The sequence below is a fragment of the Meles meles genome, chromosome 13, assembly GCF_922984935.1.
Source record: "Meles meles chromosome 13, mMelMel3.1 paternal haplotype, whole genome shotgun sequence".
NCBI lineage: Eukaryota > Metazoa > Chordata > Mammalia > Carnivora > Mustelidae > Meles > Meles meles.
The window spans coordinates 1,810,913-1,933,612 of NC_060078.1; the positions used below are offsets into that span (position 1 = coordinate 1,810,913).

The window sequence follows — 122,700 nt, forward strand, 5'->3', positions numbered from 1 at the left end:
AGGTTGCCATATTGCCAGAAAGAGAACCCTGCAGGGCTTGTGTGTGTGAAACATAAAGAGAAGAAAATGACGCCTAATAAAATGCACAGGTTAGTAAATAAAACTCTGCTTTAATTTTGTACACAGGTGTTTCAGTCCTATTGTGTCACTGACACGCATTGTGACGTTTGCTTCTGTCCCGGGGGTACGAAGTGCTCCAAGTCGACCCCGTGACTTTCTCAGGAAGAGAGAAAAGACATGTGAGAAAGGACGCTGATGACAAAATCGAGTGGGAGGATTTCCTCCGCTTGTTTACGACTGTGCCTTTCCCATGGGAAGGGAAATAAATCTATGCCAGCGCAGACTAATTATAGGAGGAGAAACAAATCCTCTCGAATAAATCGCATTAATCTTTCGACTTTCTTAAAACAGACGTATAAAAATATGTTGAGTTTACCTGCTTAACTTCCCCCTCAATAGAGCCACAGAAAGTAAACTAGATGGGAATTCTCTCCTTCACCCACGTATAAAAATCATTTTTGTTTAGGTGGAAGTGGGAGGCACCAGTCCCAAGTTCTCCAATTTTAACTCATCAAAAACTGAGCAGAAACACCGCAGGGGCAGTCTGCTTTCTAAGGAACCACGTGCTGTCCTGCCCGTCATGGAGGCTCGCCTTCCATGCTGGTAGACACAGAGTCTTCTTCCTTTATGCGGGTGGATGGGGTCTGTAGCTGATACTAGGCTGGCCTGGGGGACTGTGGACCAGGAGTCGAGACCTTTCCATGGATTGTGTGTATAAGGCTCAGCTTGGTGCCTTATTAGCAAAACTGTGGGCTGAACTGGAATATGCCTAAGATCCCTCCAGCACATTAAAACAATTTGTGGGAAGCCTCTGTTCTCCCACACTCTCGCCTGGAGTCAGCTCTCCGGCTCTTTCTCCTGAAGGTCTTTCCATATCCCAGGGAAGGCTGCCCTGTCCTCCCTCTTCGAGACTTTGCACCCACCCTAACCTCCCCCAGAGCCCGGTCCTGCTTTGGCCCTGGACTCAGCATGCTTGCCTCAGATGGAGTTCAGCTTCTAGAATGGTCTTATGGAAGGACTTTTATGAGGGAGTGAGTGGCCACAGCAAGAGAAGTTTCTAATCCGGGTAAGGTCATAGCAAGGCACTGGAAATGGAGAAGTGAGGCTCACTTCGAAGCTGAGCCGGGCAGGGGGCTTGAGGGATGAGAAAATAAGGATTCTGCTAAGCTGAAACGGACGTCCTCATGCTGGAAATGGGCCACACTTTTATAGCTTCTCTGACTCAAGTTCACATTGCCTGCCGTGATCGGCTTAATCTTCCTAAAGACTGTTATTATCACCCAGCTCTCATGCCCCAGATCATTGCGGCTGCCTTCGGCTTACACAATAACGTCAAAATACCTTAGCCTGGCTGTCAGGGTCCTCTAGATCTATCACTGGCGTATAACACTCTGAAGTTCTAAAATTCCAGCGTCCCAGAAACGCCAGCGCCCACACACGTCCTTGAACGTGTAGAAATATTCCCCTTAATTCTTTCTGTGAAATCTGGTGGGACTTTGTTGTGGAGTTGGCTTCTACTTGGGTAGGAAGAAGATAGAATGTTTCAGGACCGAGGCAGACAATAGTCTCAGCTTTTTTTTTTTTTTTTAAGATTTTATTTATTTGACAGAGAGAGACAGATCACAAGTAGGCAGAGAGAGAGGGGGAAGCAGGCTCCCTGCTGAGCAGAGAGCCCGATATGGGGCTCGATCCCAGGACCCTGGGATCATGACCTGAGCTGAAGGCAGAGGCTCAACCCACTGAGCCACCCAGGCGCCCCTGGTCTCAGCTTTGAAGGCACTTAGATTTGGCTCAGTACCTCCCCGTCTTGCTTCTGCAAACCATCCTTGTTCGTGACCATATGACTCACCACCTGAGTCCCACGTGGTTACCTCTCTTTAATCTCTCCCCCTGTTCTGAGGCACTGCAGGGTCTAAGCTGGCTCAGGCAGGCGTATCTCTTTCTGAACGCCAGACTGGCGCTGAGTACACATACGGAATATGGCATTCGTCGATTCTGAGTATAGAATCACTCCTCTATGGCTGTGCAATGCATTACCCCCAAACTTAGCAGCCCAAACAATATATTTAAGTACTTAGGATCTCACACAGTTTCTGAGGGTCAGGCACCTGGAAGAAGTCAAGCTGGGTGTTTCTGCCTTGAGGTGTCTCACGAGATTGCCATCACACCGTCAGCCGGCTGCAGCTGTCTCAAGGACATGTGATGATGGACAGACCTCAGTTCTGTGCAGGGGGCAGGTGTGGAGGGCTTCAGTTCCTTGCCACCTGGGTATCTATAAGGAGACCTGCGTGTCCACAAGAGCTAATGATGAGTGAGAGAGAGAGAAAGGGAAGGAGTGAAAGGGAAGGAGAGGGGGAAGAGAGGAGAGAGAGAGAGAAAGAGAAAGAGAAGAAAAAAGAGAGAGAGAGAACAAAATGGAAGCCTCAGTGTCTTTCATAACCTAATTCTGTAATTGATTTACCCCCATTTCTGCTATATCCTGTTAGTCACACCAAATGTGGGAGGCTACAACGCACGTGCAGATACCGGGATGTGGAAATCTTTTTGTCCTCCCCGAGGCTGGCTAATACTTATGCTATTACCCCCACACAATCTAACATCTTTGAAATTGGGATACGTCTTACAATCAAAGGTGTAGCATGGTTTGAAAGGCAAAATTCCCATTTAACAGCATTTAAATCGCCGTAAGCCTTATTACCATGATGTGAGGATATGCTATCCTGGGACGTTCAGGCTTTCAGGAGGCTTCCTGGCCCCTGGCAGCTTGCCTTGACCCCAGTCTCTCACGGCCCCATCTTAACAGTCCACTTGCCACCTGCCAGATGCGCTCGGCTCCTGTCCTGTGCCCTTGCTCACCACACCACCCTTCTGACGAGCCCTCTTCATGGCTAAATGATCACACCAGGTACTGAAGCCTCCAGAAGCTTTCCTGGACCAGCTGGAAGCATCACCGTCTTCTCTCTCTATAGGACTCTCTATAGTCCTGGCTACTGCTGCCGTCCATTCATCGGTGCTTACGCTTCTGTGCCTTGTAGACTTGCTGTGTTTTCTGTGTAATAAATGTTGCTGTATGCACTTAGCCTGTTTTTTATAGCAGAATTTCTGGACTCTTCATAAAACATCTACACCAGACTTCTGCTCCTCAGGTGAAACTGTGAAACTAATCGGGCACACATCAGTAATGGACAGCTATCCAAGAATGCACAAGCTCACCATTATAAACCGAGGCTGCAAAGATCAGTTTCCAACGTTCAACAAACTGATGAACGTTCTGTTCCCTACAACATCTACATTCTAAGATTTGCTTAGACAAGGCTTCGAAGTTCACCATCGCATAGGATGGGGGAGGGGTGCCTGCTCTATTTTACTCGCAAAAAAATAGAGGTTTTGTCCAGTCACTGCATTAAGGATAAAATATCGGTACTTCATGACACTCTTGTAAGTGGCTTAATTTGTTGCCCTTTTTTTCAGGTTTAATTCCAAAAGGTGAATTGATGTTCTCTATGGAAAGCAGGTTGAAAAGGGGGAGTGGATAAAATGCATGAACTTCCATTGAAACCCAGTAGACAAGATTGTTAAATTTGAGGATTTTCTTTTAGTTATTTGCCTGCTCAGAAGGAAAGCTGTGCTGGGCCATTGCCAGGAAGCAGTGGGAAAGACCCAGGCTTGTTCTTCTTGGGGACAGGCTGGAAAGCATTTCTATCATTGCGTGTATGTATGGGAAAACAAACCATCACTCTTGCCTCATACTATACCCAAAAATTAACTGGAAATAGATCCTAGACTTAAAGGTAAAGGCTAAAACCATAAAACTTCCAAAAGAAAATGCAGGGGGAAATCATTTTCTTGGGGTAAGCGTGGGTGGATCGGGCCAGGTACACTGGGCACCATTTTTCAGTTCAGAGCACAGGAAGAGTCAAGACTATTTTGGTCTTGAATCTAAGCCTTGTTGACTCATCTAGCCCTCAATACCTATCACATGCAATTGAACTTGGTTTGTATCTGTTGTCAGTCTAGGTTAGAACCCAGAAGGATGATTCATTGGCACCTTCCCTCATCTCTTAAGAGCACGGGGTCTAATAATCTTCAGCTTTCCCAGACTTGGGAAGAGGTGCCTTGTGGAGACATTGCAAAAAGGTGGATGAGAGGATGTCTATGAAACACTCGGGTCTCTAGGAGGAAGACACCTCAGATTCACAAGGGACCACTAGCGTAACTCTTTCCCAGGAATATGTTCTGACTTGTTGCCAAGGAACTGTCTTTGATCTGTCTCGGGATGTCTGTGTTTAAATGCACACAGTTAATGATTGGGTTGGTGGTTGGCATGAGGGGGTGGTCACTGAACAAAGGGACCCCACCTATTCTCTAGCCTCTGTCTTCCTCCCTCTTCTCTAAGTCCCCTACACCATGTGACAAGCAGAATTAGCTCACATAAAGCTATCAAAGAACTCTCTCGTTAACTTAGCCCCCAGGTGTCAGAAGAAACAGCTTAAGTCCCTGAAACATGAAATGAAGATGTGTCCCTAGCTCAACGATGTGACACCCCTTCCCTCGCATGCGGCACACCGTGGGAAGCTCTAATCACATCCATTAGGGACCTAGTTGCTGAGCACATATCAAAGGAACAGGACAGAAGTGAGGAAAGATAATTATGTTTAACAAATGAATTAAAACAATTATACAACCACCCACTGAGTGCAGAGCTTTGAGCTCTGCCTCAAATAGGATATGAAAAGAACCAGCTGAGAAATCGTATTGCAATCAAAGCTGGTCAGCACTTTCAGAGAACTTTTTTCTGCAGGATCAGAATGCAGACATTATTGGTTAGAGAAATCTAAAAGGTGCTCTCTTATCAGATATCTTGCGAACCTACAGTAAATGATTATCGGTAACATCAAAAACCCAATCATAATTGGTTGTTTCAAGACATTAAAACCCCACTTCTGGTGGTCAGTGGTATTTAGTCGTGTTTGTTGTAATTTGCAACGGCCAGCATCCTTTGGACACTCTTCCTACCTCTGAGGAATTTTCCCATGTTGACTCTCTACCCCAAAAGAAAAGCCAGAAATTACTTTCTCATTCTACCTTGCAAATGATATAAGGATGTGACCTAAGGCCTACCCATCAGATGCACCCACATGAGTTTCTGATGGGAGAAGAAGAAGCAAGCACCAAGTAGGTAGGATCTGTTTCTAAGGATGGATGCAAAGGACTGGAGTTCTCTGAGCAGCCGTGCCCATGGTTCCATCCACGGCCCACTGCTGGGGTATCACTGTGGTATCTCCCCTGGGCAGTCCTGCTGTGGTACAGCCCCAGAACCTGGCATTGGCCCTCCGGGCGTTCTTCAAGGCCCCTGATAAGGTTCAATAAAGTCCTTTTCTGTTCAAACTAGTTACACCATTGACTGATACACATTTTGCTTTTCAGAAGTAAAGAATAGGGGAGGACCTCATAAGTGCTTTGAAAACTGTAGAAGACTGTACGGATCTATGGTAGCAACTATAGTACTTGGCTTTTAAAGGCAAGAAGCAGCAACCTAGGCTTGCAGATAAACAGACCACTCAGAAGCTTGCTGAATGTTTGGAATTCTACAAAGTACAACATGGGTCACGGGATTAATGTTGTAGATGTCCCTTCATTGCCAGATGGATGACGAGTTGGGTTTTCAGAAGCTTCCAAAGCTACCCTTAGTGTAGGAACTAACTGAGGCTATTTCTGTCCCCAGGCTCTGACACTGAACTTTTGTCCTTTGGGGGGCAGACAGCAGGAAACCCCAAGTTGGTGGGACATGCAGGTTTTCAGTCCAGGCCTGGCTGAGGTCCCAGTCAAGAGCCAGCATGGCCCACCAGGGACGTCACCCACGCTCCTTCCTTCGTTAAGCTGGATACTCTTCCATCGTATGGATTTACCACATTTCGTGGGTCTGTTCACGTGGCGATGGACACTGAGGCTGCTCTTTCTGACATGGACCTTTCCCTTCATTTCGCACAGCCCTTCCCTGGGACACAGCCCCCTGGGATGGCAGACAGAGCTCGCCTGCGTCAGCTGCCACGTGACCCAGAATCGAATCGGCTTCCTTGTTCCCATAGTGATTTGTCACTCGTAGCCTCATCGCCCTACTCTGGTTCAGGGGCTCGATGGTCAGTTACTCTGGCACATTTTTGTATTTGCCCCCACTTGGTGGAGAGACAGAGTGCACGCTACCATCAATGGGAAAAAGAAAATACGGCTTCTTTATTGTCTTAGCCATTCTTGCTCATGAAGCTCTGCCTTGTATGGAGAGTGAGCGGGGAACTTACAGTATCTCAGCATCTTCGTGGTTAAGTAGAGCGCATTCAAAATCCAGCTCCCAGGGCGCCTGGGTGGCTCAGTGGGTTAGGCCGCTGCCTTCGACTCGGGTCATGATCCCGGGGTCCTGGGATCGAGTCCCGTGTCGGGCTCTCTGCTCGGCGGGGAGCCTGCTTCTCTCTCTCTCTGCCTGCCTCTCTGCCTGCTTGTGATCTCTGTCAAATAAATAAAATTAAAAAAAAAAAAATCCAGCTCCCTCACCAGGCGGGGTCCGACACTCAATTGCACCACACAGTCTTTTTCAGGTATAGGCGCTCTCTCTCCATTCAGTCTTCTCTCTACCATGGACCTGGATGTAGGGTGGGATGGGACTGAAGGCTGTGGGACACAAAGCCCTTGGATTCGTGCTGCACCCTATGGCACTGGTGGTCTTTGCTGCAGAACGCTGGTTTGTGGGTGGTCCTGGTGAGGTCTCGTGGGCTCCCACTGCTGGAGGCTGGCTCCTATCAAGTCCCTGTATACCGTGGCTCACTCTTCCCAGCCCCATCCCTCTTGGTCTTCTCTCTGCTCCCCAGCAGGAGCTGGGGAGGTGAGGGGGGACTCTGGGTCTTCTCCATACCACACAGAGTGTGTGGAGCCAGGAACTCGCCTCAACCTCTTCTGTCCAGACAAATCCACACCCCCGTATCTTCCTCCACCCAAACACTAAGCTTCTTAACTCAATTTTAATGACAGGAAGAGAGTTCTCGACACATTACGAAAGAAGCACTACCATGGAGTCCCTCGGACCTGGCTCCTAGAAGTTTGAAAGGAAGAAGTTTTTCAAGCTGGGGATTAAAAAAAAAAAAAGAAAAGAAAAGAAAAGTCAACTTTGAGACTCGGTTGATGAATGACCTCTTTGATTTCAGTGGTACCTGTGGTCCTTCCTGAGACTGCTGGCTCTACGTTGGGGACAGAAGTCCATATGGGAATGTAATTTGGGGCCCAACTGAGATTATATGAGCTTCATCTTTGAAAAAGATCATCTCTATTATTTCAATCTTAGAACAAGCGGAGTTATTGTTCCCTTCCCTTTTGGAGACCCTGTTCTGCTTCTGCCAGCTTCCCCACACAATCCCGGCTATCCTCTGTGAGCACAGGGAAAGGTGGACGTGGGTCCATTTGTCGAAGAAGGTTGGGGGGGAGCTCTACTTAGATGAAAACTCTGGTTATAATCTCACCATCAAAAGATGGCTGGATACTTGCTTAACTTTTGGATTTCTTTTCAAGGGATTAAAATGTAAATTGATGTTTCTATCTCCAGGAACCCAAACTTGCCAGTATCTTCCAAATGGCTCATCCCAGTTATGTAACACCAACTCCCTCTTCCCCCAGCTCTGCCACACTGACGACGTCGGCCCCTCTGAGCTGGCATCCTGAATCGCTGATGAAGTCTGACACCCTCTCACGCATCCCTGTATCTGACCCAGTTCATTCCTAGTCTCAGCTTCTTGAAAGTCCGGGAGGCACAGTAATATACAGAATCAGAGTCCTTGAATGGACACAGAAATTCCTTCCAAACACCCACAAATATCTTCAATGTCTTCCCTTTGTACCTGTTTCTTCTCAAGTACCCAATCACCCAATAAATTTCTGTAAATACCGGTCATTCCATTTAATTTTATTTTGTGTCTATACTAGAGCTAATCCTTATTTTTTTATTATTTTGAGTCAAATGTACAGTGTTTAAAATAAATGACAGGTTAGAAATTTTTTAGGAGGGGTTTACATGTAAGTCAGTTATTTTAACCCACCAATTTACAAAATAACTTTCTTTAATATCATAGGAAAAATATATAATGTTAGAAGGGCAGGGAGAACTTCCTTGTTGTTACTGCTTATCTCTTGCGCTTTGTACAGTACCTGGAAATTTATTTATTTATTGCATTTCATTTATTGATATAATAATATAATATTATCATAATATTTCATATATTATGTGTAGTATATCATATCATTGGCTCTCTCCTGTCTCTTCCCATAATGGCACTAACCCCATTGTTAGGGCCCCACTCCCATGACCTAATAATCTCCTAAAGGCCTTATCTGTAAATGTCATTACACTGGGGACTAGGGTTCCAACATGTGACTTTTGAGAGGGGACACAAACATTCGGCCTATAGCAGAGCCATATTTTTTAAAAATTATTTTTTAAGAAACAGGAAAAATTAACTAAAATCCATTAATATAAAAAATGACAAAAGTACCTTTTATTACTACAGATTTATTTTGTAACTGCAAATGAATAATATTCACTTAATATAATCAACCACCTGGGATGATAAAAAATCTGGACTCAGCAGCCCTGGCTGACAATTTGAGTCAGCATCTAAACTCTATCTGTGTTTTATTGTGTGGGTACATGTATTTTGTGTCTTGAGAAAAATCTGAGTACAGAGATAAGCAACCATAGATAAAGGCTGACTCATGACAATTTGCCTTAAAATCTCAGGGCACCCCTTAATTTAACCCAAAGTCTTGAAGAAAAGATGAAAAAAGTCTTTGCTTCAAAGTTGAATCACTAAGAAGGTCAAATACGTGATCGGATTCCTAAACAGAAACATACACATTTTATTACAGCAGCAGAAATTTACACAGTGATGGGTTAGTCCCTCACTTGCTATTGTATGATGCTATCAGGTCCCGGAGAAAATCCCAGGGAGGAACGTGAATCGAGCTACGCCCATTGTGACAATATAGTGCACCTTCAGCATCTTTGCCCAACGTTTTAAGGGTAACCAGAAGAAGACACTTTGGGCTAAAAACCAACCTGTGCTTTGCTCCCCAAGCAGTCTGCACAGCACACAGCTGCAACCACGCAAAGGAAGGAGCTTCTTTTCCTAATCCACACCCCGGCATCATATAAAGATAATTAGGCACCATACAGCCAGCAGTGGGAGGGGTCCTTATGTAATCAGCCATATTGTTTTGATTTTCTATGCACAGATATTCACAGGCCTGAATTTCTTAAAAGAGCAGTCAGAGTTTAAATTTTCCTGATTAATTGTGTATTTGGAAGGTCGAAGATAGGCACAATAATGCAGAGAAAAAACCATATTCAATAATCTGTGTGAGGATAAATGAATAATGGCTCCATACGGAAATGTGCTGGTGGAAATTCAGGATATAGCACACCTCAAGTGTTGTTGTATCATTTTAATAAAAAATGTGAATTAGAATATTTTTAAGACACGTGAGTAAAGACTAAAAGTGCAGTCTTACAAGCTACCCGCATCAAATGAGGTCACATAGCCATTACATCGAAATTAAAATGGCTTCAATTCTCACCCCCTTCCCTCGAAGGAATCCGAAGGTCAAACATTGCTACACTGTCACTTGGGATGCCATTGTGGGCGCTGTCACCTTGCAAGGATAGAAATATGCACCAGTTATTATGGGATCAGAAGGAAGAGACACAGAAACCTGATTTAGGGGAAGAGGGTGAAAAAAAAATATCAGGGAAGAATCATTGAACTCTGCATTAGAAGCTATTGATACACTCTATGTTAACTAATTGGATTTAAATAAAAGAAGTTTAAAAAGAAAAAAAAATCAGGGAAGACGAGTAACCGTGTCCTTTATTTTCCGTATTTTGATGCTCTGACCATCATGAGTGTTTGCTGATGCTAGAAGGACTGCCCCTCCAGGGTTGGTCAGCTCCTAGAGAGAGTTACCACTCAGCTGGGAGTATGCAAAGCAATGAATCTAGAGTCTGAATTCCTGACCACCTCATCTGTGGAACTCATACTCAGGGTCCGAATCACCCCAGGACCAAGTACCTGAGAACCAGGGACAGCCGTTATACCCCAGCTCCTGCTGAAAGTGTCCAAATCAGTCAGTCCCAACCTACTGTTCCCACTTCCCCCATTCCTTCCTGCAGAAACCACAATAAAGGCTCTTACCCTCAGTCCCATCCTGACAGACCCTGGTGCTCCCCTTTGTCCTACCCCGCCCCTCCCTGGTGGCTGCACCAGCCCCCTCCTTCTGGGATCTGTGAGTAACCAATTGTCTTTTCAATGGCAGTGATCTCCTGGTCTGTTGGCCTTACTATCCCTAAATGACAATAAAACCCCCAGGTCCAAACAAAGGCTTCCTGGCGGAGGTGATGTATGAGATGTGCGATGTGTGAAGAAGGCCTGCAAGTGTTATCTTTGTATAACAAGCCAGCAAATAGGGTTTTAGGCACAGAGAGCAGCAGGTGTGGCCAGCTGCAGGTAAGAGAAAGCCAAAGCCATCCAAGAATTCACAGGGGCTCATTGTGGTTCAAGCACAGAGCCTGCAAAGGGGTGGGAAAAGTGGAATTGAAGAGATTGTGTAAATGGTGGAAACTGTTGGCTATGTGTTGTGCCTGACCACTGTGCTTTCTCATCTTCCTCTTTCTGGGTACAGAACGCGGTTCACTCTGGGTAATTTCCCCCATGCTTCTCCGGAAAACAGTACGGAGGTTCCTCAAAGAGTTGAAAATAGAGCTGCCCTATGACCCAGCAATCACACTACTGGGTATTTACCCCAAAGATACAAACGTAGTGATCCGAAGGGGCACGTGCACCTGAATGTTTATAGCAGCAATGTCCACAATAGCCAAACTATGGAAAGAACCTAGATGTCCATCAACAGATGAATGGATAAAGAAGATGTGGTATAATATATACATATATACCACATATATGCAGCCATCAAAAAATGGAATCTTGCCATTTGCAATGATTTTGGATGGAACTAGAGGGTATTATGCTAAGTGAAGTAAGTCAATCAGAGAAAGACAATTATCATATGGTCTCCCTGATATGAGGAATTTGAGAGGCAGTGTTGGGGGACATGGGGATAGAGAGAGAAAAAAAGTGAAACAAGATGGGATCAGGAGAGAGACAAACCATAAGAGACCTTAATCTCACAAAACAAACTGAGGATTGCCTTGCGGGGAAGAGGGTATGGAGAGGGTGGTTGGGTGATGGACACTGGGGAGCATGTGCTACGGTGAGTGCTGTGAAGTGTGTAAACCTGATGATTCACAGACCTGTACCCTTGGGGCAAATAATACATTATATGTTAATTAAAAAAAAAAAAAAAAAGAATTTAGCCTGTGCTTTATGTAGTCTGGGGGAGGAGGGGCACACCTATAAACCCACACAGTGATTGGCCCACCTGACACCAACAGGACCAATCAGAGTCTCCCTGGGATTGATATGTAAATGACAGGAAGGGGAGGTTCTCTCTAGGTTGCTGGCCTTGCTGGATGGGATTCAGGGGCTGGCAATGGCCATCTTCTCCGACCCTTGAAGAGACTCTGACCAGAGAAGAAAGCAGCCGTATGGAGACGAGTAAACATGAGACACGGACAAAGAGAAAAGTGTTTTGCTGGTCTCCAGTTCCTAGTTCTTGATTCTGAAATTTTAGTTCTGCAGCTCTTCTTTTGATTTTCATAAACTCTCGTGGTATCCACCCCTACCGGAACCTGGATGTTCCTTTGGGTTTTTTTGTTTGTTTGTTTGTTTTTGTTTTTGTTTGCTTTGTTTGTTTGCTTTTCCCCTTTGGTTCAGTCCAGTTTTCTTTGGATTCTTGCCATTTGCAAGCAAAGGGTCTTGTAAAATGCTACACCAAGGAAATTCACACGTGCTTAGGATCTGAGTAAGTTTCTGCAGGAGAAGGACATAATGAGATGCACATTTTAGAGTGATCATCTTGGAATAAGTTTAGAGGATGAATTGGTGTGGGGAGGGGAGGGAGAGGGGCATATGGCTGGAGATGAGATGACAGATTGGAAGGCCGTTATGGTAATTTGGCAAAGTATGGTGAGTGTCTGAAACAGAAGAGAAAAAGGGGCCATGGAAAGATTAAACTTACACACGGTGAGATTAATGAGACTTTAAGAAATCCGAATTTGTGAAATCCGAAATTGCTAGGCTTTTAGCACACTTACGTTGGGATCTAATCTTTTAAAAAAATTCAAATATCTCTGGTGGTGACGACACCATCATCTTTTCGGTGATTAAGAGCTTGAAATCGTAATCTGGCCTGGGCTGTGGGTTGTCAGCTGCGGCTTGAGCACAATGAAAAGCTGTTGAAGGGTTTTACACTGGTAGGTGGAGGGTGGTCATGGGATTCCTTTTGCATTTTTTAAAATGTCATTTTGGCTGCTGTGTAGAGAATAGATAGAGAGAAGGCAAAAATAGAAACAAATCATTCTCCAATATTAATGGAACACCTACTATGTGTCAGGTACTGCTCTAAACCCTAAAAACAGAATAGTTAACAGGAGACAAAATAAATGTGCTGCCCCCATGGAGTTTCCATTTTGGTTGTTGAGTGGAAAATGAAGCAATAAATATACATACATATCAGAAGTTGATGCGGGATAAGAAGGAAACTAAGCTGAGTGAGTGGACATGGAGTGTGGGGGTTTAGGGGAGCAGGTTGGTATTTTCTATGCAGCTGTGTCAGGGAAGTCTCCTTCATTTGAGGAAAGACCTGGAGGAAATGAAAGAATGAGCAGTTGTGCCGTTTGGAGGAGAGCATCCCAAACAAAGCAAACAGTAAGCCCAAGGTAGGAGCACATCTCGTGTGTCAGAAGAATGACGCGGCAATCGGTAATGCCGGACAAAAAGTGAGCAAGAGGGCAAGTGGTAGGAGGTAGGTAAGGAAGGTAGTGGGGTCAGATCACATAAAGTCTCGAAGGCCATTCTAAAGGTTTGCCTTTAACTTTGTGCCAGACAAGAAGACCTTGGATGGTTTTGAAGAGCTTGACTTGATTTAGATTAGAAAAGAATCAGGGCGCCTGGGTGGCTCAGTGGGTTAAGCCTCTGCCTTCAGCTCAGGTTATGGTCTCAGGGTCCTGGGATCGAGCCCCACATTGGGCACTCTGCTCAGCAGGGAGCCTGATTCCCCCTTTCCCACTGCCTGCCTCTCTGCCTACATGAGATTTCTGTGTCAAATAAATAAATAAAATCATAAAAGAAAAGAAAAGAATCACTCGGGCTACTGTGTGCAGAATGGACTTGTGGGGTTGTGGGGTGGATAGGCTACTTGAATTAATGTAGACTGAGATTTCTATACTGCTGGCATTTGGGGCCACATTAATTTTTGCTATGGGGAGCGGTCCTGTGCACTGACCACTAGATCCCAGGAGCGCCCCTTCCCACCCCCAAGTTGTGACAACAAAAAGTGTGTCCAGACCCTGTCAAAGTCCCCCCCGGGGGGGGGGGGCAGGTGCACAAAACTCTCCTGGCTGAGGACCACCGATCTGTGTGAGAGGCGGTATTGGCCTGGACCAGAGTGGTAGATGCAGGGGTGGGGAGAAGTGGTGAGATTCTGTGTGTATATTGAAGGCAAAACACACAGAATTCGTAAATATATTAAGTGTTGAGTGTGCGGAAAAGAAAAGAGTTGGGATGATTTTATAATTTTGGGGGCCCGAGGCCCTGGAGCAATGAAGTTGCCATTTGCTAAGATGGGAAAGACTACGGGAGAAGCAAGTTTGATGGGAAACAGGTATTTGGTTTTGGAGATGTTACACGTGAGATGGTGGTTGAATCCGCATGGAAATGCCAAACCAGCAGCTGAGTACATGAGTTTGACACTCAGGGGTGAGGCCCAGGCTGGAGACATAAATATGAGCACCGTTAGGACATAGGGTTCAAGCTCTGAGAAGAAGTGGGCTTACCTACGCAGTGAGTATGGACAGAGGTGTGTTCGGCAACATAAGGCAGCTTCATGATATCTGTCCCCTGGTGTTTGTCCTATGACTGTGGATGGGAGTGTGGATGGGACCTAGGACTTGCTTTCAACCAGTAGAATTTGGCAAGGGAAGGGGATGTCACTGTTATGATCTCATTATATTAAATCAGACTGTTTTACTGATTGGAGAAAGAGGCTCTCCTGGTCTTGAAGAAGCAAAGAGCCAAGTTAGGAATCGCCCGAGGAGAGAGTTATATGGCAGAAAACTGCAGGCAGCTTCTGGGGGCTGAGGATGGTCTCTAGTTAACAGCCCGGAGAATCTCCCCGTGCCCCCAGCGTGGGTTGCCCCCCAAACCACACAGGTACAAGGAAATGAGTTCTGCCAACAACCTGATTGAGTTTGGAAGCAGAGTCTTCCATAGCGGAACCTGCCGGTGAGAACACAGCTTGGTGGGCGCCTTCTCTCCTCCTTTGAGTGAGACCCAGAGCCAAGGACCCTGGTTAAGCTGTGCCTGGCCTCCTGACAGCTAGAGATGGTAAGATAGTAAACTGAGCTGTTTAAAGTTACTAAACTTGTTATTATTTGTTACAAAGTAACTACTAAAAAAAAAACAAAAAAACAAAACAAGAGGCCCAAAATGGAGTTGCTTATGCTAAGCCCCACGTCACCCAAACCAGACTTAATCATGATTTTAGCTGTCCCAGAAATGGAATCTGAACCCAGGCAATCAGACTCCACCTGATCCGCACTCCCTCCGACCCCTGCCATCCCCAGCAGCCAAGTCACCTGGCCACAACCAACCTGCCTTGTTTGCCTGTTTTGACTTCCTTGCTCCTCCTCCCTTCTGCCTATAAAAGTCTTTCATTTTGTACAGCTCCTCCAAGCTCCTTTCAATCTGCTAGCTTAGATGCTGCCCATTTTGTGAATCATTGAATAAAGCCAATAGGTTCTTTAAAATGTACTCGGTTGAATTTTAATTTTTTTTTTTTTAACACAACAGAAAACTCAGGCAGAAGGTCCGAGTCCCAGAGCACAGGACTGATGTTTAAAGGTCAGGAAGCTCAAGAAAACCCAACCAAGAAAGGAGCCATCACTGACCAGTGTGGAAGAGGAAGGGAGAGCCAAAATCACGATGAAAAAAATAGAATATTTCAAGAGAAGCAGAGGGACTTCTGTGTCATATAGGACTGACAGGTTGAGTCATTTGAGATCTGAGGGTTAATCATTGGATTTGGGAATTCGGCGGTGATTAACGATCTTGTAAAATATCTGTGTAGGTGTAGTCATGGGACCAACGACTGTTAACAGTGTCTGAAGTGCAAAAAAAAAATGTCAGGGTTTGGATTCAAATGGGAGCTGTGGATATAAAGAGCAGTGATCAAGTCTGACTTCTGTTTTGGAGGTCACATCAGTTGGTTTTGCTGATGGATTAGATACGAGATAAGGGAGAGGGGAAAGTCTTCTCAGGGGCTAAGGCTTTAGCCAGTAGGAGGTGGGGAGGCAGTTTACTAAGCTGGGGAGACCAGGACAGGAGCAGGTTGAGGAGGGAGCTGGTTAGAAATCCTGGTGAAAATAAGACTCCTGTTACATATTCATGGAGAAAGGCTGCAGGCAGCTGGCCACGTGATTCTCAGCTCCAAGGGCGGGTTAGGATTAAAGACTTTAACTTCAGAGCCTTCAGCTTCTACAAAGAGCTTAAATCAATGATGCTGAATGGAATCAGCTAAAGCAGTGGTTTTTAAACTGGGGCTGGGAGACAGGGGGTTTTGCTCCCAGGGCCGATTGAACAATATCCGGAGACATTTTTCGTGGTCACCACTGGGTGGGGGGTGCTCCGGGCATCCAGTGGCTAGAGACCAGAGATGCTGCTAGCTGTCCTTCAGTGCACAGGACAGCCCCACAGCAGAGAATCATCCACCAAGTATCAATAGTGCTAGGCTGCGAAACCCTGATGGAGAGAGCGAGAGCGAGAGCGTGCATAGCTACAGAAGACCCAGAATCAAGCTCTTCAAAGGGTGGAGATGAGAAAGAGAAACAGATTGAGAATACAGGTCCAGGATGGCAGGAAGAGAAACCACGTGACTAAGAGGGCACTAAGGAAGCAGGAACCTAGAGACACAAAGTACGTCCACGTTTGCTAGTGGTAGGCATGTATGGTGCATAGACCCCCCTATGAGAATTCATGCACCTTGCACATTTTTAAGTGGGCATCTGAAATTTTTAATCATAAACTTTCATACATAAAATATGCATATTTTATTAACTAGATGTTGAAAATATTGAACATTTTAAAAATGAGATGGAGGGCGCCTGGGTGACTCAGTCGCTGAGCGGCTGCCTTCGGCTCAGGTCATGATCCCAGGGTCCTGGGATCGAGGCCCACACTGGCCTCCCTGCTCAGCAGGAAGCCTGCTTCTCCCTCTCCTGCTCCCCCTACTTGTGTTCTCTGTGTGTGTGTGTCTCTCTGCCAAATAAATAAATAAATAAATCTTTAAAAAGAAAATGAGATAGGAAAGGATCGACTTCATTGGAATAACATTTGCGGGCTACAAATTGACTTTTTTTTTTTTTTTTTTAAAGCAGACCAGTCTCATTTTCTGTTATTTTATTTCCCAAACCACACTGGAATAGATTGAAACCATTAAAATCCTTACTTGTGCTTTTTCCTATTATGTCCCTAAAAATATGTAGTTTAATTTAAACATGAAGGAATGAGTGTCACTAACTAAAACTGATAGTTTTTCTGATTTCAGAGCACTTCCAACATCTGCCCATATCCCCTCTTTCCGATGTTAACCTTCACCCTTAATAAGGAGAGAAAGCCCTAAAGGTGGTGCCCCAGGACTGCCCACAGAAGGGCGTTATTTGAAACAAAACTGGTATTTCAGCTTTGGTATCAGCCCAAGTCCTACACTCAATTAAGATCTGAGAGGAGTGCCTTGCTCTTCCAGGAAGCGAGAGGAGTATCCTGATATCAGACCCAAGAATGGGCATATCACCTATCCCACAGAGCACACATGGAGTTTGGATCTGGAAATGGACTCCCTTAAAATGATCTGCACACAAGGATTCTTTATAGAGATTTTTCACCTACCCTTGGGGACACGGTACCCTACACCCACAGGTGTGGACAAATATTTTACAAGCTATGCTGGGAATGAGGTGGGGAGAGAAATATGGAGGTTGCTGTAGGAAGATAGAAGGTTAAAGGAAGTCTTTGTTTTGGGTTTTTTCCTTTTGTTTTTAAGAAAAAGGTCATTTGCCTTCTGACTGGAAGGATCCATTGGAAAGAGACCTTGATATTGACCCTGGGAGTAGAGTCCTGGAGAAGACTGGGGGGAACAAATCCCAGGCACAAGGAAGGGGACCCAGCTGGGGGTGTCTGCTCTTCTCAACAACCCTGCTCTGTCTTCAAAATTTTCTGTGTTTCTTGTACATTTCTCCAATTACCATGTAAATTCCATGATACCAGGGACTTTTCTATGTTGTTCGCCACAGATTTACAAACACTCAGGGCAGTGTGTAGCACACAGTAGGGTCTGACTGAACATTTGTTGAGTAAGTGTCTAAAAACAAATTAAAAATGGATACGCATGTAGGTGTAGATTTGACTGGGTGGTGGTAAGGGAAGGGAATTCCTGCACAAGGGGCTTTTCTTTTCTTGACGTGTGAGACTAGTGATGAAGGTTTGGAATGCAGGTGAGGCTCCGTGGGGTGAGGTCCGGAGCCGATGACCAAGAAGGGATTCTTGAGACGTCTTAGGTGCAAATGGTGGTTTTATTACAACACAGGGACAGGACCCATGGGCAGAAAGAGCCGCTCAGACAGAGGCGTGGTTGACTGGGAGCTGAGGAAGGTGAGGACAAAGGGGGTGTCCAGAAGGACTGTCATATGCTAAAGAAGAATTTCAGAATAAGGGAGACCTGGTTATTGTCAAGTCAAGGCTGTTTTTGCCTCTAATGAGGGAAAGCATGAAGACAGTTGGGAGTTTCCCAGAGGAATGTTACATTCTTCCTATCACGCATCCTTGTCAATGGGCTTCGGGTTTAGAAGAAATTCAGTTTTATTTACATTTCCCTCCCCCTCAGCCTCCCTCAATTTTATGGAGGGGTGGGTGATGTTAGGGCTTCCGGAAACTGAGGTATGGTTCTCCGGAAGTTAGGCTATTGATGAGAAAGCTTCTTCCTTCCTTGTAAGTCGCTAAGACATTTGTAAACGGAGGGAGACTCCTGTCCTGCAGGACTGGGATCTCTATCAGTTAAGCATTATTTTTCCTTTAGGGCAGCCAGGAGTGCCTGAGGAATGTCACACATATGGCATGGGGGGTGGGTGTAGGGCGCCAGCTTCTGCTTTGTCCTCAGTTTGCCTTCGGCTCCCTCATCCCTAGGACAGGAGCTGAGAGTGAGGGGACATAGTTCAGAAGAGGTGGGGGTCGGGGTTGTTGAGGCAAGTCTTGAAGGTGTGAAACGGTCATCCATTAGAGGGAAAGCAAACCCACTGGAGAGATAAGGGAGTTTGAAGCCAGGGTTGAGTATCCACTGGAGGATTGTGGTCAAGTGTTTTCAAGTACAGCAGGTTGGCTCAGCTGTATGAGTGATTCCTGGTTTCTGGTGCATGCCGCTGGCATTGGTGGAAGCATTTCTAAAGAAACAAAACAAAGGAGGATAAGCCGTTCTTTCAGAAACGACGATGAATCAAGTTTTGAATGTGCTGGGTTTTGAGGCACGGGTGGGGCATCACAGTGAAATAGCACGAATAGGTAGTCAGTTACACGGGCCTGGTGGGTAGGAAAGAAACAGATGGTGGTGTATCAGTGGGAGAGGTGCTGGCTAGGGAATGGGAGCTGAAACCAAGGACGCAGGTGATATCACTACAAGAGAGGGTAGCTTGGAAGAGAAAGGTTAACTGAACCCCCGGGAAACCCTGATGGGGAAGTCACATGCATTTGTCAGGCATGCCAATGTTGACACAGATTATTGTAACTCTGGGGGGCCAGATGCCACGTCTTCGAGCTTCATTCATTCTCTGCCTCTGGCACAGCGCGGGCCACACTGAAGGTAATTCTAAAATCCGTTCCGATTTGATTTCTCTGTACTTTCATTTACCAGAATCCTGTCATGGTTTGCTAGTGTATCATTTTCTCAAAAAGATGAAATAATGACCATTTTACAAATATGAGATGAACGCCTGAAGGGATTTTATTTAACTCATTCATTAGCATGGGAACCACTAAGACGTTACCACCACTTCAAGCAAGAATCTCAAGGCAGACACATACACAATCAGTAATACTTAAACGAATTTGCTTTGATAGATGCAAATCGATATGCAAATAGAATGCAAATGAATGCAAAACTGCCTTCTACCAAAGGAAAGGGGGTCAACTGTACTTCCAGTGGACGAAATTCATTTGCATATCGCTAGACAAGATCATCTGCATCCATATCAATTATGTACACTCTATAAAGTTGCAAAATAGCTCAAAGACAAGAAAGGCACAGAATATCCCATAGAATTGGTCAGCCCAGAAGCGTACACAAGACAACACCTGTTTTCCCTTGGAAGACACTATAATCTTTTAGGTTCATTTCAATGTCTTTCGTGATTTTGCCTATAATGCTTAAAAAAAATTACCTTTATCATTCTTATTAGTTTGAAAAAAACTAATAAAATATTAGCCTGTTATAGAATACACAAGGAAGAATGTTCTGGCACTATCATACCCTATTTGGGGTACTAACTGATTAGGAAGATGAGGCAGAATTTGGGAGCCCCTAGAGGAATCTGTTTTCCAGTTGAAATGGGAAAGATTTAAGAATCAAACTAAATGATCTCAAATCCACTCTGGAATGCAACAGGGTATAATGAAAATACAGAAGATGTTGAAACGGCCCTGTTGGCTCATTGTGAGCTTTCCTGGTCGAATGGCGACCTCTGCTATGATGCTTGTCCTCCATGTCCCACCCGCCCCACACCTGCTATCCTGGCACCAAAGGGCTACCAGACTTTAGGCTCTGTCTGCAGTTCCAAATGGAAACCCTCTGTTCCCACAGTAGTGAACAGGATGACTCTGGTTGCTGGTGGAAGCATCAGCTGCTTTAGTCCAACAGTTCAAGAGAGGATCAGAAGAGCATAAGGACGATATTGGAAAAAATGCTCGTATGAATTTCCAGAACACAATATTTCTCTTTGTAATTTTTGAGTGTTCTGTAGCCAACCTGCCAAAAATATGTGAAAACTATAGATAGAGAAGAGTGGGAAGAAGAAATGAGGACCTGTCACAGTGCCAGCGAAAATAGGGAACTGAGAATTTTCCAGAAATTCAGAGTCAAAGGGGGTTAATATTTACTTAGAAAAGAAGTTGTGGGCACAAGCTCTAGGATGAAATGAAGGCAAGAGAGGCAAGTTAGGGAATACAGAGAGAGACTTGAAGATAAAAAAAAAAGTCAACTTAAAGTCTCATTCCTCATTAAGGAAAGTACAGATCAGAAAAGAGGGGAGAGACTGGGATATAGTTGATCACCAATTATGTCTGGCTCTGATTAGAAGCTTTGTATCCACTTTTTAATTTCATCTTGCAGCCCGTTTCCTGGATTCCAGCTCCTATTTCCTAGAAAATAGATATCATCACCAAAGATGAGAGTCAAACATGTAACAGTAGGCAAATCTTTAACAGCGCCGACAACTAACTAACCAAAAGCTGGCCGGAGGACCCCTGCAGAGTCACGTGTTACGCTCCCAGGGCCTGGATCCTGACGCCATGGTAGGGATCCTGGGAAGGGCTCAGGGTAGCAGGGAGATACACAGCAGGCTCTGGCCAGAGGCACCAATCTTTGCATGGATGAAGTGGCCTGTACCAGCTCAATGTCAGCTCCAAGGTGAAATTGAGGGCAACGTCCTTTGGGAAGGTTTCCGCTGACTCTCTGCCTTTCCTTCATCCTCCCCAGGGTGTTCCATTAGCATCTGGGTTCTTGCCTGTTGCTCCTGGCTTTGGTGGGCCACGCCACTGCCACAGCCTGGTGCTCCAAGTGGCAGCGCACTGTGTGGGGTCTTGACTGTTCCCTCCTGACTCTTGGCTGTTCCCTCCTGACTCTCGGAAGGAGAACAGGCAGCAGGGACTTTCATTCCTTGTTGGCACCTACTCCCTTCAGCATCCCCAAGATCAGTACCCCAGGCTGCACAAGCTCAGGTTCATGTCTTTACCAAAGGCCGGCAATCATTTCAGAAAGGAATGACAATGAAGGTAAGAAACAGTTCAACTGCTCGCTCTTCTGGACTTCTAGGGCAGGCAGGGTTCCCAGACAACTCTGGTCTGTCCGGCACCCTCGCCCCCTCTCTCGGTGCTTGGTGATGAGTATGGGCCTTGCTGTTTGCGCTGCCTGAATTTGCCCTTTTCGCTTATTAACAGTGTGGCCCTGGGCTAAAAGTCATGCCTCTCAGAGCCAGTCAGAATAGCTTATTAGACCTATTGATTCTGGCATTGTGGGCCTCTACGGAAATATCTCTTCTTTATCCCTCTTCCTTCTCAGTCTCCGCTCCCCCTTGCTCCTCCTTCTTCTTTGATGTGTAAACCAAGGTATTTGGGGAGCAGGGAATGATGTGATATTTGGGATTTACTTTAAAATATATTCCAGACCTCCCCCCTCCAAAAAAAAAAAAAATACAGGCACTGCAGGAGCAGGAGGAGGAGGGGGGCCTATGAAACAGACAGTTGGGGAAGCAGAGCGGTAAGTACGCGGAAAGACGGGGATCCTTGTGCTCTCCACACTTTGGTGTATGTTTGAAAATTTTCATAGTAAGAGTAAACAAACAAAGACTAAATAACGAGGCTTTCATTCCCTATATCCAGACGACCACAACAGGGCACAGAATGCACTTTCATAGTTGCTCCCCTGGCAACTTATTCTGATTCTCCAGATGAGATTCCAGCTCTCATCCTACCTCTCCTAGTCTCTGGGTATTGACTGGGAACGTTTTCCTCTACAAGGCCTTGCCAGGCCCACTGCTAGGGAATGTATTGTTTCAGATTCTGTACTCACTTTTTTTTTTTTTTTAAAGTGCCCAGTTTCCCGTTTGGAGTGACTCGAATGCAAGACCCACTGTAAGCTGCTGTCTTGCTGTGTCCCATCCCTTTGTGAGGACTGCTAACGCTGTCTCTAGGAAAACGCAGCATTGGGAGGGGCAGCCCAGGCCTGGTGTATAACAGGAAGGCTGCAGGGTGAAGGGTGCGAGATGAGAGCTGTGGTTTGAGCTGTCAGAGTCTCAAGGAGAAAAAAAAGAGAAATGAATCATCATTTGGCCATGGCATTCCCACTAACGGGGAGGACAGTGGGAGAAAGAGCAAGGGAAGAGGAAAGAAAAATCTCAAAATACATGTGGGGTGGATGGCAGGAGGAGGCGGGAGTCTCGGAAATTGGGGGCAGGTGTGGCGATCGGACCAATGCTGGCCACAAACACACAATTTCGCCCATTCTAGCGTGGACTAGAAATAAACGTGCACGCACATCTACTTGTCGGCTGTGTTTTGTCGGCCGGTAGCGAGGCGATCCTTCAAGAGCTCTGAGGACCCCAACTTGTGGCCACCCTGGAGCTGAGCCGAAGTGGAGCGGGGAGCTGCCCGGACGACCGAGGCTGCCCGCGGACCACCCTCCTCCCTACAGAGCGCTGGAGCCAAGCTCCGCGGAGGAGAAGCCACGCTCGCCGGTGGGCGCCGGGGCTACGGGCGGGAGCCAGGCTCCCACAGAGGCCTCCGCGCCCAGGCGGCTGCAGCGGCGGCGCACGGGCACCGGAGGACCGACAGGGGGACGCGCCCCACTCTGGACGACCGGCCACAGAAGCAAAGGGCCAGCATCCCGCCACGGCTATGCTTCCCGCGGAACAATCTCGGGAGAAGATCCTGGAAGAGCCTCACAGGCCGATTTTCCGAGGGAAACGGTGGGGTGGGGAGGCAGCGCCCTTGATCCTCCCCGCCCTCCCCTCTCCGGCTCACCCCGCCTGGCCAGCAGCGGGGCTGCCCCGCAGAACTGCACGCGAGGCTGTAGTGCCGTCCTCCGACGCACGGGGGCAGCACGACCTGCTGGCTCGGCGGCGGCGGTCCTCGCGCCTCTCTTGGCGGCGGCAGACGGAGGCGGGCCCGCGGCGTCCTCGTTCATTGGCCGCGGCGCGGGCGCTGCCATGTTGGCGGAAGCGGTGCCTTCTGTGCGGTGGAACTGGCAGTGGCTGCGCCCGCAGCGTCCGGGAGCGCAGCCTCCTACCTTTCCTCCTCGCTCGAGTGTCGGCGCTGAGAGGCGGCGGCCGGCGGGATGGAGAGAAGTAGGATGAACCTGCCCAAGGGGCCGGACACGCTCTGCTTCGACAAGGATGAGTTCATGAAGGTGCGCGCCGGGGCTCGGCTCCCCGGAGCCGGTTCGTGGGTGGCCTGCCCTCCTTTGCCCTCGGGGGCCTCTCCTCAGGCTTCTCCTGCGGGCTTCCTGGGCCGTGCCCGCCCCGGACGGGTCCTCGGTGGGGACCTCGCTGCACTTCGCAGTGAGTCTCTTGGCCTCGGGTTTGGTAGGTGCAGCCGGGAGAAGGCACTTCTGTGAAATCGTGCACATGGAATGAAAAGGCCTGAAAGTTCAGAGCAAGTGGTTTTGAGCTAAACGTAAAAGCCCCTGTTAGGACCCGACTCTGTTACCGTGCGGCACAGTCAGACCGCCGCTCCCCTGGCCTGACAGCAGCCTCCCGGTGCCTTGCGCCTAGAAGCTCAGCGAGTGTGCGTTGAACACATCTCTGAACGCACGTACTTACCAGGAATCGGGTCAAAAAGGCGCTTAACCTAAAGTTTTTGCCTGACTTTCGTCTAAAGCTTCTGGAATGAGAAACCTGAAAGACTGTACTATCCTTACTGATTCTGTTGCAGTACTACAAAGCATACCAAGCTCCTTTTCTAAAGTTGCCCTACTTTTGGTGAGGTCAACTTGAAGCTGGCCTGCAGATAACTGTAGGACATAAACTTACAGAATATAAATTTAAACTGAAAAGACTTTACTGACAATAAAGGTTCATCAGGCATAGCCTTGAAAATGTCCCAGGGTTTGAATCAGAGCCAGGAGGTTTCTATTTTGTGTCTCCCTCTTGGTCTGTACTTAAACTGTCAAAAAGTATATGTTTAATTTCTAAGGATTGGGATTTAGTAACTGGTTTCAGTGTTAAAAAGTTTTGGCTCTGTAGGTACCTAAAATTTTGAAGGAGTTTAAATTTCTTATTTTTTGATGACTTCAAGTCATAATATATTTTTTATTGTTTGTGTTAACCAGCTAGTTCCTTTTTGATATTTGCATTCAGATCACATCTCCCAAACTCTGGCTTTAAAAGTGTTTATGTCTGGATCCTCTGCGGTGTGGCCATATCATTTTTAATATGCAGGGGTGTCTAGACGAAGTTATACTGTACTCTTGTTCTTGTACGGTGATCTTAAACCACTGTAATAAAAGGTGTAAATTGAATGCAGTGTCTGAAGGAGAGCATAGAATGAATTCTCTGATCCAGAAACCTTTTGTTAATGAAGGACATATGATGAGGAGAGAGGTCATAGGAAGAAGTAAAGGCACACACAGAGACTTAAAGAATCTCAAAGCATGGAAGTCTCTGTAGCTTGTCCGTCTTTGGACTTCTTCAGGCTTCCTTTGGGCCTAACACTAGCATTTTTGCAGACTTACTAGCCCCGCCATCTTTCTCACTCTGAGCTGACAGAATGCCTTTGGTCAAAGCAGCTTCAGAAAATAGAAATCTCAAAATAGCAGTTCTAAAGTAGGACTTAGAGGTAGGGAGAGAGCAAACTGGGAAAGTGGCTAGAATGCCAGCAATTCCGTGTTCTTTCAAGGCTCTGAAACTTCTGACTATAATGTACAGTTTGTAGTGTTAATGGACATGACCCCTTCATCCACAGAAGGAAAATGCATGGAACAGCTGTTCTGTGTCAGGTGGTATTGATCTTCTAGGTGGGACCTGGAGATAAAGGCTATTTGCGTTTCTGTCAGAGAGTTTGTGTTTCCCTCAGAGAGATGTTTTGTAAGTTACAGTTCCGTGGCAGAAATGAGCGGAGAGCTTGCTGTCGGGGTTATATTTCTACGTAGGTGTCTGGTTCGGCACAGTTTGGAATAAGACTGGGACGGTCAAAAGGGAGATGGGGTGGGGCTGCGGGTTACACCTCGGACACTGCGTCCGCTGAGGGGTCCGCTTTGATGCAGTCTGCACAGTAGAGCTGCAGTCAGGTGTACAGCAGGAAGTTGCATGGTCATTTCTGGTGGAGCCGACTGGTGGCAGGAGACTACTTAAAAAGTCGTGTTTAGGAGATCTAATGAGAGAGAGGAGGGGAAAGGTTTGCAAAAGAGGTAGGTGATCAAAATGCAGGAATGGCACCTGGGGCAGAGGCGGTGGCAACATTATACTTTGTCGCTTAGAAATACGAAAATCCTTAGGGTTGACAGCCAGCTAATAGATGAGCAGGACATAAGGTATTGGTAGTAGGGGGAAAAAGTGGCATAACAGATAAATTAGACCATTTACATAGGTGTGCTGTTGACATCACACGTAGCCTTCCTCTTCCATCTCAACACATGACTTCATCTCCAGTCGTACACAAAAATTAGCAGCCATCCCACGGGGCCTCCTCCATCCTGCTGATCACGATCCCATTCTTGTATTTGTCCCCTTCTCCTCACCCGTACGGGGAGGGGCTCTCCTTCCTCCTCGGGTTCAATCTCCACTCTGGCTCGGAGTCCTTGCCCTCCCGCCCTTCTAGGAGCCTGCAAGGATCCTCTCCCCTGCACTCGTTCCCGTCACGCGCTCCTGTTTGATCCTCTCCCACTTGACGGTCCCACCTCTAGGTATTGCCTTGTCACTGTCACGTATCGCAGCCAGTGCTCAGGGGTTGACTTGACTTTCTCACCTTCCACCCTTCAGGCCCCATGGTTCCACTAAAGAGTTCTTACCAAAGCTAACCATTTGTAAGTCAGAGCACCTGACCTTTCTCTGTCTCCTTACTTGACGTCTCAGTAGACCAAATGCTCTGCATTGCTTCCTGTTTTTCTTCTACCTCTCTGATGTGTCTCCTGTGCAAAGTCATGCTCCTGGTGGCCACTGAATGCTGGTTATGGGCTCAGCCCCATGTTCCCTCCTTTCCCTAGATGACCCTTTGTGCAGCTTCATGACCACCTGTGGGCAGGTAAGGCAGATTCCTGTCTCTGGCCCAGATGTGTCCTGAGCACCAGTCCTGTATATCAGACTTGCTGACCTTTCTTCTTGGATGTGTCTGTGGCCCCTCAGACTCATCAGGTTCAAGACGGAATTCGTGAGCACCTCCTCCGCTGAAAACCAGCTTTCTTGTCCTGTTGCCTCTCTCAGTAGACACTTCTCCATCCGTCTAGCTGGGAGTCGGGAAACCAGAAGTCAGCTCCTCTCTGTCACCTTTCAAAATCTAGTCTGTTGCACCAAGTCCTGTGGATTTCGCTTCCTAAATCTCTTGAGTCCATCTACTTCTCTCCATCCCTTCTCGTACCTTTGCAGTGCGCCCTCACCATCGCGCCGTAGAAGCTCTCACCCGATCTCCTTACACCTTCCTTGTCTTTTTCTGGCCCTGGTCTACACTGCAGGCAGGCCGCTCTTGTCAGAATGCGCATGTGATCTTGTATGTGCCAGGTGACTGGTCAGTCCACTGGCTCTTGAAAAAGCATTTTCCCACACATTTGAACATATTTCAAAGAGACTCAGTCCCCCGTGGGGTGGTTTTCCTTGGTAGACAGTTTGTTTCTGCGCTGAGCCAGTCTGCCTCCTTCGAACTCCTCTGCGTCAGTGCCTCTCCGCAACCTGCGGCTTCGTTGGCAGCCCGGGTGGGCACATGATGACCTTTTCCATGAGAAGTGAAGGCGGGAGCCCTCCGGACGGTGACTGTAAGCAGGTACCGCAGGTGAAAGAACCGTGGGGAGGAAGTCCTTGAAGCTCCTCCCTGTTCTAATTGGGTGAATTGGGAATTTTGGAACAGGAAGCGGGTCCTGCGTGTCCTCGTTCGCAGGGAGCATGCATTCTGATGGACAAAATGGAAAAGGGGAAGGATGAGCAGCTGCTCAGATCTCTGTACTGTGCTGACTGATTAGCTGTGACCTGCAGATGTGGGTCCCGTCTTCAGCTCTGCTCTCCGCTCACTTGTGTCTAACTTGGGGCAAATCACTCGCCTCTGGGCTTCTGTTTGCTTGTTCGTATAATGAGGTGGTGCTTATCTACCTGATCTCTGCGGGCTCATCTGAAAAGACTCTAGTCCATTTTCCCGGCTTGCAGATAAGGAAACTGAGGCCTGCGGTGTGATGACTTCCTCTAAAGCCACACAGCTAGTTGGGGCAAATCACAGGCCGGATGTCCTGACCCACACGCATCAGTCCTTGGAAATCCTACTGTAGCATGTTCCTTTCCCGAGGCCGCAGGTGGGAAGTGGGGGAAGGGGGACAATCAGAACATTAGAGTAGCGCAGAAGATGGCACAATGTCCGATGCCTTGGCACCTGCATTTCACCAGTAGGGCCACCTTTTACCTTAGAAGAAATTCCCACGGGGCTGGTGATCTGGACGCCTGCCCTGGAGCTTAGCTACGGTAAACGGGACCAGAGGGAAGAGATGGTTGTTTGAGGTGGACTTTGTTGATGGAGGCTGGAGATGGCAGCTGACAGAGGAGGGAAAGGGAACAGTGACAGATGGCAGATAGCCGCAGGCCAACAGGTCAGCCACGGTTGCCCAGGGTCCCCCAGCCCCAGGAGCTGTCTTCGTGTCACAGGAGCTGAGTGCTTACCCTGTGGGTTCTTCGTTCGATGCCGCGTCTTGATGACAAGATTCCGTTCTCTTCCGCACCAGTTTGAGACAGACATCGTAATAAAATTCTAATTAGCCAAATATGGAATGTAAGGCTACGTCTCATTTTATAGAGAAATTTTCTTATGTGAACTACTTTCCTTGATGATAGATGTAACATCAGACAAAGTTTATCTGATTGGCACTTGGTAAGAAGGGGTCTCCGCAAAAAAGAAGTGTTTTTTTGTTGTTGTCCTCCCTTTTGATCTTTTCTTTCTTTCTTTTTTTTTTTTTTTGTGAGCGGTCATCTGATTTATAAAAAGACGCAACAAAATGTAAAATGGTACAAGATAATCAGTTTCAAAACATCAAAAATTGAGTGTCTTTAGCCATAGCTCAGAACAGAGGAAATGGGTAAGGAGAATAATTCATGGGATAGCGTATTGCTTGTATGAACTGGCAACAGGAAAAGTTGGTAAAGGAGGGCTGAGGAACTCTATTAAGAAAGAGAAGCAAAGGGCTCTGTCATCATCTGGCATTCGCTCAGTGTTGTCCCTATGGTTAGAAATGTCCATGATGGGAACTCCAGGAATCTTCTGGGTCTGGGTCAGCTGATGCCACAGTGTAACACTCTGAATTGCTTCTGTACTGGGCAGTCATGTGCGTAGTTTGTCTCGTGTGTACGTGGTAATCATTTGAATCTTGACTCTTTGGCAATCCTTAGAGCCACTTGATACTTTCACCCCAGTTTCTCAGTTTCAGCCATTACACAGTCAGTTATACAACTAATACACTTGGCATATAGCCCGTCCATCATTGACTGTACCCAGTCTAGTTTGGCTTTAGTAGAAAAGTTGATAAAGTCGGTACCAACCAGGATGTGGTAAGGCGGCCTAGTTGTGTGTTTATACTGGAAAAAGCAGGAGGGATGTTGGGGGACTTCTCTTTCCTTGAGTGCACTGGGATCTTTCTTTTCTGGTTTTAATCTGTCCTTCTCTTTAAGCCTTTGATCTTGGAGCTAAGCATTCACTTCACAGTCACATACTTTCTTGCTTTCTCTGCTTCCCCATGTTCACACCATGCTCATTTCTCCTTGGCTTTTGATTTTCTAATTCAGTCTTTGTAGTATCATAAAACTTATCATTTGAAAAAAATGTTGGCCTACTGAGTTATTGATTATTAATAAGTTCTTTGTTCAAAATTTGAGAGCAAGAAGTATTATGTAAATATATCATTTTGTTATTTAACTAGTCTTATAACATTTATCATCAAATTTCTTTAAACGTTTAAACAAATTAATCACAAACTGGGGCTTGGGCTTTTTCTTTTTTTTTTTTTTTTAAAGTAATCTCTATCCCCAACATGGGACTTGAACTCACAACCCTGAGATCAATACCTGCTCGCTCCAGTGACTGAAACAGCCAGGTGCCCTTTGGGCTTTGTGTTTTAAAGTTCCTCAGGTGAGGGGGTGCCTTAGTGGCTCAGAGGGTTAAGCCTCTGCCTTCAGCTCAGGTCATGATCCCGGGGTCCTGTGATTGAGCCCCACATCGGGCTCTCTGCTCAGCTGGGAGCCTGCTTCCCCCTCTCTCTCTGCCTGCTTCTCTGCTTACTTGTGATCTCTCTCTCTGTGTCAAATAAATAAAATCTTAAAAAAAAAAGTTCCTTAGGTGATTCTAATGTGTGACCAGTGTTGAGAACTCTAGGACTAGATAATTCCTTTAAATAGCTCAAGAAATTAAGTTCAAAAAGCGAACTAAAAGCCAACATAGATTATGATTGGTGTTAAATTGAGGGGAAAAAAGAGATAAAGAGAAGAAATCAGCTGGAACAGAGTGTAATTAGGTACTCAAATATTTGTTAGATGGATGAATACATTTACATACAGAATGTAGGGTTTTTTGTCTCTTGATAAATATGTCAAACAGGCATATAAATTCAACAAAGGAGTTAGATATAAAATTGACTAAAATGTTAGAACAGAAGTTCCTTAGAATTTCAGTGTTACATGATGCTTTTAAGATGATCTCTCTGTAGATGGTGGGAAAATCTTGTTAGCATATGTTTTTAATTTCTCAAGCTTGAATAATTTAGTCACCAAATAAAGATTTAGACAGAGTTTTGGGAGACACAAGTCCTAGATTATGTCCCCACCTAGCTGGGTCAGAGATTTGAGAGCAGGGGCTGGAGGGAAGAGCTCCAAGGCCATTTTTGCACACATGCTGATCCCTTGGGCCGGAATACTCTTCCCGCCCTTCCCGTGGCTAGCTCCTTTGTGTCATTCGGATCTCAACTCATTGTTCTATAAGTGTCTTTCCCGGTTCATCCAAGTTAAAGTACATCCCATTTGTCACTCACACCTTTACAGTGTCCTGTTTTCTTTTTAGCTGTGATCACTATTCATTAGTCACTATTTGATCGCTATTCATTAATATCATGTTTGTTTACGTGTTTATTTTCTCATTGTGCATTAGAATATATGCTCCTTAAAAGCAGAGACCTTGTCTCTCCTTTTCATGACTGTGTCCCCAGGTCTTACAGCAGAGCTGGAGTTGCATGGTAAATATTAAAGGAATATTTACGGGATCTACAGGGGCATTTATTCATCTCTGTTGTCCATTGTTTTCAAGAATGGTTGGAAACACACACATACATGAGCTCACACTGACTTTCTGAGTCTTTAAACCCCTATGTAGTGTGCAGATTAGTGCTTAACTGTTTTGTTTTTTTGTCTCGGTGAAATGGGACATGTTTCAGGGCAGAGATCATAAATCTCATGTGCCCTCTTAGTACTTTTCATCATTACAGAATGATGGTTCCGGGGGATTCTGCTTCTCGTGGAGATAGTACATAGTGATCTTACAAGTCCATGTATCTGGAAAGGAGTGTTTTACTTCTTGACGGCTTAGAGCACTTCAAACTTTCCAAAATTCTGTGTAATTTTCATAGCATTAAAGTTACTAATATTTGGATTTTTGGTAAGTTTTAAATGATTAATTCCAGGGTTACTTTGAATTAGTCTTTGTTTGCCATCCCTGATTGCAGCTAGTTAGTAAAGTAGTTAAACTTACTCTACTTGGTTTTAATTCTGTGTGATGTCACTGCTTCTCTAATGGTTAATGGTTCTTAATTGCCTGCAACTTGTCTGGTTTGCTCATTTCTTTTCCTGTGTTCCAACACCTGGTGTGATCTCCCAACTTCTGGCCTTTTGGGGGATTTGTTCTTTACTTGGGTTCAGATAGGAAATACCCTTGAGTACAAAGAGAAGCTATTTTTCTTCTAATTTCAGTATCTCCTATTATTAATGTCTTGCATTGTTGTGGTACGTGTAGTTACAACTGATGAACCAGCATTGATACAGTATTAACTGAAGTCCATGGTTTACATTAGGGTTCTCCTCTTTCTATAGTTCTGTGGGTTTTGACAAATGTATAATGTTATTTACTTACTATCGGTATCTTACAGCCTAGTTTCATTGCCTTGAAAACCCCTGTACCTCACCTATTTGTTTCTTCTCCTCTGTCTGCACCCTCCTCCCTCACCCCTGCAGCTGTCTAGAGTTTTACCTTTTCAGAGGCACCTGACTGGCTCAGTCGCTAGGGCATCTGACTCTTGATCTCGGGGTTGTGAGTTCCATCCCCTGCATTGGGTGTAAAGATGACCTAGAAAATAAATAAAAAATTAAAATGCTGGTTAATTTTTACCTTTTCCAGAATGCCATATACTTGGAATCATATAGTATTTAGCCTTTCAGACTGGTCTTTCACTTAGCAGTATACATTTAAGGTTCTTCCAAGTCTTGTGGCTTAATAATTCATCTTTTTAAATTGCCGAATAATCCATTGTGTGGGTGTGGCACAGTGTGCCTGTTCACCTACTGAAGGAGATTTGGATTGCTTCCAAGTTTTGGCACTTCAGAGAATAAAACTGCTGTAAACATCTGTGTGCAGGTGTTTGTGTGGACACTAGTTTTAAGCTCTTTGGGGTAAATACGAAGGAGCACAATTACTGATCTTATGGTGAGAGTGTGTTCAGTTCTGTGAGAAACTGCCAAGCTGTCTTACAAAATGTCTCCCATTTTGCATTCTGACCAACAGTGAATGAGAGTTCTGTTGCCCCACATCCTTGCTAGCATTTGGTATTAATAGTGTTTTTGGATTTTTGATATTCTACGTAATATGTAATAGTACCCTGTTTAAATTTGCATTTTCCTAATGACATACAAAGTTGAGCATCTTTTTAGGTCTTTTTTTTTTTTTTTTAAAGATTCTGTTTATTTATTAACAGCACAAGCACAACAGGCAGTGGGAGAGGGAAAAGCAGGCTCCTCGCTGAGCAGGGAGCCCAGTGTGGGGTTCAATCCCAGGACCTGAGCCAAAGGCAGATGCTTAACCAACTGGGCCTCCCAGGCACCCCTCTTTTCTCATTTTTAAATTAGGTTTGATTTCTTATTGCTACTAAGACATCTTTATATTATAGTTTTGGTTTTAAGTTTGCAGATATTTTCTCTACTCTGTGACTGTTCTTTTCATCCTCCTAAGAGTGTCATTTACAGAGAAGTTTAATTTTAACAAAGTCCCTCTCATCAGTTTTTTCTTTCGTAGATCATGCTTTTGGTTTCGTATCTGAAAAGTCATTGCCAAATCCAAGGATCCCTACATTTTTTCTTATGTTATCTTTAAGAAGTTTTGCATTTTACGTTTAGGTTTTGGATCCATTCGAAGTTAATTTTTTGTGAAAGGTATGAAGAGTTTTTTATTCTTTTCGCTTGTTTGTTTTTTCATGTCAGTGTCCCATTGTTCAGTTCCATTTGTTGAAGACTGTCCTTTCCATTGAATTGCCTTTGCCTTTGTGTGTGGCTGTTTTTCTGGGCTCTCCACTCTGTTCCATTGATTTGTCTGTCTCTTTTGCCAAGCACCTTCTGTCTTAATCACTATAGCTTTAATAGTAAGTCTTGAGATTGGGTGGTGGCAATCCTCAATTTCCTTTTTTTTCCTCCCTTTAATATTTTGTTGACTACTCTGGGACTCTTGGTTTTCCAGTTTTCTATCCAAATTTTAGAATCAACATGTTGATATCCACAAAATAACTTCGTGGCATTTTGATTGGGATTGCATTGAGTCTGTAGATTTGTTTGGGAAGAACTGACCTCTTAACAGTATTAAGTGTTCTTACCCAAGATTATGGACTTTCTTTCCACTTCACATCTTACCTTGCTTGCTGTCTTTCATCAGAATTTTATACTTTTTCCTCACGTAGCTCTTGTGCATATTTCGTTAGATTTGCACCTAAGTATTAAATTTTTTTTGTCTGCTAATGTAAATGGTATTGTGTTTTTAACTTCAAGTTCCACTTGTACATTGCTGGTATATATGAAAGCAATTGACTTTTTAAATTTTTTAATTTAAATTCAATTTCGTTAACATATAGTGTACTTTTAGTTTCATGGTTAGAATTTCGTGATACGTTGGTTGCATACAACACTCAGAGCTCATCCCAACAAGTGCCCTCCTTAATACCCCTCTCCCAGTTACCCCAACATTCCCCTCTCCTCCAGTAACCCTCGGTTTGTTTCCTGTAGTTAAGAGTCTCTTGTGATTTGCCTCCCTGTCTGTTTCTATTTTTCCTTCCCTTCCCCTATATTCATCTGTTGTTTCCTAAGTTCCACATGTGACTGAAATTATATGGTATTTGTCCTTCTTCCTCGAGTTCCATCCTTGCAGATGGCAAGATTTTGTTCTTTTTGATGGCTGAGTAATATTCATGTGTGTGTGTGTGTGTGTGTGTGTGTGTGTGTGTGTGTGTGTGTGTGTGTACACCACATCTTCTTTATCCATTCATCTGTTGATGGACATCTGGGCTCTTTCCATAGTTTGACTATAAACATTGGGGTGCTTTTGCCTCTTCAAATCACTATGTTTGTGTACTTTGGATAAACATCTAATAGTGCAATTGCTAAGTCGTTGGGTTGTTCCATTTTTAACTTTTTGAGGAACCTCCATACTGTTTTCCAGAATGGCTACACCAGCTTGCATTCCCACCAACAGTGTAGGAGGGTTCCCCTTTCTCTGCATCCTCACCAACATCTGTCGTTTTCTGACTTGTTAATTTTAGCCATTCTGACTGATGTAAGATGGTATCTCACTGTGGTTTTGATTTGTATTTCCCTGATGCTGAGTGATGTGGAGCACTTTTCTTGTGTCTGTAGGCCATTTGGATGTATTCTTTGGTCTGTTCATATCTTCTGTCCATTTCTTGACTGGATTTTTTTGTTTTTTGGATGTTGAGTTTGATAAATTCTTCATAAATTTTGAATACTGGCCCTTTATCTGATACATCATTGGAAAGCAATTGACTTTTGTATATTAACTGTGTATCGTGCAGTCTTGCTATAATCACTTGACTAGTTTCAGGAGGGTGTGGGTGTAGGGTGTGAAGTCTTTGTATTTTCTGTAGACAGTCATGTCATCTGTGAACAAAGTTTTATTTTTTCCCAGGTTGTGCACCTTTTATTTCCTTTGCTTACCTTATTTCTTTAGTTTGGCCTTCCAGTATAGTGTTGAATAGTAGTAGTAAGAGGGATATCCTTGCCTTGATTCCCTGTCTTCTATTTTCTCAGTATTAATATCATGTTAGCTGTGAATTTTTGGAGACATTCTTTATCAAGTTGAGGAAGTCCTCCTTCTATTCCTAGTTTTCTGAGGGTTAATAATGAAGGGGTGTGGATTTTGTTAAATGTTTTTTTCCTCCCTTCATTGATATGATCATGTGATTTTTCTGTTCATGTGATGGATCACATTGATTTTCTAATGTCGAATCAGACTTACATACCTGGAATAAATCCTACATGATTCTGGTGTATAATTTTCTAATATACTGTTTGCTTTTATTTGGTAATTTTTGTTGAAGATTTTTGTATCTGTGTTCATGAGAGATACTAGTTTGTAGTTCCTTTTCTTGCAGGATTGGTTTTGGTGTTAGGGTAATGATGATCTCCGAGAATGATATAGGAAGTATTCCTTCTAGTTTTACTTTCTGGAAGAGATTGTAGAGAATTGTGTAGTATTTCTTCCATAAATGTTTGGTTGAATTTACAGTGATTGGGATTGTTAGCAGTAGCCCTCCCTTCTTTCATCTGATGTTAGTAATTTATGTCTTCTACCTTTCTTTCTTTGTTTGCCTGGCTAAGAGTTTATCTGTTTTATTGATGTTTTCAAAGAAACAGACTTGGGGTTTATTGATTTTTTTTTTTTTTTTTTAATTCCTGGTTTTAATTACATGGATTTCTGCTCTAATTTTTATTTTTTTCTAACTTCCTTTAGATTTTTTTTCTTTTTAAGAGTTTATTTGATACAGAGAGTGTCAGTGAGAGAGGGAATACAGGCAGGAGGAGTGGGAGATGGAGAAGCAGCCTCCCTGAGCAAGGAGCCTGATGCAGGACTCTGTCCCAGGACCCTGGGACCATGCCCTGAGCCAAAGGCAGACACTTAAGCAACTGAACCAGCCAGGCGCCCCTCCTTACTTTAGATTTAATTTTTGTCATTGTTGCCTAAAATGGAAGTTTAGATTATTAACTTTAATCTTTTTTTCCTAATATTTGCATTCAATACTGTATTTTCCCTTTAAGCAGCATCCCACACATTTTGCTACATTGTATTTTGTTGAGACTTGTCTCCTGTTATTTACAAGTGTGTCATTTAATCTCCATGTATTTTGGACTTCTTCAGCTATCTTTCCGATATCTTACTGATTTTTAATTCCACTGTGGTCTGAGAACATACTTGGTATAATTTTTATTTTTAAAAATTTGTTGTGCTTTGTGGCCCAGAATTATTCTGTCTTGATGAACGTTCCATATGAGCTTAAGAAGAATGTGTGTTGGGGCGCCTGGATGGCTCAGTGGGTTAAGCCTCTGCCTTCGGCTCAGGTCATGATCTCAGGGTCCTGGGATCGAGTCCCACATCGGGCTCTCTGCTCGGCAGGGAGCCTGCTTCTCTCTCTGCCTGCCTCTCTGTCTACTTGTGATCTCTCTCTGTCAAATAAATAAATAAATAAAAATCTAAAAAAAAAAAAAATTAAAAAAAAAAGAATGTGTGTTGCACTATTACTGGGCGAAGTTGTCGGTGGACGTCTGCTGTACGTTAATTGAGGGTGGTGTTGAGTGCGCCATGTCTGGACTGAATATCCGCATCTGTCAGATCCTTGTTGCCCTGCTGCTGCATCTGCCCATTACTGATGGAGAAGTGTTGAAGTCACCAGCTATGATGACGGATTTGTTTCTTTCTCCCTGCAGTTCTGTCAGGTTGTGTCTCAACTGCGTTGATCAGGCACATATATGTTAAGGATAATTGTGTCTTCTTGGTCAGTTGATTTCTTTATCATTATGTAATGCTCCTCCTTATGCCTGATAATTTTCCTTGCTCTGAAATCTGCTTTGTCTGAAATTCATATAGCTACTCCAGTGTTCTTGTGATTAGTGTTACTTTAGATTTTTTTTAATGTATCTGAGCATTTAACTTGTTGATATTTAAGTTGTTTCATTTTTCATCGAGATATAATTCACAAAGCGTAATAGTTGCCATTTTAAAGTGTACTCTTCTCTGGTTTTTTAGTATATTTACTATGTATGTGGTACATATGTCCCTACTGTCTAATTCCAGAATACTTACATCACCTGAAAAATAAACCTCTTAGTTCCAATTCTCCCCTCCCCTTATTCCCTGGCAATTCATGAATCATGAACCATGAATCTTTCTGTTCTTATGGATTTGCCTCTTCTCGAACATCTTGTATCAGTGGAATCATATAACACGTGACCTTTTGTGTCTGGCTTCCTTTAACCTCGGAGTAGAATGTTTTCAGACTTCACTCATGGTGTAGCATGTAACAGTTTATTCCTTTTTATGGCTGTGTAAGAGGCTCTTCCACATTTTAAGTATCCATTCATTAGTTGATGGTCGTTGGGTTTATACTTTTTGGCTGTTACGAGCAGCGCTGCTGTGCACATTCACGTACAGGTGGCGGGAACATCTGTTGTCGGTTCTGTCGGTGTCCTACCCCTAGAGATGGAATTGCTGGGGAATTGTACGTGTAACTTCTTGAGGAGCTGCCGAGCTGATTGCTGCCTTAGCCACACCATTTTACCTTCTCACTGGCAATACAGGAGGGTTCCAGCTTCTCTGCCTTCTTGCCAGCACTTTTCTTCTTCTTCTTCTTTTTCTTTTTCTTATTTGACCGCAGTTGTCCTAGTGGGTGTGAAGTGGCATCTCCGTGTGCTTTTGATTCGCCTTTCACAGTGACTAAGGATGTCAAACATCCCGACATGTGCTCTTGACCCTCTGGGTATCATCTTTGGAGAAATGTCTATTCAGAAGTCTTTGGCTTGTTTTTAAATTAGGTTGTCTTTTTGTTGTTGGCTTGTAAGAGTTCTTTGCATATTCTGGTTATTAGGTCCTTGTCAGACAAGTGATTTGCAGATACTTTCTCCCATCCTGTGGGTTGTCTTTTCACGTTCTCAGTAGTGTCCTTTGACACACAAAAGTTTTTATTTTGATCAAGTTCAGCTTATCTATTTATCTTATTGCTTTGTGTATCATATCTAAGAAAGCTTTGCCCTATCCAAAGTCATACAGATTTTCACCTGTTTTCTCTGACAGTGTTACAGTTTTTACTCTTCTATTTAAATCTTTGATCCATTTTGAGTTACATTTTTGTGTATGTGTGAAGTTACTTTTCCACATTCATTCTTTTGCATATAGATATTCACTGGTCCCAGTAGTAGGCACTCAAAAAGACTGGTTTTTCCCCCATTAAATGGTCTTGGCATCCTTGTGAAAATTCAGTTGACCATAAATATATGGGTTGTAAATACTTTCTTTTTAAATACTTGGGAAATCAACACTATAGAGTAAAACCATTCCTGAAGTAGTAAAACCATCCTTGGTAAGTGAAATGTCTGTATTATGGCACTGTGAGTTTGGGTTTGCTTTTCACAGCAAAAGCTGCCTAACCCAGTATTCACAGATGTTCCGAGTTATTTAGTCATGTGTTACACAACTTCTGTTTATCTGAGAACAAATACATAAATGGTAAATTGAGTACTAATATTACCTGATAGCATTTGTTCATTGGGGCTAAGTTATACAATTTATTTATTTATTTATTTAAGATTTTATTTATTTGAGAGTGAGAGAGAGAGTGAGAGAGTGCACGAGCAGGAGGGAGAGACAGAGGGAGAAGCAGGCTCCTTGCTCAGCAGAGAGCCTGATGTGGGACTCGAACCCAGGAGACTGGGATCATGACCTGAGCCGAAGGCAGACGCTTAACCAACTGAGCCATGCAGGCACCCCAGTTACACAATTTAGAATGCCATTATGAAGTTCAGAACTTCAGCAATGTGTAACTGAGGCAGGGAAAGTGGTCGACCTAAAGGTATACAGTTGGTGAGTAGCATGGCCAGGATTATGAACTGGGACCCCCTCCCATGACGTACTATATAACTATGATGTAAAGTGTTATCTGAGATGGTCTCAAGAGAGAAAGGTCCAGGCTAATGCGGGTCCCAGTTTAAGAAGCAGGTAGTTTTCAGGGGCGCCTGGGTGGCTCAGTGGGTTAAGCCACTGCCTTCGGCTCAGGTCATGATCTCAGGGTCCTGGGATCGAGTCCCGCATCGGGCTCTCTGCTTGGCAGGGAGCCTGCTTCCTCCTCTCTCTCTGCCTGCCTCTCTGCCTACTTGTGATCTCTCTCTGTCGAATAAATAAATAAAATCTTTAAAAAAAAAAAAAAGAAGCAGGTAGTTTTCAGTAGATGACTGTGAAATTACCGTTTGGTATGCAGTCCTCCTCTCCGACACTATCAGGGTCGGTCTTTGGTTGATTAACTAAGAAAGTCAGTTTAAACAAGTACTTTTAAGGAATGGTACGTAGAGTTCTTAGCATTTTATTTGGAAAAAATATATGCACATTTTTTCTCCATTGAAGCAGTGCCAGGTCTTTTCTCTGGAAACTGGCCTGCTGATTAGATTCTAAGTTGTCGCGGCACCTGGGTCGCTCAGTAGGTTAGGCATCTCCCTTCGGTTCAGGTCATGACCTCGGGGTTCTGGGATGGAGGCCCGTGTTGGGCTCCCTGCTCAGCAGGGAATCTGCTCTCCCTCTGCCCCTTTTCCTGCTCATACTGTCTCTCCGTATCTCAAATAAAAAAACAGAATCTTTTAAAAAAAGATCTCTATATTGTCTTTTTTGCATTCAGTTTCAATTTCTTTAACTGAATTGAATGAGAATCCTGTGATCACCCCTTCCCTACCTGGTACGTGGTCATCTCACCCATACTTAAATTAGCAAAAATTTTCTTATTGATTTCTTTCTATCAAATCTTTCCAAAGTAGCCATCATAGTTTTCATAAGAACAGTGATCTTTTCGCACTCATATTTTATTGGTTTACATAGTGTTTAATGAAATTATATAATTACGAAGTAAGTGTAGGTGGCCTTAACTAGTTTGGGAATCATCACATTTAATTATTGCTGACTAAACAAGTCAATGAGTAGCAAAGTCATAGGGGAAGTAGATAGTAATTTATTGCCTCTAAGCATGTAAGTCTACCAGGCGCATCACAGTATTATAAAGGGGAAACACAACATAGCTAATCCCGTGAGACCAATACTTGGAAATAGGTTATGAAAGATTTGGAACATCTGTTCAATGGAACACTCAACATCCACACAAAATATTAATAGAAATGTATGTGTTTTACGAAAAGACATTGAAGTTATATTTTTAGATGGGAAATATTTTTTTATAGAATGGGTTTTTATTTTTTTATTCTTTTTTTAAGAAATTTATTTATTTGATACAGAGAGAGAGAGATCACAAGGAGGCAGAGAGACAGGCAGAGACAGAGGGGGAAGCAGGCTCCCTGCTGAGCAGAGAGCTGGATGCGGGGCTTGATCCCAGGACCTTGAGATCCGTGACCTGAGCGGAAGGCAGAGGCTTAACCCACTGAGCCACCCAGGCTCCTCTAGATGGGAAATAGTTTAGAAGAGCAGGAGTATTAAGTGTGTGTGTGTGTGTGTGTGTGTGTGTGTGTACACGTTTGTGTACACACAAAAATAGAGAAGGTCTGGGGTTTCCATTCAAGATGGTGGTGTAGGAGGATCTTGAACTCATCTCTTTGGTCAAGTACACTGAATCTGTAGCTCCATATGGAAAAATTTCCTCTGGAAAAAACCCTAAAGCTAGCTGAGTGGTTCCTACATATTAAGTGAATAAGAAAAAAACCTACATTGAAGTAGGATTCAGTCTTGCCATAAACCCACCCCTCGTACAGCAACCTGTGATTGGGAGGATACTCACAACCCCGGGCTTCTCCCTGAGGAGGAAAGGGTTTGAACCCCACTTCTGGCGCCCCAACTTTTAAGACCTGCATCTGGGAGACAAGACCCCAAAACATCTAGCTTCGAAAGCCATCAGGGCTTGCATCCATGAGACCCACAAAACTGTAGCAAACAGAGAAACAGTTCTTAAAGCAGTCCCGCGGGTAGACTCTCACCCACCTGGAACTCAGCACAGAAGCAGCAGACTGAAAAGCCTTCAGATTTCTGTGAAAGGGGCTCATTTGCTTATCTTAAAGCCCTGAGGGGCAGGCATCTAATTTAACATGGATCTGGGGGCCTAGTAAGGTATTCTCCAAAGACTGAGCTGATAGGTGCCATCTTTACGCTATCCCTCTGCCTCGCTTCTGCTTTCTGGTGTCTCCTGGAAAGGAGCTTCTATACTCGTATGATGCCCCAAGGTTTGCAGTTGCTACTCAGGGAGTACCTCTAGATCACCTGGCTCTAGCAGCCAGCAAGACTTACACTCACGGTAGTGAGTATCGCAGTTTTACAACAGCCAAGACTTGGAAATAACTAAAGTGTCCACTGATGGGTGAATGGATAAAGAAAATGTGTGTGTATATAGTGGAATATTATTCAACCATAAAAAGAAGGAAGTCTTGCCATTTGCAACATTATGGATGGACCTTGAGGATATTATGCTAAGTGAAATAAGTCAGACAAAGAAAGACAAAAAAACGTGTATGTTTGGTGATGAATGTAGCATGGTGATCTTTTCACAATAGATAAAAATACGGAATTTTTATGTTGTATGTCTGAGACTAACGTGTCCATTATATGTCAGTTTCTTTAAAAGGTAATTTTTTATATTTTATTTTTTAAAAATATTTTATTTATTTATTTGACAGACAGGGATCGCAAGTAGGCAGAGAGGCAGGCAGAGAGAGAGAGACGGGGAAGCAGGCTCCCTGCTAAGCAGAGAGCCCAATGCCGGGCTTGATCCCATGACCCTGGGATCATGACCTGAGCTGAAGACAGAGGCCTTAACCCACTGAGCCACTCAAGCGCCCCAAAAGTAAATTATATTTTAAAGAGAAAGACTAGGGCACTTGGGTGGCTCAGTCAGTTAAGTGTCTGCCTTCGGTTGAGGTCATGATTTCAGGGTCTTCGGATGAAGCCTGGTATCCGGCTCCCAGCTCAGCGGGGAGCCTGCTTCTCCCTCTGCCCCTCCTCCCACTCGTTCTCTCAGTCTCTCTCAAATAAATAAAATCTTAAAAAAAAAAAAAAAGAGAGAAAGAGAAAGACCAAAACAAAGTCTGGAAGGATGTGAATCGCAGTGTTAAATAGTGAAGAAAAACAAACATTAACAGTGCTTAACTGCAGAGCATCAGAGAGTGGGTGATTTTTTTTTTTTTTTTTTTTTTACTCTCTTATATAAGTATTTCTTTGTTGGTTGAAAGTTTGACAGTGAACATTTGTTACTTTTAAAATTAAGAAGAAAGAGCTGTTTCTATTTTGAGAAGAGCCTCTTTGAAATGTATAATTAAAAGAAATAAAATGCCTTGTAGAGTTAGGCAACAGGAGAGAATGGTCTTAGTGAGGGGCCCCCTTTCCCACACCCTTAGTAAGTGAGCAGACCCCCGATGTCCCTGCGTGTGCTCCCCTGCAGTAATACGGCCTCTTAACTGAATAGAATGGTGTTTCTCTCTTATTCTTTCTCTGGTTTTATTTTTATATGTAAAATGTGGTATCAGTGCATTCATTTTTTCTCTCTGGTTTGATTTTCAGGAAGATTTCGACGTCGATCATTTTGTGTCTGACTGTAGGAAGCGTGTCCAGCTTGAGGAACTAAGAGGAGATCTGGAACTCTACTATAAACTTCTTAAAACAGCCATGGTCGAGCTCATCAACAAGGATTACGCAGATTTTGTCAACCTTTCCACAAACTTGGTAAACCTGAAATTCGCAAGTCCTACACACACACACACACACACACACACACACACACACACACACACACACTTTCTCTCTCCTTCATATTAATTAAAAGTGCAGAGTTTTTAGAAACCTTTCAGTTGATTTCCCTCCCCTACCCCCATCAGAAACTTGAAGAAATTACCAATTTCATTAATAAAAGAACTAAACTTTTTGGAATACATTTTTTTGTTTTAGTTTTTATTCATTTAAGGCTGCTCTAGCTTGATTATGTTTCAAATTCATTAGTCAACAGTGAAAAGTAAAGGATAATAATACCCAGGGGGTTGTTTTGTTAGTTGCTAAGTGATTACCCTGAAGTCTTCCTTGGTTTAGACTGATCTGTAGGAGCAAATGCCCACAGCTCTTACAGAAATGTTTAATTTACTCCCAGGTATATCTGTTAGCCAGAGCTAGGTTGAGGGAACATTGGCCAATCTTGATATTTTAAAAGTTTGTTTTTATAAAAATATAAGAATGATTTGCAATGAGCTTATCAGTTGTTTGTAAAAGCCACTGAGAAATGTTGAGTTTTATTACTTGGCAGAAAAGTCTCTTTGTTGATGTTTCATTTTGTTTTAAATCTGTTTGTCCAGAGAAGCACAGAAAGTCACAACTCCATGGGAATTTCAAGAAGCATTAAAATTGATGATGCATACTTGCTTTTAGGAAATATACCACTAAGATAAATGCCCCAATAGGATTGGAAACCTAGAAAGTTTTACTTCTGTTTAATTTGGATTTTTCTCAAGGGTTATAATAATGTTTAAGAGAGACATAGCCCATCAGACTTTCACATCAGCTGGCTGAGTATTATCAATTACAGACAGAACTGTTCACCTTCTGTGAAAATTTTTCACATTCATTTAAAATGTCACCTAAAGGCAAATTGTTCCTAAGGAAACTTTCGTTTCTCGTGACTTCCCTTATTTTTATAGTTTCATATATTTCAGCAGATTTTTTCATACTCTGTGAGCAGCATTAATGGCCAAATAACACTGCTGTTGTTTAGCTAGTTACTTAGCAAAATATGGTTGTACCAAAAAAATAACTTAAGCCTGATACTGCTTTGATCGTTAAACAGATACATCACTATTACTCTTGATTGTGATGTGTTTGTGCCAACCTGGTTTTGCCTTTAGGTTGGCATGGACAAAGCCCTCAATCAGCTTTCTGTGCCTTTGGGACAGTTACGAGAAGAAGTTCTGGTAAGTCCCCAGTTAATGAAAACAGTCTACTGTGAAGCGTGTTGTCCTTGTTGGCTTTTCTCTAAGAATTCTCTTCATCCGTTAGGTTGGTGGTACTGGTGGTTGTATTTTAATGGCTCATGGTTATGGTATTCACCTTCAGAAGAGTTGTAAATGATTTTCTGTCTTCGCATATGCTAAAAACCTAAAAAAACATGTTCGATTTGAAGAAGACAGATTCTCAGAGTAGACAGCCCCAAAATGCCAGGGGTGAGGAAGCATATTTCCAAATTCAATTTATTTGCCACTTTGGTCATATGTAAGTGGTTTCCAACTTATGAATGACTTGTATTTTAACAGTTTATAATCTTGAAAATATCCCCCCCCCCCACGTAATTTATCCTGGTCTGATCTACAAAAACCATGTAATCCCTAATGGAACCGAAGGATAATATAAATAAGATGTAATACTTAATAATTGTTACATTTGAATGTTCTCTCAGAAAAATCTCTGTTGTGGGAATGGGACTGCCCACCTCTAAGCCATTGGGAATAGGAACTCCACCCGGGTGAACAGTGGAGGGGGAGTTGTGGCATCACTTCCAACAGAAAATGTGCTGCCCTGTCTTCCCCACATCCCCCTGTCCGTGTCTGCTGCCCTGACTTCTGGCCTCCGTCCGTCTGACGCCCTGTTGTAAACTTGTCGTAAACGACACCATCCTTCCTTGTGTGTCTCCTCTAGCTTGAGTGGCCTCGTGCATCCCGCCCCTAAGACAGTGCCTGCATCCTAGAGAGAATATAAGGAGAAGATAATTTAAGGGAAGACACAGTGCATGGTTAGAACCAAGAAAAATTCAGAGTAACAGAAATGTCAGTGCTGAGAAGCCCAGGGAAGGGTAGGCAGGAAAGAGTTCGTGAAAGAGGTAAAGATCTTGAGTTGTGCCTTGAGCTAGCCAATACTTGCCATGGTTTATGTCTTGTTTGAATTTTATAAAATCTTGTTAAGGGTACTTTTCCTTGGAATGGAAGGGATTTTCGTGGTCCGCAGTTGGATTCCACACCAGCCGCTGTGTGGCTCTCCCGCCACCTCCTCGGTGTGCCTCTTCCTCCCGGGGCCTTGTAGCAGTGCCGTTTCCCGAGCCCAGCCTTCCTTTGGCCTCCCACTCTTCTCTCGAACCCCCTCCCTGGAGGCAGATTGGCTCTGCTCGCACAGGCTCCCATCCCACCTCACCCGCTGCCAGCACCGTATCCCCTCCCTTTTCCATGGCCCGTCTTTATAGCCACTTTGGTCCTGCTCAGCCACAGGCCTGACCTGCTTTCTGGTCCCAACTCTGAAGCTGTTCTGTGAGATTCTCAGACTGAGGGATACGACTATTTCTGTCTTCATTGTGTCCCTGTGGACTGCCACAATACTCACGTCCAGGAGGTGTTTCATAATGTTAATAGAGTGAATTAATTCACCTTTCTGTGGAATTTTTATGATATGCCTACTTTATTTTAGTTGTTTCTGTTAACCTTTGTTTTGGCCCGAATTCCTAATTATCTCTTTATTCATTAGCTTCTGGACATGTCTCTCCATCTCTGCGCTCTCCCTTTTTCTGGTCTTCTGTTCTTCATTCTTGATTCCTGGTATTTCCAAACCCACATTTCATCATCATGCATCAGTGCTTCGACATTCTCTAGTTCTCCAAAATGTGCAGAATCTAAAGACCTCATCTCAGTGAAGTTGGCCCTCCCTATTTCTGCTTCTCTCCAGAGGGAAGCCTGCAGTGCACACGGTGTGTCTGTCCGACCCTGACCCTGAGTGTGTCTGCACTTACTTCTTCTCCACATCCCTCCCCGCCTTGGCAGCTGTGCACACATGGCTTTCAGAGTCCGATTGGAGCCCCGTCGCATTTCCAGACTCTCCTGTACTTTGCTTCAGATTATTTGTTCTCCATGCTAACCACCCCCCACCCCCCTGACTTTCACTGTATATGTGTCATTCTTCTGGCCATGCCACCCTGCTTTTGTGTCATTTTGCCCCTAGATCATGAGTCCCCTCAACAGTAATTGTGTCTGGTACATTGTGTTTTTGTCAATATCTGCATAGTACTGGTGCGCAGGTATAAGTCGGTAATGTGACAAAACAACATCTATAATACATTTTCTTTATTATTCTTTTAAAGAGTCTCAGGTCATCTGTCAGTGAAGGAATTCGGGCAGTAGATGAACGAATGTGTAAACAAGAGGACATAAGGAAGAAAAAGGTATCCTCCGGTAGATTTCTTACACTGCATGCCAGTTAAAGCCCTCTCCTCTTGTGTCCGCGTACTTGTCAGCACTGTTCAGCTTTTTTTCAAAGCTCTCATGCATGTGCATTTTACACATCATGTCACGTTTCTATTTGAAATAATGAGACAGAATTTTAGAGGTACCCACACGGTCTCAAATTCACTCGCTTTTTCCAGAACAAGAAACAGTGATAACTGTTGTCGGTGCAGCGCTTGACAGTTTAACGACCATATAAATTTTCAGCAACCCTGTAAAGAAAATAGGCCTATCTTAGAGACTAGGGGAGAAGGGGGCTTTCTAAAGCAAACTCAGGATTCTGCTGCAGGTTTGTTATTTTCTGATTCTGTGTTCTTTATGTTCTGGTGTTAACTTTTATTTTTTTGACTCCCGGTAGTTAGCATGCGGTGTTGGCTTAGTTTCAGGTGTATGAGACAGGCAGCGGCTCCGTACATCCGCAGGCCCCAGGAGTGCGCCCCTTAGTGCCGTCTCCAGTTTCATGCGTCCCTGCTTGCATTCATGATCATAACGATGTAGGGCACAGCGGGCATTGGGAGTCCGGGCTTCTGACTCTAGCCTGCTGCTCTGTTACAATGTTTTCTATGTGTATTATTAGCATATTTGTTAAAATCTCAGTGGGGAGAAGCCTATTTGAGGGACCTTCTGTTTAATTCACCTCTAGATCTCCGCACAGCTTTTGTCCAAAGAATGTATGTCGTGCACTTCCAGACAAAACAATAAGCTTCGTGAGAGCAGGGTGTTTCTTGCTTTATTTTCTCGTGTCCCTACCGTCGGGACAAATGTCGAGCTCCCAGGGGTGTTCAGTAACTATTTATTGAGTGGATGACTTTGTATTTTTTGGTTCTTTAAGGGTGAGAGTTTCATAATGTCCCTCAACCTCTTTGATAATATTTGTAGTGTAAAAGCTCTTTAATGAATTGATGCGTGCGCATATGGGTATACGCACACGTGAACTGAGAGGGTCAGTATGATCGGAAGCCAAAGTTGAAACATGAATAAAGGGCCATGAAAAAATAAATGGAGGGGCGCCTGGTGGCTCAGTTGGTTAAACGTCCGACTCTTGATTTTGGCTCAGGTCATGATCTCAGGGTCATGAGATCGAGCCCCGCATTGACCTCTGTGCTCAGCAGGATGTCTGCTCGAGATTCTCTCTCTCCCTCTGCCCCTCCCCTGCACATGCACATGCACTCTCTCTCTCTCTCTCTCTCTCTCTCTCAAATAAATAAATCTTTTTTAAAAAATAGGAAAGAAATGGAGTGCCCATAGAAAGATTCAGGATGGGAAAAAGAAGAAATAAGAGTATAGAATATGAGGGCACCTGGGTGGTTCAGTTGGTTAAGCAACTGCCTTCAGCTCAGGTCACGATCCCGGAGTCCGGGTATCGAGTCCCACATGGGGCTCCCATCTCCACGGGGAGTCTGCTTCCTCCCTCTGACCTTCTCGCCTCTCATGCTCTCTCTCACTGTCTCTCTCTCTCAAATAAAAAAATAAACTCTTAAAAAAAAAAAGAGTATAGAATATGAGGAAGCAAAGTCTAGGATTTTTTTTTCTATAAACTTGCAATAGAATATTGAAGTATGCTTATTCCAAAAAGCCAGAACTAAGATTTGCATTCTTGAGAATTCTATGTTTCATAAAAATATTCAAAACATAGCATGCCCTATATATTTGAAGTTGACTTTTGGTCTTATATTTTTCTGTATTTAGCATGGGAAATAAAGATGAATAAGAGTAAAGATGGTGACTTTTTTTGTTCGCTTAATTTTTATTTTTTATAGATGTGTGTGTTGAGGCTTATACAAGTTATTCGATCAGTTGAAAAAATTGAAAAAATCTTAAATTCACAAAGTTCTAAAGAAACCTCTGCACTAGAAGCAAGCAGGTAAGCATTTTTTTTTCCTGAGTACCACATAAATTAATACTTCACATCCAGCCTAATTTGTCAGGGAGGGTTTAGTTAGAATTCGTTTCTGAACAAGAAGAAAATCCAGGTTTGTGACTCAGTGTTTTTGAATGTAGCTCCAGGAGAGCGGAGCGCATGAAATGCTGAAGTTTATAATATGTTCCTATAAACCCTTTGGTTATAGACCACAGTTCTAACACGTCAGTATGCTTCCAGTGGAAAAGTTTTATGTTTGGAATCACCTTCCCTGAGGACTAGCAGAATCCTGTTGATCCTCAAGGCGTACCATTCATCTTGCTCAGACTTTTTTTTCTAGACATGCCCAGAGTATTACCGTTGATGTATTTTGCACCAACATTATATTATTACGAAACAGTGTGGGACACAGTCAGTTGAAATTTACAAACGGGGAAGAAAAAGCTTATGAAATAGGAAGAAGATGGTGGCTCTCTTTGTTATACTGTGGTTGTCTTGTTTCCTTCCTGGTGTGAATTTTCAGTCAGCCAGGGTAGATGAGTGACTCAGAAAATGAGTTGTTAGGTCCCATCAGCACCGTGAGACGCACCGTGAGACGCACTGTGGTGCAGTGGGAGGAGTCCGGGCTTGTCCTGCCCGTACCAGCTGGTCTGCCCGCGTCAAGGTCGCCTGGTGCCCTGCATGCTCTGTCGTGTGAGGCTAATAGTCCCTCCTCCTGCAGGCGGAGTTGGGTTTCTTAATTTTAGGAATTAAGGTTTTAGATTTGGAAGGGACTTGAGAGACCATATGCTCCACATGTCTCATGATGGAGATTAAGAACGGACACATCCCAAAGGAAGCGATTCTCTGGTCCAGGGTCTCTGCCCCCTTTCACATCAAGGCATTCAGCTAAGTGGTCAGCCCTGCCATGCTTGTGTCTCTAGCCCGTTGCACTCGTGCTTCTGCTCCCGTTTGCCCGCACTTAGCAGACACTCGGGGTGTGGCCCTCCTGCGGCCGGTGTTTCTCCAGCGGCTCCGCTTCGCTGCAGCCCTCGGCAGCGCCTGCAGCCCCTCTGGCCATGTCCTTGTTCGGCCCCTGGGGAGCTGGCCCTCCAGCGTCCTTCCCATCTTTGCCATTGCCGCTGTGCTCTTCAGATAGAAACACCTCAGTGAGCTCTGTGTCTACAATCCTGTCCCTTTGCGACGCTGTCCTTGATAAACAGACATTGTGCGCGCGCTTGCTCAGAATTACCTTGGAGGACTTTTTTTCTTGAGAGCAGCTCTGAGCTCTAGAGTCAGGAAAGCCAGATCAGCATCGGTGCAGGTAAAGCCATCATGCTGGCCAGGCCCAGAAACATCGAGATAAGGATAAATAGGAAGTGTGCACGGGGTCAGTCGGTAGAGGTCGGGATTAGGCTTCGGCTTTGGTCGTGCCGAGCGCTTGCCTTCCCCCCACACTAGTTTTGATGCTCCGGGACTGGGCGCACCGCCGCGGGTCTCCAGATGTTTTGGGTTTCCTTACGGTGTGTTTCCTCACTACCTGACTGCCCATCCTCAGATGTGGGACGCCTCAAAGAGCCCAGCAGGTGCTTCGGGGCCTTTATTGTTTTTTTTTTCTTTCACTGTTCAGCTTCCTTTTGAATGGGGTTGACACTTTCTAATGTGAGGGGCGGGAGGGAAGTGTATCCAGTCCACTTGGTGGCAGTTCCCTGTGAGTGTTTTCTCACCAGCTGCCGGAGCACCGAGGTTGCTCCTTCCGCGGTTGGGTAAATGTAAACTTGGAGTCAGCTGCTCTGAGGGATTTCCCGGGTTGCTGCTAGGCGGCCAGTTTTAGCTGATGGAGGAATCAGCAGTAGTTGGTACTGTGGAGGTGTTGGGGAGGGAGAATAGGGCAGGCGGAGAAGAAGAGGGAGATTTGGGTACAAATGGTAGGACAGGGCGAGAGAGAGGAGTGGGTTAGAGATGAAGAAGGTCACGAATGGGAGAGCCTGAGGAACGTGGTGGAAACACGCAGTTGTACCCACACTGACCTAAAATAGCTCCATCCGCTTGCCTGGGCCCTACTGGGCCCTGTGGCCCGGGCCAGGTTGCGTTGGTGGCTTCTACGACATACCCCCTCCTCACCCCCTGCACCTGGGGCCTGCTGCACAGACAGCTTGTCCGGAAAACTGATGTGCGGGTGCAGGTGCGTGAGCGCTGTAAGGCGTGGGGGGCTGGGAGGGTGGGGTTGGTGGCTGGGAACATACTTGAAGAAAGCACAGGGGGCGCCAAAGCCTCGGCATTGCTCACCAGGTGATGTAGTCGCTCAGAAATTAATTTTGGGAATTGCACTTCTGTAATTGTCTCTACTAGCCCTCTCTGGACTGGACAGATTTTGGAGAGAATTGCCACAGAATTTAACCAGTTACAGTTTCATGCTGTTCAGAGCAAAGGCATGCCTCTTCTGGACAAAGTAAGACCAGTAAGTGTTGGTTTTGATTTTCAATTTGCTGTTTGCGAATTTCCTAGATGATTTTGGTTTGACCTAGCATTGCCGCCTGATCATTGCTACTCTACAGGATTTTGAAGCTAGCTTTGAATTTTTTCTTAGAGTTTCTGCTGCTTGGGACCCTGCTTCCATTGTGTCACGCTAGGTAGATTTTGTGTAAAGACACGAGCGTAGTCTGCAAACTGTGTGAATAAAATTAATTCTGAATTTCATGTGACTTGACACATCGTATGATGTAGTCAGAGTTCATTTATCCAAAGCCCTTGACCGGGTTTAAATGCACACTTGTCAGATTTACTCCATAGCTTAAGAGGCAAGTAACTTTGTGTCGTTCAGTAATTGTCTAAACTTCCCTTTGATGAAGCCGACTTACTTTCAAAGAAATCATGGGGAGGGGACGCCTGGGTGGCTCAGTGGGTTAAGCCACTGCTTTTGGCTCAGGTCATGATCCCAGGGTCCTGGGATTGAGTCCTGAATTGGGCTCCTTGCTTGGCAGGAAGCCTGCTTCTCCCTCTCCCTCTGCCTCTGCCTGCTTGTGTGCTTGTGCGCTCTCTCTCTCTCTCTCTCTGACAAATAAATAAAAACCTTAAAAAAAAAAAGAAAGAAATCATGGGGAGAAGAGATTCATTGTTATTCTCTAGGAAATGTTGGTATTTTAATCTTACATATATTCTGGTAGAATTCAAGGCTCGCTTTAATATATAACACATGTATATAAATTATACATATATATTTGAATTTTTAGAAACTGTTCTGCCTGGACCTTTCTTTCCTTGTCCTCTGTTCTTGCAGCGTATAGCTGGCATTACGGCCATGCTGCAGCAGTCCCTGGAAGGCCTGCTATTGGAAGGTCTTCAGACTTCCAATGTTGACATCATTCGGCACTGCTTACGGACCTACGCCACAATTGACAAGACACGGGACGCAGAGGCGCTAGTCGGTCAAGTACTGGTGAAACCCTACATGGATGAGGTTTGTGCCCTCATGAACTTCATTCCTCAAGCACAGAACATCTACTCTGACTTTGATTCTTTACTGCGTGTGAGAGAGCTCAGGGCTCTTCCTTGAAGATTCTCCTAGTTACTGTACTTCCGGTTGTAAGAAAGGGTTGGTCCCCGTTGGTGCCCGTCTGCATGGCAGGAATCAGGCATGCGCTCTGGTCTCTTCCAGTGATGCCATAGCTTAGGGATCATCCTAATTTAATAGGGGTGAGGGACTTGCCTAGGAAGAAGCTTCGGATCAGAACATTTTCAGGTCAGTTTCAAGTTCTGTAAGTTATATGTCAGTGAAGTTGCGAAAAGCATGACCCCACCAAGGCACACGTGCCCGCTGGAGGAGCTGGAAGACAGCCCTGTGCGCAGGGAAAGTCCGTGAGGGGAGGCGTCTTCGCAGAATTGATGTGGCCTAAGTCTTGAACACCATGGGGGAGTTTGCCAGGCCAGGAAGGTGGGAGGGAGGGAATATTCAAAGATAAAGGGCTTTTATGGGCGAGTTAGCAGGGTAGTACCTTATGTCCGGAACTTGGTTACCCAGTGTCCTTGACCTATGAGGATACAGTTGAATACAGGGAGTCCGTGTATCCTGCCTCTGAGCGGCCAGAGTACAGGCTGCGCTGTGTGAGGCCGCCAGCACTCAGCAATTTCCCACTCAGAGAGTGTCGGTTTCATCTGGTTCAGGCTGATAGAAGTCATGAAGCCAGTCTCAGCGTTTGAGGGCTTTCTTCCAGTCACCTACCAGTGCGAGTGTTCTTTCTGTCCAGTAAGTACAAAGCTACCCACCATGACTTCAGGATGAAAGGCTTCCAGTTTTAAAACGGGACAGTATCCCATTGATAGAAGTGAAATTGAAGGATTAATTTCAAGGATTAATTTCAGTAATCCTCTCAGCTTCATTAGGACTACTAAAAATAAATGATCTGTCAGTTCTTTGTATGTCTCCTGTTATAGTTCATAGCTCTCTCTGGGGGGGTGAAAAAGATCACGTTATTCTTTGTCACTAAATGAAAATATTTTAGTTATTTAATTTATGCCCTTTTCATTGAACTGAATCTAATATGCTAAATTAGGGAAGTACTTTAAGTTTCAGTGGCCGTTAAGTGAAGTATGGCCACGTTTGTATTTTAAGTTTGTATGCTTATCATTCACCTCCTGCAACTCAGCCTCACCACAGAAAATAAAATACTAAAGCAAAGTAAGATGTGTTTTTTTTGTTTTTGTTTTTTTTTAAAGATTTTCTTTCTTTATTTGACAGAGAGATCACAAGTAGGCAGAGAGGCAGGCAGAGAGAGCAAGAGAGGGAAGCAGGCTCCCCGCTAAGCAGAAACCCCCAACGTGGGGCTCGATTCCAGGACCTTGAGATCATGACCTGAGCTGAAGGCAGAGGCTTAACCCTCTGAGCCACCCAGGCGCCCCAAGATGTGTTTTCTTCCATCGCTCTCTGTCTCAGCCCTTTCCCTGTTCTAGAGACGGTAGAGGACAAGGCCAGGGTGAAGATGGTACAGAACTGTTGTCTGGAGACACAGTATTTTGCTTTCAAGCTCGGAAGGGAAGCAGATGAGTGTGTGTGATGTTTTAGCTTCAGGCCAGTCTCTGTCCCCCAGCCTCTGTGTCCCCCAGGGTCGGAACAGTGTTCCCAAATCCCAGGACCTAGATTTTCGTGCTGCTCATACTTACCTCCTGTTTAGAAAGCACGTCAAGTGGGGAGGAAGAATGACGAAGTGTATTTTTAAGGTTTTCTCGATTCTTTTCTCTGTAGTGTATAGTTCATACTTCTCTCTTAGGTGCTTTAAAAAAAAAACAAAAAACAAAAAAAACAAACGCTCTTCCTTCCGCTAGGTGATCGTAGAGCATATCGTTGAGTCTCATCCGGACGGCCTGCAGATCATGTATGCTAAGCTCCTGGAGTTCGTTCCTCACCACTGCCGCCTTCTTCGAGAGGTCACAGGAGGAGCCATCTCAAGGTGACGTAAACTGCTGTGCATGCTGAGCTCAGTTTAGTGACCATCTGTCACCTCCTCATGCGCTGATCCCTGGCTGTCCTGTCTGACCCGGGAACGTGTGCACTTCCTGTTTGTTACCAGTGCTGTGAGGCGGGTGTCGCTCGCCTCGGTTTACAGGGAAGGGAATGAAGAGTGGGGACGAATCTTGACGGTGACATTTCTGTGACTCCAGAGCCTCTGCTTTTTTCTTTTGTCTACACTTTCTCCTTAACCAGGTTTGAAATCAAAATTGGTTTCCTTTCATTATTGTGATGTCATCCTCTATCTAGAAATACCAATTCAGTTTAATTCAACACGTTTTACACTGATTGCAATTAAAGTCATGTTCGGTTTTCCCGCTCTCTGTTATTTCATTTCATTTCCATGGCTTTCCAGTTCTGTTTCATGAATATCCCATTACCTTCCACCATCTCCGTCATCCTAGTCTAGACCTTTGTCGCCTTTTGTCCAGGGTAGTGGGCTCTCCCCACCTGGTCTCCCGGCTCCACCTGTCCCTCTTCATTGCAGCCCTCGGCTGTCCCATCTGCCCAGAGCTCTGCGGCCTTCCTGAGTCACTCGTGGCTTCTCATCGCCCACAGAGGAGCATCCAGTCTTCCTGGCACAGCCTATGAGGCCCTTGGTGCTCTGGTCGTTGTGGTTCTCCGCTGTAGAACTTCCTACTGTGGAACTTCCCCCATACCACTATGGTTCCTGGCCAGACAGGAGCACTTGACCTTCCCTAACACACCTGGTACAGTAGATCCCTGACTTCACATTGGTTCAACTTTTGGTTTTTTGACTTTTTATGGTGTGCATTCAGTTTGGATCTTTTCCTGGCCTGGCGATCTACAGTAGGATCCTCTCGTGTAATGCTGGGCGGGGGCAGCGAGCACAGCTCCCAGGCAAGCCACGTGATCACGAGGGTCAGCAACCAACACACTTGAACCATCCTGTTCTGGCTTTCAGTGTTCAGTAAATTACCTGAGATATCAGACACTTTATTGTGAAATAGGCTTTGTGTTAGAGGATTTTGCCCAACTGTGCAATACTGTAAGTGTTCTCAGCACGTTTGAGGTCGGTGGGGCTGAGCTCTGATGTTCAGTCGGTTAGGTGTATTCCATGCATTTTCAGCTGAAGAGATTTCCAACTAAACATGGGTTTTTTTAGGAGCTGAGGCTATCATAAGTCAAGGAACATCTGTACTGTGTGCTTCTCTGTTTTCCCTCATTGCCTCCTGCCCTTCTCGTTCCCTTTGTCTTTCTGTTGACCTGCCACTCCGTACGAACTTCAGCTCAGACACCACTTTTTTTTTTTTTAAGATTATTTGTTTATTTATTAGATAAAGTGTAAGCAGAGGGAGAGTCAAAGAGAGAAGCAGGCTCCCCACTGAGCAGGGAGCCCGATGTGGGGCTCAATCCCAGGACCCCGGGATCATGACCTGAGCCGGAGGCAGAGGCTTAACCCACTGAGCCACCCAGGCGTGCCTGAGATACCACTTCTTTCAAGAGACCATCTTTTATCCCGTTGTTCAGCATTAGGTACATCCTCTGGATACCAGTTGGCTTTTAGTCTATTGAGAACTGATGTCCATAGACTTAGCACGTGCTCCCTTCCATGCTGCCCACGCCTTCCTGCCCACACCTGGCACAGCATCTTAAAGGTACAATTACCCAGTGTCTGCAAAATGAAAGAATGAATCTGTTTTCAGCCTTAGAAAGGCTAAGGAGGTTGCTCATCTTTATGAAGTAAGCAAGCATTGTAGTTGTCTTGAATTTGTGTTCTGTGGGAAGAAAAACCTGGAGTAATAAATACGCCAGTTGACCATTGAAATACCCTATTTTCACTACATGATTTTAGAGAAAGCCTAGTTTTGCCACTTGCATTTAGTAATCATGAAGATTTAGCTGGATTTGGATTTCACATTAAGAATTTAGAAGTCATGATGTAGAGACGCCTGGGTGGTTGTCGGTTGAGCTCTGCCTTTCTGCTCAGGTCATGATCTCAGGGTCCTAGGATCGAGCCCCGTGTTGGCTCCCTCTGCCCTGACCCCTGGCTTGTGCTGTCTTGCTCTCAAATAAAATTTAAAAAAAAAAAAGAAGAAGAAAAGTCATGATGTAAAACTAAGGAAACCACAGTTAGGAAACAGCCAGTCATTAGATTTGACAAGGCTAGTCTTGGTCCTGAAATGTCAAGTTTCAAAGCTTTGCAAGTTCTTCCACAATTTTCAGTGTGGCCGAATTCACTAGAAGCCTCAGAAATTTGGGGAATCTGTTTTTTTTAATTTGAAGATTTTATTTACTTATTTATGTAAGAGGGAGGAGGGGAGAGAGAAAGAGAAAACACATGAGCCCGGGAGGAGCAGAGGAAGAGGGAGAAGCAGACTCCTCCCTGAGCAGGGAGCCCAGTGCAGGGCTTGGTCCCGGGACCCCGATATCGTGACCCAAGTGAATGCAGATGCTTAACCGACTGAGACACCCAGGTGTCCCATTGAGGAATCTGAATCGTACCTCGGTAGGTCGTCATTTGCCTCAAGCACCCTGATTGTGCTGCCCCTGACCACCCCCTGCTTAACCTCTTGCCTCCAGGTTTCCACACGCTCTGCTCCGCGCTTTCCTTGTGTCACGTCTTCACGTGCCCTTTAAAATCTGGCAGCACTGGCGGCAGGATTTCTCTTCTGTAGAATAAGGATTCACGCTCCTGTTTGCCATCTGTTTCAGCTGTTAATCTTGAGGATGTAAATTTCCTCTTTGGGGCTTTAAGTAGATATTTACCTTGGGGATGAGGAGATCTTGTCATTTAGTATTGCTTATACTCTGTGCATCTGTAGTTTTAAAACCCTTAATGTTATTCTTTCTTTTTTTGCCATCCCCAGCCCTCCTTTTTTTTTCCCCCTCCCCAACCCTCCTCCAACCCACCAGTGATTTCTTATCAATACCAAACTATAGTAAGATTATTTGGTATCCCCTTCTGGAAGCGAAGCGTAGCTTCCTTGATAACCTATCTTTCCTGATAATTTTTCCTAAGCAGGAAGATTATGAAAGCATTTTTCTGTTGATTTTTAATGCCAGCATAGTAAAATCCCAATTTGCTATCGCAGCTTAGCTACAGAACTCCCACTTTTGCTTAAATAAGAACGTATACTGCATTGCTGACCATTGTTAAAGAAGATTATCTTAAAAGTAGAGCATGTTATGTGGTATACAACAACTGGAGCGGGTAGTCATCGCAGTGGCATTTGCCTCAAATATATTTATGTGTCTTTAAATTCAGGAGAAACTTAAGGAATCTGCCTTATTTACTTATGTATGAAACCATTGCTAACATAGCACTTACTGTATGCCAGGCCCCAGCCTAAATGCTTGGAAGACATTAACCCGTATGATGATCCTATGATCCATATCCTGTCATGTCCATCTAAAGACGAAGACAACAAAACACAGAAAGCAAAGAGCCCACGATTTGAACCCAGGCACTCTGGCTTCCGAGTGGATGCTTCATGCCTGTGTTGCTTCTGCCTCTCATCGAGTTCTAGAACTAGAAATCCAGAGTCCAGCCTTTTGCTAAAAAATGCAAAATAAAGCATGGACACACACACAAAAACATTAATGTGATAGGTGTTCTGTATCGGGATTTGTGATCAAGATATTACATGGAATGGTCCTACAGCTGTAGAACTGAAGGTGATCTCGGAGAGGGAGGCATCTTCGCATCTTAGCTGTTAGTAACTGGTAAATTAGCGTCATTTACAGCGCCTCGGGGCTTAGCGGTATTAAGATTGAATGCGAAGATTGGTTTTCTTGTGTTATTAGACTGCTGTTTATCCAAGGTAGAGTGTAAATATGGTGGCCTAATTAGGGCAGGAATCGTGCCAAGGCAGTCTGACACCAGCTTGCTCTCCTGTGTGATAGATAGAAGAGTCAGGCTACAGAGAACACACCAGCTTCCAGGTGAGTCTGGGATCAAGGAGTAAGATAGAAGTGTCGGGCCCTGAACCAGCTCACTGACAAAGAGAGTTGTTCGTAAAGGTCGAAGTAAGTGTTAGGCTGAGGAACTTCTAGCAAAAGCAGCACAGTAGAATTCCGCCCTTTGTAAAATAGAAGAGCACAGTGCATCTGACTGAGATTTTGCTCTTGTCCTACAGTGAAAAAGGCAATACTGTTCCTGGATATGACTTTTTGGTGAACTCTGTGTGGCCAGAAATAGTACGAGGATTAGAAGAAAAATTGCCTTCTCTTTTTAATCCCGGGAATCCTGATGCATTTCACGAGGTACCTTTTCCTCCATCATCTTGATTCTAGAAGCTTTTAACCAGAGGCTTGACGCTAATCATGTTTACTGCAGAGTCTTGGTTCTGTGGTGGTTTTCTTTTTTTAATAAAAATTTGAGTTCATGAGTGAGCATGTACTTAAAAATTGTTTCATCCAAGTAATAGTCCCTGATACTTTTCGGAATAAGTATTTTAAATTGACAATGTTTAGTAAGATCCAGTCTAAACACAGTTGTGACTAGATGCGTATATTATTTTCTCACTTTTTAAAAAAAGATCCTAAAAACCATTAAAAGCCAATCTCGTTGCAGTTGTTTTCCATGAAAAAGTAGGTTTACAGATCTGTACTGTATAATTTTTAAAGAAAACAAAAGGTATTGATTGGATTGTAAAATCCTTGTTAATTTTTAAAGCGTAGAGAGGCAGGCAGTAAGTTCAGTGAGCTGAGGGGCTGGTGGACTTCAAAAACAGGTAAGACAACAAATTTGGACCGTCACTATTCCAGAAATACCACTGACCTATTCTCGTGACTCATTGTGTGATGTTAACAGTATGTTGAACAATACGATCACTTGCTGTCACTTTCAGTAAATTGTGTGAAAGTGATTTTTGTGATTTTGAAAATTAGGGCTTTCAAAAATAGATACTGTAAGCAGAACGAAATAGTGATTTAGGCAGGAACCATTTAAGACCTTTTATATTTTGCTGTACTCTAGAGAATTGTACAGATCACATCAGGCTCAGGAGATGTTTCAGCTTCAAAATGACACTTTCTCACAGCACTTTGATTTTAGAATTCTAAACAGTGCTTAATGTTGGTGGGTACATTTCAAGCAAGCATAGCATCTGTCAGTTTCTCTCAAAAATGCTTTCGGCTTTCCGCATCGCTGTGACATGCTTCTTGTGGAGAGAGAAACATCTTTGTATTCTTTTAGCATCCTATCCTATGTAGAGGTAGAATACGTTTTATCCCAATAGGATGAATAATATCTTTGTCTCAACTCCACACGCCTAGACACCACACTCAGGAGATCTGTTGCTCAGAACCAACTGAAAGAAATTAAAAACATGTGGCATTCAGTGCACCATAATTCGGGCCTAAGCGCAGACTTCAGCAAATTTAGGTGAATGGTTTGGTGAGCCAGAATTGAGCCCGTCTTAATTAAGAAGTCCGTGGAAGGTCTGCATACATTCTCCTCAGAGCCTGGGCCCTCGGGGGCCTGGAGTTCCCACAAGGGAATCCGCATTTCACCAAATCTGCGGTTTTGCTCCGCTGGCTGACCCTGGTTCTATGTCCTCTGTTAGCTTTGTCTGGGGGTAAATTCTCTCGGAGCCTAAGCAGAAGAGAAAATGTCGTCCTTAAAGTATAAGCAGTAGTTACTGGTAGGGTAGTTGTGTGGGCGAAATTAAGTGGAACAGCGCACAGGTGATGAATGCTGGGTGAGTTTCAGCTGCTGTCTTCACCGTGTTGTGACCCCCCCCCCCCCCCGACCCCCATCCACTTTCATGCTGTTCTGTCTGTAGAAAGGACAGGACTGCTCCTCTGGTTTGATTCTTGTCCTACTTCTTCTGGAGCGGCAGTGAAAGTGATACCACTTAATTTCCGGTCTCGTCTCGTTCCAGTGGGCTAGGTAAGGGATGCCCTGGAACATGCAAGCTGTCCTTCGCAGAGCACTGGGTTTCCAGATGGGCTTGTCACGTAAGCTCGTGAGCCAGTCACCGAACCACTTGGGCATTACGGGATCTTCAAGTCAGGACCTGGGAAGGACGATCTCTTGAGGTCCCTGTCGGCTCTGGGAACGGAGTCCGAGGGCTCCCGTCCTCTCTCTGGATTACAGCTTTCCGTGCATGTTCCCGTCTCCGGTTAGTGTGCTTACAGTGAAAACGCCCACCTGTGTGTTCTTCTTTTAGAAATACACCGTAAGTATGGATTTTGTGAGAGCGTTTGAGCGGCAGTGTGGATCCCAGGCCAGTGTGAGGAGACTAAGAGCTCATCCTGCCTATCACAGCTTCAATAATAAGTGGAATTTACCTGTTTATTTTCAAATAAGGTCAGTAATTTATTCCCTCCCCCCACCGCCAGTCTTCTAAGACGGAATTCGAATACCAATGCAGGGTTGCCCCACTTACCGGCCTTTTCTTTGAGATCATTGTACTGTTCGGTGGGAAGCAAAACCTGAAATGGAAACGTGCAAGTGTCTCGATTACCAAGGTCCTGGCTTGCATGAGAGAAATATAATTTTGTGATCAGAGGGCTGCGCACACCAGCCTCGAATTGAGGTGGCCTCCGGGCCCAGCTCCATCCCCCCGGCTGACACTTCCGCAGCCATCACACGGAGGCAGTCAGGAGGGCTCTGGAGCGGCGCCTCTTTTCCCTTTTCCCCTTCTCACCACCTGCCACTGTCAAACAGCGGCCCCAGCCCACATCTGTTGTCGGCTTCTCTGGACAGTTCTTTTACTCAGAGAGAGTGGGGAGAGGCGCAGCGTTAATTATCCTTTGCATCTGGTTCCTTCAATCAGTTATGACAATCCTAGTTATTATTTTGGTTTTTCTTTTCTTTATAATCTCTGACATTTGTTCTCTCTGTTCTGGAAAATGGTGATGCTTCTAACAGATGTCCTGATGATAACACGTATGTAAATAAGTGCTTCTATAAACTATTGGGGAAATTTAGGATAAACTCTTAGCAACTTGTGTTCTGCTAGAAAAATCGATGAGATCAGGCATTTTTGCAGAGTCTCTCGGTTAAGGTCATGGTAAGTTCCTTCATAGAATGACATTAACTAGAGTGTTTTAGATAGAACGGTCTGTAGAGGGTCATAGGCTTTTTGTTTACATCGCTGAGTGCTTTCATTACGATGCAGTCCTTTTCCCTAGAGTTCTGACGGAAAGTCGCAGGGAAATATATTACGGATTAGGTACCTTGATTATAATTGCTCACCATGATTGCAAATGTATGTAATCATCTTCTGATAATGAAATCACAGTTATCAGAACGTTAGGGAGATGCCCTTCTCATACTACTCCGAGTTTTATGCTTAATTTGCCAAGGTCCCATCACCACGTAGCTTGTCTCTGAGTAGGAAATTAAGGATTTGTTCATCTAAGGTATTCATGGACCACACTGGAAGTAGTTGTTACAGGATAATCAAGATCAAGCCAGGGTAAGAAGCCCTTTTGATTCAGGAGCAGAATTTAAAATAGTGGAGCATTATGTCACAGTATAAGGCTACAGTAGAGAAGAGATGTCTGCATTTTACCGCTTCTTCTGTAGTCCGTGATGAGTTAGATAGCTTTAGACGCCCAGTACTATCACATCACATTGTCCTGGCTGCTGCCTCCAAACTCTTATTTCCAGTTGTTCCTCCAGATCCCATGACCCCATGCTTGGAGATCTTGCACGGTCCCCCCGCCCCGCCTGGAGCTCCGATGGGCTGTTTCATCCCGAGCTTGGGGTGGGCCAGGCGGGGCCCCACAGCGATGGCACAGCCTCGCTTTCATTGGTTCTCACAGGGCTGGCAGATGAGCCTTAAACTAGGTTGAAAGTCAGCCAGTTCCCTGAAAGATTTTGTACCTTCGCCAGATCTTTAAAACTAAGCATTCAAAGGGATTGGTTAACTTTTCTTTGTAATCTCTAAAAATTTGTGAAATTCTTAAAAATGACGTTTGAGTTACGAAGTGTGGAACTTGGTTTCGATATGTTTGTTTTTCCATTTTAAAAATAAATTCAAGTAATCCTTTGTAGGACTGTCCTGTTGATTTTTACCAGGTGTCGGATTGTTTGCTCTGGGGGAATGACAGAAAGTTCCACAAACATGACTAGGGTCAGAGCTGTATGTTATCTGATTCATTTCAGGGTCACCTGAAGGAAGCCAAAAGCCAGTGGGTGGTATGCTTTGACATGTTTATAGGGAGAAATACTCATATTGCACTCTTGGGAACAGGTTTATGCTCCTGGTTTGACCATAGGCCTTCATCCCCATCCTCTTAGGAGAAAAGGGAGCACTCCGACCTAGCACCTTCTGGAGCACACTGTTCCTGATACCCTGCTGGGTCTGCATTTCCCTTGTTCTTACAGGCGTGTTGCAAAAGTAGCTTTTAGGACTTAGTTTCTCATAGGAAGAAAAGTAAATGCAGGTAGGACCGAAACCGTGTCAAATTGTCACGAGGCAATGGCTACCTAGAAACTGGTGTTAGTCCCTTCAATGCCAAAGGCTAAGTTGTAGGTCTTTTTAATTGAAATCTTTCTAGAACCTTACATACTCCCAGAACGTTCACGGTATATGCTATATTCGGTACATGCTGAATGTAGTAGATATCCTCGTTAATGATGCGGAGTGGCTACAGCATCGACGCATTCTCCCTTTGCCCCCAAGTGTGCGTGTACACGAAGTAGAGGTGTGTAGAGACGCGGCCTCCGACAGTTCTGATCCTGCCGAGCAGAGGGGTGTCTCGCTGCAGCGCCGATTCTGTACGAGCACTTTCGGAAGCTTGCAGACCTGAAGCCTGCCTGGAAGAATGTGTCCGGAGACCTTCCCCAAACCCAGATTTAAGAATTGAGAAACGTTTTATTAGGGGTTTGCCCTCGCTGCAAGTATGCTTGACAAGAGCAGAATGGCATCACACATCCACGTGCCAACAACAGCACACTTCTCAAGCTTCACCAGAGTCGCCTCTCACTTGCTGCTGTTTTGCATAAAGCACAATAACCTGTCTCTTCCGTCCTGGAAGTCAGCTGCCCAGCAAACCTGAGCGAGGGGCTGGTGCTAGGCCCCGGGCTGCGGAGGCACAGCTCTGTCAGGTGACGCGGGCAGGTGTACTTTCACGGGTCTTCCCACGTGGTCGCACAGGCAAAGGGCTGTGTAAAGGCAGCAAGGTACCAGGGGTCCTGCTGCTTTTGGTTCTGGTAACTTCTCACATGTGCGTTCTTGTCATTAGCGTAAATGTCCACATAATTTCGTGTTCTCTGTCTTCCTTACTGGTAAATTATATTTGCTCTGACTGCTGTGTAGCTTCAAGCCGACCTCTTCCCATACCACATTCTAGAATGAATGTGCCACACGTTACGTAACCGTTTCCTTACTCGGGGCCATGTAGCTCGCTCCGGGTTTCCCCAGCTGTATGCAGTGCGGGTTACCTCTCAGGCCTTTTCCCTTTTAGAACTTACTCTGTATTTTGCGTAGATTTTGGAAAAAGTGATGTGAGGGGCCTGAGGCTGAGACCTGGGGCCAGTACGCTCTCCCCGCTGTAGAGCTCCCCTTCCCTCTTCTCTTCCCTGGGCACAGGGTCATACCACCCCCTTTTGCTGCTATTCTTGGGCTCATCTCCTGGGCTCCCTTCTCTAACCCTGCCTTTCTGCTTGTCACTTGTCCCCGCATGCCTCTTGTCTGCAGCTCAGGGAAACGAGCCTTCTGCAGGCTTCCCTGGGCAGTAGGTGCGAAGGTTCCTTCTGCATATCCTCCAGGAAACTGTGGTAACCAGGCAGGTTCCAACAGTGCAGGGTAGCCTTGGGGTCTTGGGCTCTGGGCCATGTTGCACGTGCGTGGAGGCCACAGCTGCTGCTCTCTGTCTGATGTGCTGCTCTTTTCACACTCAGACAGTTTCCTTCAGCTCCATCCCTGAACTACTTTTAAAAAGCACACATGTACTGTAAAAAAAAAACAAAACTGCCTTTGGAGATATGTCTTAAAAGAAGTTGCTGTGGCCCATGTCGAAGAGGTTACTGCCTATGTTCTCCTCTAGCATTTTGATGGATTCTTGTCTCACAATTGAGGTCTTTTATCCATTTCGAGTTTATCTTTATGTATGGTGTAAGAGAATGGTCAAGTGTCATTCTTCTGTATATAGCTGTCCAGTTTTCCCAGCACTGTTTACTGAAGAGACTCTCTTTTGTTCCATTGGCTATTTTTTCCTGCTTTGTCGAAGATTCGTTGACCGTAGAGTTGAGGGTCTGTATCTGGACTCTCTATTCTGTTCCGTTCTGTTCCGTTGACCTGTGTGTCTGTTTTTGTGCCAGTACTCTGCTGCCTTGGTGATCACAGCTTTGTAATAGACCTTGAAGTCAGGCAACATGATGCCCCCAGCTTTGTTGTTCTTTCTCAGCATTTCCTTGGTCTTTCCTGGTTCTGTACAAATTTTAAGCTTGTTTGTTCCATCACTTTGAAAAATGCCATCACTATTTTGATTGGGATGGCATTTAAAGTATAGATTGCTCTGGTCAGCATAGACATTTTAATTTTAACAATGTTTATTCAAGACACGTCTCCAAAGGCAAGGGAAACAAAAGGGAACGTGAACTTTTGGGACTTCAAGATATAAAGCTTCTGCACAGCAAAGGAAACAGTCAACAAAACAAAGAGGCAACCCACGGACTGGGAGAAGATATTCACAAATGACACTGCAGATAAAGGGCTGATATCCAGGATCTATAAAGAACTTCTACCCTAAAAACAAGTAATCAAGTCAAAAAATGGGCAGAAGACATGAACAGACACGTCTCTAAAGAAGACATATAAATGGCTAACACACACATGAAGAACACAGGAAGAAATGTTCATTGTCAGCCATCAGGGACATTCAAATCAAAACCACTACCACCTTACACGAGTTAAAATGGCAAAAATTGACAAGACAAGAAACAGCAAGTGTTGGAGAGGATGTGGAGAAAGGGGAACCCTCTTAACACTGTTGGTGGGAACGCTAGCTGGTACAGCCACTTTGGAAAACAGCGTGGAGCTTCCTCAAAATGTTAAAAATAGAGCTACCCTACGACCCAGCAGTCACACTACTGGGTATTTACCCCAAAGATACAAACGTAGTGAAAAGAAGGGCCATCTGTACCCCAATGTTCATAGCAGCAATGGCCACAGTCGCCAAACTGGAAAGAGCCAAGATGCCCTTGAGTGGACGAATGGATAAGGAAGATGTGGTCCATATACACGATGGAGTATTACGCCTTCATCAGAAAGGAAGAATACCCAACTTTTGTAGCAACATGGACGGGACTGGAGGAGATTGTGCTGAGTGAAATAAGTCAAGCAGAGAGAGTCAATAATCATATGGTTTCACTTACTTGTGAAGCATAAGGAATAACACGGAGGACATTAGGAGAAGGAAGGGAAAAATGAAGGGGGTGTGGAATCAGGAGGAGACGAGCCATGGGAGACTATAGCCTCTGGGAAGTGAACTGAGGGTTTCAGGGGGGTGGGGAGATGGTGAGTCCAGTGATGGGTGATAAGGAGGAAACACATTGCATGGAGCACTGGGTGTTACACGCAAACAATGAATCACAGAACACTACACCAAAAACGAATGACGTACTGTATGGTGACTAACAAAACAATTTAAAAAATAATAAAATAGGTAAAATAACTTAAAAAACCAAACTGCTCAATTAGGTAAATTAATATTGAGCATGTGTCAGAGCTGATTGCCGTAAGGGAGCTGACAGCTTACAGGAGTGTGTGGGAAAGGTATGATGGGGGAAGTTTACGTAGGCGGGAAATAATGCTACCTGAGCAGCTAGTTTAAAAAATACACACTTTCATGTCACAGAGTTCTAAACATGTGCCACATCAGTTATCAAAACAGAAATCGGGGACAGGAGTCACGATGGCTGGTGGGCCAGCTGAGACAGGCCAAGTGACTGGAAGCGGTGGCACAGGTCTCACTGGCTGTGCCAACAGGGCGGGCACTGGGGAACACGAGGGCCTCCACGGAAATGCGCAGGGCATGGACCACCAGCCGCTGTGCTCGCTGGCTACCTGCAGTGGCTTTTCTCAAGCTTGCAAACAAAGATACCGAATACAGCCTCGTTCATTAGTTTGGGGACATGTACTCTGCTGTGATCGTGCAAATCGAGACGGATTGGAGATACCCACAGTCTAGTGGCCACGAGGGGACGGAAGCTCAGGTTTCACAAGGCAGGGGGGACAGGAAGGTGGGACTTGCCGGGCATGGCTTCTTGGTGGCGGCTTAACAGGCAGTTTGTTTCGTTTGAAAAGCATGGGGTTAGTCATGATTCCAGTTAGCTGTAAATAACAGAGAAACCCTACCTAATAGTGCCCGAAGCAGGAGAAATGTATTCTTTGTTCAGTTAAGAAAACATTTGGGAGAATAGGCATTCCGGGGCTGGTTGGACACCACTAAGAGCATCAGACCAAGGGACAAGCCAGTGGAGGAAGTGGCCGGTCCCCAGGAAGGAGGGAGAACAGGGAGAGGCATCTAGCTGCATTAACCCTCATCTGTGTTCTTGTTTTTATCTCAGATTCAGAGAAATCGCAGGATCCTTAGAAGCAGCACTCACGGGTGTGCTGGCGGACGCCCCAGGTAACTTCCTGACAGTGATCAGTGGCAGGATGTCGCTCCGTGAGTGAGGGAAGCTCAGCCAGTCACCTAGACCTTCCCATTCCGAGGGTACTTGCACCTTGTCCTGTCATGCCATAGGTAGACCTTAAAGACATAACTCAGTCTTTTTTTCTAAAGAGGCTAAAGAAATCAGATTTTTTTGGTTTGTACAGCATTCTTGGTAAAAAGAATGGGATATTGTTTCAGCAGTAAAGAAGGAGGAAATCTTGTCATGTGCAAGGACATGGAGGGACCTAGAGTGCGTTATGCTAAGTGAACTGAGTCAGAGAAAGACACACCATCTGATTTCACTTGTGGAATTTAAGGAACAAAACAAGTGAGCGAAGGGAACAAAAGAGACAAACCAAGAAACAAGCTCTTAACTATGGACAGCAAACTGGTGGTCACCAGAGGGGAGGGGGAAACGGGTGACAGGGATTAAGAGGACACTTACCGTGATGAGCACTGAGGAATGTACAGAATCACTGAGTCACTGTATTGTACGCCTGAAACCAGTACAACACTGTATAACTACACTGGAATTAAGATTTTATTTCTTAAAGATTTATTTATTTGTCAGAGAAAGAGAGAGTGAGCACAAGCAGGGGCAGAGGCAGGCAGAGGGAGAAGCAGGCTTCTTGCTGAGCAAGGAGCCTGACTTAGGCCTTGATCCCAGGACCCCAGGATCATGACCAGAGCTGAAGGCAGACTTAACCGACTGGGCCACCCAGGCGTCCCTAAAGTGAAATTAAAATAAACAAAAAACACTCTAAGAATACAGGAAGCAGACGTTATTTTTGTTTCTGAATATAACACGCAAGGGGATTAGCCCCTGGTGATCAGCTCTTTGTATAGCAAACTGGCTCACATCTGCTTTCGTCCCAGGCCCATGTAAAGCATCAGGTTGGCCCTTCCCTCCTGGGGGGCGATTCACAACTGGGGTTCCCGCCCCAGGCCTCCAGAGCCCCGGCCCCCATCCCAGGATAGTGAGCCGGTGACAGTGGTTGGTGGGTTCCGGACATGCTTGCTTTCCTCAGCGTCTCACTAATCCCGTGTCCTGTAGTCACTCCGGCGGCCACTCACACACCGTCCAGTGACGTCTGTAGCCACGTGGGTCTCTAGGCTGCCCCGCTGAGACTCCTTGTGTCTGTGTGGCCAGGTCAGCCTGGACCGTGCGGTTTTAGCCTCAAAGTCGGTCTTCACCTGTTTTTGCCGAACATGGTCACATGTCCCTGACTTCCTGTACATGAGCGGTGGGTTCAGGGAGGGGAACGGAGGAGCAGACAAATGCAGCAGGACAGACTCAGCACCAAAGTCGAAACCCTTGCAGGGACCGCCCCTCCTGCCTGTGTTTATTGAAGTGGTGTAAAATGCAGGTGGTTTCTGAATGCTGTGTGTGTTTAACGTTTCCCGGCACCCAGGAGGGGGACCTGTGTAAAATTAGAGAGCGCATTGCCACGAAAGATGGGGTAGCGTGTATGGGTTAGGGCCACTTTCCCCACTCCTGAGTTACATGTTGAGAATATTCGAGTTGAGCCGGGAGTCGGCGGCGATTCTTGACGTGTCTGTTTCCTCTCCAGCCGGCAGTCCCTTTTGCCTCCTGGCTTCTCACAGGACGTGGAGCGGCCTGCAGCGGTGCTGGTCGGCCGAGATGTTCCTCCCGGGGCTGACGCATCGGCTGTGGAGGCTCACGCTGCAGCTCTTGGCTCGGTACTCGGGCTTCGTCCGTGAGGTGAGGGCCGGCCGCACCGCCGCTCCGGAACCAGCGCTGTCAGGGACTCCGGTTTCACAAGGCCCTGTGGTCACCGGAGGTTACAAGGCCCTGTAGTCACTAGAGGTTAATCTGGAGGATGATAATTGGCGCCCTTCTCAAGTTCGTAGCCAGTGTGTGTTTCCCTTTCCCTCTTGGCTCCATGGCCTTTATGGGCGTCTGGTGGGAAAGCTCCACGCTGACGAGCTTGTGTTCCCTCCTCAAAGCCAGAATCTTTGAGGTGCCCCCAAATTAAAACAGAGATGCTCATTTTAATGAAAAGGAGGAGAAATAAAAATACACATGTTTTAATCGTATTTGGAAGTTTAAAAAAAAAGCATACAATCGTCGAGATTAAAAGGTGGGGAAATTAATTAACCTTCCCTTCATTTCAGAATATCCTACTTTTCTCCTTGTCAGGTAGTTGACAGTATTAAATAGCCACATGCCCAAGAAGATCTATTAGGTTTTGTGCGTAAAGCGTCCATTCAGCTCATCGCGCAGGCAGGCCCAGCACCAGCATCTGGGTCTCAGAGAGGCCCTGCCTCCTGGACAGTCTCGGGACACAGACAGACATGCAGCCGGTTCATTGTGTATGATGACAATGAAAAGAGGCCGGAAGCGTGTGTTTGCTCTCAAGGATGACACAAAGAAGCCTCCCCTGTGGGAAGGAAGTCCTAGTTGGCATCAGAGATGAGCACGTCACCGTGTTGCTGAGTGTTCTAACGGAAGGAGCGCAGGCTTCAGTCAGAACCAAACCAAGGTTCTGCCACTTTTATGTTTTGTGGCCTTGGGAAAATTAGCTCTGGAGTCCCAAATTTTTCATCTGTGAAATGGGAAAACAGCTTCTATATGTGGTTGTGAGGAGTAAAGAGAGAATTTGTTGACCAACAAATTGTTGATGGAAGTACCTGGCAGATCCTGGGAGCTCAGTGGAAGCCAGTTTTTTTTCCCCCCTTTTGCTTTCCTCTGCTCAGAAGGGTCTTAGCAGACCATCAGGCTGTTTCTGAAGGCCACTGTGCGATCAGCTTGGAGGACACGGGGGCCGTGAGATTCTTCAGTTCGGTCTGAGTCAGTGGCGTCATGCATTCTGACCAACCAGTAGTTCTTACGTCTCTAATAAATTATCTTGCCCCAAACATTCATTTTTCCATTTTTTTCCTGATTCCAGTGTAATTCTCTCTGGTTTTTCCCTTGTAACAATACATGATTCGAGTAACACTTTCGTTTGTACTATTTGAAGCATAATGAGGCTTGGATTTTGATTTTTTTTTTATCCTTACTAATTATAATGATAAATTTACCAGGCACACTAGATAAATGATTTTACCCAGTAGAGTTAATGATTTTTTTTTTAACTATGATGTTCCAGAAATTAAGTTTCATTCTGTTTAGGAACCTATTTTATTTTTGCCAGTTACTTTTTATCACCGAAATTAGACACAGGTTTAAGGAAGATAAATGTATGTGGGGTTGTAGCTTGACCTTGTTTCTCCTTGTTGTGCTTCCGTTGGTGAACTTGTCATACTTCGTAGATAGCTGTCAGTTTTGGTGAGTCGTTGACCACAAAAGCGAAAGCTCAGACATGTTGCTAGTGGAAGAATAATCGTTGCGATGGTTTTCCAGCTTTTACTCAGGCCCGTCTCTAATGAAAGTGCCAAGGATATCAAAAAGCCTTTGGTAACTGGTAGCAAAGAGCCTTCAGTTACCCAAGGAAATGGTGAAGACCAAGGAAGTGGTCCTTCAGAAACAAAGCCCGCGGTCTCCATTTCCAGTACGCAGCTCGTGTATGTGGTCGCAGACCTGGACAAGCTTCAGGAGCAGGTAGGCCTGCGTCCCGGAAGAATCCCAGGTGCTTGCTTCGGTGTGGCCACAGAAAGCAGTGTGTGTGCAAAGACCTGACGCCATTTGGCCTCACAGGGCTTAGAATCATGGGGCTCAAGGGCACCTCGAGAGAACATGTTCATCTGCCCTCCAAGGTATCTCTCCAACCCCCCCCCCCCACAGTGGGCTGTCTCACTCCTTGCTCATCAGTCTGGTCACAATCTGTGTGAACCTGGGCCTCTGCTTTCTCTCCCCTTGCATTGTCACGACTCCGAGCGAGCCCGCTTCCGTCTGTCTGCCCGTTAGTTCCGCTCACCCTGTGCGGCATGATCGCTGATAGGTTGGGGCTTAATTAGTCCACCCCACTTGACCTGACCACATCATTTCCTGGTAACTTTAGATCGTCAGCTGTACTTTGAAAGTGCTCAACTGTTAAAACTTCTGCCTCTGTTTCCCCTGGATAGGGCCCCGTATTTGGGGCCTTTATCATTAATTAAGAGGGCTTTGTGGGCCGAATTTGTGTGTGAGTGCTCCGGTACATAAATCTCCCTTCCTCCGGTTTAAATATGTTGTGGTGCTTGAACAAATAACATGTTTTGAGCAACAACATGGTCTTCATTGTAAGCTTGTTTTGGGACCGGGGAGAGCCAGAGGATAGGAAATGGTTTTCATAGTCCGTCGCCTGTTGTTAGCTGAGCACTGCCGTTTCACGTGGTGTTGGCTTGTGTGATATTGTGAAAGCGTTAGGAGTCTCCTTTCTTCTGACAAATATGACAGAAAGCCCTGAGTTTAGTTTCATCATTCATTAACAATATTTTAGAGTTTATAGATGTAAATAGAATTGCCTCTTCCTTTGATTTCTGAAAAGTAACTGAATATATAAAGTGCATATTTATTTCAGCTTCCAGAACTCTTGGAAACAATCAAGCCAAAACTTGAAATGATTGGCTTTAAGAATTTTTCTTCTATCTCAGGTAAAAAAAATGAATCTTAGACCCAGCAAATCTTTGAATAAGAAATAATTTAAAATAAAACTTTAGAGACTGTAGGATATATTTACCATTTTCTTCTCTCGTTGTAAATCCTTGGTTGTTTCTATATTCTGTTCTGTGATTTTAACTTCTCTAAATGAGATATTTTGTTTAATTCTAATGATTTGATTTGATTTACTGTGATATACTTTCGAAATACCATGACACTGTTTAAATTAAGATTCACATCTGGGCCTGAGTAAGTGGTTACATTTAATCTTTATGTCTCTGCAGCAGCCCTGGGGGACTCCCAGACGTCTCTGTCAGCCTGTGTTCCTGCCTTGAGTAGCAGAATCATCCAAGACTTAAGTGAGTCTTGCTTCAGTTACCTGAAAAGTGCCCTAGAGGTCCCCAGGCTTTACCGAAGAACCAATAAGGTTAGCAGCACTCGCTGAAAAGAATTCCGAGGTGGGGAAATACAGAGCAGGAAAGCCACCAAGGGAGGGAGTGGTTGAGCAAGACCTAGGACAGCCTGAGACATACCTAATCGGCCTTATCCAAAGAGTCTTTATTTGCGGGAGGGGGACCGCACAGGTGGATGGTTATGGTCAGCTGCTTTGGGAATTGGACTCAGACTATACAGACTTGTTCTGGATGTCTTTGGCCTTAAGGAAAGATAATCATTTCAAAAGAAAGCATTTTAAGAAAATACCTTTAACTCCTGTACTCTTTTGGTCTTTGAATCTTGTATTTGAAAAAATTTGAATTTACCTTGTTCCCTTCATACTGTCCTAGCAAGTACCAGCTTTCTCCGGTTCTTTAACTAGATAAGATTTGAAAAGCTGCGTTAAGAACATGGAAAGCATTTATGAGATGGAAAAGCGTGCACGCATGCTGGTGTTCAAAGTCAAATTCTCCTGTTGTCACGTTTTATAGAATGGCGATTTGGGGACTTCTTTGGACCAGTGGTTTAGTTTCCCTTCCTGAATTCTTATTTTCAGGCATTTCTCGTCTCCTTCCGGCTACGTGTCACTTAATTTTCCATCGAATTTCTTTTTCACAATTGTAGAGTTAGATGTTAGGCTAAAATTATTTTCAAGAACTATGAAAATTTCCTAAGATGCTGTACTGTTTTGGAGTGTCCTTGGAACAGCCTCTGCGTGTGCTAATCGTGGGCGTCTTGTCCCGTTCGTGTTGGCCTTCCTGTCCGACTCAGTGTTCCGGGGGCAGAGAGGGCTGAACTGAGCTGGGCCGAATCTCCTTTGTGGTTCTTTTTCTTCTCCTTTTAAAATCTGGGGTGTGCGTTAAGATTGCCGCTTCCAGGGGCGCCTGGGTGGCTCAGTGGGTTAAAGCCGCTGCCTTCGGCTCAGGTCATGATCTCAGAGTCCTGGGATCCAGCCCCACAGGGGGAATCTCTGCTCAGCAGGGAGCCTGCTTCCCCCTCTCTCTGCCTGCCTCTCTGCCTACTTGTGATGGCTCTCTCTCTCTTTCAAATAAGTAAATAAAATCTTTAAAAAAAAAAAAAAAAAAGATTGCCACTTCCAACGAGAGCACTTTCTCACCTGGCTTCCTCTTTCTGGTCTGACTTGAAGCTCCCACTTCAAAGTGGGAGAGAGAGACCTACTTTATGTTCCAAATACATTCATTTCCTATTAGTAAGCTGCCGGCTTTCCCAGTCTGTTCAGTACGACGTTAATGTATTTACTAGGTGCTGGTGGGTCAGATACTGTCATTTGTTCTTCTATAAAGTGAATGCCAGTGGCCTTTTCTGCAGCTGAAGAAGCTAAAACTAAGCAAAGTCAAATTACGCACCCTAGATCCGTGCTCCGCACCCTAGATCCGTGCTCCGCACCCTAGATCCGTGCTCCGCACCCTAGATCCGTGCTCCGCACCCTAGATCCGTGCTCCGCACCCTAGATCCGTGCTCCGCACCCTAGATCCGTGCTCCTCCGGCTTCCCACCGGCGGCATTAGCGCCACCTGGTGGGAGCTTATTAGAAATGCACGGTCTCGAACACCGTCACCCCACCCCTCCCGCCCCCGCTCCCGATCACCCGCATCCGCCCCGGTGCGTCTTCTCTTGTCTCTGGCTCGAAACGTGATTTTTCCCTTGCTTTACCGGACCCCCTCCGTTCTCCAGGTGTCTTTCTGTAGACACCACTGGTGTGCCTTGTGGGGAGGGAGGGACTTCGTACCTGTCTCAAAACTCGTATGTCAGTAGCTCCTCTGTGAAGTTTGAGTAACTTACTCTTTCTCTCTTTTTCCCGTGTACTTTTGTGTCCTCACCGTCGTTACTCCAGGAGGTGCCAACCGCAGCCTCCTCGTATGTGGACAGTGCTCTGAAGCCCTTCCACCAGCTTCAGAGTGGGCACAAGGACAAGCTCAAACAGGCAATAATTCGGCAGTGGCTGGAAGGCGCCCTTTCTGAGAGCACTCATAAGTAAGTACCCGAGGAGCAGGCGGCTCCAGACCTTCTTAGAAAAGCTCTGAGTCAGAGCCCACGGAGGCCCTGGCGGGTTGCATGTGGACAAGGTGGGGAGCCCATCCAGTCAGCGGGCCGCTGGACAAGCAGGGCGGGTGCTCAGTCCTTCTGCCTGCCTCCCGGCCTCCCCGCCTCCCCGGGGCTCACACCAGCCCTGCACCTCCCTGGGCACGCCCGGGCCTTGCTGTCTGTGATGCACCTCGTGCGGGCCTCTTTCTGCAGGTCCAGACTTACTTTTCCTTTCAAGATCCTCTTTCTCCTCAGCTGTGTCCTAAATGGCTCTGATCACGCCGCATAATCCAAGGCTCCTACCCACGAGGCCGCTGCAGTCTAGATGAGAAAACAGACATTGGGAACTATCATTACAACGGAGAAATGCTCCGTGTCTCAAACCCTGCAGCCCTTGAAAACACAGGGGGATCTTTAGCATCCCTCTGGTCGGACATCTCCTCATTTTCTCCCCTAATCAGCTCCTTCCCCGATGCCAGCCTTGACTTACATCAAAAGACTATTATTTAGTTTTATTACTGAATTTTGTTTAATTATTTTGTACTAATACTTGATTTATTTCAGTCTCATCTGAATTAAGTGAAATCTGTGGGTTAATTTAGGATGTAACAGTGAGTTACAGTATTGCTTTTGTGGGCAAATACATTCCAAGTGCCAAGTAACCAGCTTGTAAAGAAAGTTTTGAAAAGCAACTCATTTATAATTTACAAATTATATTGAGAATATTGTGAAGGTAATTCATTTTATTTAAAAATTTGAAATGCTTCCATTCTTGAAAAGATGGACTGTTCCGAGAACTGACTGTAAATGAATCTGTTATTTGCACTTGGGGAATGAACTCCAGCTGCTCACCCTTCAAGTAGAAAAGATCATTTGGCCCACAGTTTCTTCTTAGTGTTTGGGGGTAAAATTGTACACAAGTCCACATACATTTTTCTTCAGTTCTGAGGGAATGCAGTGTTAGAGAGTCAAGACCCGCCCTTTAGGGGCGCCTGGGTGGCTCAGTTAAGCATTTGCCTTTGGCTTAGGTCACGATCCCAGGTTCTGGCTCGAGCCCCACATCAGGCTCCCCGCTGAGCGAGGAGCCTGCGTCTCCCACTCGCTCAGCGCCTCCCACTTTGTGCACTCTCTCGCGTGCTCTTTTAAGTAAATAACATCTTAAAAAAAAAAAACAAAAAAACAATTTTTTTCAGTCTTAAGAAACACTGACAAATCTACCATGGCAGGTTTTTTTTTAAATTGGAAATGAATTTTTAATCCTCAGAATCTCTTGTTTTGGTCCGCAAAGCCAAGTTCCCCTGGCTGGGGAGGCACACGAGCACCTGGGCCTCACCAGTGAGTGTGTCCTGTGCTCCAGGTATTACGAAACCGTGTCTGACGTCCTGAGCTCGGTGAGGAAAATGGAGGAGAGCCTGAAAAGGCTGAAACAAGCCAGGAAAAGCACTGCCGCCAACCCCGTCGGTCCCAGTGGCGGCGGCATGAGCGACGATGACAAAATCCGGCTGCAGTTGGCCTTGGATGTGGAGTACCTGGGAGAGCAGGTAAGGCCCAAGCCGTCGTCAGCGTGATGCCTCTGATGAGGGCCCCTCGGTCTCTTGGGGGCTCGCCTGAGCCCACACATGCTGCCAGGGGGGTGGGGGTGTCCACCTCTGGGGCTGGAAGAGTAGGTCAGGGCCCCAAAATACTTGAAGGAAAAGGATGTGCACCAGCAGATACTAAACATTGATGGTTGCGGTCCCACCACCTCCGTTCGCTCAGGCGCTCGTGAATGTGAGCGTGAGTATGAGTGTGAGTGTGAGCTCACAGACGGAGATGGTGTCCTATTTGTCCGCCGCCTGGAAAGTGACCAAGACTCAGTCAGGTGGTTAGAATAACGAGAAAAGCATTAGCCCATGGATTTCTCGGTGTGGCCCTTGAGGAATCGCCTGAGCCTGACTTTGCATCCCTGCCTGTGTTCTCTGTTTTCATCGAACCCAGGCTTTAGGGTCATGGCGGGTGGATGCGCATGACTGTACAGACTGTCTCTTAGGAGGCAGATCCAGGTTCTGTGCAAGGCCTCTGTTCACACCGAGGTGACTTGCTCGGGGCTCGAGAAACTTCTCATCCTCGAGAAGCTGGCTTTCTAAACCGTTTAGGCTCATAGAATGGTACAGGTCCGGGGCGCCTGGGTGGCTCAGTGGTTAAGCCTCTGCATTCAGCTCAGGTCATGATCCCAGGGTCCTGGGATCGAGCCCCACATTAGGCTCTCTGCTCAGCGGGGAGCCTGCTTCCCCCTCTCTCTCTGCCTGACTCTCTGCCTGCTTGTGATTTCTGACTGTCAAATAAATAAAAAAAATTAAAAAAAAAAAAAAGAATGGTACAGGTCCTCTGGGAAGGTCTTGTGCCGGAGGAAAAGAGGTGAGATCCTGAAATCTCCGTCAGGAGGTGCTTGGCTTTTAGCTCACTGAGGACCCCTGCAGAGCAAGATTTTGCTGCTTTGAGGTGAATTTAGAGATAGGTCTATTCTGGCAGAAGTCCATTTTTTTAATTTCACAAGAGAAACTTAGAGACTTTTTATAAGTAGGACAATTTATTACAGCAATGTGAAGAACAAAGAAGCCAAAGAAAGAAAGGGAGGGCTGGGGGCGGGGGGGGGTAGCAGCAGGGGGACAAAAAAAAATGGGAGTCCTTGGTCCCCATCCCCAGAGGAGCAGCAACCTGCCAGCAGATTCTATATACTTGGTGTAGATTTTTCCAGATTTTCCTGTGCGTGTGTGCGTGTGGTGTTTGTTGCTGCCATTCACAAAAGCGGGGACACGGTGTGCCACGACTCAGTTGCCATGGTAATCCACGACGTTCGCCCCTCCACAGCACCCGCAGTTCATCGGGTTCTGAGGAGAGGTTGTTGGTGGCCTGTGAAGAAACGAAGAGCTCAGGCCAATGCTTTTCTGAAAACCCTCCACTTAAAAAATAGTTCACTTTATTATTCTTTTTGTGTGAATTTTCTTTCGCAGCCCACAAAAGAGGCTCTCAGGCTGGTAAGAGCCCGGTGTGACGGACTAAGATAAATGAACATGCTGGCTTCTGAGAATGCCAAGTGTTCAACCCCAAAAAGTGAGGCTTGACGATGAGTCAGCCCTTTGCTGTGAGGGAGACATGGTCCGCAGTCACTGGGGAGTGCCCTTTTTCTGGGTTCCTGGGGGGTGGGGGGATGGCTATTCTGTGTGTCCTTTCATAAGGGGCTTTTGTTCACATTCAGACCAAGGCCTCATTCGCTCTTGTGGCCTTTGCAGATTCAAAAGATGGGCCTGGCGACGAAGGACATAAAGAGCTTCCCCGCCCTCGCCGAGCTGGTGGCAGCGGCCAAGGACCAGGCAACGGCAGAACAGCCGTGAGCATTTTGGAAGAGCCCATGGGGAGGGGCGGAAAACCGCTCTGTCCCCTCCCGAGTCTCCGTGGCCCCGAAGTGCTTGCACCGCGTCTCCAGCCACACGCCAGAGCCGCTGCTCTCCGCACATCGGGTGTCCTGTCACCCGGAGCAGAACACAGAAGCCTTTTTCCGTTCTATGGAAGATTGTTTTTAAGACACTTGAAACTTTCTACTATAGTTTACAGAGCAAATTATTTTATTTTTATTGTAAATCTTAGCGTGGAAGAGCCGATTTCTAAAACAGGACTCGAGTACGTAGAGCCACGCGGCTGCGGAAAGTTGGCCCCGGGACCTGCTGCGGGGAGCGCCCGCCTGCAGGGGGACCGCGCGGGGGACACTCTTTGGGAGGCGGGAAGCCGCACTCCTCCCGTCTGCCGGGCGCGAACCGGGAGAAAAGACGTGTTTCCTGAATAAAAGATGTGTCTGCCAAAAATGCGTGCGGTTTCGGGTTGTGGTTGAGCGCGGGTGAGATGGTGCTCCCGGCAGGAGGGAGAAGCTGCAGGGGCGTCAGGAAGAGGGAGGAGCACGAGGTGAGCCGCTGCCAAAGCTCTTCTCCCTCTAGTGTGAGTTTCGTTGCATCTCAGAGTCCCTTGGTTCAAAGGCCTGCTCGGGGGCGAGAAAGGAAGAGGCTAAGGGGCCATGAAGGAAGCAGGGCTGGGAGCGGGCAGCAATTATTTTGCTGCTTGTTTTCCACGCAGTGATGAGGCCGAGCTGGGGAAGGGGGCATGAGAGGAGCCCCAGTAAGAGCAGCAGGGGCAGGACGAGCTCCCGTGCGCCCGTGAGGCTCTCCCTCTGTTTCGGGGCCTGGAGAGCGCTGCCCCGGCTGGAGCAGACTCTCACCTGACGGGACGGGGTCCGGTGGGCCGCAGCCCTGTGGTGAGAGCAGAAGGGCTGCAGCATCAGGGTGGGCGCTCGCATGGCCGCGGGAGCCGGCCCAGCCGTCTACACGGGCTGTTGCCTCTGCGGGTGCTGGGCCTGTAGGCGGCGGGGGATGGTCAGAAAGGCGCGCTGGACCGGACAGGAATTGAGAGCGAGCGAGGCTGACCTGGAGCCAGTGGAGATAAGCCCGCACCCGTGTTTGTCTCTTGCTGCCCCCAGACCCCAAGTCCTGCAGAAGTCGTGCTTTCTCGGAGCTGCACACGCCCCCAGCCCAGGATTTGCGGGAGCCGAGGGAGATCCAGCAGGCGAGCCTGCAGCCCCACAGCACCTGTTCGAGCCACCCCAGGGGCCGGCCCAGCACTCACCTCTGCGAGTAAACTTGGGCCCTCATGCGTGACGACAGCCTCCTGCCATGCCCGGCGGGGCCCTCCGGAGCTGAGACCCAGCGCCGCCCGCTGCGCAGATCTGCCCGCCTGCCCACGGTCTGCTAAGTCGCCACGTGGCTGAGTGCCTGTCGCCTCCCCAGCACTAGTCAACGCTAGCCCCGGTGTGTCCCCTCGCCCTGGCTGCTTTGCCTTTCTCGTTTGTCTCAAAACAGGGTTGACAGGGATCCAACGTATTTCGCCCTTCCAACTCCCCACTGTCCCCTTATGCAGATGAGGAAACAGAAATTTAGGAGTTAGGATAACTAACAAGTGGAATTTCAATCCAGCCAAGCTAGTCCCAGGGTCCAGGCTTCCCCACTAGGTAATTCTCCCTCTTCAATAGGAGCGTCAGAACAGGGAAGCTGCTGCTGCAGGGCTGGGGCCCAGCCTCGGCCTAGGTCCGGTAAGACCACGTTCCGGGCTCATTTCAGCATAGCTACACGCTTGGGTCCTGATGCTGATGTCTAGGCTGAAGAAACAGTCTTTAGTGAAAAGCAGAAAGTTCCAGAATGCTTATCCCTGGCTTCCCCAGAACACCTGTGTGAATGTGTGTTCTGTTAGTTCGCTTTGCCTTGAAGAATCGTAATTGAGCAAAGGTTAAGGACGAACCAATGCATTTTTACAGGAAAACTAGAATGAATTTTTAGCCTAGGACATAGGAGTCAAACAACCGTCTCAGCGCAAGGACGTCTGTCTGGCCAGGGGGATGTGGTACCTGGAGGCCGTGTGCTCCCCGCCATCGTTTAGGGACCCCGGTTGCCTCCCAGCCGCCACCTCCATCCTGTGGCTTCCACATTCCCCAAGGGTGACTTCCTGTGTTGGTTCCTTGTGGCTTTTAACAAATTACCGCAAATGTGGTGGCTTAAAACGACAGAATTCTGTTCTCTCAGAGTTCTGAAGGCAGGGTTCCGAATGCGGGCGTCGGCGGGACCCTGCCCCCGAGGGCTCGACGGACACAGTCCTCCTTGCCTCTCCCACCTCTTGCATTAGCACAACTCAAGTCTCTGCCTCCCTCTTCCCAGGGCCACCAGTTCTTCCCTTACGAGAACCCTGTCCTTGCATTTAGGATCCACGTGCTTAATCTGGGAGGATCTTGTCATGAGCTCCTGAGCTGAATCATGTTTGCAAAGGCCTCTTGGCCGAGGTCACCGGGCACCAGGTCCAGGTTCCAAGAGTTCGGATGTGGGCAGACCTTCTGGGGCCACCATGCGGTCTCCCCCTCGGCGGCAGCCAACTGGGAAAGGAAAAGCACACGGAGGGCCAGGCCGGGGGGTGGTAGGGGTGGCCCCACGTGGGAGAGCCCTGCACACTCCCGTGACTGGAGCTCAGCCCGTGGGGACTGGGAACTGGTCTACTGTGTGTCCAGGAGGATCTAGAGATAGACGCTGATTCTGGAGCTGCTTCAGACACACACCCGCACTCCTGGTGGGCATCTGTACGGTGACTTTGCAGCATCCTGCGGCTTCTATAAGGAGTCGCCATCAGCAACTGAGCTTCTCGGTCACCAAGCACATGCGGAAAAGGCTGCCCCGGGGTCCTCAGGCCTCTCTTGGTGGGCTAAAGCAGGGCAGCCCGGGGCCGCAGAACTTTGGGTGCTCAGTCTTGCCCTACTGGCCACACAGTGACACGCAGACGTGACCTGCTGCGGAGATTGCCGAGACCTTCCTGTTCAAGTTCATTTTCCAGGACTCAGGACGACCGACTGCAGACATCAAGCAAATGGTAGATTCTTCAGCCAGCTCTGGGTGGGGAGGGGTTCTCTGAGGGCACCATTGATCTTCTCGGTGCTGGCACCTGGACCCACAGGAGAGACCCCTCCTCCTCTGCCGCCACACGCCCCAACGGAGGCTCCCCGCTGGGGAGAAAGCCGGCCTCTCCCTGTCCGTCTCCACCTCCTGCCTCAGGGTCAGCTGCTCTGAAGGAGATGCTGGCACTGACCCGTGCAGGTTCCCGGCAGCGCCCCCTTGACCGGCCGCTGGCGTCGTGTCGCCCGGCAGCGGAGGTGGGCCCTGTGCTCCCTTCCTGCAGCTGCCCGAGCGCCTCCATGCTCCGCTCAGCCTCATTCTCACGTTCACGCTGAACCTCAGAACACCCGGGGTTCTCTCTCTGATGGGGGGCCAAAACGCACTCTTAATCGTCGAGGTGAAAAACTCCAGCGTGATGCGGCAGCCACGACCTGAGTCACTCTCCCGCCTTGAACAGCTGAACAAGGCCAAGGTCAGGAGTGGTGCAGTGTGGACGCCGGGCAACAGCAGTGTCCGAGATCCCAGAGAGAAGGGAAAATGAGCCCCGTGTGGACGGCGGCCAGGCCCCAGCACAGGAGGACCCAGAGCCTGGCGACTCTGATTTGAGAGAGTTTGGAGTTGGGGGTGCTTGGGAGGCCAGAACTTGGGGGTAGAGCGTGGAGAGGAAGGAGGGCGGCTCTCGTTGTATAGCCGGATGCTGACTAGCCGTGTGGACAGGTGTGGGCAGGAGGCCACGGAGGCAAGGAAGGGGGCAGGTAGAACAATCCTCCGAGCTCGGGGGGCCTGGGAACAGTGTGTGTTCCCGGAATGGAAGGTTTCTCACAGGAGCCATGAGGAGGGTCCTCCAAGGGATATGGCCTCAGGGGTGGCACCAAATTAGCCTAAACTGCTGGTCTCGACCTGCTTAACGGAGCTTACAAACGAGCCTCCGAGGATAACTTTCCGGGTAACTCAACAGAAGTGTGCAGCAACTTGCAGGCAGGGAGGTGGGCCACGGGACCCCCACTCCCTTGAAGTGATGGAGTCAAAACACACGGGGTTTGAGGGTCTCCCTGAGGCACCCTGAACGTCTACTAGTTCTGCAGCTTTAAGGAATCACATGACCGGGGCGCCTGGGTGGCTCCGTCGGTTAAGTATCTGCCTCAGAGCTCTGGGATCGAGCCCTGCATCACACTCCCTGCTCAGCGCAGGGTCTGTTTGTCCCTCTCCCTTCACCCCTCCCCCTGCTGGTGCTCTCTGTCCCTCTCAAATAAATAATATGATCTTTTTTTTTTTTAAAGATTCTTTTAAAAATTTATTTATTTGAGAGAGGGTGAGAGAGAACATAACATGAGAGGGGAGAAGGTCAGAGGGAGAAGCAGACTCCCCATGGAGCTGGGAGCCTGATGTGGGACTCGATCCTGGGACTCCAGGATCATGACCTGAGCCAAAGGCAGTCACTCAACCAACTGAGCCACCCAGGTGCCTCAATAAATAAAATCTTTTAAAAAAACAAAACAAAACAAAAAACAAAACAAAAAAAACATGGGTGCCTGGGAAGCCTCTGCATTTGACTCAGGTCATGATCTCAGGGTCTCGGGATCAAGGCCCACATCTGGCCCTCCACTCAGCAGGGAGCCTGCTTCTCCCTCTCTCTCTCTGCCTACTTGTGATCTCTCTGTCAAATAAATAAATAAAATCTTTAAAAAAAAATCATACGGCAACCTGTGACCACACAAAAACCTGCACACAGATGTTTATAGCAGCTTTTATTCATAATTTCCAAAAAATATTGGAAGCAACCAAGTTGTCCTTCAGTATGGGGATGCCTGGCCCATCCAGGCAGCAGAATGTCATTGGTGCTAAAATGAAATGAGCTATCAAGCCATGAAGAGATAGGGAGGCATCTTGAATGCATATTGCTAAGAGAAGCCGATCTGGAAAGACTGCATACTGTAGGATTACAGCTACATGACCTTCTGGAAGAGACTGTCTCCCTAGGGAGAGGGTAAAAGGGTCAGTGGTGCCAGGAGTTGTGGGGTATGAACAGGTAGAGCACCGAGGGTTTTAGGACACCAAAAATCTCACCTATGAAGTATATGAGAACTCTGTAGTTTCTCTTCAGTTTTGCTGTGAGCCTGAAACTGCTCTAAAAAAATAAATCCTGTTAGAAAAAAAAGATCACATGGGATGATATTCACATCCACCATCTATGTAAAGCCCAAAGCCTTCAGTACATGTTTCAGAGATCCGAGTTTTTCAGTTTGGAAAGGTAACGTGATTTCCATCTCGGGTACCATGGGGCCGCATGGAACGCACCTGCTCATCAAACATGGATCTTCCTGCAGCAAACTGAGGACCCGTCACACTTCCATAAACTTCTGTAACTGAAGGATCTTAAGCAACCTCATGTCTGTTCAGGTTGCAGTTTGCTGCCAAAGGACTAACAAACAAAAGTCGTTTTCACTTCCTAAACTCAGTAAAGATTTGGGCTCTGATGCGCTTCCTTGGTGGGCAGGGAAGCACACTGGGCCACCGTCCCTGCCGCCCCGCCCGTGCCCAGGCTGCAGGGGATCGCAGCTGCGGAATCATGCCCGTGTCTACGGGAGGGACGCTTGGCACCCCCAGGAAGACTTAGAACTGAGTGAAGAACGGTGTAAGAGAGACCCCCAGAAGTGATAGCTGTGCGTGAAGCAATCTGCAGAATGTTGGTATTTTGTATCCTGGGAACATGCTGACCCACTGCCCGTTTATAAAAGAGCTGGAGGACGAAAGCAGCCGTGGGGGGGTTGGCAACCCCGTACTCCTAGCAACCGCCCCGAGCCCCAGCGGCCCCAGCAGCCAGAGAAACGCGCTCGTCAGCTGCCAGCTGCTTTCTAAAATACGGGGAAGAACACTGACGTCCCCTTCCTCCGGCTGCAGCGTGACCATGCGTGTCTCCGTGAGCCGCCTCGAGACCACGGTTCACAAGTCACGGTGACAGCAGTGACGGCGGCTCAGGCTCCCTGCCGGCACCGGTGTGTCGCTGCAGGGACGAGCTGCACCCATAGCTCACGCACCCGTCTAGACCACTTTCCAACCGCAGTCGCTTCAGGAACCACGGGAGACGCTGTCAGGGTTAGTTCCGACTGAAGATGCGTCCTCCCCCTGAGAGCGGGAATCCGGGAGCCGGTGCTGCTGGCTGTGGCCCCGGCCCTTCTAGAGGCTTGTGCTGGGAAGGGGATTCTGCGCTGGCTGTAACCTGAAGTCCTGTGTGCATCACGGGCCACGGGAAGATGCAGACCTGGACTCCAGGGCCTGGGTGGGACCCGAGGCTCTGCGTCCCCAACACGCACCACGTGCTGGGCTGAGTTGTGAGAGTCTCAGGCACGCCTGCCTCCTGAACGTCCGGCTTTCCCCAGAGCCCTGGCGTCTCCTAGCCATTCCAGAAAGCCCAAGCCAGAGAAGACTTGGAGGGCAGCTTCTGCCCCACACTGGGCAGAGGGAAGAGGGACCCAGGGAGCGCAGAGCGTGGTGGAAAATAAGCCAGGGCTGGCCCAGCGGGGTAGGGGCTGCTTCGGGAATCGAGTCTCTGCCAGCTATGGAAAGGGGGCCCCTGAGCAGCACCCACAGTTCATTAACATGCCGCGGGGAGGGCTCAGGGCATGTGGATCGCTGCGTCTTCGACGTGACCGTGCAAAGCGCTCGTGCCGTGTCGCACTCATCCCCCTGGGGGCCCATATCGCTCAGGCTGACGTCGTGAGGTTTGGGGGATTGTGGGGGATTAGGCACCCCTTGCTCAGGTTCTTTCACGTTCTGGAAGGAGGCAGCCGACCGCAAGCCTTAGAACTTTCAAGCATCCATCCGGATCGGTGTGACGTGTCTGGGGCCTCCTTGTGCAGCCAGAAGGCGAGGCTGATCTGAGGGAAGGGGAGCTGGGGGCGGGGGGATGGGAGGGGCCAGGAACTGAAATGATCCCCAGCAGAAAGCTTCGCCAGCAGCTGTAGAGATAGGGATGGGTGCTGCCTGCACCCCCAAAACGTTTGCCACTGGCATGATGGGGTTATTTCTCATTTATTCGTTCAAGGATTTCCCACTTGGCACAGAAGGGCAGGGGGCCCCAGAGAGGGGAGGTCACCTGCTCTGGGTCGCGGACAGCGTTGGATGTGGGCTTCCTGCTCAGCCCATCCATCTCTGGAACCCATGCCCCTAAGCCCCTACCATGCTGCCTCTCACGTGCCTGGCCCAGCTGTCCCCTGGGTCCCGGAGCAGGGGGGTGTGTGCCAGACTAGCCGGGCACTGGAACGTGAGGGGGACGCTCTGTCCGCTCCGGACTGTGGGCAGCGCAGCCGTGGTGTGAGCGGAACACGGGTGCTTCTGCCCCCACCACTGTGTCCGCAAACGGAGAGACCAGGCTCGACTCGGAGATGGTCACCCCCGCTGTCACCCCAGACACTTGGCCGGCCGCCGCATGCCCCTGGGCCCTCGTCGGTGGGCCCCGTAGTCCGTAGCCTGCCTGGTCCTTTCAGTGCCGGTGGAGGCGGCCGGAGAGAGCGCTGTATGTACATCAGGAAACGGGTTCATTGTCGTCAGCACCACCATCAACCCTGTGTCCCCGGAAAGGAAGAAGTGCCCATGGGCCCTGTTCCTTCCCGGCTGCACGTAGGGGCCTGAGGCCTCCCCCATGCACCCACCTGCCGCTTAGGGACGGAAACGTCCAGAAGCAAACTTCTCCACGTGATGGCTAAGTCCTGGCCCACACCTTCCGTGGAAATACGCCCCAAATATGGCTCAAAGCCCTAGAAAGGACTTGGTGTGTACAATCTGTCAGCTAATGGCAGGTTTTTGTTTTTCTGTGAAGGAAAGAATTTCTTTTTCTTTTAAATTTTATTTATTTGATATGTTTATTTTATTTATTTACTTATTGACAGAGAGTGGACGCGAGAGAGAACAGGAGTGGGAGGAGGGGCTGAGCAGGGAGCCCAATGTGGGGCTCGATCCCAGGACCCCGGGATCATGACCTGCACCGAAGGCAGACGCTCAACCAAGGCACCCAGGCGGCCCAAGAATTTTTCTTTTGTTTATTGTTGCAAGACATTTATTAATAACACAAGGGATAATTAGCCGTGGTATTACATTCTAACATAAATTCAGGCGCTTGTGTTTTTCCAAGATCACAGCACCCTGGGAAAGAAGCCCGGGACCAACAAAGGCTAAGGCGTCACGGGGACGGCGGCTCGGTGGCTCAGCGGCTCACGCCTCCCCAACCGATCTACGCCCAGGGCAGGGAAAACCGTGGGATTGTAAAACCCAATTCCTGTTCTCTGATAAAAAGGAAACAATTTCCGGCTTCACCATCCAGTTGGTCTGTTCAGACTTTTTCCTGAACAGTTGTCCTATACTAAATTCCGGTTCCTGGTACCCCCCCACGTGGCCCAGGAGAAGCGGAAGAACCCGGTAGGCCTTCTGCCTGCAGGTCCCGCTGCTCGTTAGAGGGGAGGGGAACGGCTTTCTCCGGGCTCGAAGCTGACTCGCTGGAAGGCGGAGTGGAAGACAGGCGACAGATCAGCGCGGCTCGGGGCCGCTGCCCTGCTCGCGGTGACTGCCAGGTCTGCGGGCGGGCTGGGCCTCACACCGCACTCAGCGGGTTGGTCACACGGCCCAGGAAGTGCAGGGCCGTGGAGTCCTGCTCGTAAATGGCAAACAGGAACGGGCGGTTCAAGGTCACCTCCAAGGCCTTGGGCCCATCCGGCTGCGGGGCAGACTCTGTGGGCTGCTCTCCCTCGTCTGCTTTTAGTTCCAAAAGGATGCTATTCAGCACCTGCAAAGCAGCAAGCGTTGGGAGAGCTCCTGACAGCCCTCGGGGCCCAGGGAGAGGGTGCAGGACAGCTGTTTCTCCAGCCCCCCCATGCCATACATGCCCCTCGGCGTAGATGGCTCCCACTCAGCCAGAGCATCCCTCCAACCCACCGGTCTCACACTTGCCACCTCACTTTCCAGGACAGAACCCCAGGCCCCTTGGCTGTGGTCCGCCATTGCTCGGTTCATTCTACAAATTTAGCAGCAGGACTGATGCTCCCCAGCAGTGATCTCTAAGGCCAGAACAGCAAAAGGCCCCCTTCTTCCCAGTACCCAACCCGGTGCCAGCACTTCCAGGCCCCCCAGCTCCAGGGAGACATCATTCAGGCAGAGGGATGGTCTGACTCTTGCTGAGTGTTCCCTGGAGCATGCAGCTCTGGCAGGGCTCGCACTGGGTCTTTATCCCATGGCCTGAGTCCCGACCCTGCTGTGGGATCTGGGAAGGACCCCGAGGCTAGGCCATGCTGGGCAGAGCCAAAGACACATGGTGGGGAAGGGTTTGCTGCTCTCCGCCTGTCCCTGCAAAGCCCCGGAAAGTTCTGGTCACTTCTCTCCCACCCCGGGTGCACAGCCCCATAGCCATGCTCTCCTCCGCTCCTCCCCTGCCTGCACCGCAGAAGCTCTCTCTGTGTCCCTTCCATCTCCACCTCCCCCGCTGTGAACACACGGAATCACTCGGGCCAGACATCACCGGCACAGACAGTACCTTTCCGACTCGGAGGTCGTCATCGCTGATTTTGCCCAGGTTCGCCTCGGCCCCCAGCAGGGTGGGCAGCTTGGCCTGGGCCAGCAGGTCCCGCAGGTCGTAGGAGGCTCGCAGTGTCAGCTGGGGCACGGTCAGGCGCATGGTCCTGCGGGGGTGACACACGCTTAGGAAGTCCCGGGTGGCTCCCCCTGGGAGGCCCTGGGGCCCCCCGCCCAGCTAGGGAAAGTTCGTCCGCAACAAGTACAACAAAAAACTCTCGTGTCCTTGGAAATACTGTGAGAAGGATATGTGCTTCAAGTAGCGCTCAGTGGGGTTGGCCATGAGTTGTCCTTCGTTCTACCCTGGTTTTCAGCCGGCCGCATCAAAGCAGGACTATGTGGATAATTGTAAAGTGCTGCTCTCTGAAATAACGCAGCGTGTCTCACTACCACCGTGCAGTGGCATTCATGACACAGAAGGACCGTGGAGGGGAGAGCGATGGGAGGAACGGCCCGTTCCTGATCTCCAGGCGGTCGTGTTGCTGACATCAACTCAGCCGACTTGCCTGTAGGGCCTCTGCCTTCCGTTGGCGTCCCCGAGAGCCCGGGGATGTTTCCCGTGACCCCCGAAGCCTTCATGGGATTTACGCGACACCCACACCCATACATTACCCACAGCAGCCGGACAGTGGAAGTGACCCAAGCATGCACGGACAGACGGCGGGACGAACGAAACCTGTCTGTCCGTCTAACAGAACATCAGCCATAAGAGAAGGGAATCCCGACCCGCGCTGCCACACGGGCGAGCCCTGAGGACGTCATGCCAGGTGAAACAAGCCTGTCGCAAAAGGACAGACATTGTACGAGTTCGCTCCTCTGAGGTCCTAGAACGGACACATTCACAGAGAGCAGAGGCAGAGCGGCCACAGCCAGGGTCTGGGGGAGTGGGGTGGGGGTGGGCAGGCTGCATTTCCACTGGGGAAGCTGAAAACGTTCTGGAGACAGACGGTGGGGAGGGGGCTCACACCAGTGTGGGGTGCTTCATGCCATTGAATGGTGACCTTAGAGATGTACGCATGGTACACTTGCCATTAGGCATTTACCGTCAGCACAACCAAAACTGATTTCCAAAGGAGCGTTGCCCTCGGGAGGCCAGTGTGTCCCTGAGTGATGGTCTCAGAGCAGGTTTCCGGACCCCACTGCTCTGGGCTGCGGACGAGGGTCAAGCGCAGCGCGCCAGCGCACAGGAATGGCTTTCTTCCCGCCAGTTGGAAAGAGGAGCGAACGACTCGGGCAGCAAAGCGGGGAGCTCTGGACTAAAGGACAGCTCCCCAGGGAATCCTCTCCCCCAGGCCTCCCAGAGGGGTCCGAACCCTTCTGGGAAGCTCTGGGAATGCAGCAGACTGGGGATGGGGGAGGGAGCGGGGTGGGGGAAGGGTGGCATGGTTGGTGGTCCTGGCATCAAAAGGTCCCCACTTTGGGGCGGATTGAAACGCAGTCCTCCAAAAACAGCGGGTAAGCCCAACCCCAAGGAAATCACACTCCCCACTCCTTTCCCTCTCCTGCGCCCAGAGAGAGACGACACCTGCAGAGCTAGGTGGACGGGTGGACAGATGGACAGGTGATGCGTGAACGCACAGGCCTTCTGCTCCAGAACAGCAGGGCCCCCCGGCCCCTCCCCATCCTGAGTCCAAGGCTCAGCCAACACCCACACATCTGCTCCCCCCACGTCCCGTCCTGCCCTGGGCAGACGGATGGGCCCAGCTCCCCACTGTCCACGGGGAGCCGCCCCAGAGATGGCAGCCGGTGTCCCGGGAGCCGTACCGGGGAGACAGGTTCTTCAGCCACGTCAGGAATTTGTGCTGGAAGGTGAGGGTCTCCACCTTCTGCAGGCTCGAGGCGCCGTGGGGCTGGACCAGCAGCAGGCAGGCGCTCTTGCTGAGGGGCACCCGGGTCACGGAGAGGTTGTTCTGGGCGTCGTTCCAGTGCTGGAAGGTGCCCGTGCCCGAGAGCATGGGGACCGACACTGAGGTGGCGTTGTCCACCCAGAACTCCTGCGGCCCCCCCAGCAGGGAGAAGCCCTTCAGCCGTCCTGGAGACCCAGAGAGGAGACAAGGAGGGGCGGGTCAGCCGAGGCAGGGGCAGGCAGATGCGCTCAGGGCTGGGGACACCACGGGGAGAGCCGAAGCCCAGCCTGTGCCGCAGCCTCCCCCGGCAAACCCCGGGCCGCAGGGCATCTTCCCACCCCTGCGCTTTGCAGGCCCTACCCTGTACCCCAAGGGCCAGTCGAGTCTTCGTCCTGCGAGAGCCAACCGTTTGAGATCATGACGGTGACGCTAACGGCCCGTGGTGAAGACATTTGACACGCCAGGTGCCGCTCTGAGATTTTACACCTGTCACCTTAAAGGCCCACAGAGGAAACCAGGGACCTTAGGCCACCATGAACTGACCAGGTAAACTCATCCCAGACCTGTCCTGGCCCAAAGCCTGCAGCCCGCCACACTCACTGGCTTCTTTTTTGAAATAAACTTCATTTTTTAGTTAGGTTCCTAGCATATAGGGGAAGGGATAGAGTCTCCCCGCAAACCCATCCCCACCCCAAGCACAGCCTCCCGGGCTATCCGCAGCCCCACCGGAGCGGGACGTCCGTTAACACGGACGACCCCCCACAGACACATCACTGTCACCCAGAGTCCAGGGCTGACATGAGGGCTCACTCTCAGGGCCGTACATTCTATGGGGCTGGACAGACGTGCCGTGACCTGTGTCCACCATCCCGGCGTCACCCAGAGCAGCTTGGCGGCCCCACGCAGCCTCGCGGCACGCGCGCATCTCCCTCTGGGAGCAGTGTCTGCTGCCACAGGCTCCCCGGCTGCAGTCGGGACGCAGAGCTAAGCACACCTCCCACAATCAGGCTCCACGCGCTGCCCAGGACAGACACAGGACCTGGTGCGAGCCGTGGCTCGGAGCAAAGTGCTCAGTGCAAGCTCGCCCTGGGCCCTGGGGGATGGGGGCAGCCCCGTGTGGGGGCCTCCCCGGGGGCTGCGTGAGGGGTGGCCGAGGGGTGCGGCCCACTGGCTCCGCTGTGCCGGAAAGAGGGGAAGACGCCTGCTGAACGCCCTGTCCCGGGGGGTCCCCCGTGACTGTACCAGGCTCCCCAAGGAGGCCCTCAGTGCTGGCCCACCAGGCCTGGCCGGAGACCTGTAGATTTAGGGAAAGAAAGGACTAAATCTTTTCCCACCCAAACAGAAGGATGTGAGAGTCTGAACAGAGGTGGCTTCCCCTCCTGGACGCTCCGCTGAAAAGCACAGAATCCATCCTCACCCAGAGGTTAAGTAAATCTCTCGAGGTTAAGTCAACTGGTGTTGTGGAACCTGCCAGAGCCAGGCCAGTTGGGATGAGCACAGGGCCTGGGCAAAGGGCGCCCTATAGCTCAGGGGCTCCCAACCCCCGAGGCCTTGAGAGCCGGGAACGTCCATCTGGGCGCTGAGGTCGTGGTCACGGAACATCATTACCAAAGAGGCACTTCGAGCTCCCCAGAGAGACAACCTTCGGCTTCGTAAGGCAGCCGCGCGGTGCTGGGCAGGGAGGGGCTGTGCGTCTCTGTTGGATGGAAACTGAGGCCCAGAAAGGTCAAGGGGCAAGATCAGAGAGTGGGCATGGTGGGGCTGGCCGAGTGTCCAGGCACCTGTGGCTCTCCAGCTTTTGGGGGGGTGGCAGGACTTTCTCAGTGAGCGTCCTCCTGGGGCTCCTCCTGGGAACAGCAGGCTGAGGCCGCGCATCCCCCCCTCTGTCCTCCAAGGGGGGTGGGGGCAGCCACCCTCAGCAGGAGGGCACCTGTACTGGCCTCGGTTCCTGGGTCCGTCGTCTTCCCCCTGCACCCAGAACGGGCTGGAGGTCCTCCCCCGTGGGGGTTTACAGACTTGCAGGATGTTTTCAGAGTGAGACAAGAGTCATGCTCTATTACACCTCCATGTCTCTGGTTTCATCTCTCTGCTGTGGCTCCCTTGGCTCGCAAACACGCCCTGCCCATCACCTGTCAGTCTGCAAGGTCACTGCCTCAGCAGTGCTCCCGGGACAGTGGGCCCGTTGCATCACCTTCCCGGGACCCTCCCCGCCTCCCATGCACACAGCCCCAGCCCGGTGGCCTGGATGCCCTCCGACCAGAACACTTTGCCTGCTCCGGCACCCAGCACCCTTCCCAGCATCACATCCCAAAATCTGGCTGGACCCCTCTTTCGGGCTGTGCCTCCCACAGGTCCCATCCCCGCTGGGCTCTGGCCAAACAGAGCCGCCCTTGCTCTGGTTCCTGGCCCTGAACTTGCCAGCCTTTTTGCTCACACATTTGTCCTTCCACAGCCTGGCACCCCTCACCATCCCCAGACCTCTGTCCTCTCCCCAGGGACCCTCCCTCCTCCGAGGGCCTGGCGCCCCAGAGTGCCTTTTCAGGGCACATTTCCCGAGAGCTCTGCAGCTGGGGCACTCGGCCGTGGGTCGATCTCCCCTCTTGAACGTCAGTAGGCAACCCGGGTTCCAGACCTGTGCGTCCTTCCTCCCTGGCCCCCTGAGACGCCCAGCTCAGGGGCATGCACGTATTAGGTCTTCAACGATCAGTTGTTGAATGAGTAAACTATCTTTGCGGGGATTTGGGGAGGGGGAGAAGTTCTAACGGCTCCCAGCATGAAAGTGGCATAAGGAAGCAAACTGGGTATTTTTGCAAAGACATTGACCTTCTCAAGAGACAAGAGACACTCCTGAGTATGGAGATGGACCACCGGGCCGGGAGGTGTGGTTTTGGATCTCAGGACCCCGACTTGTGGCCGTGCCTTCTTAAGGAGGTCACTGTGGGTTTTCCCTGCAGGCAGTAGCGCTGCTTTACCACGTCCCAAAGGGATTAAATGATCAGGGTACAAGGGAGTACTAGAGCCGCTGCACACAGTAGGACAGCAGGTGGCTAGCCGGATGCTCATCCAAGAAGCCCCTTGGACAGCCTCTACCGGCTCCTTGAGAGTGACACCCAGGGACTCCCCACGTTCTCACCCTGCCCGTCCCCAAGGCCCGGCCCTGCTGAGCCGAATACTGGACACTAAGTCTGCAGTCACAGAGAACTGTCCCCCAGGGCACCCGCCCTGAGGGCACCCCCGGGCTTTGCCTTACCTTGGAAGTGGATGTAGGCGTTGAAAAGCAGGGTGCTGTCTGGGCTGACTCCTGACAGGGGTCTGTCCATTTCCCACCCTGTCACTGCCTGCATGAACCTGTCGATCTTCCCAGCAGCAACGTCTGGGTCCGCGGACAAGTCCAGAGAGCGCGGGAGGGTGACGGGGGCAAAGGGCGCTAGGCCCCGCACAAAAGGCTGCTTCAGGCGCAGGCCAGGGGCTGTGAACAGGCCCAGCACCGTGGAGAGGAGCAGTGCGGACCGGCCGCCGGCCTCACCCTCGGCGACCAGAAGGGCCTGGATGGTCTGCAGGGCGGACAGCACCTTGTGGCCATCCAGCCGGGAGGTGCAGCTCTGGTCCTCCCCAGGGACGCCCAGGAACGCCTGCAGTCTGCCGGCCGTGGGGTCCAGCGCGCCCAGGTAGAGAGAGGCCAGCGTGCCGAAGAGGGTCGTGGGGGACAGGACGGTCCCGCTGGCCGCGCTCCCGCACTCGCTCAGCGCCCTGTACATGTGGAAGCCCAGGAAGTTGAGCATCATGCCCACTTTAGCCGCCCGCATCCGGTCCTCCTCCTCCAGCTTCCCGGCGGCCAGCACCAGCTGCTCCCGGAGCGTCTCCTCGTCCACCGGGGACGTCTTGGCCTGAATCGGGACGGGCGTGAAGGTCAGCTCCTTGGGCATCTCTGGGCCGGGTTTCTCCAGCTGCTCACAGCTGCTCTTGCTGTAGACGAGGAGGTGGAAGGGATGGATGTACACTCGGTCCCCAGCGGCCAGGCCGGCCCAGGCCACAAGGCAGAGGATTGCGGCCCCTAGGCCCACTCCGGCAGGAGCCATCTCCGGCAGGGGCGCTCGCTTCCCTGAAACAGCATTTCGTGCAGGGCGACAGGTTACTAAGCGCGTTAGTGCCCGCCAGCCGGACGTCTAGCTGTTCCGTGTTCCCTGCGGTCATGAACCCAGGAGAAATCTATCCGGGTCTACGCACCTCGAAGAGAAGCGACAGATTCCAGGCTCTGAAGAAAATATCTTTGTGAGCCACGATGAGCTATCATGGGCTGAGCTGTGCCTTTTGGGGGGGGGTGGTATTTTGGGGTTGGTTTTGTTTTGTCTGATTTTTATAATGCGGAGAATGTCTCGATGGTAAGACATGGGTAGATTTTAAACAGAAATACCAAAATGTCCGTTACATCAAGTAAAAATGTACACAAATGTTTTCACAAAATGTTGTTAAGCGCTTCTCTTCAAGAATATGCGACTGACAGATAGTATTTTTTACCTTGGGTTAATCAGTGATATCATGGGTTAGTCATAATTATATGTTTAATAAAGAGTAATATGGGGGGGGCGCCTGGGTGGCTCAGTCGTTAAGCATCTGCCTTCGGCCCAGGTCATGATCCTGGGGTCTTGGGATCGAGCCCCACGTCTGGCTCCCTCCTCAGTGGGGAGTCTGCTTCTCCTTCTCCCTCTACACACTCCCTACCTGCTTGTGCTCCCTCTCTCCATCTCTCAAATAAATAAATAAAATCTTTTTTTAAAGAGTAATATGGAAATATTTAAACTTCTTTTTGCCTTTACTGAATTTTATTTTTTTTATTAGTTGTATTGACATATAATGTATTATTAGCCCCAGGGGTGCATGTCTGTGAATCGCCAGGCTTACACACTTCCCAGCACTCAGCATAGCACGTACCCTCCCAATGTCCATAACCCCACCCCCCTCTTCCTATCCCCCTCCCGCCGGCAACCCTCAGTTTGTTTTGTGACATTAACAGTCTCTTACGGTTTGTCTCCCTCCCGATCCCATCTTGTTATACTTATTTTTGAAGGAACTTTGATTTTAAAATAAAATTCGCCTTGTTGCCTTAAAGTTTTTAACTTCCTATGTTGAAGTCCTAAATCCCGCTACATCAAAATGTACAGTATTGGGAGATAGAGTCTCTAAAGAGGTAATTTCGGTTAAATGGGGTCATTGGGATGGGCCCTCATCGCATTTGACTGGTGTCCCTCTTAGAAGAGATTAGGACACAGACACACAAACGGAAGACCCTGGAAAGACAGGGAGAAAACAACCATCTACAAGCCAGGGAGAGAGACCTCAGAAGAAACATCTGTCAACATCTCAGCTTGGACTTGGAACAGGTATGAGAGATGAAGGTTCTCCCAGAAGGAGCTCATCAGTACTTGTCGCTGCCCGAAATACGAGAGAACAGATTTCTGTCGTTGAAGGGACCCAGTCTGTGAGACTTTGATACGGCTGCCTCTGTCTATGAGCTTCCCCTAGAAAACCAGCCGTGGAGCAGACGGCGAGTCTCCAGGAGGCCTCCTAGCCCTGGGGTAGGTGGAAACCAGTTTGGGATAGGAGACTAAGACGCACAGAGGGTTTTTTTTCTATGTTATAAGTTGGTCTGGCGAGAACGATCTGTGCAGTCCCAGCCTAGGAGATGTACGCCTCATTCCCCAGACCAGGTGCGTCATGTAAGAACAGACCTGTTCCAAATGGGTAGAATGTGACAGTTCCCAGAAGCCCCTGCCCACAGATTCCCCAATCCAGTCCTTGGCTGTTCATGCGAGGAAGGAAAGCTTTCACCCCTTTGCAGACACAGAAAGGGGAGTTCTGAGGCATAAAGAAAAGTTCCCGAGGTCACACAGCAAAGCGTGTAACAGAACAATTCAGACCTGCGTTTATTCTCACCGGTCAGTCCCAAGCCCGGTTCCCACTGGTCTCACTGGGGGAGACTTAGAAACTGTGAAGTCCGTCTCCCCCTGCCCCCGGAGATGCCAGTTACAATGGCCCTGAGGTGTGGCCCGGGAAGGGGTTTCTCAGCCCCACCGTGGCCCCCACAGGCGGCTGGCGGTGAGCACCAGAGGCTCAGCCTGAAGCCCTGGTGTTTGCACCTGTCCCAGCGCCCCAGGCCGGTCCGCGACTGTGTCCTGCACGTGGGGGACTATGTCCTGCGCGGTGGATCCCCGTGGAGCCCGACACCAGCCCCACCAACGTCTCTCACCGACAGCCGGTGGTGTTGGTCTGCGCTGGGGCCGGGGATAGTTTTTTAAAAACGTCCCAGGTGAGTCTGATGTGCAGCCTTGAAGTGGAACCTCCCTGTGCCCTAGACGTGGGTCTCTGTCATTGGCAGGAGGATTTCTGGCACCTTTCTCTAGCGCCCTGCGATTCTGCTCCCGCCTCGCCTCTCGATGAGAGAGAATGTGGCAAACAAGGTTCTTGGGCTGGCTCGGCCGACCTAGGACCCGTGTTCATGGCGCGGGTTCCTTCACTCCCAGTCATTTCCATGGTCTCGCACTCACTTCTGGTGAAGCCGCGGACTGCATTGCCAGCTTCGTCCTTCGTGCTCCCGTCCTCATCCTCACTCATCCCCCTGCCCTCCCAGGGCAGCCCTGGAACTGAGGCGTGAGCTCAAGTTCACCTTGACGCCTCCATCTTTCCTGCACACCCAGGCATACCCAGTTACCCCCTGACGTTGGCGCTCCGCGCTCCTCTCCTGGGTCTGGTAACCTACACCCGCTTTCAACTCACGAGCATTGTGTGTTTAGTTCTGCTCTGGTCATCAAACACCAAAGGAACTTTGACTTCTGACCTCAGCCACTGCTTCCCCCCCTCCCTGCGCATGTGACCCAACCCTCGTTCTCATGAGAAGCCACACGACATACAAAAATGGAACAGAACGTTCTCCTTCCCGTCCAGACGGACCTGCGTTGCCAGCTCTTGCCTCGTGTAAAAAGCCGAAGCACTCTGAGTTATCAGGGGAACCCTGTAGAAGCGGAGGGCTGGAGAATCTGGCAGAAGTGGCCCCAGTCCCGGGCTGGGGCCACGCAGGTAAGCACAGCCCCCTCCCTGCTTTGCCAGTCCCACACGGCACACGCACCGTCTACAGCGAAACAATTTCATGGTCACGGTCCGGGGTGGGGGCTGCTGTGTGTTGCTCTCAGCTGGCATCAGTGGCTGCCGTACTGACCGGTCCCTAGCAGCCCACTGCACGGTCTCAGAATAAACGGGGCTTCAGGCTCCTGTGGATCGGCCCTCCTCCGGCACCCCTGCCCAGTCTCCTCTCCGTATCCCATTGTGGTTCTGTGGCTTCATGAAACGGTGAGATCGGCAGCCAACACTGGTCTAATGCCTATCATTGCCAGGCAGTGTTCTAGCACTTTCCATGGACTCGTTTCATCCTGTTAAGGCTTCCGTGACACTCCATTTCCTGCTGTAACTGTCCCCCACCACGCCTGACCCCCTGAACTCACTTACCCTGCTTTACTTCCTCTCCCCACAGCACTGACCCCCTTATGACCTTATAAATAATTAATTATTGTGCATTTATTTGTTTGGTGTTCATCGCCTGTCTCTTCCCACATGAAGGCAAACCCCGAGAGAGTGGGGTTCTTGCTCCATTTTTTCTCTGATACATATACCACATTTCCCGAAATGTTCCTGGGACGTAGTACGTACTCGATAAACCGTTGTTAAGTGGATTAATGAATGCTGTTTTGCAGAGGAACAGAGAGGTTCCGTGACTTGCTCAAGGTCACGCAGCTAAGTGAGAGACAGAACTAGGATTCAAACCCAGACCCCCTGATGCCATAGTCCACACACTTCAGCACCCATCTATAGTTCCTCTTGAACAATAAGAATCTGTCTTTGTAGTTTCTCTTAAAGTTTAGAAAGCACTTTCACATTATATTAGCTCTCTGAGTATACCCCTAGCTCATGAGCAAGGGAGGCCAGGCATCACTGTTTGCCCCATTTTATAGATGGGCAAACCGAGGCTCGGGGATACAAAGTGATGAGTTGAGGGCACCCAAGCCTCGAACCCAGGGCCAGAGGCAGCACTCCTGGGGGAGCTGCAGGGAGACAGACCTGCAGGTGACTCCTCACCTGAGCCTGTGGGGATGGAGACAGGGACGCAGCCCCCGGCTATCTGAGGCTGCTCCCCGCCCACCTCCCCGCTCCTGCCCCTGCACAAGCCTGGCGCTTCTTTCTGACTCTAGCCTCCCCACCCCCTCGCCGTGGCTTTGCTCCTGACCTAGCCCTGCTCAGAGACAGCAGGGGACCCGGCCACCCTGCCCTACAGCTGGGGAGGGGGTGCAGTTCCTCTGTTAAGACCTGGGGTGGCAAGGGGGAGGACAGCCCATGAGCGGACGTCTGATGTGACAGAGGGGGACACATCGGCGTCGTCTTCAGTAGTGATCCCCCCACAGCGCCTGTCACCACGCACCCCTGCCCTCCGGCTCCCAGCCGCTCCCACCAGAGACCCCCTCCTCCCAGCAGAACTCAGCTGCCCTGACAGGGATGGGCTCCCCGCTTACCTTCTCCTCGAGTCCCCAAAACAAGAGCAGCCTCTTCCCCTGGCTGGGCCCAGGCCCTATTTATATCGGAGGGGTGGGGATGGAGCCGTTCCCAGACCGTTCTGTGCCCAAGCTGGGGAGGAGGGCGGTGACATCACTTGGCCCGACCGTGGGGGTGGGGGCCTCAGGCAGCCCGGCGGCTAGGGGACGGGCGCCAGAGTGACTCTTGGGCTGGGACTCCTTCCAGGAAGTCAGAGTGATCGATACACACTTTCCGTGCCGAACAGCATGAGCCGGCAAGCTGTGGAGTTACACATTTACCCTAGCTCACCTGCCCTGGGGCTGCGGGGACGCACACGGGGGATCCCATGTAAGTGTGTGTAGGTGTGATGGGTCTCTAGCCTGAGGTGTGACAGCCCCCCGGGCCTTCTGACAGAGCCCTCTTGAGATGTGCTTCTGAGAGTCCCCAAGAATGTGCTTGAGTCCCCAGTGGGCAGGAGAAGGAGCCGTGGAGGGTGGCCCCGGGAGGTGGAGGAGGAGCGATTTCTGACCCCACGGCCTTGAGCCACTCAATGATTGTCCAAACCCCCTTTAAGCACCTGCTCCCTGAGACGCCCTCTGGCAGGCAGGGGGATAGAGGCACAACTAAGCAGAAGCACCTTCTAGAGACGTGATTTCGCTGGGGAGACTGCTAGACGCCAACAGTGGTACAGACAGACAGAAAGGCACTGACAAGATGCCTTCAGATCCTGGGAAGGAACAATTGTTAAGCTGGGGAAGGTTTCAGGAAGCACCGTCATTTCAGTCCAAGCCTGAAGGATAAAAAAGCTGGGCTTGGATACTGAGGAAAGGATCTTTAGAGGCCTATAGGATAGTACCAGAGGGGCGGGAAAGCATGGAGATTTTCAGGGGACACCAGCACCCCTAGAGGTGCTACAAGGGAGAGCAGGGATAACAGCAAATGGCCACTGTTCCCTGTGCCTGCCTCTGTGGCCAAGGAGGGCGCCCCTTCTTTCCTGAGTGTTCCCTGGACACAGGGCTTCAGGCCAAACTCTCCAGGATCTGAGCCGACCTACGAGACGAAACCCACTTGGCCTCCCCAGATCTGGGGTGTGGGACCGAGTGATGTGGAAAGAAAGGACGCTGGCTAGAGCCTGAACACCAGCTCGGAGGTCAAAGTCAATGCCATGGCAGGGAGGGATGGAAGACATCTGAGCGGGAGAACGTTATGAAGCCTGATTTCTACTTTTACAAATGTCCTGTAATTGTGACAGGCATCAGGTTTCCAAGCTCCGGCCCAGAGAGAGAATGCTGAAACCAATAATTGAGAGAGGAACCGAGGAAGCACTAGAGCTTTGGGGAAGCAACGGGAAAGTTTGATCTCAGATGGGTTTGTTTTGAGTGCCTATCGGACCCCAGCGGGGAATACTCGGGGAGACAATTCCCACCCTCAGCCTGGAGATCTGGGCTGGAGACACACATGCAGAGCCCTGATGCGTCATGGTGGGGTTCAGGGCCTGTGGGTGGAGATGCTCGCCACCCCCCACCCCGAGAAGTCTTAGATGTGAGGAGAAGGGAGAAGAGGGAAACCTAGGGAGCTGGGAGATGGGAAGGGAGTCAGTGCAGGATGGGGAGGGGTGCGCGGGGTGTGCTGTAACACACAGGGGGTTGTGTTCCAGAAGCCAGGAGGAAAGTTCCGAAAGGCGGGGAGTCAGGGCTGGAACGAGGCCTTTTGGGCAGAATGTCAGAATGGCTTCAAGTCACCGGAGTGGAGATGTCTGCACCCAGAGCAATCTTGATTGACACCAACCCTTTATTGCCCATCAAAGACCACAAGGAGGAGGGTAGGAGTCCCTAGGGAGTTGGAGAGCAGCCTTGGGGAGGACGGGGGAGGGGTCCAGCTGAGACGGTTTGAGAAGCCAATAGAAGATTGAGCTGTGGACTCCTCTTTTTTTTTTTTAAATATTTTATTTATTTAGTTGACAGACAGAGATCACAAGTAGGCAGAGAGGCAGAGAGAGAGAGGGAAGCAGGCTCCCCGCTGAGCAGAGAGCCCGATGTGGGGCTCGATCCCATGACCCTGAGATCATGACCTGAGCCGAAGGCAGAGGCTTAACCCCCTGAGCCACCCAGGCGCCCCTGGACTCCTCTTTTAATGATTGTGGTAATGAATGGGTGCAGGGAGCAAAAAACTCTGTATTCTCAATTCCTGGGTAGAAGGAAGAAAGAATTCATATTTGTTGAGCAACTTTTTAAAAATCAGAATTCTACCAAGCAAATGCAAAGATATGATGGGCTTTATTCAACGATTCATAAATCAGGCAGCACAGAAAGGGGAGCTCCACTGAGCAAATCAAAAGAAAGCTTTTTGAAGGCAGACAGAGGGCATGCAAACAATGAACAGAGGAATTTATTAGCAAGAGCTAGGAGTGCATTATTTAGGCAATGTTGGCCTCCTAGAGGGAGCGGAAGTGGTCTCTCAGCAAATTTTCTAGTATCAATCAAAAAATTCCATGTTGTCTGATGAAAGGTCATGTTCTTGGGGGATCCAAACTGTAGTTAGGTTGGGTATTAAGTCTTGGTTTGCTGAGTTAGCCTAAGTGATACCTGTGGTTTTCTTTCTAAGGTGGGGCTCCATGCCCGGGGCATCCACATTCTTCGATGTCTGCAGTGCACACTTTCACGCACCCCCTGCCACCCAGGGATAGAAAACTGAGGCCCCCAAGAGGCTCAGAGGTTTGCTAAACGTCATCCAGAAAGAACGTGGTGAATCCAGGTCTGTCTGACACCTACACCTGTTCTTTTCCTACCACATTCAGGCGTTTGTCCGACAACTATTTATTGAAAAACCTTCTACAGGTCAAGAATTGAAGTTCAATGTCTGATTATGCGTCTTAGCCCAGCTGTCCAAAGGACAGAAACTATCTCACAGAAATGACAGTATTAAGGGACAGGAGGACATCTGCTGTCTAGACAAACCATACCATACACATATTTCTTAAAATAGTGAAGTTTGGGGGAGGGGTCCTAAGCCCCAGATATGTACAAAACTAGATTTTACTGTATTATCTCAAAATGGCCCAACACAGTGGGTAAACCAAGGCATGAAGAGTTGAATCCTGGGACCACAGAACTGGAAGGAGATGATCTATGTCCTAGAGCACCTTCTTTTCAATGTTTTAAGTTCTCTGGTGTCTGGGACAGGTTGAGGGCAGGACCATGACCTGTGTGGTCCCTGATTCTTGTTTCTCCCCATGAAGACATTCCCTCACCTTCTATGCATTCCCCATGTTGCATCAGGGGTCACCAGATATCTGAGTAGCTCTAGGCCTCTTTCCTCTGGAGCATCCTCTGTTTAGGAGGGCTGTCTCCTCATCAGACCACTCTTGCTGGCTGGCACAACGTTTGTTTCCCTGATAATAAATGGCAGGATCACACAAGATTGGGCTGTTAGGATGGTACTGATGTCTCCTTTTGGGACTTCAGAGCTCTGAGCTACAAAGAGCCACTGCCAAAGCCTTGGGCTTGAGTCATACATCTGTCTCAATCACCTGTGTCCCATGTATCTTTTGTGCTCTATACGGCCTCAGGGTACAGATGGCAGCGGGCATCTTTCTTCCTGTGGACTCCTTGCCTCTGGCCCTCAGAATGCTCACCCCACACCTTCCACAGGTTCTGTGTCAGCCAGTCCTCCAGGGGTGGTCCTCTCCCTTCTTTCCCTTCCAAGGACTTTCAAAATCAATGCCCATTCACTAACTTGTCCTTCTGATAGATGCCCTCTCTTGCCTCAAATGTAATGACATCGTGCTTTCTGGGGTGCGCTTCTGTCATGCCAGAGGGGAGACGGATATTCCTTGGGACAACGAGACCCTCCCCTTTTCCCCAGACTGTCGCTCATCACCTACCCTCCCTGCTCCTGTTGGGTGCCAAAGGTAGGTGGACAATGGAAATTATGCTCCAGGAATGCACCCTGCCCACACCCCTATGGAGTTCAGGGGAAGGTACGATCATAACACATGTTATTCCGTTTATGCTATTAAAAAAAAAAAATCCAAGCAGTATGTTTAACATGACCAGAAAAAGAATTCTAATTCAGATTGCCCTGTAGGTAAGACTTGCATTTGTGGTCATCGTCAACAAAGGACAGGGCAACTTGCTAAGTCGTCAGAAGCCAGCATTCCCAGATGGCATGAAGGAGGGCACAGCTTCGGGAGTGTCAGGAAACTGCTGAGACAGGAAGGTCTGTACTGTCTCGACATAAACAGGCCGGAGGAGCCACAAGATAGGAAATCATCCGGGAATGACACATTTGATAATAAAGAGCAGAAAGAATCTTGACATTCACTGATTAGACAGTAGGGACTTGAGTCCCTTCTCTGACCACTATTCTGAATCTTCTTTAAATCTTTAAATCAAGAATCACTGTAACTCACATGGGCCTATGAATTCTGTCACATAACTTTACAATTATTTTGCTCATATAGACAAGTTCCTCTCAAAGGTTAATTGTCTGTGGCCCCAAACAGCTTAGTGGTGGCCGGGCATCAAGGGAACATCTGATGTGTCCCTCCTCTGGGCGCTCCCCCCTCCCCTAGACCCAGGCCACCTCTGCCCCCATCTATGAGCATCTGAAAAACATGCCCTTGAGTGTCCTTGAGTGATTTCCCCCACTTCTCTCAATTTTTTCAGGCTTGAGTGTCCCTGTCACACAATTACAGCTTTTAGTATATTTGAAAGCAGCTTCTCAGGGATTACAACACACGTCAAAGTTCATTTCAAACTTGTTCCAAAGTGGAGAGGGGCCTCTAAACAGACATTTCTCTCTTGGTAATGACATGTTACTGGGGAAAAATCAGGAGGCAATCATCATGAAGTGGGACACAGTAAAGGATGTCAGCTTCGACTTCTTGCGAGACTGGTTCAAGGCCATTAATCAGCTCCCAAGGCTGACTATCAGCTGGGTGGATTTTCGATGCCAGGCTTTTAAGCTCATTAAAATAAATCAGAAAATTGCTAGAGCATTTGATCAAGACTCTAAATTATTCCCAGAAGCAGCAGCCACTCAAACAGTCCACTGACTTTTGACCCAATATAGAGTTAGGACAATTTGCTTTCTAATATGTACCATTTCTTGTATCTGCTCCCTAAGTGGAAGTCTGGGATGGTTTATCTGTGGCTAAATGCAGACTGTGGAATGAACAGCACATATTGGCTATGGAGCTTGAGTAAGCCATGCCTCAGAACAGGGCCCACGAACAGAGCCATGGGTCAGAGGAAGTGTTGGGCCACAGTGATGCCTTGGCGAGGGGGTACACCTCCATCTGGCACTACCAGAGGTCAAGTCCATGCTGCGGTCATGGAGATGAAGTTCAGTCTGAAATCAAACTCCCGCTTTCCCATCTCTTGACCAGCCAGCCAGCCAGCCACAGGACAAATACACCCAAACTCCTGCTCTAAAGCAAAACAAAGCCAAACGGGGAAACTAGGCGATGCTTTACTGATGTACATGACGCCATCAGACTCTGAGGCTGGTAGAATGAAGCAAGGAAAGAAAGAGGCATAAACACAGGGAGCCTGTGTTTCTGATAGAAACTGTTCTACTCCTGTAGAAACATTCTGTTTCTACTTCTAGGACAAAACTCATTATTTCACGGGGGACTTGCTTCTTCCCAGATCAGAGCTGTTGTCCCCCCAACATGCCTGGTCTGGGACACATGAGCACTGGTCACATCATTTCCTGGAACCAGACAGCAGGGAGGAGCTCCCTGTCCTGCCACCAAGTTCTTTTTGTGACGAGGACACGTTCCCCCACTTCTGAGTCCTCATCCCTGCTCATCTGAGCCAGAGAAACTGGAACAGCTCTTGGGGCTCTCTTGGTTGGTAAAATGGACTCATTGGGGAGAAATCCATCTCCTTCCAATAAAGAGTCCTCAAATACAAAGGCGTGTTCTCAGCTCTCAAAGGCTTTAGACTCCTGCTAAGTCAGACGACCGAGTGCCAGCACCCGCTTCTCAGCAGAAGGGATCTGCTCCCCCGGGAGCCCTCCCGGACATCGCGCGGTGCCCTGGGCCGGGCCAGGCCCTGCGCTCCTCTGCACACAGCCCTTGCCTGGTGAAGACATGGCTGCTGGTTTACATGCAGCAGACCAAGGGCTGGAGGGGATGGCGATTCCAGGTGACACCGTTCGGGGAAATCCTTGTGACTGGAGCATGTTTCGGAACGTGGCGCCAAACAGATGACTCTTCTTGGTCACCCACTACAGTTGTAGAAATAACAAGTAGATATTTGTTTCCATCAATTTTGATATTAGGTGATACAATTAGTGAATCTCTTCCAGGGGATTGTGAAAACGGGCAATGAAGTTGATCCCGGATGCTGCTGGATGCCAACCTCTCCTCTCCCCCAGCACCTTTCTCCCTCGTCCACATCCACGCAGAAATTGGGAAAAGTAACTGTTCTCTTTCCTCGGCTCCCCTGTAACCACTAATGGTCAAGGGAGATGGTCCAGGCCGGCAAGACATAAACAGAAATTTGAGGGCCTCTGGGAGTCTTGTTGCTTTCCTTGTATTAGCAGAGTTAGTGACTCAGAATCTGCTCCCTCAAACATTACGTACAACCCAGAGCCAGGGCAGCCATCTTGCAACCATGAGACAACACCCATAAGGACCACAGGCCAACAAACTAAGAATGATAGAGTGGAACGGGAGAGAAAGCCTGAGCTTCGATTGGCACATCGAGCTTCCCAGCTGGTGCCGATAATTGCCTGTCTCTGGATGTCTGCTTGTTTGAACGCAAACAGTAGCATTTGGGGACAGTTACGTGCACGTGAAAATATCCCCGATAACATAACCTCTATTCCCACGGAGAGGGCAAGAGAGCATTCTTCAAAAACCCAGTTCCGGGGCATGTGGGTGGCACAGTCAGTCATCCAATCCTCAGTTCCGGCTCAGGGTGGGGTCAGGCTCTGCACTCAGTGGGGAATCTGCCCAGGACTCTTTCTCCCCCTTCCTCTGCCCACCCCCCAAAAAATAAATAAATAAAATATTTTTTAAAAATTCGATTCCATTGAGTACACTAAATTTCCCTTCAAGTTTTAGCCTGTGTGTAATAGGTCTCCCTTTTACATTTGTTTTATTGAATTTTTGGCTTTTCTTCTTCTTTTTTATTTAAGTACCATTGACACACAGTGTTACATTTGCTGCCGGTATCCAACAGGGTGCCGAGACAATTCTGTATCTAATATTATACTCAGAAGTGTCGTTTCTGTACTTAAGGGAGTGATCTAAGTATAAAGTGTAACAATTTCCCAGTTAAATTCAGAACTTAATCTGCTCTGCCCAGATGAGGTTCATGAATAATGTTAGAGTCATGCCTTGCTTTGCAATGCGTTTTGCTTTTATCATCTAATAGGCTCCATATAATGCTCCATCCATAATTAACCCTGTGATGAAGCTCAAGAGGATTGCTCTGCCTCTGTTTTCAGTAAGATGGAGCCATGGTTACCGTCCCTTTATCCCGCCCCAGGACGTTTTATGGTTCTCGATTTAAGTCCGTAGGTTGATGAGCTCCTTGAGAAAACTGGGTATGACACACACGTGGCAGCTTTACAGGACTTTGAAGATGATCCTGAGATCCCGAGAGACCGGGTGAAGAGAAACCAACCACTTCTTATGTGCGTTCTAGGAACTCTCTAGCCGGAGTCGTCTGCAGTCAACCCAGGCGAGTAAACCAACAACGGAATAGCATTCATCCATTCCAGGGACTGGTAAGCTACGGCGCACGGGCCAAATCTGGACCACAACTCTATAAATAAAGTTTTATTGGAGAACAACGAGGTATCACCCCACAGCAGTCAGAATGGCTAGAATCAAGAAGACAGTAACACGTGCTGGTCAGGACGCGGAGAAAAGGGAAGCCTCGTGCCCTGCTGGTGGGAACGTCAAGTCATGCGACCACTGCGGAAAGCAGCACGGACGTGCCGCAAAAAATACGGCTACCGTGTGACACAGCGATTCCACTGCTGGGCATCTACCCAAAGAGAAGGAAACACTCTTTCAGAAAGATATATGCATCCCTATGTTTCCTGCAACGTTATTTCCAACAGCCGAGATACAGAAGCGACTTGAGTGTTCATTGATAGATGAACGGATATAGAGGACGTGGTGTACATACACCCAAGGCAATACTACGCAGTCACAATCAGGAATGAGATCGTGCCATTCGAGCCAACACGACCTAGAGGGTGTTATGCTAAGTGAAGTAAGTCAGGGAAAGACAAATTCTGTATGATTTCACTCGCGTGAGGAATGTGGGGGGAAAAAAACTAGGCTCTTAAATACAGAGAACAAACTGGCGGCTGCCAGAGGGGAGGGAGGTGGGGAAATGGGAGAAAAAGATCAAGGAGACTAAGAGGTACAATTAAGTAAGTCACCGAGACAAAAAGTACAGCAGAGGGGATACCGTCTGTAATATCGTGGCAACCTCATATGGGGACCAATGGTGGCTGTGCTTACTGTGGGGCGCCCTGAGTAGTGGACAGAATTGTTAAATCAGTATGTTGTGCACCTGAAACTGACATAACATTGTGTCTTAATTATACTTTAATAAAATCTGTGGATATATAGATAAATATATATTTATATCAATATCATATATTTATGTAGATAAATACTGTATATTTATGTATATAAGTATATTAAATATATATTATATGTTTATCTATATACAATACAGTTTTCATTGAACACAATCATACTCGGTAACTTCCATACAGTCCATGGCTGCTTTCAGGCTACAACAGCAGAGTTGAGAGAAGAAATGATCCTAAAATATTTGTTACCACGCCCTTCCCACAAAAGGCTTGCTGAACCTTGATCTGTTTTGTTAATCCCGGTTACCAGGGACAAAGGTAATGAATCTACACTTGCATAGCGTCCTTCTCTAAAATTCAGCTTTGGAGGGTGCCTGGGTGGCTCGGCTCATCAGTTAACTGGCTGACAGCTCAGGTCACAATCTCGTGAGATTGAGCCCCACATCGGGCTCCACACTCAGTGATGCATCTGCTTGGGATTCTCTCTCTTTCTCTGCTCTGCATGAGTGCTCTCTCCCTCTCACACAAATACATAAATACATAAGTCTTTTAAGCATAAATACATAAAGATTCACTTTGGAAACATCTATTTACAGCACCTGTTTCATGTATAATTTTATTATTTTATTCCTGCATGAAGAGATGACTGCACAGAAAATTCTGAACCAAAAAAAGCTAGATGACCTATTTTATCCCCTTCATAATGAAAAGGACAGGAAAAAAATAACATACATAATCTATCCAGATGATGGCTAGAATTGTACATGACAAACTTTGTCACTAATAGAAAATTGATTTTAAAAACTATATTGTTGGTAAAACTCAGGTCTGCCAACTTTAAGCCTGAGACATTGAACTTGGCCAAAGGGGAAGGGGGAGAAAAACAAAAGGAAACTTTGGGTCCGGCTATAAAAGAAAAGTCTTGAGAGGCAGATGCTATAATCAACAGAATTTGATGAGGACAAAAGCTAATTGATTAATCAGCTCCTCACAATAAATTTTAAAAAGGAAAGAATTTATCCTGATGAAAATTACTTTTGAGAAATTAGAATGGAAAATGTTTCACTAACTTTAGAAAAATAAAAATGATTTAACTACTCTATATAATAGAAATTGATTAGTGAATTACATTGTCTGATGGGGTTTTATCCCAGAAAATACATTTTCGATGAAAATTCATCAGGAGTCACACAAATTTGAATTCAGCATTCTTGTTAAAGACGGCACATTCTCGGGGGTCCTCAGTTTGTTTTGGGGATGACTCCCTGGTCGGGGAATGGCCCTGGACAGGCCTGGGCTTCCGTTTCTGTGTCAGCAGAGGGAGGCGTCCTGAAAGCAGATACAGAGAGTACTGTTTTCCAGATCTATTTCCCCTACTCACACCACCTTACACTTGTATTACTACAGCAAGGTGGCCGGGCTCCACGTGTTTGCTCTGGCACCCGTGGGGTTGGGAAAAGTCTACAGAGCACAGTGCTGCTCGCTATTTAATAAGTTTAGATAAGGAATGACTGTCCAATGGGGAAACACTGTCACCCTTTTCACACTGAAGTTCTATACAGGGGATAACAGAAACACCATCCTTACGGGCCTGAGAGGTGCCTCTTGCGAAAACCGAGTTCCAGAAAGTGTTTATGCAACTATCGCGTCTTCTTCCATGGAGAACATAGCAAAGAAATTTGGGGACAGAAGTCTGTGGAGGTGTCTTCCTGCCGCAAACAGGAAGGAGTGGAGAAGTTGGGGTGCAGCGGGGAGGCCAGCCGTGGTAGGAGGGCCAGCCAGAACCAGCTCTATGGCAGAGGCTGGGATTCCTGGGTCACCTCTCAGGCCTCCCCCAGGCATTGTGGTATTGCTAGTTGACTGTCCTGTATGAAGAGAAGAACCCATGACGGTTGCTTTGCCCATCTTATTAATAGAGGGACGGGCTTATAAATGGCTCCACGGCAAGTGGTCAAGCAGTCTGGACAGTGGGACTTGGCCCAAGACGTCATGCTATGAGCCAAGATGGGAGAGGGCTCTATTTGGTTTGCACTTACAATCTTTAAAAACAAACGAAAAAAACATTGAGCTGGTGGGACCACTTTCCCTACTTGATCGAAAGTAGGGAGCCCAGCGGGTGAATGAATCTCTTCTCACATCCTGTCCCAACATCCCTGCTCCATATTTCGATGAAGAATTCAATCTGTGTATGTTCTTCCATGGAGCATTACTGGGGGAGCACAGCCCCTGTGTCTCCCCAGGTCTTGTTTTTTCCACCTCCTGCCGTTCCCTTGGATCTCAAAATGTTTCCAAGAAGACACTACGACTCTCTGAGTAAGGAGTGAGCAATTCGGATATGGAATCTGAAAGTCCTCCCTTCTCCCTCTCCCCTGGGCAGTAATGTCAATGATGACTTTCTGGAGTCAAGGTTGCATTGGAGATGGTGAATGGTGGGACTTTCGGACAAGGTCCCAGGAAATTAGCAACCTGGTAGGCACAGGAGAGCCCTAAAATCACACCAGTGGTGCTCAGGTATGATGCAGAGCTCCAAAAGAGATAATCCCTCCTCCTAAAGATTCTGGGCAAAGGAAAAATAGAATTCTCCTGAGCTCCCTACTCCAGACATTGTGACCAGGCACAGTGACCATCTGTGCCAAGAACTGTGTCTCATACCTAAACCCATTTGAGTGATTTCTCAGGCCAGAGCAGAGAGACCATCACATAACACCAAGCGCTGAAATTATGAATCCCCGGGGTCTTCCCCAGGAGTCAAAAGCCCAATTGTACTCTCTGAGTTATTCCACGATCATAAATTAAAACTATCAATCAGACTGTCAATAAATATTGGCTACAATATTACAAAGGCTACAGTTACAAAGGAGATTAGGAAATTGAGGGAGAATCCGCCATACAGTTTTTTGCCAGGAAGTATGAAAACCTACGTGACAGTGACAATTCTGTAGCAAAATTCAAACCATCAGTACAGGCTCAGGAGGTCCTAGAAACCTCCAGTAAACAACTGAGGGGCACACGACAGAGTTCTGCTGAGTTCTGTCCTCCAGAAAGACACCGTGCCCAAGGGGAAAAATGGCAAGTTCTATCCACTTCCGAGGGCGCAACAATCCTCCTATTCTGTCAGTCATTACTGAGCACGTCTTCTGCATCAGGTCTTGATCTGGCCCTGGGAGGCACAACCCAGGACGTTCTCCAGCCTTCCAGGCTCTTACGTCCGTCTGGAGAGGCGCTGTTGATATCCCCTGTGAGCAACAACTATAAGAGGCTGCCACTGCCTAAGCACCTTTGAGGGGCAGGTCATCCTTCTAGCACTTCCCACCTGCTACTTCACGTCCCTTCTCCATAACAGGGTAGAACGTACTCTCTGCACCGTAACTCTTTGGGCACAGGTGTTCTTCTGGCTCCTGTATCATATACTCTGGAATTAGGTCAGGGAACTGATCGGGCTGATTGTTGTCCTCTCTGCAAGCCCCAGGAGAACAACTCTAGTCTCAAAGGTCATGATGAGTGTTTCACGAAGACAGCAGGGCGCTGTCCACCATGAAAGGGCTGCTGGGGATGTGGGTTTCAGCCGCGTGGCTGGGGAGAGCGCTAGCTCTGCTGGGCTGACAGCAAGCAGAAACGCAACGGTAACCTCACCCTCCACCTGACCCTGAACCGAAAGTCTCTATCTTGTGTGCTTTGTCCACCCTCTCCCTCTCTGCGCTCCACACTGCCCTTTGGCCTCCACTGGTCAGCCCTCCTGGACTTTCATCCACGGCCAGCAAGAGGCCGATGGCACCCAACTAGTCTTCAGCACAGCTGCCCTGTGCTCCCGGGTAGTGTTTCTGACACACAGAGGGCCCTGTAAGGACAAATTCAAATGAAATCATGAGAGACTCCATTCTCCCTGTTGAGAGTGGGGGAAGGGATCTCCCCTCCCCCATCCATTTTCTCAGAACACTTACCTTAGAAAACTTGGCGCTGTCGATCCAATTCTCTTCTTTTTGAAGCAGAAGCAGGAGGGGCCAGAGCTCCTATGTCCCAGCCCCTGGGTGCTGTATGTAGGAGCCTAAGCTGTGGAGGGGGAAGGCTCCCCCACCTCCTGTCGTGATGTTGTGAGAAGCGTGTCTTCCCTTCAATTAGCAGATGGTCACTCCAGTCACCAGGTAAAGTTCAGTGAACCCTGCGTGAGCAGGACAGCCATCGTGTCCTCTTCCTTGAGCACTAGTTGTCGTCTGTCTTGAGAACACGTGTGTCATGGTGGAATCTGCTGGCCGTCTTTTCCTGGATTCCCTGCGATGCCCATCACACGTGGTCTAATGCCTCTTCACTCATAAAAGTGGTTTTTTGCTCTACCGTTTTGTGGAGACAATTGCCAGGTTGGGAGAAGACTCTGTTTTTTAATTAAATGTCCCCCAACAGAGTCCCATAACTGCTTGTCTAAGGCGTGCACGGCTCCCCCACATGTCCCACAGGCCACCTTGCTAGACTTCCTGCTTTCTGCCCCCACAGCGCCCTCCCATCTGTTGGTCATGTGGCACGCAGTGAGGTCTTTCTTCAGTGTAAATCCCATCACATTCCCTCTAGGAGCAAGACCTCCAAAGGTGGCCCATTGTAGTTAGTGACAAATCAGAAAACTCACCACGTGGGTAAGCCCTAAGTACATGCCCCCCATCCTCTTGGGCTCTGGCCACTCTGACCTCATTCCTGTCCCCTGAACCTGGGAAACCACCACCCAGAATGATTTCTTCCTCAATCTGGGGGCAGGGGCTCATTACTCACCAATCAGCTCAAATCTCACATTTCAGAGGCTTCTGTGAGCACCCCAGAGGGACACCCTGCCCCACACCTTATCCCCTGACTCCTCCTTAACTTCCTTCTACCGGGGATCATTGTATGAAATCATAGGATTTATGTATAGAATTCTGGGTGATGAGTCGCTGAGGACTGATTTTGTTCGTGGCAAGAGTTCCACATCTAGAACAGTGTCTGGCCACAGGTGGGTCTCCAGAATTTGTGTGCCACCAAGGAGAAGTGGCCCTGGTTTTCTTGGTAAACTGGCCCACGAGTACAGCAAATCAGCACAAGAAATTTGGAGAGGTACCCAAAGCCAGAGGTACTTAAAAACCTAGTTGGTCTGTTAAAATCCCGCCCCTTTTCGTGGAAATTCCTTCTGATTGAAATGATAGAAAGTTTCTATCAACTCCTAAACTCAGCTCTTTACTAGATGTTTGCAGGCACGCTTTCATAAATTCACCAGGTTTCAAACAAACAAAAAATCTACTGTATTTTTTTAAAGTAGGTTCTACACCCAACATGGAGCCCAGCATGGGGCTTGAACTCACGACCCTGAGTTCATGCCCTGAGCCGAGCTCAAGAGTTGGATGCTGAACATACTGAGCCATCCAGGTGCCCCAACAAATAAAAATTCCAAAGGCTAAAGCTTGTGAAAGCAAGCACCTGCAAAAATTACCATCAGGAACCCCCAGCCAGCACCTTTAGTCCTAAGGCGCTTTTCTTACTAGGAGACTCGTTTGCACTTTCTTATGCCTGAAAAGCTGTCGCAACTGCTACAAAGTGATAAACTCACTTTGGCCAAAATGGCATCTTTGCTACTGTTTGAAAATAGGAAGCTTTTGCAGGATTGACATTTCCGCTGGAAAACTTGCCAATGCAGTTGAGTTGGGGTGAACTCACCTGATCATGTGTATTTCCAAAGCTGCCCCACCCCAGGCTCTGCCTCCCGGTGACATCTGGTTGGATGGGGCCACTTGAGAGCCACTGTGATGGGGACCAGAGTCTTCCTCTTGGCTGGCCTGTCACTGGATGGAAGATGCCCTCTCTTCCATCTTGTCTATGGGGAGACCATCTTCTGGAGACTCGTCCTGCCAATCATTCCGGGACCACCACCTCATCAGCAAGGTATGGGGAGGGCTCAGGTAGCAGCTTCAGTTTTGCTTCTATGATACCACAAGGAGCTGAGCTCAGGGCTCTCGAAGCTTCTCATGCCCTCTCTTGCAGGGGGCACGTGTGTTTTCTAGTTCTCTTGTGTGCACAATCCTCTAACCAGTGGGGTCGTGGGCACGCGCTGGAGTTTGCGCACAGGTGTTTGCATTATGTTTGTTTCACTTAAATCCCCTATGCTTTGTTCACAGTAACCAGAAGGTGGAAGCGATCCTGGTATCTGCTGGCAGGTGAATGGATCAGCAGGGTGCTGTGAATGGACTATCACTCAGTTTTAAAAGGAAGGGAATCCAGACCCAGGCTACAAAGGACCTTGAAGATATGATCCTGAGTAAAATAAGTCATTGGCAAAAGGACGAATACCAAATGATCCCACTTCTAGGAGGTCAGATTCATAGTAACAGAAAGCAGGTTGGTGGTGGCCAGGGTCTGGGGGAGGGGGAATGGGAAGCTACCGTTGAACGGGGGCAGGGTTTCAGTTTGGGAAGATGAAAAGGTTCAGGAGCCGGATGGGAGGGATGGCCACCCAACACTGTGCCCGTCCTTAAGGCCACTGAACCGTACACTTCAAAATCGTTACCATAATCACTTTCACGTTACATGTATTTCACCACAAAAAGACTCCAGGAAAGAATTAATTCGTAAATTCTATAAATAATTGGCTATGCTTACCATCTGAACAAAAGACCAGAGCCAGAGGCATGCTGGAGGGAAAGGTGTGTAATAATCACATCACTCATTGGCTCAGAAAACTGCGCTCAGGCCTGGGCTCATTGTTTGGGGGCCTCCCACCCTCTTGTGGGACACGGCTCGATGCCAGTACAACCCACCCCCTGCAAAGAGCTCACTCAAGACTCCCACCCGCCTGCTCCCTCCCGCCTTCACCTCCCTGCCCCGGCCCCTGGGAGGCTGATTGACATGAATGATACCATCAGTCTCCCTTGGTGGACTTTCAGCTGGTCTTGCCGGTGGAGGAGATCATCCTTACTGGTCCTGCAGTCCCCGACACCCGTAGGAGTCTCTCCGGGGACTACGCCCTCTTCTGTCAACTCCTGCCCCGCCCCTCCCAGATGGGGACGTTCTAGAGCGGCCCTGTTGCTCCAAGCCCCAGGGAGCTGTTCAAGCTGTGTCTTCTCCTGCCCACATCCTGGTGAACAGTTCATTGATGAAAATCTTCTCGGTTTGTACCGCCGACTCCTTCCCAGGACCCTGACTACACTATTTAAAAGAAAAATGTCCAATGTTTATTTAGGGGAGCTTGGAAAAGGATATCAAAACTTAAAGAAGGACAATATCTTAAATCCAAAAAGTTTGGTATGGTGTGGCCGAGAACACACGTGTTGTTCAGTAATATTCAGTAATACTCAGTAATACTCCGCAATACTCAATCGTACTCAGCTCGGCTTCCAAGCTCCTGAAGCAAATTCAATCTTTACATATAAAGGTTTAATGCAAAGTTGCTGTTGCAGCTATTAATGTGATGGATTTCTCCTCCTCATCTTGATCCAAAAAACTCTTCCAAACGTCCTCGTTTGGCCAGGATTTTCACAACATCAGGAGCACAGACACTGGTCTGAACCACAAACGGGGGCTGAGCACGGAAGAGATCTGTTACTCGGGCGTTCGGGGTTGAGTGGAATGTTTCCTCCACTCCCGATTTCTCTTTCCCGAGTCAGCCACACTCTGCTATAGTGTCTAATGTAATTCTTCGAGTAGCATTTTGGGGCCAAATTGCAAAATGGGGAGGCTCTGTTTCCTGATGGGGCCACAAGGTTCACCCTGGACAAAACTGGCAGCGTCCCTGGAGACTGCCGAGGCTTGGGTCACTTTTCAGCACCTGGACCCCTGTGGGTCTCGGGTAGAATCTGGAAGGGCTGCTAGTGGGAGGTTCTGCCGTCCTGGGGCTCAGGGGCTACCGCCTGGCATTGGAATCCAAAGCACAGAGGTATAAGCGGTAGGGACGGTCAGCTTCCAGTCACCCCCGGCTTCTGACCCTGCTGTGAGAATGTTTCTGTTCTCAGCTCTTTTTCTTTTCTTAAGCTTTTATGTTATTTATTAGAGGCAGGGAGAGAGCACACAAGCAGGGAGGAGGGGCAAAGGGAGAAGCAGACTCCCCACTGAGCAGGGAGCCTGATAGGGGGCCAGATGTGGGGCTGGATGTGGGGCTGGATGTGTGGATGCAAGGCTCGATCCCAGGACCCTGAGATCACAACCGAAGCTGAAGGCAGACGCTCAACCAACCGAGCCACCCAGGCGCTCCTCTGTTCACAGCTCTTGGATCTCCCTAAGTTCCTGCTCATCTCTATATCCAATTCTTAGTTTTTCTGTCCATTTACCCATTTTCTGGGTTTCCCAAGCTCTTTTGATAAATACCTTTCTGTCTCATTTACGCAGATCAATCTGCACAATTTACAGAAGAACCCTGACCTGCAAGGAGCCATCTGCACGGAACCGTGCGTGTGCAGGGACGCCCGAGAACCTCCCGTGGAGATTACAGTCAGTACCATCACTATTATTAACACCCAAGTCACATTTGCAGCACATAACTTTATGAAACCTTATCGGGGGCAAAATTAAGCACAGAACTTACACACATCTTCTTTTTATAAGCAGCTGTATTGAGCTATAATTTACATTTTATGCAACTCACCTATTTTAAGTGTACGACTCAACGATGCTTAGTATATGGTCCCGACTACGTGCCTATAGCTAGCTACGATCCTATAGCTAGCACCCCACTTCTATCCCACCCCCCACTCTCCCCCAGCCCTTGGCAACCACTAATCTAGTTGCTGTCTCTACAGATTTTCCTGTTCTGGATGATCATACGAATGGAATCATGGAATAGCTTAGTCCATGTGGGTTGCTATGACAAAAATACCACAGACGGCGGGGCTTCACCAACAAACAATTCTTATAGTTCTGGAAGCTTGGAAAGTCCCAAGATCAAAGCACCACCGATCCGGTGTCTGATGAGAACCCATTTCTTGGCTGAGAGATGGCCGTCTTTTCGCTGTGTCCCCAGTGGTGAAGGGGATGAGGGAGCTTTCTTGAACCTCTTTTCTAAGGCGGTCCTCGCACATTCATGAGTGCTCCACCACCAAATCCCATCACACTGGGGGTTAGGTCTCCACCTATGACCTGGGGCTGCGGGGAGGGGACACAGACATTCTTCAGTCCACAGCATCTAATACATGGATTTTTGTGATGGTTCTTTCACAGGGGCATAACGTTTTCTTGGTTTCTCCATGTTGTGGCATGTGTTGGGGTTTCATTCCTTGTCATGACTCACCCGTATTCTATTGTTGGACATCCCGAATTCTGGTTATCCACTCATCAGTTGGTTCACATTCTTTCTACCTTTTGGCCATTATGAATAATGTTGCTATAGACACCCATGAACAAGGTTTTGCGTGGACATATATTTTCATTTGGTGGGAGGGAGTATATGCCTAGGACTGGGATTGCTGGGTCACATGGTAACTAGGCGTAACCATTTCAGGAACGACTAGACTATTCTCCAAAATCGTGAAACGATTTTGCATCCCACCAGCTCCCACAGTTTGTAATTGCCTAAATTAAACAGGAAACTATATTTAAACATTAGTTATAATAATCGAACCCATGACTAGTAGTTCATATAGTACTCAGATGAAAAAAGTCCTATCCAAAATGAGCAATTCTTGTGTTCCTTGATGTCCTCCCAGCTAGGACTGATAGTCAGTGACTTTATAAACTATCTTTTCATGGGAGTCTAAGCTAATAAATCCCTCTGAAAGCTGGAGCATAAGGATTGCTATGAGATTTTATGAAAGCCATTAGCTCAAAGGAGACAAATAGTTCTTTTCCTGAGCCATTCATCCGGGCGAACGTAGCACGTGTTTGCTGCCTGATGGCGCCTTCCCAACGTGGGAGAACACCATTTATGAGAATCTGAAAATGGTGTGTCAACAAGACGGAATGAGAAGTGGCAAAAGATGAGACGCATGGAGAGTTGCCGAAGATAAACCTTCACCGCAAAAAAAAGGGAATTAAATAAAGTCTACGTCAATCACTGCACAGGCGGCTGGACCGTACGATGCAGGAGAGAGCTCCCACGGGATATTTGTAACTACATTAATTATTTTAATAAACCCAGCAACATTTGGAGAACATAAAAATCTCTACAATGATTTTCTTTCTTTCTTTCTTTCTTTTTTTTTTTTTTTTTTTTTTTGTATTCCATCTCTTTCTGCTACAGGAAAACATCACAAACCACTAGTGACCGTCCTTCCTCCTACATGGCGGAAGCTGCTTTGGGACATTACTCTGCATTATCCATGCCCAGAGCCACGTGACTTGTTGGCAAAGTCTCTGCCAACGGGCTCCCTGGAGCTTTGGGCCTCCCTTACTCCAACCTCCCTAGATGGGAACTCAAAGTAAAATCAAGGTCCAGGGTCTTGCTTGATTTCATAGTAAATCTGAGGGCTGTCCTCGAAGCTAGGCTGGACTGACCCCAGGACCCTGGGACAGGCTGTGTAATAATGGATTAGGGACGGTCCAGGACAGTTGCGTGTTCTGCCAGGATCTCCTGGGATAATTGCTCTGGTGTATCAGAGGGTGGCTGACATGGTGCTTGGACTTAGGATGGAAGGATCCTTCAGACCCAGAACAAAACCCCCATAGCATCTCGGGAAAGGAGGAAGGGAGTCTCCCAGACTCGCCCTAATCTATGTTTCCTCTGAGTGCTCTAGGGGAGAATCAGGGGAGGATTAGTAGCTGGGACAACAGATCTTCTGCAGAGGAATTAAGGCCAGGACAATGTCTACCCTCACAGAGCCAATGGGACCAATGCCGCGGGCACGGGAACATCTCTAGCTCTCGAGTTCTGCGTCCTCATCCAAGCCAGGAGGCCCCAGCCATGCCAGGGACCGCCCTGTACGAGCCCCCACGGCCTCCTGCGTCTCCCTGGGGAGTGCTTGTGCGACTCTGGACGGAGCCTTCCCCAAAGCTCACTGAACGGGCACTTGCCGTCAGTTCTGAAGACCGGCAGCTCAGACCAAGTGTAATTTGATATAGAAAATGATGTGTAACAGGGATATTTTTCAACACTAACTCCCAAACCGGGGTATTTTTGCCCCCAGTCGCGCTCAGTTCCGAGCCGCCTCATGATGACTGTCCCATTCATCCCACCATAGTTATGGTCTCATGGGAGGTGTGTCGGTGAGCTTTTGCTACACAACAAACCCCCTGCAGCTTAAGGGCTTTACAGAACACGTGTTTTCCATGAGTCTGTGGCTGGCCTTTTACATGAGGCTCAGCTGGGCTGTCCTGCTCTGGGTGGGCTCTGCTGTTTGGCCGTGAGCCCGCTGGGAAGGAGACAGCGGAGCCGGGATGGCTGCGGACAGCCGCCGAGAGCGCTGCACCCTCTCTCCCTGCGGCCCCTCCCCCACCCAGCAGAACACTAGCCAGGCTTGTGGATGCGGTACCAGAGGAGTTCTCAGGACCAGAGCAGAAGTCCCAAAGTGTCCAGAGCCCAGGCCAGGCTGGTGGGGGTAGGGAGAAGCTGAAGGTGAGAACAGAGCTCCCATGTCTGACGTCATTGCCTCCACCCACCCCAAGACTCCTTCTGATTAACCCTGCAGAGGGAGAGCAATGGAAGGAAACACTTCCAGATGCTTGCAGGAGACTCTGAAACCAGTACACTGGGCACCAGGTTCTGTGTGCATCCGTGAGAGCAGACGGCCTCACAGGGGCTCCTGTGGGTCCCGGACAAGAAGGGGCACCAAGGCTGTTTGGGTAGAGGGAAACCTGCGAGCCTGCAGATCCAGGACCTGAAGATCACGTGGGAACAAGCCAAGGGTGCCCACAATTCCTCCTCGTCGCAAGCAACAGTTGCTACTTAAAGCAGAAGAACGTTTATTAAAGGGTAGAGGGAGGTCACAGTTTCCAGGGAAGCCAGCGACCCAGGCTTGGGAAGAACAAAGCCCGCAGTGATGCTCAGCGCCATCCTGAGGCTGCTTTGGAGAAAGGTCAACTTCATGGTCACTTGCCAGCAGAGACCTCGTTCCTCAGGCCCACATGCTAGAGGCTCACACAGGATGCTGACACACAGACTACCAAAAGCTTCCCACGCAGACCCTAAAGACCAGAGTGCGTCCACCACCGCCTCGCTCTCCCAACACACGAAACAAGTTCCTTCTCTCCTGCTTCTCCAGCTCTCGCTCTGAATCAGTCTCACCTGGGGAACCTCTGAGGAGCAGAGCCTGAGACATGTAGCCCCAGACAGCCAGGGAGACCTGGGAATAAGTTCTGTTCCCATCCCCAGGAGATGGGATTTATGAAATGGGAAACTCTCCAGCTGGAAGAAAGGTGTTCAAATGACTGCGCAGCCCAAACATGTCAATTTCCACTTGGGGGCGGGGGGGGGGGGGCGGTGGTTGAGACTCGAGAGTCGCTTCCCCTGGCATTGTCCTGAGCAGGCAGGGGACGTGTTGGGGAGGCTGTAAGAGCTGAGAGCCCAGCCAGGGAAGAGAACTGAGGGCCAGAGATTGAGGGGGCCCGGAGAGACCCTGGTGGAGGGGCTCCCATCAGGGAAAAATGGAGCCACGCTGTACCCCCAGGGAATTACAAAGCATCATCCTTGATAAGAAATCGAAACGCAGCCTCTAGCAGCAAACTCAGTGAGAAAAGAGGTGAATTCCCAGGGCCCCAGAGGCCCTTCCCCAATGCCCCAGATAAGTCAGACACCCCCTCACAGCTCCCACCTCCCCAACCACCGCAGGTACCGCTGTTGGAAAGAAGAAGGGAGAAGACCGTTGAGTGCGGAGAGACTGATTCAGAGGGTGCTTGAACGCTGAAGTGGACGGCTAGTTGGCAGAGCGAGACCCTTTTAAAATGAAACAGAGTATCATACAGCAAAATGTAAACCCGCTTTTACTACTGGATGCGAATGGGGGCTCCGGAGCCAGAGGCAACAAGATGCACAGTTGTTCAGAAATCAAGTTAGGATGTTTGCTGGCTAAACCACAGAGAGTGGAGGTCCGTTCTGCTGGGCCCAGGGTTCAGGGCATCCTAGGATCTGTGCGTAGCATCAACCTGCAGTCCCCGAGGGAGGCCGGGAAGCTGTCCTCTGGGAATAAGACCAGATTGCAGGGACAGAGGCGTCCGAGGGTCCACAGAAGGAAGCCAAGGATATCGGTTTTTCTTCCACACCGAAATTTTATTTTATCTTATTATTTTATTTTTTAAAGATTGATTTATTTATTTGAGAGAGAGAGAGGGAGAAAGAGGGGAAGAGGGAGAGAGGGAGAGAGCATCCGAGGCAGACTCCACACTGACTGTGGAGCCCCAGTGGGGCTCGATCGCACGATGTGAGATCACGACCTGAGCCAAAACCAAGAGTTGGACACTTAACTAACTGACCACCTGGGTGCCCCCATGCTGAAATTTTAAAGAGTGGAACCCCTCAGGAACGCAAAGCCCATTTCTACAGTGTCACCTTGGGCTGTAGGGCAGGAGCCTAGTGCTTATTTGGGGCGACAAGGCCTTGGAGGAAACCGTATTCCACAACCAAGCCAGGAAGAAAGCCTAGGGCGGCACAGGCAGCGTGAGCAGCTCTGGGAAACCGAGGGGACCGTCAGGAGCTGATCAGTGCACGTCTGCGAGCGGCACGCTCTCTGCACTCAGACAACTAGGCCAGAGACTGCACAGAGCGCCTGGGAAAGATCCGCACCCGGTGCCTGCCGGTAAGCGCCTGCCCCGTCATGTGACGCCAATGCGGGTGGCCCACTGGGGAGGAAGGGTGGGTAGCCGGATGCGGGAATGAGGACATGGCCTGGGGGAGGAAGTGAGAATCTCACCGGGGACCCAGGCTTCCCAGTGTGAACCTGGGAGGTGACAGAGGGAGCACCAGCTTGCACCTTCTAGGAGACAGGGGTGGCCCTGGTCACCACTCCTGAGCCTCGACTTCTCGGCAGTGAGACGAAGGGAGGGGAAACAGAGGCCCTCTAGAATGAAGACATCCCTGCTTGGTTTTGAGCTTCAAGCTAGACTTTTCAAAGTCTTTGGTGACACGTGGGTCATTCCCACCTTAGAAAGAAAGTCCCCTGGGGCCAGGGGAGGAGGATGGATCCACCACAGGCTGGGAGACTTGGGGACCTCTGGTCTGGTTCTGGTACCAAAGAAGCCCATTTCCCTCCCTGTGCCCAAATGCCCCGCCCCTGGGGAGAAAAGTGGACTGGGACAGAGATCCTGGAGACAGTGCTTACCTCAAGAGGACTCAGATTTGGCCAAAAGAGTGACTAAGCCAATAATACTTAAAAGTGACCTTGAACTCCGTGTATTAGACAGAGCGCCCTGCAAAGGGGCAAGATCACCGGGCGCTCTGGGCAGTTTGCAGTCCCAAGGCCCATCGGGACGTAGGCACCAGAAGAGAAGGAATTCCATTTCTGCACACGTGGGACGCGGTGCATGATTTCTGAGATCCCTGTCTCAGCCCAAGCCCCTTCACACACACAGTGGGTGTCACGTGCTGGGGCACAGGGTCACGTATGAGGAGGGGTTGCCAGGAGAGCCAGGAGGGGGAGAGTGGAGAGCATCCCACTGAGGGGAGGCACCGCGCCAGGCTCCTGTGGCCAGAGGGACTCGGTTGTTCAGACAGGAGGACAGGGGTGCTCTCCATGTCCTGCAGTCCTACTCGCTATCGAACCGCCCACTAGACCTCAACCTTGGCCATCTCCTGGACATTTCAAACTTAGAAATTCATCCGAGTACATCTATAAGGTTACAAGTATAACATCGTATAAAAAGGCGTACAGACAAGCCTCTGGACACCCTAGCCCCTGCTTACTTAGTCCAAACCCCAGAAGAGGGGATCCTCTTACTAATACCGTGTGTATTATCCAAGAACTTCTTCTGCAGCTGGAAAAGCATATTCTCTTCCCTGTTTCTCTACAAACGGTGGCCGACTCTGCATGCCACACTGCACGGGGACCTTCCCGTCAAACATCCGTGTCAGCGTGGAATCCCCTCGTTCCCGTCTGTTGGCCACACGGTGTTGTGTTGCATGGTTAGCTGGGCCGTAAGTTTTGATCGTGGCCCCTAAGAGTGGGCCCTGAGTGCTTCCCAACTTTTCCCTAAAGTAAATAGTGTTGCTGTGAAGTGAACAAGCTGGAAAGTGTTTCAGGGGTACAGGTTTATCTGCGGGAGACGTTGCTAGGAGGAAGCAGCTGGCTCAGGGTGGGGGGTCCGGGCATTTGTTATTTTGATAGATTTTAATCAACAACTCTCTAAAAGGTTATAAGAGTTTACTCTATCCTCCCAGCAGCAGGGAGGAGGGCATTTTCGTGCCAGCATATCCGAAATTTTGAACTTGCCGGTCTGCCCTCTTCCGTCCTTGGATTCAGGTCTAAGAGCCGGAAGCCCTAACCTAGCACCCCACACAGAAGCCCTGACAGTCATTTTGCTAAGAGAATCTGCCCCTTCTCACCCACTCTCCTACCATCCCTGCCCTAAGCCACGGCCCCTCTCCCCTGGACACCGGGTCACGCGCCCTGGCTCCCCTCCCCTCCGGGCTCCTCCTCCAGCCGCCCCAACCATTCTGCACACAGCCCCCAGTGCCGCTAAGCCAGGCATAGAACACAAGACAGGCCCCGCCGCAGGATCGGGTCCGGTTTGTGCACTTGGCAAGTCCTGGTGAGGGAGAGTCCGGCTGCCCTGCTACAGTGTCCAAGGCTACCGGAGTCCTCGGGCAAAGTGGCTGCACCCGGGTGAGACTCCTCCCAACCCCCACCCCAGACATGCTCCTCTCATCCCCCTGCTGCACAAACCCATCTGGGCTTACTGTGGAGAAAGGAAAACAAAACATACTCAGTGCAAGCCAGGCATGTGGAAGGGAAGAACCAGTAGGCCCCCTGAGGCCCGGGTGAGGATCAATTAATTTAGAATTCACTTCAGCACATTGTGCCTGTCAAAGGGAAGGAGATACAGCCCAAATGATGAATGGTCCCCGTAAGGCTCACGGGACTCAAAGTCACCTGGGTCTCTCTCTCAGCTGGTGACAAGCAGAGAGAGCTCATTCCAAGAAATGCACCCCATTCCCATAGGCAAACCCACAAACCTTCCTCTCCGAGGTGTTCAGAGCATTTCCTAGGGTGTGTGATGGGGGCTGCCTGGAGGAGGCTTGTGCACCTGCCAGGCCTCCAGACTGTGTGGCTAAAGTTCCTCTAACCCTTTTCCATCCTGAGAAGAAGTGAAGGTTTGGAAAATTAAACCGAGAGGCTCAAGAATGGTGTCTGCTTTCCTGAGGTCCAATGTTCCCCCAGCCAGGGTGCCAGGCTGAGCCGGGCGCAGGCTCAGAGGTGCTCGGATGCAGCCCTGAGCCCAGGCAATGAGCGCTGTGGGAGCATCAGCACAGAGCACCTGCAGGAGGAGGGGAGAGGGTAATCCACCTGCCTGCACCCTGGTTGTGGCTCATCCCAAGGGATGGGGCTGGGAGGGATCAGGAAGGCTGACCAGGTAGTAACGCCTGAGGCCCCGCAGGCAGACAGGAGCACTGGGGCAGGGTCCTGGCTTCAGTCCTGTCTCCCCCGCTGGACCACGGTCCTGGGGAACAGGGTACAAGGTGAACCCCAACAGGCTGCAGATTGCTAAACGCTTTCTGTGTGTTTCCCACACAGAGGCGTTTTCGCAGTAGTCACAAATGGCAATGCGCTCTCTGACTTCCCAGTAACTAGAACAGGCTTTCAGGAAAAAGTCTGGTTCTTCCAGTCTGCAGGAGAGACCAAGTGGAAAGACTCCTGCCCCCAGAGAGGGTTTTGTAATGGGGACGGAATAAGGACACAGGTTCCCGGAGCCTGGGGAAGGTCTGGCATGAAGCGGAGCCTTCGTGACTCCTCCCGGTGTTAGATTTCACGTCAAGCTCCCTTTCCACCTCGCCGGGGCCTTTGAGGGGGAAATTCTCAGAAACTGAGGTTGCTGATCATTTCCTGGAAATGATCCAGAAATGGAGGGCCCTCCTGCTGTCACACCAGTCTCCCTGGCTCTTGTCCTTAATCACTTCTAAACAGAGCTGTCTGCAGGTCAGCAGGAGCAGGACTCCGGGCAGCTCCCCTGTTTCTGGCACAGAATCATTCCAGAACCTTTTATTGTGCAAACAAAGAGACACAACAAAAGAGGTTGCGAAGTCAGGTCATGAGAGCCCCTGTCTGTGGGATGGGCCAGGGGAGAGTGAGGACAGAGATGGGAGGAATCCATAGCCGCTGACCCTGCCTGGCCTCCACAGGCTGCTTTGATCCCATAACCCCCTGCAGCCCTAGGAGACCCCATTGTCCTGACTCATGCCGAGAAAACAGGCACGGCTTCTTTGCTCAAGGTCACCCCAGGCAAACCTGGGAGTTCAACCCAGATGTCACCAGTCGACGTCTACACATTCTCTGAAACAACCTCAGGATCCACTGGACAGGAAGTGTGTGGAACTAAAGGAACATTCCTGGGAACTGGGAGGTCCTATAAAAACTCGTGTCATAGGCTTTTAACCACACCCACTGACTCAAGGCCCTGTGCCTCTGACACCCACTGTGACTAGCTGGAGAATCGCAGAGACGTCATTGTAAGGTGCTTAGAAGACCAGGGGTCTCACACGGCAGCTAATACTTTTATTAAACTTTAGCCTCCAACCTCTAAACCTCATTTCTTCTCAAATGTGAAATCCTGTTTGTAGAGTTTTACAGGACAGAGAATTTTACTCATGTGATATCTGCTTTTGCAAATGTTTCCCAACACCTCTTGCCTGGAATGTTCGAGAACAGAGGTGTCCGTACCCTGGAGGAGGAGCTGACATCCTCTGTGCGTAACCCGATCAGGGGTCGGCCGCCACGTTCTGACTGCACGACATCCGGCCCCCTGGCGGCTTTTGTAAATAAAGTTTTATTGGCACATAGCCATGCCGATTCATCACATAGCATCCATGCCTGCTTTTGTGCTACAACCCAAAAAGTTGAGTAGTTACAACACAGACCGTATGACCCCACAAAGCCAAAAATATTGACTAACTGGCTCTTTTCAGAAAAAGTTAGCGGACCCTACTCTAAATCAATATGTGGTGGTCAGAGAGAGAGCGCTGGGTAAGCTCTGTTCATGGAATGGGTGCCATG

At 48.4% G+C, this 122,700-nt stretch overlaps 2 protein-coding genes and 1 pseudogene across 2 annotated transcripts; 1 reads left to right on the forward strand and 2 right to left on the reverse strand.

Moving 5' to 3' along the window:
* Positions 1-23,237: 23,237 nt before the first annotated feature.
* Positions 23,238-76,465, forward strand: COG2 (component of oligomeric golgi complex 2). The gene is made up of 18 exons (XM_046026895.1): positions 23,238-23,436; positions 41,997-42,158; positions 43,325-43,390; positions 45,538-45,618; positions 47,440-47,543; positions 49,872-49,980; positions 50,800-50,979; positions 52,842-52,966; positions 57,126-57,252; positions 59,163-59,302; positions 65,519-65,580; positions 67,179-67,330; positions 68,975-69,172; positions 70,074-70,146; positions 70,438-70,580; positions 72,443-72,582; positions 73,991-74,174; positions 75,906-76,465. Exons 1-18 carry the CDS (start codon positions 23,365-23,367, stop codon positions 76,005-76,007), a joined length of 2,220 nt encoding a protein of 739 aa, XP_045882851.1. The 5' UTR covers positions 23,238-23,364; the 3' UTR covers positions 76,008-76,465.
* Positions 28,308-33,146, reverse strand: LOC123955159 (annotated as a pseudogene).
* Positions 76,466-84,116: 7,651 nt separating the features above from the next.
* Positions 84,117-96,116, reverse strand: AGT (angiotensinogen). The gene is made up of 5 exons (XM_046027694.1): positions 96,058-96,116; positions 90,750-91,601; positions 87,417-87,684; positions 85,615-85,759; positions 84,117-84,870 (listed from the first exon to the last, which is right to left on the reverse strand). The coding sequence occupies exons 2-5, from the start codon at positions 91,576-91,578 to the stop codon at positions 84,679-84,681; spliced, it is 1,434 nt and encodes a 477-aa protein (XP_045883650.1). The 5' UTR covers positions 91,579-91,601; positions 96,058-96,116; the 3' UTR covers positions 84,117-84,678.
* Between the last annotated feature and the right edge of the window lie 26,584 nt (positions 96,117-122,700).

Coding starts and splice junctions, on each gene's coding strand:
- AGT (XM_046027694.1), bottom strand. CDS start 91,578: ATGGCTCCTGCCGGAGTGGGCCTAGGGGCCGCAATCCTCTGCCTTGTG. Junction 87,685..90,749: donor CGCCTACATCCACTTCCAAG/GTAAGGCAAAGC, acceptor CTGGGTCTCCAG/GACGGCTGAAGGGCTTCTCC. Junction 84,871..85,614: donor ACGACCTCCGAGTCGGAAAG/GTACTGTCTGTG, acceptor GCTGCTTTGCAG/GTGCTGAATAGCATCCTTTT.
- COG2 (XM_046026895.1), top strand. CDS start 23,365: ATGGAGAGAAGTAGGATGAACCTGCCCAAGGGGCCGGACACGCTCTGC. Junction 52,967..57,125: donor ACAGGAGGAGCCATCTCAAG/GTGACGTAAACT, acceptor CTTGTCCTACAG/TGAAAAAGGCAATACTGTTC. Junction 70,581..72,442: donor TTTACCGAAGAACCAATAAG/GTTAGCAGCACT, acceptor TCGTTACTCCAG/GAGGTGCCAACCGCAGCCTC.